At 42.7% G+C, this 123,991-nt stretch overlaps 7 protein-coding genes and 1 pseudogene across 10 annotated transcripts; 5 read left to right on the top strand and 3 right to left on the bottom strand.

Moving 5' to 3' along the window:
- Positions 1-8,244: 8,244 nt before the first annotated feature.
- On the top strand, positions 8,245-30,229 carry ptgir (prostaglandin I2 receptor). 2 transcript variants are annotated; one of them, XM_069148133.1, is made up of 3 exons: positions 8,245-8,475; positions 8,664-9,693; positions 27,784-30,229. In XM_069148133.1, exons 2-3 carry the CDS (start codon positions 8,851-8,853, stop codon positions 28,069-28,071), a joined length of 1,131 nt encoding a protein of 376 aa, XP_069004234.1. In that variant the 5' UTR covers positions 8,245-8,475; positions 8,664-8,850; the 3' UTR covers positions 28,072-30,229. The 2 variants fall into 2 exon arrangements, with proteins under 2 accessions (XP_069004234.1, XP_069004235.1); XM_069148134.1 differs by lacking the exon at positions 8,245-8,475 and having other exon boundaries at positions 8,584-9,693.
- A 1,411-nt stretch (positions 30,230-31,640) lies between these two features.
- On the bottom strand, positions 31,641-35,184 carry LOC138197513 (amino acid transporter heavy chain SLC3A2). Its single transcript, XM_069148390.1, has 9 exons — positions 34,809-35,184; positions 33,968-34,132; positions 33,790-33,884; positions 33,622-33,699; positions 33,481-33,536; positions 33,173-33,365; positions 32,352-32,459; positions 32,205-32,267; positions 31,641-32,083 (listed from the first exon to the last, which is right to left on the bottom strand). Exons 1-9 carry the CDS (start codon positions 35,182-35,184, stop codon positions 31,688-31,690), a joined length of 1,530 nt encoding a protein of 509 aa, XP_069004491.1. The 3' UTR covers positions 31,641-31,687.
- Positions 35,185-38,186: 3,002 nt separating this feature from the next.
- Positions 38,187-42,499, bottom strand: ppm1na (protein phosphatase, Mg2+/Mn2+ dependent, 1Na (putative)). Its single transcript, XM_069147323.1, has 6 exons — positions 42,094-42,499; positions 40,963-41,534; positions 39,229-39,346; positions 39,038-39,152; positions 38,864-38,927; positions 38,187-38,247 (listed from the first exon to the last, which is right to left on the bottom strand). Exons 1-6 carry the CDS (start codon positions 42,497-42,499, stop codon positions 38,215-38,217), a joined length of 1,308 nt encoding a protein of 435 aa, XP_069003424.1. The 3' UTR covers positions 38,187-38,214.
- Positions 42,500-45,835: 3,336 nt separating this feature from the next.
- On the top strand, positions 45,836-50,305 carry LOC138197512 (reticulon-2-like; annotated as a pseudogene).
- A 972-nt stretch (positions 50,306-51,277) lies between these two features.
- rtn2a (reticulon 2a) lies at positions 51,278-58,551 on the top strand. Of its 2 annotated transcripts, none has more exons than XM_069148129.1 (7): positions 51,278-51,386; positions 53,940-54,147; positions 54,676-54,814; positions 56,924-56,993; positions 57,093-57,139; positions 57,239-57,297; positions 57,759-58,551. In XM_069148129.1, the coding sequence occupies exons 1-7, from the start codon at positions 51,320-51,322 to the stop codon at positions 57,832-57,834; spliced, it is 666 nt and encodes a 221-aa protein (XP_069004230.1). In that variant the 5' UTR covers positions 51,278-51,319; the 3' UTR covers positions 57,835-58,551. The 2 variants fall into 2 exon arrangements, with proteins under 2 accessions (XP_069004230.1, XP_069004233.1); XM_069148132.1 differs by lacking the exon at positions 51,278-51,386 and adding an exon at positions 51,426-51,649.
- A 2,128-nt stretch (positions 58,552-60,679) lies between these two features.
- rhoub (ras homolog family member Ub) lies at positions 60,680-67,121 on the top strand. Its single transcript, XM_069148128.1, has 3 exons — positions 60,680-61,096; positions 63,193-63,251; positions 64,903-67,121. The coding sequence occupies exons 1-3, from the start codon at positions 60,880-60,882 to the stop codon at positions 65,356-65,358; spliced, it is 732 nt and encodes a 243-aa protein (XP_069004229.1). The 5' UTR covers positions 60,680-60,879; the 3' UTR covers positions 65,359-67,121.
- Positions 67,122-106,826: 39,705 nt separating this feature from the next.
- Positions 106,827-115,305, top strand: rab4b (RAB4B, member RAS oncogene family). Of its 2 annotated transcripts, XM_069148124.1 has the most exons (7): positions 106,828-107,042; positions 110,047-110,127; positions 111,067-111,181; positions 111,337-111,399; positions 112,565-112,719; positions 112,861-112,956; positions 113,087-115,305. In XM_069148124.1, the coding sequence occupies exons 1-7, from the start codon at positions 107,027-107,029 to the stop codon at positions 113,200-113,202; spliced, it is 642 nt and encodes a 213-aa protein (XP_069004225.1). In that variant the 5' UTR covers positions 106,828-107,026; the 3' UTR covers positions 113,203-115,305. The 2 variants fall into 2 exon arrangements, with proteins under 2 accessions (XP_069004227.1, XP_069004225.1); XM_069148126.1 differs by lacking the exon at positions 110,047-110,127 and having other exon boundaries at positions 106,827-107,042.
- A 615-nt stretch (positions 115,306-115,920) lies between these two features.
- ap2s1 (adaptor related protein complex 2 subunit sigma 1) lies at positions 115,921-121,220 on the bottom strand. The gene is made up of 5 exons (XM_069148127.1): positions 121,044-121,220; positions 119,597-119,746; positions 119,351-119,464; positions 117,738-117,797; positions 115,921-117,521 (listed from the first exon to the last, which is right to left on the bottom strand). Exons 1-5 carry the CDS (start codon positions 121,044-121,046, stop codon positions 117,420-117,422), a joined length of 429 nt encoding a protein of 142 aa, XP_069004228.1. The 5' UTR covers positions 121,047-121,220; the 3' UTR covers positions 115,921-117,419.
- Positions 121,221-123,991: the final 2,771 nt, after the last annotated feature.

Raw genomic sequence — 123,991 nt, 5'->3', positions numbered from 1 at the left:
TGCAGTTAAAAAATTAGGCAATTGTCTCAACTTGGAACTCTGCAACTCTTCCGGTTGTACCAGGTTTCCTGTGTGCACATTATTTTGCATAAGAGGGATGTATCAGAGGTGTTATATTCATTGTGAGAACAGACTAAACCCTGTTGTTTTTAGCTGTAATTCCATCAAGATATAATAAAAAGACAACATTTTAGGGATATAGAAACATATATATAAAGTATAGAATTTAATATATAAAATGAGGCACTGCACAGTTGGTATACATACAGTGGGTACGGAAAGTATTCAGACCCCTTTAAATTTTTCACTCTGTTTCATTGCAGCCATTTGCTAAAATCAAAAAAGTTCATTTTATTTCTCATTAATGTACACTCAGCACCCCATCTTGACAGAAAAAACCAGAAATGTAGAAATTTGTGCAAATTTATTAAAAAAGAAAACCTGAAATATCACATGGTCATAAGTATTCAGACCCTTTGCTCAGTATTGAGTAGAAGCACCCTTTTGAGCTAGTACAGCCATGAGTCTTCTTGGGAATGATGCAACAAGCTTTTCACACCTGGATTTGGGGATCCTCTGCCATTCTTCCTTGCAGATCCTCTCCAGTTCCATCAGGTTGGATGGTGAACGTTGGTGGACAGCCATTTTCAGGTCTCTCCAGAGATGCTCAATTGGGTTTAGGTCAGGACTCTGGCTGGGCCAGTCAAGAATGGTCACAGAGTTGTTCCGAAGCCACTCCTTTGTTATTTTAGCTGTGTGCTTAGGGTCATTGTCTTGTTGGAAGGTGAACCTTCGGCCCAGTCTGAGGTCCAGAGCACTCTGGAAGAGGTTTTCTTCCAGGATATCTCTGTACTTGGCCGCATTCATCTTTCCTTCAATTGCAACCAGTCGTCCTGTCCCTGCAGCTGAAAAACACCCCCATAGCATGATGCTGCCACCACCATGTTTCACTGTTGGGATTGTATTGGGCAGGTGATGAGCAGTGCCTGGTTTTCTCCACACATACCGCTTAGAATTAACGCCAAAAAGTTCAATCTTGGTCTCATCAGACCAGAGAATCTTATTTCTCATAGTCTGGGAGTCCTTCATGTGTTTTTTGGCAAACTCTATGCGGGCTTTCATATGTCTTGCACTGAGGAGAGGCTTCCGTCGGGCCACTCTGCCATAAAGCCCCGACTGGTGGAGGGCTGCAGTGATCGTTGACTTTGTGGAACTTTCTCCCATCTCCCTACTGCATCTCTGGAGCTCAGCCACAGTGATCTTTGGGTTCTTCTTTACCTCTCTCACCAAGGCTCTTCTCCCACGATTGCTCAGTTTGGCTGGACGGCCAGGTCTAGGAAGAGTTCTGGTCGTCCCAAACTTCTTCCATTTAAGTATTATGGAGGCCACTGTGCTCTTAGGAACTTTGAGTGCTGCAGAAATTATTTTGTAACCTTGGCCAGATCTGTGCCTTGCCACAATTCTGTCTCTGAGCTCCTTGGACAGTTCCTTCGACCTCATGATTCTCATTTGCTCCGACATGCACTGTGAGCTGTAAGGTCTTATATAGACAGGTGTGTGCCTTTCCTAATCAAGTCCAATCAGTTTAATTAAACACAGCTGGACTCCAATGAAGGAGTAGAACCATCTCAAGGAGGATCAGAAGAAATGGACAGCATGTGAGTTAAATATGAGTGTCACAGCAAAGGGTCTGAATACTTATGACCATGTGATATTTCAGTTTTTCTTTTTTTAATAAATTTGCACAAATTTCTACATTTCTGTTTTTTTCTGTCAACATGGGGTGCTTAGTGTACATTAATGAGAAATAAAATGAACTTTTTTGATTTTAGCAAATGGCTGCAATGAAACAAAGAGTGAAAAATTTAAAGGGGTCTGAATACTTTCCGTACCCACTGTATATTGTAATATATTGTAATATGGAACAGTTGATACAATAGAGGCATACAACAACAGGTCCCTGGCTGGTAGTAAACCTGCTGCAGTCATTGTAGCCATTTTAACCACTTTACCACAAGATTGTTCATAGCAATTTCTCAAGGACAAACACGTTTGCACACATTAACCACATGTATCTCTGCATTGAAACCAGATGTCCAAATAATACATTTACCAGAGAAAAACTTTCAACTGAGAACAATGGGGTCAGATCACATTTACTCCTTTTTTGAAGTGACACATGACCTCTCCACAGAATGCTTGATAACACGTTCATTTTGCAGCCAGAATAGTCATCATGTTCTTGAGAAAACCCCATGGAATGTTCGCAGGAAATCAGCTTGGTCAAATTTGCAGCATGTCAGTATCAAGTAATGCATTTCGTGACATATATTCTGACTAAGTCTCTTGCACATCATGGTCTGATTGTGTTGTGTTAGACAAATGTTTACTGAACACTGTAAATTAATAAACATAATATTATTCTATCAGTTATCAACATTACTCTGTTATTATAACCAATATTCATAAAATTATAATAGTATTTAAAATGAGATTATGGATGAATCAGCCCGGGGAAACCATGCTTTTCGATCAATAAAAGAAATTGACATGGGACTCTGTGGCTTAAAGTGTTTTTTTCTCGGAACTTTATTATTCAATCAATACATCACTGGAGTGGTTTTGGATGACAGATTCCCACAATAACTATTTTCTAACAACAGACCACAATGGCTTTCTTAAGTTTTCTTGACTGTATTGAACTGTGATGTGTGTCCAGTGCTGAAAAGCCAAAGGATACTGAAAACTGATAAACCGTAGTTTGGGATTTTTAAGATTTAAATCATTGAGAAAATCTCATATCTGAGATATTCTGATGACAAAAACAAATCTCAACTGAAGGTAATTTTTTCACTTGTTCTGGAGCTTTCAACTCAACTGAGATTTATTTATATAGCACCTTTCATACAACAATGCATACCAAGTGGCTTCACAAAGCAAGATAAGAAAACTTAAAATACAATAAAAAAAAAAAAAAAAAAAAAGGTCAAACAAAGATAAAACACAATTAAAACCCAAACAATAAATAAAACAATAAAACAGAACGTCAAATCAAAGCTAAGCAAAAAAGATATACCTTAAGTGTCAACCATATCACAAAGTGTCCATCAGCAGATTGCCTAAATGAAGCTCAGCAAACTGTTTCTGTTTCGCCCACTATTTCCCCAACTTCAGGAGCTGTTACTGTTGACAGACAGCAAAAGAGAATAGAAAGAGAAGTAAAAACCTCTTGCTTTCAACGAGAGAGGGGAACCACTAAACCATCCGAGTATCCTTTCCTGTTTTTAAGAGCAAGGAAGGGCAAGGTGATATTTCACTTTAGGTTGAGAGCTGTCTCAGATGGGAACCACATCCTGAACTATATTAACTATATTCCTGTCAAACCTGTTAGCAGATATCATCACTGATATTTCATTTCCTAGTTCCGTAAAAATCCACAGAGCAGCGTGTCTTCAATGACCTCAATATGATTCAAACAATCTGAATCATTCTTTGTGATTTCCGACCACATCTGAAAACAAATTTTGGATCGTAAGTGCTCCACATGGACAGAAATGGCTGCATCCGATTAACTATCACCTCTTCCCAAAAATTCAATGTCCTTTGCACGTCTTTGTTGACACACTGAATTTTACAAATTATTGAACAGGAAAACTGCAAACATTTCCAGGCAGTCTTGCCTCAAAAGCAATAATGGTGTACCAATTGTCAGAGAACATGAAAAGTGAAGGGCATAGTTGTGTTGATAAAAAAAAAAAAAAAAAAAGTCCAACCCTGTTAGCTTTTACATGTCCACCTGTTTATTGTATGCTTTTAACAATAGGTTTTAATACGTTGTCTTTAAACATGTGATCTAAAGAGACAATCGTCACCGTTTACTGGACGTGATGTTGACTCAGTTCGGCATCATATTTTTCACTCCATGCCAGCCGAGGCCTGTTTACACAAAGACTACATCAGCCCCTGAAAAAAAACAAAAAAAAAACATCTGCTGGCAGAGAAAGCATCTTCAAATTCCATTATGGTTTGATTACATCAAACAAGGTAAGCCAACACAGGCCTGGCTCATTACTTCTGTATTATACTGAAGGTGCCGGTGTATCGTCTGCAGGATTGGGAAAGCCCTGTCTGTCTCTGTGAATTCTCACTGTAGCATAATATTTGTGGGTGTGTTACTAAATGCCCGTGAAATGTTTTTTTCAGCACACTATATGTTAGCATGTCAGTTCAATGTGCTCTACGAAATATAGATTTAGAAAAAGTAGGTAAAGTGAGATCAAGTTATTTTTCTTTCACTTCATTCCTCTTTTCTATTTGTGCTCTCACTTGTCAATAACCTTTTAAGTATTTGTTTTACAGATGACTGTGTGAGAGTAGACAGAAAGATCCGAATTGAATTGTCCATTAGTTTGGTTGCGCAAAAGTAACCTTTGAATCTTGAATCTCGCCTTCCCCTGAATTGTGATTGACCTCTTAATTAGTGCTTTATTCAAATCAGGTGTGCTGCACAGACCAATGAAGTGCCTGATTCGAGAAATCAAGCCTTACCTTATAAATATACACCACTGTGGAGGTAGAGATGAATTGAGCATGAAAGATAAAAACTTATATTGTGACCTCTTGAATTCATCTTCAGATATACATGAGATCGTAATCATAATTCAATAAAAAAAAAAAAGAATGATTTTCAAATACCCCACTACCCTCTCATTATAGCTCATCATATCTAAAGAACGCTTCGAGGTAATGTCTTCAAACTTGGCACAAATGTTTACTTGGTCCCAAGGATGAGCTGATTGGATTTTGGTGGTTTAAGGTCAAAAGGTCAAGGTCCCTGTGACCTCTTGTCCCTCACATCCCTCCGTCCCATTTTTTGTGAATGCAATACCTCAGGAGAATTCGGCTGTGTCCCCTCTCACGTCAGCGGCATCTTCGTCACCATCTCCAGCTCAAGTCAAGTGTGGCTCATTGGACATTATTTACCATCGTGGATCTTAAAGTCTGTTTTGCGTCACAGGACCTCTGAATGTAAAAACAAACCAAGAGGTGAACCGAAGGTAATGGGTGGTAAACAAAATCATTTTGACATGCACAGCTGGAAACATCTGCTGCCCATTTGAATAATTTGGTGATTAACATTTCCATGACTTCGACACTTGATGCTTATCAATATCCATGAAGACACAGGAACAGCAAGCAAGAGAGGCCTGAACAAATATGGCAATTATTTTACATGAAAATAGAAAAATAAAGTGCTAGAATCATTTGAAATATCACAATTACACATAAGCGACATACATATAGCGTACGTGTGACCCTTTTTTTTTTTTTTTTTTTTTTCAAAATCAGAGCTATGGGAGTTTTTTTTTAAAATCTCTACAGATTTGTTTTTATATCCCGACTTTCTATTAAGCGCAAACATTCTGCTTTCAATTAGGAACAAGATACTCGGACAAAAACAATCAATGACAAAAATTCCCCGAACTCCATATATGTCATGACTCTGACCAAGACAGTCTAAGATTATTGCCCCACCATCCTCAAGTGAAATATGAGTGATGCTGTGTCGCTTCCTGGAAAGGATGTCAGGAAATTCCTTCACTCCCAACTCCCACTCATCATTTACGTTCACACCAAGCAGCAGATGACTTTAATGACAGATAAAAGCCAAAGGTTGACGTGTATTCAACTTGTGTTTATGTGTTGATGTGTATTCAACTGAAAGATGAAATAATGCCAAACAGCTTTTATTCATTCTCATTCAATTCTTGAATGTACTTAAAAGTAATGAGTAAGCAAAGAGATAAATTAAAGTGCACTGAAAACAAGGGTATGGACAAATCCAAAACATATCAAAGCATTTTTGTTTTATGTAATATGTTGTCACGTTTCACTTGGATAAAGGCAAATTAGCAAGAATATAAATGTAACCGATAAAACCCTTCATTACTGATCCATTTATGAGCCGATGTCCATCTGTCCGTCCATCCATCTATCCCCGTCTATCCATACGTCCGTCTGTCCGTCCGTCCATACGTCCGTCCATCCAGCACCAACCTATCAACTAGCCATTTACCCAACTATCATCCCATCTGTCATAACACCATGTATGTACCCACCCAACTGTCGAACCATCCATCCAATGTACATTCACCCAGTCATCTGTCCGTCATCGATCCTGTCCTCTGTCAAAAAGCCTCCCATCAGTCTTTATTTTCAGTATTTATTTCCCTAAAATACATGTCTGAGGTCTGGTTTAAAACATACCTACCAACCAACCTAACATCAGCAGTTCTATTGTAAATGGACGCTACGCTGCAACTACTGTAAACTGCTCATGTATCATGAGCGTAAAGCAGGTGTAAATGTGCAAAGTGTTATGATCTCAGTGTCCTAGTTGATATGCTTACAAACTAGTCTGCTGGTTTCAGGGAAAGTGCGCCGGTATGCCTGCATTGTTCTGAGCTTCAATTTCTGCTGTTTATTTAAGTTGGCAGCCTGGTTTGTTTTATGGGCAGTCCAGCTGTAAACAGGCGGCGTGCCAGCCACGTCGTCAGGTGTCTTGTGGTAGTTCAAAGTAAATTAAAACTTTGTTTGTCAAGGAGGACTGGGGAGGAAAAGTGACACTGAGAAGGACATTAAAAACAAATATCCCTGTGTCTCTGTTTAACAACGTCACAATGGCCTGTGCGAGCAAACTATCACCCTCTACCAGTTGTGTCATCGTGCATCAATGGTAAAACAGAGAGGAGCTTGATCTCCATTAGTCCATCCAGAATTGAACATTGGCGCTATACTGTTATCAATACTCTCAGTTACAGAAACAGCAACAGGAAGCGAGAGCGAATAGAATTACTGTGAGTGGGAGCAATGAAATGTAATTACTCTGCAGCAGTTTGTATTGATGGCTACTAGTTGTGATGATTTTATTGGTGGTGCATCATATTGCAGGTGTCACACAAGGAAAGTATTAAGGACAACAGGAATAGCTCCTCATGATCTTCATCATTATTACACCCTGTGTTTGAGGAAAATGTGGTTTCTTTGTTATGTGGGTTTGTATTATTCCATGTCCCTCAACCAACAGTATGTTGTGGTTGTTTTTGTGCATCTTGCAGATGTTTTGTGTCATTTTGCATCTCATCATAGTCATTGTTTATGTCCCATTTTCATTGTTTTGTGTCTCATTTTGGTAATTTTGTGTCTATTTCTAACAATTTTGTATTCCTTTGTAGTTATTTTGTGTCGCATATTGGCGATTTTTGCATCTTCTTGTGCTCTTTTGCATTTCATTTTTGTCAATTTGTGTCACATTTGGGTTGTTTTGTCTGTTCATTTTGGTCAAATTGCAAATCTTTGTTGACTTTTTGTCTCTGGTCATTTTATGTTTCTTCAATTTCGTCTCTTCTGCATCTCATTTTTATTTTATTTTTTTTTATTTTTTTTTTGTCTCTATCTGGCATATATCTAATATTTTTTGGATAAGAGCAGGGGGCTGCTGCCTCTTTGGGCCCCTGGGTCTGTTCCCAGTTGAACAGACCCAGTAATCTGTCCCTAATGTCACTGTAAACTACACAAATCCAACAGTGAGTAGAGGTTCCAGAAATGAAGGAAGATAAAATGGGTCAAGAGAATCAAAAACAAACAAGGAGAAGCTGCTTGCATGGCATTTACATTCAGTTGGCACTGGTTCTTTCTTCACAGTTGAGTTGTACCAAAGGCTGCATGAAATGTAAACCAACTGAGATTAAGGCTTTTCAAAACACTTTTTTAAAAAGCAAGTGGAGACACTGCCAAACCAGATGCTAACACAAAAGGCAACTTTTACATTTGTTTTTGAGCTCACTAAAAGGAACAAGTGAATACTGACTGATGTGTGCATCAGTACAAGTGGGAGCCTGAACAATACATATAATTGAATTCAGTGTCTGTTTATTTTTTGTATTTCATACACCACAAGTTGAATCCAATACAGACTTTAAGTCATATTTTTTGAAGGTTTGCCTAAGCTTCAAAAAGAAATGTGATTAAAGGGTAAGATATAGCCATTTATTCAAGGTATATTCATTCTTTTATTTTATGACTCAAATAAATTCAGTTTGATAATCAAAAGAAACAAGAGGAATTAAGATTTAAACGTATTTTTGAAGTGTTCAAATGCCTTGTTCCTATTTCCAATACGATGTGAGTCTACAGTGGGTGGGACTACACATCGATCTGAAACACACTGGGAGGTGCTCGGAGAGACGCAGAGAGAAAGTTAGCGGAGGAGATGCGGAGCTCAGACGGGTTTCCTGTGTGTCTGACAGCGTGTGTCCGTCGGCACGTTACCGGCAGCGGCAGCTTTAGACTCCGTACCCGAGTGTTGGCACCTGCAATGTTTTTACAACGAGGAAAAGAAGTACAAGCAGAAGAAGAAGTAGTAACTTCTGAATAGTTTCAGTCGCTGCTGCTTTCTGGCAGATTCAGCGAAAGGTGAGTGATTATTAGTCACTAAAAGTTCAGATGACAGCATCGTTTGGAGTTTCACTGAGACCAAACACTATGAAGAAAAACATTAACATGATGCATGTCACCTTGGTGAAATGAGATTTTTATGTTTCTGTGATTAGGAAAGGAGACATGAGCGCTGAGATTTTTTTTTTCTTGTTGTTATTCCACAGAAAGATTTCCGAAGTGTCTGCCAGAAGAGAGGCTACAGATCATGTTATATTTCAATGCAGCATTATGGGTCTTTCCATACATCCCTGTCTTTTGGGTGGCCAAATGGTGGTATCAAGAGGGCAAGATTTCCTCTTGTTTTCTGGGAACTCATTAATTCCTCACTGAGCAGGCATATTTCTTCTCAGTATGATAAACATGAACAATAGCATTGATTCAAATGAATCATGTCACATCACCCCCTGCGTTGTCGGTCGGGATGGCAAGCCAACAACAAGCATCATCATGTTTTTGGCCGGTGTGGTGGGAAACCTCCTGGCGCTCTTCATCCTTGGAGTGCACCAGAAGGAGCATCGCTCCAGGTCCTCTGTCTTCTGCATCCTGGTGACCGGCCTGGCCCTCACAGACCTGCTGGGCACCTGCCTCCTCAGCCCACCAGTGTTCATCTGCTACGCCCGCAACATGTCCCTGATAAGTCTGGGCAATGAAGGACTGTGCAACCTCTTTGGCTTCGCCATGAGTTTCTTTGGGCTGGCACCTACGCTCATCCTGTGCGCCATGGCCGTGGAGCGCTGCCTGGCCATCAGCCACCCTTACTTTTACTCTGTACACATCCGCCGCAGTTTTGCCAAGTTCACTCTTTTCTTTATTTACCTCTTTTCTTTGGCCTTCTGCCTCCTGCCGTACAGCGGTTATGGCAAATTCAGACCGTATTGCCCTGGGACATGGTGCTTCATTGATATGGATGCGACAGGGGATGACCAGGCCAACTTGGTGCTGGCCTTCTCTCTGTCCTACTCCTCGCTCATGGCAATGCTGATCTTTGCCGTGTTTGTGTGCAACGGTTCAGTGATTGTCAGCCTTTGCCAAATGCACCGGAGCCAGATAATGCGCCGTGGCTCGGCCTTGTCGATGGGGAGAAGGAGGAGGATGAGCCTGGCCTGGTTCGGTCAGGGCGAAGAGGAGATGGATCATCTGGTGCTGCTGGCGCTCATCACTGTCATCTTTGTAGTCTGCTCCCTGCCGCTGACTGTGAGTACATATTTTACCTTCCCTCAGTGCATCTGTTCGAATGTCTCTCAGATCGATGAACTTCTCTGAAAAGTTTACACTCCCGCTTTTAGCACCGAATCATGATAAGTCAGCATCTTATGAATGTATCACATCTCACTCTTCTAAAGAAAAAACACTCCGATGTATCATTTTAACTGTTGAAACATGAACCATCCTCTGTAAAATCAAAAGAGGTTAAACAAAGTTTGAACTGAAAAGAAAACAGAAAAGGGTATTTTTCAAGTGGCTTTACTTGTTATAATTAACTCTTTTATTTGCACTCGGCCAGTTAGATGATAGAGTTTCCAGGATCGGCATTAGAGAGTCTCCTGACCCCTTAATAGAATTAAATTTGTAATCATTATGTACATAGAAAGCTCAGCTGGCATGGCGACCGATGATATTTTTATTGCTGCGGTATGTGTTTGTGTCCCTGCTGAAGTCTCCTTAACGGCTGCGCTTTGCTCTCTTGGCTCCGACCTATAAAAGGTGTGTCTGAGAGAGCGGCCGTCGCCACGCATGGCAAACTGTCACTGCCTGTGTGTTTGTGTTGAGCATTAGCTCCACATCTGTCCCTGCTAGAGAGGAGTGTGCCTAACCTGACAACCCTGGTGGACTGGTCTGACCCGGCCTTTCCCAGACGGCAAAGCACCTGTGGCAGAAGTCAGCGGCGAAGCAGCCTGCAGTTTGTGACACGTAAACATTGTCCGAATGTCCCGAGGAACATCCAGTCTGGGAAATAAAAACCAGTTGTAGGATGTGATGACTGTGAGTTAAATGCTACAAAGATCTTCTTGCGTCAACATGTTTATGAGTTTGTTTTTTTCTGAGTCTGATGAACGAGTAGTTTACAGGAAGTATTGTGTTTTTTTGGTGGTTTGTGGTAACTCTTGGCCCAAAGGTTTGACTAACCTACGGTGCATGCAGTGACACTAGCCCTGAGTTGTGGCTGAGAGCGCCCATGGTGAATGAACAGAGATGACTGTATATACTTCTCATCGCACTGACTAACACTTCAGGAAACTCCAACGTCCCCACTGGCCAACATATGTCTCTTCGAATCGTACAGTACTGTGGGCAGTTTATGTTTCAACTTCAAAATTAGAAAACTTGTAGGAAACAAAGCCAGACCCGTGTAAAATAAGTGGAAAAGGCTAAAGTGTTTATTTTGAAACTTCTACTTTGTTTCTAAAATGGTTTGATTATTTAAAATGCAACTTGATATTAGATTTACTTTATTTATATTCTTAATTTATATAATAAGTCAAGATCAAGTTAAAAGTCTGATCCCTTTTCTATATCATCCTGAATAATTCGAGACCCTTTCATTAAGGAATAACAGCTTCATCTATTATCTCAGCAGGTGTCCGTGCGTGTGTGTTTTCACTTTGCACACAACTCATGTCCTTATGGTTTTAACCACAAGAGCTAAAACCGTTGTGATGAGGTGTGTGAGGGTGGGACTGAGCAGACATGACATGTTTCCAAACAGACGTGAACTCATGATTAACACCAGTTAGTTTGCCTGCAGCACAACAGATGTTGGCAAAAAAAAACATCTGATTCAGTTCATTGCAATGAAAATAATTTGAAGTTAATTAGTGCTTGCGAGATTTCTCCTTCACATAAAACATAGAAGCTGCTTTAAGTCATTGATTCTTGGATACATGACAACAATGAGGCAAAACAAACCCTCCAGCATGTGTTTCTGGTTAGTCTTCATTATCCAAAGCTGTTTTATGTAACTGAATATATTTCGGAGGAAAATGTTTTCTTCTCTGAACAATGGGCTCCGTCTGCAGTGTGCCTTCATCGGCAGGACCTGCACGGGTAGATGTGGCTGAGAGGAGGCGCTGGCACTGGTTAATGAGCACTTCCTTTTATAATTTTTTTGGATTTAAAAAAAAAAAAAAAAAAAAAAAAATTTCCCCTCGGGGATTAATAAAGTATATACCTACCTACCTACCTAATCTAAGTTCGGCAGAGAAGATGAATATTTGTCGGGTCAGAAAAAATAACACATTTTGTAATTACAGATCAAGTTTCACAATCCTGTACTTCCTAAGTTGCTTTTCTGCACAAAAACAAATGAGGCAATATTTTCTCTGTACATTTCTGAGGTGTGGTTGTTTCTTCAGTTCTTCATTGTTTAGAGGTGAAGGTTCAAATGTGGTGGTTCGGTGGTGGTGTGTGTGGTGGACTTCCATTGGCTGTGCATGTTTGTCCTGTTCACTGTTACCTGAATCAGCTTCCCAGGCTTGTCACACTGCTGGTGTTATATATCACTTCCTAATGATTTAAACCTAAGTACATTCTGTGCAATTACACCCGACAGCTGGAAAAGATAAGACCCCCTGAAGCATTTCAAGTTGGTGTGATGAATGTTATCAGCTGTTCTGTTTGATGCAGCTGGAAACACGACCTTGATTGGTTTGTTCTAGGTGTGACTATTGGCACGTTTTTATAAATTTATTGCCAGATGGAAAATATGGTTACTGCTTGTTAAACATTTTGAAACACAGATACAAAAATCCATCTCCAGCTGCAGGTCAGGAGTTAAAGCCTCTCCTACCAGTGCAAACACAACATTATGTATTCTTACACCCAAATGGCAATTGTATACACACACTCAAGAGGATAACACATTTGAACTGATATTGCTAAAACAGTATTTGGTACTTGTGTTTCATATGATTTTAAAGTGAATGTTTTTTAGTTTTGGTCTGCTTGCAGTCAATCATACAATTGGGTGGATGAAACCAGCAATCTCAAGATTTGCCTCTAATGATGTGGAATGATTGAAAGTTAACATAAGCACATAAACAGATCATTACCACATGAATATTTTTCTTGTGAGTAACTCAAGGCTCATACTGGCACGATGACCTCTGCTGCTCTGTTTTCTATCTCCGATCAGTTCCCTACATCTCTCTTTACCCTCGTTTTGACATTTTTTGCCTCTGCCATTAAAAAATCTTTTCCACAGCTGCTCACCTCTTGATAAACTTTGTGTGAACCCCGAGGCTGTGTTTTCCAGCGCCCACACACTTTATTGACACATTACAGGGTTTACTATCTGTATCTTATTACCTTGAGGATCTTCATTGATACAATGTGTTGTCCACGTTTGCTTGTGTGGCTCAAACCGAGTAAAATGTGAGGACAAACCAGGGTAAAAGTACAGGTAATGAAAAACGGCGTTAGCAAGCCTGCAGCCTTCTGACTACTGTAATAGGAGTAAATGTGTCCATGAACGTGAGATAAATGTGTTTGGGCATTGGTGTAATGTTAAATTCGGGATTAAGTGTCCGTCCCCTGAAGGCTATTTCCCACCGGTTCCATCTTCGTAGAATTTCCATCTCTGAAACGGCCACCAGAGTTGGTAGATAAAATTCAAGTCATTGTTTCATATCCTTTAATGGCCGCACCGTGGTGCATGGGCACAAGAACAGTTTGGCAGACAAAGCTGGCTGTCATCTTCAACTCTGTCACACCATGTGTCTCGTTACTTCTTAAATTGTGCCACTCCCATGCCGTGTGGATTCATCCGACGCCTAAAACTCATGCGAAGGTCGCAGTGGCTTACGCTGACGCCACAAAGGGTGCTTTTCATTCTGCTAAATAATGCCCCCTCCTCTCCTTGCTCCTCCATGATCCGGAAATGAGTCTCTCTGCACCGCAATCATTGATGTTCCAATCCCTTAGATGCATCATTCAGTAGATGAAGAGCACAGGTGTAAGCCTGCCTTCTGGGAACAGAATGATTTCCACATGATTAGAAACAGGCCGTATGATCTTTATGCGTGCTTCTTCTTAAAACATCTTGAACAGATTTTAAAAACATCCTCTTCTGCTTTTACAATTTATCATCTTCATATTGGATTAGTCAGAAAAAAATACTACCTGATATCCAGCCACAAGTCGCAGCTGAAAAGGACATCTGTTTTCAGTTATTTACTCATCCTGAATAAAATTGCCAATTTGTTTAAACATTATCAGTAACAAATTTTTTGACACCCTATTTCTGCATACACAGCATACCGATGATACGTGTTGGAGCAGCTGTCAACAGATTCAAAGTGTCTTTTACGTTTACTTGCCAACTCTTCATGATGACACAGCAAGGTGTCCTGTTCGGTACTCACAAGGTAGACTAAGAAGTCACATTAGCCAAATGTAATGCTCCCAAAGAGTTCAACCGATATTTCTAAATTTTCTAGAAAACCTTGAATCACCTAAGATCCCCTTTGGCCATGCAGTTGGATGTGGGGAGTGTCCAAGGAAAGCTATCATGCTGTCACTCTACATACTTTCAATAGTATTCAGGCTCATTCTGCAAGACTGGGCCTGTTTGGGGACCTTATAGCTCCTGGCTGCTTTGGAACTCTTGCAATGAGTATTTAGTTGTATGCTTAAAGCCCTGCAGGGAAACATACATTTATCTAAATTATGTAGTTATTTTACAAGCAGAATCTCTTCTAGAATTTGTCCTTGTATGGTTCCATTAACTGGTCTTTCTTTAGTCTGAGTTCATGAACAGGTGAAGAGTTAAGTGTTGTGTCTTTAAACAACACAACCTTTTGCTGTTTCACATAGCATTTTAAGAACCTTTTGCCCCATCTGTCAGACAACCCAGATTTATGAGGTTCTGCACTGACTCTTAGAGGCATGATGCCCTGTGACTGTAAATGTGTCAGCTTGCTGTTACTCATCTTCTTTCAGATCATCATCTCTCTTTCCCAGCTTGCTCAGAGCTATTGGAAGCAGTTGGATATTTCCAATCTTTTCTTTTTTTTTTCCAAAATCACAGAACGTGCTGTGCTCCAATGGACCTCTTGAGATTTTATTTTCTTTGTCAAAGATCCCAAACCTTTTGTCAACACTGCTACTTAACCCAGCAGCAATCGCGATTCACCTGCAGTCTATTTATAGTTACAGCAAATATACTTTGAACTGAACTGAAAAATCCTGGGTTACTGGTTATAGTCACCTAAATTTAATTTTAAAATCTGACTGTGTCACCAAAAAGTGCATTTTGGTTGCACTGTGCTCTCTTTCTTTAAAAGTCCCCACGTTGGACTCTAATGACCTCAGGGTCTGGAGAAGGACTTTGTTGCAACAGCACTGAGTGAAGACTTTAGTGTTAACCTCATTACAGCTGCTCTTCTGATGCACATACCACTTTGAATGCAATGAGGGGGAATTCAGTTTTTGGATCTTTGTTGCACTCCCTGTCATCTTACCTCTCACACAGGATTCAATACTGGTCTGCTGACTAAGGCTCAGATGTGGTATCTACACTAATGGAAGCCTTTTATTATTAGATATTAAATCTGCCCCACACTGCTGCTCTGGAATTTGTGTGGTGGAGATTCTTCGCCGGGGCCCAACTGATCCCTTCACACCACTTGCAGTTGTCATAATCAAACAGAGTCTTTGGAGTCTGACGCAATGTAGGTTTATTTTATATATATATATATATATATTTTTCTTTTAGAGGGAAATTAGTGAAATACAGACCCTAAATGCTTGCATGTGAATATTGACAACACATAAATCGACAGACCAGTAAACTTTAACTGCAGGCTGTTTTCAGTGTAATCTCACTAGAAGATGTTATTGTTGTCATTATAAGAAGTAGCCACGCATGCTATAGCTTGGGTTTTTCTTCAGAACAGTCTTGGCTTTCCTGATCTTCCTTCATTTGATATGACAATATTTGCAGATTTTGTTTAATTAGTCATTACATAAAGAAAAAGTACTAAATATTTCCATCAGAATTGTAATGTGCTTCACATTATTTCATCATAAAATGCTTGCAGTACAGATCATTTTTAACAATTGTGGAGGGGGGATTGTCCAGAATCTGTCAATATGAGAAAAATGATGGTAGATGGATATTTTATAAATATGTGCTCAGTGCCTAACGGAAATAAATGTCATTGTTCTATTCACTGAATTCTTTAGACCAAAGCTGAGGCTGACTGCTGAGTGCTGAGTGGTGATAGTGCTCTGTGGGTATGTCACTATGAGCGACACCAGTCGTACACACAAAATCACTTTTGTCTCAAATCCAGAAGTGAAGACGGTGACTGTAGCCCTTTTTTGGACTAGTCATTTCCTGTGTAATGCATTTTTATACTCTGTCCCTTGAATGATCTCTGAATACTTTCAGACAAATTGCGTAAACCACATATTTCTCTGCAGCTATATTGAAAGCATTACTTTGGTGGTAAAACTGGGGGGCACATAGTGAAATAAATACTATCAAATTCAACTGTTCCGCTGCGCCGTTGAACTCACAACAATCCTTGAAATTACAGGACCATGAAATTACAGGACCATGTGCAGTGGAAATATTTATGATGGTTGCAGTAACTTTATTGCATCGAGTGCCCATTGTGGGTTTATGAATGATTTACTTTGTCATTATTGACTTCTGTCATGAATGATGAACTGATGATGAACTAATACCCCAGATATTTCTTTGGTGTCCATTCACACCCTGACAAACATCTTTGAACAGAAGCCCAGAAGTGACAACAAAACATCCAAAGTTTGCAAAGATTATGTGCGGGAACATTTTTCCTTTTTTGGATGAGCTTAAATGTAATTTTAATAGTTTATATCAGAAGTCAGCTTCACAATGAATAGATTAAAAATAAAACTTTTGTCCATTGTTTTTACAACATTCTTTTAAACAACCTTTTAAGAGTTTTGTTTTGTTTTGTTTTTAGAGGCGCACTGTCATTAAGCTGCATTAAAGATGTTTTTATAGAATTGAGGAAGTGAAGATAAAACACACCTGCATAGTTTTTCCAGACAAAAGTAGACTGTAGGTGAAGACTTCATTATAGTTTTAACCAATCTTGTTCAAAATGTGGACACAATTCATGAATTACTCTTGTATGTTGTATATTTAATTTAGGTCCTTTTGTTCTTTTTGTCAGGCTCGATCAGATTTGACTTTCCTTGTAGAATCGACTTCACCAGCTTTACGACCCACATCTATTATATTGATCAAATAAAAAAATCGTCATTAGGAAATGAAGAGAATGGCCCAGGATAAATCTGTCTTCTCCAATCAATAGCTGCCTGCAGACTTTAGTTAGTCACGCTTTAAGTGAAGCCACTGTGATTGTCTGTCAGCAGTTATTGTTTGGAGTAACTCTTACTGGAGATACGTATAGGTAGTCCTCCTTCAAATGTGTTGTTTTTAGTGATTGCCTGACCCACATTTTCTGATGTGAGCTTATTTTTTACTTCTGTTGCACACTTCAGGCAAATTTGAAATGATTTGTCAGACTGTAGACATGAGAAATACTAACTATGACTGATGTGCGGTGTCGTGCCTTCAGCTGTTACTCAAAAGGAGATTTCCTGCTGATACGACAAATGCTTTTGTCTTCATTGTAACACAATTACTTGAGCTACAGGAGAGCTTTGTGGTTGATGTTTGTTGTCAGTAGTGTAGAGTAAAGAAAAATGACAGAACACAGACACAAACAACGTGATGCTAAATGAAAGGACCTTTCTTTTAAACAGTTCCTTGAAGATTGTGATGTGTGCAGATTAACGAAAGTGCCCTCAATTAATCAGAATTGCTTGTCACCCATAATGTGAAAACACGTTTGTGTAGCCTCAGTAGAAGGGATTTTCTCTGACTAAGCTCTCTGTGAAACAAAAACCTTCAATCCAATCAGTTTAGCGCCACCCAAGATGATTCTCGTTGGTTTCGAGAAATACAACCAAGTCAGAATAATATAAGTGAAGCCAGATAGTTAACCAGCTGCGGCACAGCGCAGTGGACATACAGTAGGTCCGGCAGTGGAAGACTTATTCAGCACCAACCCATGGTGCTGAGCATAGCATGCAGTCCATTTTTGGCCAAGAGCAGCCAGAAATGATGATAAGAGGGCTGTTATGTTAGTTAGCTGATGTTTGTGTCGTTGATGTCTGTCAGTTTAGCAAATCCAGCAACAGTAATCTAAAAACGAGAAGCTTTTTCCCTTTATATTTTCATTGCTCTTTGCTAATAAAAAAAAAAAAAAAAAAAAAAAAAGTAAAATCTTGCATAGAAAAGTTTTTCTCAGTGTTTTATTCACTTCAGAGCTTAATGAATCTGGGTATTTTCCCAGCTGTGAAGCCGATTTAAACTTGAACCGGCTATCCCAATCCATGCTTAATGTTAAATTATTAATAACATCTTCTGCGTACAGAAAGAAACAGTAAGACTCTTGTTTGACACGGCACCTGGCCAGCAGTGTTGATAGATACATGAACTTATAAAACTCTGCTGGGACGCAGCAGTGAAATACGACACCCTCACATCAAACAGTTTCCATTTGGCTATTTCAATGCGACCTGCCCGTGATCGGACGCAAGTGGCCAAGTGTTTCAACCTGTACTTTTGCTGGCCAAGTCGCATAGGTCCAGATCGATGTAAAACAATTCAAACAGGTTCTGAATGTGGTGATCTTCTGTTTTTGTGCTGAGCGACACATGAAAAAGGGAAACAGTTGAGTCTCTGGTTCAATAAAATCACAATGCTCACTGCAACCAAGAACAATCATCTGCATGAAAAAACGAATCCAGCAACATGCTTTCATACACCAAATTAAATCAGTTTCAACAGAATCACTGACCACAGAAAGTGAGAACATTATCTGGGTTTTAATGCGGTCTTGAGCATCCCTTTTCTTGTTCTGTGAAGTTGACATTAGCTGGCGTCAGATAAATTCTGATTCAGAGCATTCGCTTTGAAGATGTGAGCCGTCACACTGTGTTGTGATTCAGCGGGGTAAACAAAAGCTGGTCCAACTGATTGTGTGACAACTCAGCATGAAATTCAGTTTTTCTTATTAAACAATTGATTATTCCTGCATGTTAAAACAAGAGGAAACAAGAGGAAACAGGACTTTTTAGGGTTAATCATTGCTTTAGTTTTGGGGGGGGTTTTTTTGTGTTAATTTTGAATTAAATCTTTTTTGATCTTTCCAAAATATTTTACTGCTACACATGAAACAATTTCTGCATTCAAAGAGGTTCTCAGCCAGAGTATGCAGACAACAGGGACTCAACAAATCTAACAAGATAATTGCAACCAGGCATCAGTGCAGATTTTGTGGTTTGGGATCTTAGGGACCAGTGAACCCTGGAAGTTGCCCAGAAAGTGAAATATCTGATGGGAAGAAGTTTTGGCCACTCTTTTCTGCTCCCAGAGACTCCCTCATTGTCCTAAAAATACATTCAGAAACATGGATGCTGAAAAATTTATTATTTACCATATCCATTTTAAGTCACTTTATATGTTTAGATACATGCCGCTCAGTTATGGAATTAGGAACTTGAAATGGAACAAAAGTAAAGGATATTTATTTGGAATAAACACACTGGTTGATCTTGATGAACAGAAGTGTGCCTCTTAAAGACTGGTGAGGTCTTGTAATAATGAAAACAATCAATGGTATCAATCAAAGGTATGTTTTCCCAAAGTTAAAACGGAGAAAAAAACCCGATTGTATTTGTAACAATTTGTACCACTAAATCTTGAAACTGGATGCCGTGGATGAAGACAAGCTTTTATTTAAATTGGAAAATAGTTTTATTTTTGTTTATATTTTGTTTTGTTTGTTTGTTTCATTTTTACATAAGATACGGACAACTGAAACTGAAACTGAATTGATTAGACATATGCAAAATCTTTAAAGGAAGAGTTGAACATTTAGCATATTTGCTTTCTTGCCCAGAGTTCCAGAAGATGAATAGACAAATGCCCCTTTTTGTGTTTGTGCTAAACAGGAACTTACAGCCAGCAGCCTTAAAATAAAGACTGGAAACAGGCACCGTAGCCTGGCTCTTTCTGAAGGTAAAAACAACACCTCTAATCCTCACTAATTCACATTAGATCTTATTTGGTTAATCTGTGCAACAACCAGTTGTCTAAAAATGACATTTTACCTATTTTCAAATTTGTCTCAGAAAGCTTTACAGTCTAATTTAGGTGCCAGTTATTCAGTGTCGAACCACTGATGGAAGTCCTAATCCAAGTGTCCAACCTTGTTATTATCGACAGTTTGAGAGATTGCCTTAAATTCCCCTTTGCTGCTGGTACCCAGCCGATGCCCTCCCAGCAGCCGGCATGGCACTCGGATTTATGATCGCAGCAGCTTAAGTGGAAAAACTCCCAGTTGGATGTTGACAGGAAGTAACAACTCTCCAGACAGAGAGACCAATGAATACAAAAATTAGCCAAGATAATTAAAGATCTAAATGAGCATACAAGCAGAGCTGCATTTGTACTTATTAGCCGTCACTTCTCACACTCACTTGTCTTAATGGAAGTACTTGGTGGTTGTTCTTTATTCACATTAGCTGCGTAAAGAGGAAATGAATTATACAATGAATGAATGAATGCAGAAACAATTTAATTGTGTTAGTTTTATGTGTAATATTTAAATCTGCACCATGTGCAATAGGTGGAGTTACTAAGTTGGCATTACTCAGCCGGGGGATGTTGCAATGCTTCTGATGTGCTGTAGAGCCTTCATATTAGCTCATTGAGGTGTGTCGTTTCATGGTCGTTTAATAAATCCCAAAACAAAAGAAAAACATCCACACACCGCAAGGATTAATGACAGATTTATTGGGCTCTGGTTTGTTTTGAGTCTGGGAAAGCCAAAACCGAGGGCCTGCAGTGGGCGTCGACATCTGCACAATTCTTTTCTGTGTCTAATGTACGGCTTGTTGTTGTGGTCATAGTACAGTATGTATTCAGGTACCTCTGCTTAAATGTTAAAGACAAGTATCTGGAATGTACCAAAAATATGAAAAGAATGAGCAATAGTAATTAGTAAGCACTAATTGTAGTGAATGAGTTTAGATGACTGACGTACTGCTTTCAGAAACTTGTTTTTAAATGGTTGTACGTTCAGTGCACTGTTTAGATGTGTACATTAAAATAAAATATTTAAACATAATGAAACTGAATGTAGTAAACATCAGATTACAGCTGCAGTCTATACCTTTATACACCTTGACACTCTGTATGGTGGTCAGAATTTACATTGACATTTTTACCACAAAATATTAGAAAACATTTTGGGTTATCATAACTGTATGTTGTGATAATAAACCATTTCTGAGGAAGAGCAATACGTTTACGTTGCTGGAACAGAGTCCAAAATGACCAGCAATACAAGACTTTTGGAAAGGTCGCTTGATCTGATATAGGTCTAAATACATATTTGATTTTGCAAAGCTGGCTGAAGTTTGACCAACTACACCGGTTTAGAGGAAATTCTATTTCTATGTAGAGTTAAAGTAGGTCTTTTTTTACAGCCCACCTGGTTGTCTGACTCTTTGTGTTGCTGCCTCACTAACAATGTTGTCACAGATGTTAACACATCCCCAGAGCGCCGAAGTTAATGTCATAACTGACAGAAATGAGAGATACACCTACAAAAATAGGGGGCATGTTTTAGATCAACAGAATTATTTCAAGTGGATGTTGTTCAGGGCCAAAAAAAAAAATTTAAGATGCAGTTTATAACGTTCAGTTATATGCAGCTGTCTTCAATTTAAATGATTCAGCGTGAATGTGGCTGGAAATGAGGAAAGAGGCACGTTGCTGACATCCAGGAGGCTCACTGTGAAAGGATATGTGTCACACGTCATTTACAATTGAGAAAATGTATCTTGAGTTGGTTCTCAAAGTGAAAATAAACACATGTATAAGTCAACAGTAATCACACTGTTCAACTTCACCTCTCAAACAGTTTTCAATCATTACTTTTTTTTTAGCACACAAAAATTTAAATCTGTCAAATACAATCTTCTCCTCTCGCCAACAACTTTGAAAATATAATGTGGCTCTGAATTTGGAAGTGCAGGTATGAACTTTTCAACAATTCACCTCCAAACATCAGCAACATCAGACAGGAACAGGGCAGGAACAGGGAAGCTTTATCTTTGATGAAGAGGAACTACAGTCTGTCACAACAGCTTCAAGATTTTGCAACATAACCAGCAACAACTTGTCATCTTTCACATGTTAACACATATCAGCCCACTTCATATTCTATATTGTCAAAGGCACAAGTTGATGTTTCACAATTGGTTCCACTTCCTCTGTATGTTTTTTCAGTTTTTTTTCTTCAGCAGTTTCTTTTTTCAGTTGGTAAGCCAACAAGCAACTCCCACAGAGTGGACAGTTTACTCATCGGCAAGTCCACAGAAACAGTTTTAGTTTTCGCTAATTTCTTTAACATTACTCTGGAGGGAGAAGTGGGATATTTTCAGATTCTCTTGATATAACCAGTACATGTTATATTTATTATACAATATTTTCACACACTTAGAATGATGCATAAGACAACATTGTAAAATGTTTTTGTTACCTTGCAATGTGGTCTCTTTGTCTTCAAAGATAATTGAATAGATTGATTGTCAGAGTGACAATTGTTGTGTGGAATTGTTTTCTCACTGAAGTCCAATATACACCGTGCGGGTAAAATATCTAATGGCTCCAGATAACTCATTGCAACCTTTGGGACTTCTTAAAGAGGAAACTCACTATCAGACTTTCAGACACTGTAATTCCCCTGATGAAACTTGTCTGAAGACAGAAACTGACATTGTTTTCTTGCCCCTGAAACAGAACACAGATCCATTTTTAGGATGTGTTCTGATGTAAATGAACATCTTAATAGTGATGTCCTCGGAATGTGTTGTCTGTGAAAAAAGTCACCAAACAAAACATGGAGAAAAATACTGACTAACCTGACCAAATGCACAAAATACATGTAGTTGCTCTTAACAGCGAACACCCACTCATTCTTCCACTTTCTGTTTTCATATATTTAAAGGTCAAACAACACCTCCACTATAACTTTCCACAGTGAAGGCAGATGTGGAGCAGTTAAAATTTCCCTTGTGTTTCACTAGAATTATCGCTTCGTGGTTATATGCCTCGGTAAACCAGTCAAGTTGTTTTTGGCATGCTACAGCAGCATACAGGAAGCAATCGATAATAATGGAATAATAGAAAGCAATAAAATAGCAGTAAAATAAAATAAAATATGATACATGTAGGGAAGCCTTTAGAACTCATACATTGTTTCGGGATGCAGGCTGCTGTTTTCTGTGGAAAAGCTCTGATGGACTGTACAATACCTGCATCAAATGCTGACAAAGTAACGCAAAGTTAGCAACTAGCTGGTGAACATAGTGGAGCTTTTAGCAACTAAAGAGACAGATATCTCTCCACATACGTCATGGATCTAAAATAGCTAATATTGGACTTATACATTTATAAACTTATCCATGTCTGTGGGATGTGTAAATAACCAAATGTTACATCATATCAACCTGACAGATGATATAGTGTTGATGGCTTGCTTTCTCCAGTTGGACAAAACAAATTTTCAGACATATGATTGATGTTGAGCTTCTCTATTTTCTATAAGAAGGAGAGCAATTAAGCTCATTTACCAAAGGAAACTCCTCTTGAGAGTCTCATAAGCACTGCAGCATGTCTCTCTCTCTCTATCCTTACTGCTGTCAACAGTCTTCTCTGAAAGGCCAGTAATTTCCCTGTGCCCTGCTTCCTCTCATCCCTGTGCAATGAGCCCACAGTGAAACAGGATCAGGAAGAGAGACTTAGGAAGAGTCCACCAGGACCATGAGATGGAAAATAATGGAAATCCATTATGTGGTCTGTTTCCTGAAAGATGCAGCAATCATCAGCCACAAATAGCATCTTATGTGTCTCTGACAGGATGTACTCATTTATACCAAATGAACTGGGTCCAGGTATGCCAAGATTCTCAGTCATCAAGATATTCGAGTACCAAGTCAATATTTAGACCTGAAACAATTAGTTAGTTGATCAGTTGGCCTACAGAAATATAATCTGCAACTATTTTGATAATTGTTTCTTTCTGTAAGTTAAAAATGCCAAAACATTTCCAAGCTGCATCTGTTTATAGAGTGCAAGTGTGAATGCATGTCAAAGCTTCTTCATCTGCACGATTCTCTGTTCTCCTGAATAATCCCTCTGATCCTCCTCAGCAGTGCACCGTCTCTGGTCTGCTCCTTAACCACACACTGATACATTAATATGCTCCTGTTTAAGGAGAGCTGACATGTCATCGGTTTTGGCCCCACAGCCTGCTGTGCTCGGAGAGGACGGCTCGTGATTTGTGTCCCTCTCGGCAGGGCTTAAGGTCTGCCGAGAGGACCATAAGAGGCAGGGTGGCATGCAGGAACAGAAGCAGGAGCGAGGGTGGTAATGTGGAGTAAGACAGCAAGGATGATGGCAGAGAGTATGATGAAGCATGTCTGCTTGAAATGTTTCTGGTAGCAGTGCATGATGAATTAAGATGGCGATAACTTAACGCTGAGCAGAAGACACATTTGTCACTGTTTGTTAGTGTGTTTTATGCCAGTAGGTGTGATTCATTTTAACTTTAAGTATGAACTTAAATAACAAATTGTTGTTGCTTTTTTCTGAGACTTTTTAAAAAAATTGTTTTTATCCAATTCCTCTTGTATTGTGCTGATAAATCTGCACCAATGCTTTTTAAGTTAGCCTACATATACCTTAAATTTACAAATCATTCATCTAAAATGGGGCTGCACCACACAAACTACCTCCTCCACAGGGATTTGATGTTACAAAATATTAAAAGCTGTGGCTGAAACTGTTCTGCAGCCAAAGCAAAGAGAGGTAAACATTTGATAAACGTGTGTTTCATAATAATTAATGTTGCATTCAAACAGAAGTCGTGCGCTTGTGGGTACAACGTGGGAAGTCGTGCTCACGGTACGTCATTGAAGTGGTTAAGTCACGAGAACACCGCTGCTAAGCTAAGCTAAACTAACTTCTGCATGCAGTTCCACATCTGTATTGATTATGCAATCGTGTCTCATTGCGTGTACGTTATCACACGTTGGTTTAATCTCTCTCAAAACAAAACAAAACAAAAAAACAGGAGATATCCGTGAAGTGTTTCTGTTCATGGACGGCATCTTGAACCCACAGGAAATGCAAAGACATATTGACAGAGGAAGAAGATGACACTGTTGGAACATCAACATTTTCCTCAGACGCATTATTTAAGATATGATGATAAATTATACATGATTAAAATTACAATATGTTCGCTAAAAATTCAACACAAATTGAACTTCTGTCGCCTCTGCCAGTTCCGTAAACCTCAGCAAACACGTCACAACTCGTGAACTCGGTGCTCACCGGAAATTTCTCGTTCCGACGTCATGAATACCTCAAGAGGGGCGTTCCTATGGACTCCTCTCGTGTACACGGTAAACCCGACCCCATCGGAGCGCAGCAAATGTAAAAAACACAATCCTCAGATTAGAAAACGAATATGGTTTCTGGCTTTCCTACCTTTGTATGGTTTCCTCCTTGCAGCACCTCCCACTTCATAACTTGATAACAGCCTACGTCTGAGGAAAAGGCCTCACCTTTTTCCCTCCGTGCCTTTGCATTTCCTGCATTATGTCACCTGCCTGTTAGCTTACTAAATTGTTAGCCTGTGGGGCTTCTGGACACCGTCCACGATGCCGTTGCCTAGCAACGATGTTTTTACAACTTAACCACTTGAACGCCAAGCATGCGGTGCACATGACCTCCAGTGTTGTAACCACGAGCTGACGAGTTCCATTTGAACGCAGCATGTGTCACTCACCTAATAATTTTCTTATTGTGTCCTGCCTGCCTCACCCACCTCTCCTACCTCACCCCTCTCCTCAACCACCTCTCCTCAACCACCTCTCCTCACCCACCTCTCCTACCTCACACACCTCTCCTACCTCACCCACCTCTCCTACCTCACACCCCTCTCCTCAACCACCTCTCCTCACCCACCTCTCCTACCTCACCCCTCTCCTCACCCACCTCTCCTACCTCACCCCTCTCCTCACCCACCTCTCCTACCTCACCCACCTCTCCTACCTCACCCACCTCTCCTGCCTCTCACCCACCTCTCCTACCTCACCCCTCTCCTCACCCACCTCTCCTACCTCACACCCCTCTCCTCAACCACCTCTCCTCACCCACCTCTCCTACCTCACCCCTCTCCTCACCCACCTCTCCTACCTCACACACCTCTCCTCACCCACTTCTCCTATCTCACCCACCTCTCCTCACCCACCTCTCCTGCAGCCAGTTGGCTAATTATCTGGACAAGTACAGCCAGTATTTTACTTTCAGACTGACAGACCGTCTCGTTGGACACATCATCCCTCTTGTGTTTGAGAAACATGTTATCTTAAAGTAAAGGAAGCTGATCACACGTCATCTTTGATGTGCGTAAATGTCAGTTCTGACTGTGTATTTTGTGTAATGATATAATCTATAAATACATTACTCGTCCTTGTGAAATCAGTGAGAATCCAACAACATCAATTGTGCAATTCAAGAAAGTTCACACATTTTCAACAACATTACTTCCTAAAAAGTAGAGAACATCTAGAGATTGTTTTGTTTGACTCTGAACTGTGATCGCTGCTGACATATACAAGATGATGGCTCTGTTCTCAGGTTTTGACGTTGTTATGCCACAGAGCTCAACATCGTCCAAGATCAAATCAAAAGATAATTGTTTTTGGTCTTCCTCTTCCTCTCTCTCTTTGTCCCTCTCTTTGGTGTATGTGTAGAACATTATGATGATAATCACATCCGTGTGAATTCAGCCGCTTGATGAGTGTGTAGAGGACATGTGGCCTGTATCTGGTCCCACAGGTACTTTAGTCCGATCCGGCTCTGGACTTGCTCCCTCTGACCCCTCTAACTTTGTCTCTTATTAGTTTTCAGTCCAGGCCCTAGCAACATGGAAACATTTACACCAATGCACAAAAGCACTCAATCAGCACAAGCCATTAATTAGGCCACTGTTTGTTGGATATTTCATGGAGGAAATGGAGATTTGTTGACGGAGGAAAGGTGATAAAGACGCTCTCTGGGCCGGCTGCTGCTTCTGTTTGTCTGCGGTCTGTCTAATCTTAAAGGTCAATGCACAAAAAAGTTGTGGTTCTGTCATGTATTGCTGTGTGGGTTTGTTTTCACGACACTTTGTAGTTATGAAACTCAAAGGTGTCCTGACACCGAAAGTGTTTTATCGTAGACGGATAACCAGATCAACCAGAGTCTCAACTGACACTGATACTGAACATGCAGTCATGTTCTCATCTGGCTTCAACACCAAAGTGCCGTCGTATTTGCTGTTACTTAGACTTTGATCAGGTTTGTTTTGGCTCCATTCAGCAGACAGAATACTTCATTTTGTGCAACCAAAACTTCCAGTCAACACGTTACTTGTGACTATTAGTGATTAATCATTTATTTGGTCTTTAAAATAAATAAACTAATGACTAATGTAATTTTCCAGAGCTAAAAGCAATGGGTATCAGTTTGTTTGTTTTCATTCTCATTCAAACACCATTACAATGACTACTTCACATGACAAATTTCTCAAATAAATCCTAATCTTAGGAAGAAAATCACAAAATGACCGATATCAGACAGCAAAGAAGTCCAAGTTAGCGTGAGCGTATCATAAATACCAGAGCAAAATTAAAGCCAAGTGGAGAACACAAAGGTTTTCATTGAGAGAAATACATAAAAGGAAGAAAAGCTTTTCCGTGAGAGAAATTGAAAACATGATGGTACTATTCAAGATTAGTTGTACGGTCTGAGCACAGATGATGAGGTGAGAGCAAGGATGTTGGGACAAACCCGTTGCTGGGCTCGACATGAAACTGCATGCTCCTGCTGAAAAATAAAACCTTTATGCTTCTCAAACCTGCTCTACAAAATGAAAGGTAAAACACTGCAGTGACAAGTGTTGCTGCGACATAAGTGATTAACTGCTGCTTTTCGTTGTAGTTATGTGACCTGGGATAGCAAACCATCAGTACTCAGGATCACAACTGATCTTGATCCTGGTCTTGTTGGAGATGCAGCGCTCTACTATTTTCTAGGCTTTACATTTGTAACCAAAGAATTGCAAACACTGTATTTCACTTGACCCTCTCCTTTTTCAGATTGCAGGCTTCATCAATGCCATTCATCCATTTTGCGGTGACACGGAGAACCTGACGGCTTTCCGCTTCTACGCCCTCAACCCCATCGTGGATCCCTGGGTCTTCATCATCTGCCGCAAGTCTGTGTTTCACCACCTTTTCTCTCTGCTGAGCTGCCACTTCACCAAAGGAGCTGTGAAGACGACAGCACACTGCGCTCTTTCTTTACCCCTTGACAATGTCATACAGCGCAACCCTCCCGACGTGACAGTTCCACTGGCCAACATGTACTCCGGTTCACCTCTATGACCAACAGAAGGACTGGAGGCTGCGAGGCCATCCTGTCTGAAAAACGTTGGAGCAAATCTCAGAAATGAAACTTAACATTTGAATTCAGGATTCCTGCACTCAGCATTTTAAGGCACAAGGACTAACAAGTATCTGTGACAATGGGAATCTTCTACACATGGCCGTTACAAATTTTCCTTCTCAAATGACTTTGGAAAAAATTATTGCACTTCATCTTCCATTGACTCATGGAAGCTGTTTCAATGTTGCAAGGAGAGTTGTGCCATAAAACAAATAGCACTGTGACTGAGCACTAAGGAACACATCAAACCATATCATTCAGATTTTTTTTGAGTAATTCGTGGAAATTATTCAAAAAAATCTGAGTACATGCACTTGGGTCAAGATATATGGACGAACAATATGCATGAATGTATTCTATTTCCTCTCTTAGTCAATCCAATCAGCTCCTCTTTAAGACAGTAACTCTGTTTACGGATTCTGCAGATCTGCAGCATCTCTGACACGAGCTGCAGGTCACAATCAACATGAAGATGTACTGCTAGTACAGTTTATTGTCCTGTCATCGCTGGGGTCAATGGCCTGCGGATCTATTTCAGATCTATAATGTATCCGTCAGCAGCGACAGGTGAGTCTGATCCAAAAAGAGGTGATGTCACTATTCTGCCACTAACAAGTTCATATTGGCACAATAATTATTAGTTTTACCATTGCCAGGCCTTACTCCAGCGTAGTTGATCATGTCTAAACATGCATGCCTGTAGCCGCACGAGCAGTCCCTGTGAGGCTTTCCTTTAGCATAGCTTTGAGCTAAATGTCAGCATGCTAACATGCTCAGACTGACAATGCTACGGTGCTGATGTTTAGCAGGTACAGTGTTAAACAATGCCCCCATTTGCTCGCTGAGGCTGATGGGAGTATCATTAATTTCCCCCCAAAAATCGCCATTTAATTTAATGTAGTATTACAGACAAATGCAATTACAAGAACACATCAAACAAATGCAGTTGGTAATCATTTGGATATTTTAGAAATCAAATTTGCCTGTGCTTAGCACACGCAGGGTGATGTCACGTCGTGTCAGACGTAATGCTAACGTTGTCCTGGTGCAGTCAGAAATGGTTGGTATCTGCAATGGGGACTGGTACTTGAGAAGTTGTGTGTGGTACATACTGGTGCATGGTCTGAAATTTGGAGAACTTCATGTTCATTCATTCATACTACTTTTTTCTTGGGGTTCCTGATTGTCTTAATTACAGTGCTGGTCAGCCTTTTTTTTTTTTTTTTTTAAGATAGACCAGATGATGTGTTACTTGATAGACATAATCAACCTTTTACCATTGTTTCACTTGCAGCACAGACTGCTAGTACAAGGAAAAGTTACATGAATGTGAAAATGTTAATACATATTGTCTGTGCTCATTTAAAAAAAGGAATCTGTTGTAGAAAGCAAAGTAACAACAGTCCTTTTGTTGTAAAGTTGAAGGGGTAATGTGAAGTTGAACCTGCCTTCTTGGACGTTTAACAATAATCGTCAGATAGATTTGTCATCTATTCCAAACCAGCTTTGAGTTCAGAAAACATTTTAATATCAAGTTGGACTTAACTCCTGTAGAAGTCCAGACCATGATGCCACTGTATTGCATGACCATTGGATGCCGCCTCACCCCACTGATTTGTAAACTACCTGGTGATGATTGTGAATGTTCTTTTAACAGCCTCCTGCTTTTAATTACTGCTGTTGCAACATGCACTGTGAGAATTATTCTTTTGTTGTTGTGACTTTAATGCTGTGACGACGTTTAAATGTTGTGTATGAATGCCATTTCACTGTGCTATAATGTTGTGAAATCTTAAAATTGTGTTGGTTTGCTTTATGCAACAGAGTGAAACAATATAGGGATGCATGGTGTGTGAGGAGGTTCTGTTTTTGGTTTTTGGTTTTGTTTTTTGCTGTGTTGCACATAGATTTTTAGATTTTTGCATGCATGAACCAACGCAAGTCATACACGTTACTACCTACACATTTCATTCTATGAGGGTACTCTGTTAAATACTGATCCATAAATCCAAATAAAATTATTAACATAATACATTTTTTGCTAAAATAATATTCTTTCTAAGGTACCAGTTTTGTTCATGTAAAATAAAATATTATTCAGAGAAAAAAACCTCAACTTGTGTGTCTGTATGAAGCAGAAATACCTTTTTTCCAACAACATATCTTTGTGTTGAATTTTAGCAGTCAGACATCATGATACAACACGAAGACAGCACACTGGTGGATCTGAATTTCAATTTGATTTGATGCAGCACCAAAATGGTGCTGATGATGTCAGCATCATTTGTCAGAGGACATGTTTGGAGTCAGACATGTTTTGGAGTAACACAGAGCTAAAAACACTGACACATTTACATTTGAACCTGATGAGATATGTAGAAAATAAGGAGGGCTCCTTTAAATAAAAATGACATTTAACATTAACGATACTGAATTCAAGAGCTAAATGATGACGACTAATTTTGTAAACACAGTCTCATTTGTATATATTAATATTGGTTTGCCATTATTAGAAACTCATTGACATTAAAGTCTGGTTTGAAGCGCAGCAGCTGTGACTGGTGCTGCAGCACCACAGTGTGGTTGACTAGCGTACTCTTAAAATCAGTTTTACCTCAGATAACTGCTCTTCTGTGACAGTATGAAGTATCAGAAAGGATTTTGTAAATATGCTGTAAATCACTACAAAAACGTCATTTACTTGCCAGACTCGAGTTACTCAACAAAAAAAAAAATCCCCCGAGGTGTTTGAAACAGAAAGAATTCGCATACAAGAGGAATTAGCCGGTGGCAGCTGAGACCTTGTGACTTACTGCAACAGAGTTTCACTTGATTTATAAAACAGAACAAATGTTTGGAGGAACTCCTTAGAAATTAACCATGAAAGGAAGTCTCCTGATTATAATGAAATGTTTGCTGGACTGCATTTTCTTTCTTTAGCACTTCTTAAATATCTATCTAAATGTCCAGTTCAACCAAGTATAAAGCTTCCAGCAACCCAAAAAGCAAGACAAAATTTTGTGATAATCACTCAAAATACTTTGGAACACTTAAAAACAAGGTTATTTCACTATTCATAAACAGACACAAATTTAACAAATTCTCATTATTATAGTTTATTTAAATTTGTATCCACACTCAAAACATTTTTTTTTACTTTATTGAAAGTCTTTGAATGCCTAATTTTTTTTTTTTAATTATTATTATTTATGGTCTACAGACATGAGATTCTACGAATGCCCAGTTCCAGCACTTTTAACTGGTTTTATCAGTTTGTCTCGACATCATTTATTTGATTCTACCATAAATAAAACATGCATCCATTTAATTATCTGTGAATGCCCTGATGTTATATTACAGATGAACTCTCAGGGATTAAAGGGAACACACACTAATTTGACAAAAAACTCACAATCATTATTTTATTTTCAGTTACCTCTGGGCACATATCAATCAGAACTTAAAAAAACCAACCAAAAAACAACTGTGTGAAATACTTGTCTTTTTATTAAAGGAAAACTCAGATCCCAGCAACTAAATCTCACCACAGAAGCTCTATGAGTAGCTTCCGATCTCAAACAGTTTGATCACGATGGCTTCGTGCGGCTGCAGTTTGAGTGTGTACAGAGATGTCGTCCCCGAGCGGTCCATTTCTGTGCTGGTCACAAACACTCCAGCTTCAGGCAGGCTCGGGGCCCAGGCAGGATCCAGGCTGTGAAGCTCAGGCCCGACATTGAGCAGGACAAGGAAGTGGACGCAACCCCAGGAGCGCAGGAAGGCCAGGATCGGGGGAGATGAAGGCGAGGAAAAAGTGGAGTTGGAGGATGAGGAGTTGGAAGAGGTGCTGAAGGGGAGGAAGGTGAGACTGCCGTAGAGGAGAGCTTCTTCTCTGGCTCTGGAGCGGCTGAGGGAGGCAAAGAGTGCTACTGCTGAACGTTTCTTCTTTTTGTCCTGACGGAAGGAATGCGGAGACTCGTGTGAAAAAGAAAAATGCTGCAGCTTTACATGACTTGCACGTTCATCTGCTAGATAAGTCCGAGGACAGGACTCAACAGCTGGCTTAGTGACTCACTGTACGGTTGTCCGATGGCTCATCCGTCTTTCTGCGCAATGAGTCGACTTTCAGAGACACACTCTGCATGACAGAAAGGTTTCAATTGGTTTCATCAGCGAATAAAACGACTGATTATTGGACTCAGCGTCTCAGACAAGGTTTTACCTGCGTTTGATCGAGCTCCTCATCATACCGCACTGCAGGAGATCCTGGCAGAGTCATTATCAACACCAGGAGTAACTTCTTCAAGTCACGAGACACTTTACCTCCAACCTGCAGAAAACATTGTGAGCAACAGCCTTACCAAGCCAAAGGGATATGAAATTATGTTTAAGGACTTGTTGTTTAACAAAACCTCAGACAATTAGAGGTCGTAACTGATTAATAGTTTCCCAAGCAAAAATGCTGACCACTGTTTCACATTTGTCACATCTTTGGGAAGAGATAATATTTGCAAACTGTTACGCTTCCTCGTCACATAGCGTCAGACAAAAAGACAGAAAAGCAGATGCTGTAGTGAGCCTGGGATCTGAGAAATATGGGCATTCACTTTTCTGACTTTTAAGATAAAATGAAATAACGATAGTCCGGGTAATCAATCACAAAAATGATCCAAACGTGATTGGAAAAACAGCCCAAAAGGTATTTATACCCTGAAGAAGTGTGTGCGATATTTTGACTTTGTGCTCTACAGTTTCATAATGAAATATTTTTGCCAAATAATATACAGAATTGACAAAAATAATACCTAACGTACAGGTGCAGTGAGTGTAAAGCCGTGGTTGACAGCATTTCTACTTTGTGTTTTAGAAGGTCATATTCACAATACTTTGTCACTCAAATATCCAAGCTAAAAACCTTCGAGTGCATAAAAGAAAAAGTCTTGGATCTCTTACTTCAATTAATGAAAAATAGGAGCAATTTATATGTTTGTTGATTGTGTAGTTAATTATGTTTGCTGTATTTGTTATATACATATGTCTTACTGTCCAGCTGGGCCAGATATCTTGTCGTGTTTGCAAGTGTGTCTCTATAGCAATGGACACTTCCTGGTCAGACAGGAGGTGATGTGAATGTGGCAGAATGGACCTCATGACCACATCCACCAGCTGAACGTTGATCTGTCTGGAGTTGTTTAGAGGACGCAGGACGTCTGTTGTCCGTTTCACCACCACAATCCTGCAGTGACACAAACACGAGCATCATTTCCCAACAACATGTAGCTTTATTTTATAATAATCATTTTCTTTTAAAAAAAACAAACAGCTAGCCTCATCTGCATGTACAACTACACCTTTCCTCCTCGTGACTGCTGAAGTCCTTGAAGACACCTCTCCACTCCAGCAGAGACTGAAATGTAAATATTTCATTCTGACAACTGAACTTATGAAACACTGGCTTTTACAAAATTCAAAACATATCCGTGTCATTTGACCTTCTCTGAATACGCTGCATCTGTGTCACAGATAGAAAAACCCGCCGCACCTTGCTCCAACCAGAACCGAAGGGCTCGCTGTGGAAAAAAAAAAAATATATATATCTTCATGTTTTAAGAAATCCAGCGTCACTAGTTGAATGAGCAGAGAGGAGCTTTTACCTTCACTGCAGCTGAGAGGTTCGACGGCTCGTCTGGGTTTCCTGCTACATCCTGAGGTCCCAACAGATCCAGTTCACAGAGGTCTAACACCACTTTGAGATCTGCGGGAACCCAAATAATCAGCAATAACGCAGGACAAATGCAGCTGCGCAGACCGTTTGACAAAAAGAAGCACGTGACTTACCTGCTTCGTTGCTCTTTGCGAGCAGATGTTGGACCTGGGCCGAGTTGCCAAAGTTTTTACCAGCGGCGGTGAGGTTTAAACGGGATGCCTTCTTATCGAACAGACCCTCCAGGATTAGAGCTCCTATACCCAAAGACCTGAGGTAGGGAAACCGCTCACACACCGCTTCAGAGAAAACCAACACAACTCCCAAGAGTTAGTGGCATTTAATCAGCATGTCATTGTGCTCAGCCTCCTGAAACCTCTTCACTGTTTCAACACACCTTTTGGTTACTGTTTATATTATCTCGTTGTACAATTTAGTACGTTTGACCTAGTTTTTTCATGTCGTGATTAATGTTGCGTACAACACGTTCATGCGGGATGAGAAAAAAAAAAGTGCCTTATTTTACATCTTAAAGCAAATACAATACAAGTGCTTACTTCATCTCTTTTCTGAGTTCACTGAAATCATGTAAGGTTCTTGTTTTGCCCGTCTGCGCTTAGTCTGAGCGGTGAGAGATAAAGTAGTTCTCATCCCTGACTGGAGCTGGTGCAACACTTTCATGTGACGTACGACCAGCTTTGGCCTCACACATCCTCAGTAACGAAAAGGCCCAGCTTTGCACAGCGTTGACACCTCTTGACCAACAGGGGGCAGATAGTGAAATGAAGTTGAGGGGAAGTTCTTCGATAATGAATGGAGGAGAATAAGTAGAGTAGGCCGATGCGTACCATTTACATGCAGTCTATTAATGTGCACCCGAACTGCCCTCGTGTCAGCTCTTTAGTGGAGTAAAGGCACATGTAACCGACACGTTAAACCGATACCACTGTTGTCTTCAACCTGCCCCTGTCTTACCGTTGAGGCCCTCTGGCCCCTCGGCCTGCTCCTCCATGAACAGGCCGGGCTGCAGCTGGTAGAAAACCGCCCTCTGCCACCACCTGAGCGGCGTCACCACCGGCCGCGGGCTCATTGTTATGACGGCGATGGAGGTGGCGAGCACGGCCGCCCAGGCAACCCAGAACAGCAGCACCAGGTAGCACCGCGCTTTTCTCCACCCCGGGCCACCCGCGGTGACCTCCAGCTCCTCTACGGTCATGGGCCGCCACTGCTGGACCGGGTCCGGCTCCGGCTCCGGGATGAGCAGCAGCTCCGTCTCTGAGCCCCCCGCACCGCCCGACAGCCCGGGGCCTGGCACGCCGCCGTACCCGGTGTCTCCTGCGTTCAGAGGCATCTCGCCCGGCTGCAGGTTGGTGACACACATTCGTTTTAGTTTTAAATAAACACGCACAAACTCAGGTTGCAGCAGGCAGAAGTTGGCCAGCTGTTGCTGCGCTTAAGTTTTGTTTGGACGTGTTTTCCACAGGGGCTGCTCTTTTCTCTGTTTGCTCACTATGAACCACAAGAGGACCACCGGCGGTGAGTCAGGGTTCAGCGTGCTGTGCCATGACCTGCCCCTAACACTACCGGTTCTCCTCAGGTGCCTCCTCAGGTTATAACATTAACAACTTTGACACGGTAGAGATCAGGTGACTCAGACGATCCTGCTGGCGCAATAAGGGACTGTGAGTTGCCAGATGATCTCGTTCAACCAGGTCGAATACACACGGAGGAAAAGCTGTGCTACTGGTCATGGTAGTAATTTATGAAGGACAAAATCAACAGTTCTCAGTCCCAAAATACATTTTAAAGTTCAGCTGAAATGAGAAGGAGGCTTCAACCGTGTGAGTTAAACAGATGAGGATCTATTTGTGTTACAGCGCTTTCACTATCAACCTATTGCAACACCGTATGGAAACATCACCTCTGGTAGTACAAAGAAGGATTTTCATCAAAACAAAATGTGTATCTTTGAAATATACTCACTTTATTTTCTCTAATTTAGACTCAAGTATTAGCTTAAGTTCATCTTACTTTAGATTCATTAGGTGCATTTTGTGTCCCGAAGTACACACAAAAAATACAGAAATATGTTTGAATACAACAGATGGATGTTTTTTTTTAGCTCTTATGAGTCAGTATAAACAAGTAGAATGAGAACTAATTTCATAACTGAAGAAAAACACAATTTTATGTTATATACAATATATTTACAAATAACTGGAAGGAGTAGATGCATTGTGAATGTGTAATGGTATTTCATGTCTACTTTTGTATTAATCATTTTATATCTACTCGCTATTGTACTCGTCTGACATTATCTCTCTGGTCATACCTGCTTTACTGATCCTTTCTTCTTCTCTTTATGTTTCTGTTTTTACAGCCTTGTGCAGAGGTTACAAACCTCTCCGTACTCGAGGCTGAAGCTGGCATGGCCTTGTAAACACTCAAGTGAAAAGTGATATTTAATCAATCCTAGCGTTATGTATAAAAATGACAAAAAACAACAACATTGAGTTTTCTGTTAGTTCCTATGAAATGTTGACATTTACAAGCTTTACCTGACAGCCATTGCTGGTTTAGGGGCCCTCTGGTGGTACTTAGGTTGTAAACAGCTGTATAGTTCACCTATTTGAACTGTGGGAAGAAACTGCTGCACCGGAGGGAAACGCTGATAAATTCGACACAGAAATGCTCCAGCTGGCCAGTCTGGGATCAAACCCACAACCTTCCTGCCGTAAGGCAACACAAACCACTTTGCTCTGGAGTTGCTTATCTAAACAGTCATTGCAATCATTACTCACATTTTCTGTCTCGTCTTTTTTTTTTTTTTTTTTTTTTTTTTTTTTACTTGGCCTCAGGTCCTTTCTTCTTTTCCCGCCTCTCCTTTCTCTTTCTTTTTGTCCACAACTGTTCCCAAGTGAGCAGCGCGGTCCTGAGTTCAGTATTTGAGTGATCGGGACTTGTCAGGAGTGAGGAGGTGAGAAGAACGCGCTGTCCAATAAAAGTGCTGCTCAGTCAATTAATACAGAGGTGCTGAGCCTCATTACACCCTCCCAACACATTCTGCAGAACCCATGACTGCCCAGGACAGACCCCAAGAGGTCCCTGGTGTTACTTCTGCCTTTAATTTGAACCATCTTCCTCTGGTTTTTAATAGTATTGAAACTATTGAAAAAGTGAGGTGGTTTTAATAGAGCTTTTCTGCATTTCCTGTAGTTTCCAGTCTTTGCGCTGAATGTCCTTCACACTCTGATTTTAAGACATTGTCATACAGTGACAGATTTAAAATATAGTCTGGTATTGTATTGTGTGTAGCTAAAAGTCCATGGCATCATTCTTTCCTTGTTTGTGTTAAAAAGTAAATTAGAGCTGAGATCAACAAAATAATCAGAGAGAAATTATTCTGTGGTGTAAACTTCTATAAGTCTCACAACCTGTGCATTTCATGTACATGTCTCTAGATGTGACAAACATAATATTGTATTAAAACGCAAGTCAGTGGACTTCAGTATTTCAATTTATAATAATGGTACAAATTATTTGATCAGAGAGTTTTAATTGATCTGTGCATGTGTTGACCATGAAATCTGCAACTTTTAAACCGCACAGGGACGAAACACATCACACATCCCCTCTAAAGCACCATATAGCACACGTTTAATGAGGTATGTGTGCTAATTCCTGGAAGACATCTCATCCTCTTCCCTGGGTACAGCCCTCCACCGGCCTCCGGCTCCAGCTCCATCTCCAACCCTTCCCTGCATTCTTCGTCCTTTTGTGTCTCGCCTTCTGGCTTTCTTCTCTTATGGGTTATGTTTATGTTGCTACAACAAGTCATTGCTATCCATGTCACCTTTGCTTCCCTGACAGCTTTGTGCAAACTATTTATTTACTGAGAGATACTGCAGTCCGCCACGAGACTCTGATACACATGCAGCCCACATGCGCAGCACAAATTTGATCAAAGTTGTTTTTTTTTTAAAGTGAAACATTATTTTGGTTTGGCATTATTTATTGAGCAGGAATAGTGTACATGTGTACAGTTTGTATACAGAAATACAAATGAGCTGCCTCAGACAAAGGCCTGTAGCAAAGTAAATATCGACCAGTGTCTCACCAGTGCATTGTGTGAAGAAATCTCATTAAATATTCCTGTCAAATACATTTTTTTTTAAAGATACATTCCCAGTATCATAATAAAATTTTTTTTTGATTTAAATCTCTTTTTAATTGACCAGAAAGAAAATATGTGCTGCCATAATATATTACATAAAGAATCAGTTCAGTGCTCATCTCTAAAATGTAAAGTTTCTCATTCAAGCATCACGGTCTCCATGGAGATGGTGAAGCTGGTGTTGATTCTGGCTCCATGGTAACAGCTTCAGCTGGAGTCCTCCTCTGATCCCTCGATGTCCTAAAACGTCACAAGACGAGACGTAGTGTTCCAGTAGTTTGATCACAACGGCCGTACTTTCATTTTACAGCTGGTGGCACCACGAAATAGGAAGAGAGTAGTTTTATATGTTTAAGCAAAAATGTCAAACATTTCTGGTTCCACCACATCAGATGTATCAATTTACCGATTTACTTTGTTGTTAATATACTAAACATCTTTGGGTTTTGGACAAAAACACAATTAGGATGTCACCTTGGCCTTTGGGAAATTGAAATGTGCATTTGTCACAATTTTTTTTTAGATCTGGCTTCAAACTTTTTTCCAATTTTGTGTAAATGTTTTTATTGCTTGTTTTGTTTATAGCTTTAACAGTTATTACATAAGAAAAAAGAATCAGCAGTTGAATCGGTGATAAAAAAAATGTTTTTAAGTTAGTTGCAGCCAGTTGATTGTGATTTTAAAACTTAAAGGTCAAAGGTCATGATTTAGGATTTAGTCGATCACTGTCAAGAAAAAGTCTTCCATCAAGTGAAAACTATAATCTGTTTGGGATTTAATGCAAATATCCGTTCATCTATCAGCATCAGTTTTTTTTCTGATCACACGCTGATCCACTGAAACATGTCTGTCTTACCATTGGCTCCTGAGTCCTGGAAGTCATGACATGCTTCTGGTATGAGGAGATGATACAGTCTCGTCTGCCGGGAGGGAAACAGTGTTGGTACATTTAAAAGGATTTCTGCTTTCATTCTCCAAAATTAATTCTGCTGTAAATCGATTAGTGTTTCCTGGACGATGAATTGCTCACTTGCTGGTGATGCCTCCTCCCGGCGGAAGCCCTGGCAGCTCCTCTGCTGCCAGGAATTTGATCACATACAGAAGGTCGGGGTCCTCTTCTTTGGACCTCATCATCTGGATAATTTCTGTGATTGGCAAAGAAAACGGTTATAAAATAGGGACAGTCAGTTTGGTGTGTTCAGTGGCAGCGTTTCAAGTCACCTTCCACTTTCATGTCAATATGTCGTTCCAGTGCTGCCTCCTGCTGCAGCGCCTCCTGCGACACCTGGGGGGCCCCGGGGAAGCAGACGATGATGATGCTGATGTTATCCAAGCTGCCCTGCAGAGGGAGACAGATTCAATTGAAGTGGAAATAAAAGAGACGGTGGCGGTAAGTAACTAAATACATCTACTCGGATTGAGGTTCTTGCTCTTTACTTGAGTATTTCCAGTTTCTCTAACTTTACAACTTCACTTCTCTTCCTCTCAGTAAGAAGTACTCTCCTTTTTAATTACATTAGACAACTATAGTTACTAGGTTTTGGTTTTCAATTTAAGACTACAAAAAGCTATAATTACTGTATACATTATGATGCATTGTGATACAGTAAATATAACAACACAGGGGTCTAAAATCTGCCAGAAATGATATTAAAATGCTGCTTATCTGTAAATGCTTCAACAATTATAATCCAGTAATGTCAATCTAATATAATATAAATGACTACTTTCGCTTTTAATAATTATATTTTTGATATACGTTTTACTGATAATACTTCTGTACTTTAAGTAAAATTTTCAATTGCAGGATTTAAACTTCGAAGAGGGCATTTTTGCTCCGGGTAGTTGTACTTTAACTGAATACTTCCTCCAACACTGGAAATACATCTGTTGATCAGGAAAACATCAGGGGACAGAGCTCTGTGTAAGGAGACTTACAGGATTTCTGGTTGATCAAAGCAAACTAGTTTTGACAACATATTAATATCCTGTACTGTTCCTGCAGTGTTATAACCATCATCGCGTTGGTTATGACCTCAGTGATGTGCGGAGCGAGCGTGTGCTGGAACTCACAGTACACGTACACATGGACTTCTAGCAGGTGCATTAAGCCTTTTTAGGTGTAATAAATAGACGCCCGTGGCGTCGGGATAAACCACTGAGCTGGTGTACGTCGAGCTGTAATACTCGGCTACCGTCAACACGCTCACGTTCAGTCTTAATCCCGACCATGTGCAGCTTTTCTTCCCTCCTTCCTCATCTCCTGGGATGCCTTAATACAGCTATTTATAGGGCGGGTGAAGGGCTCATCACTGGTTAGATAGACAGGTACTAAAAAGCATTAAAAAGACCAGCGGGAGAAATCTACTTAATCATGCCGGTGTAATACCTCCTCGCAGGAAACCCGGCCCACCACGACCCCTTCTTAACGTAAGGTTACCGTTCATAAATATTTAGTTTATAAAGACATACAAGGCTACCACTATTGTTTTGATATTTTGGTTTAAAATAGTTTTAAACACTTTGATGTTATATATAAAACGAATTGATTAATAGTTCACCTTTTTTAGTACAAGACAAATTGTGTCCGTTGTACTTCCATATGATGGATATCTTGTTTACTTCTTCTTTGATAAAATAGTTCCTGGTTTAATATCAAAACACTGGCACTTTTTCTTTAAGACTGATCTTAATTGGGCAAAATGATATTAATAGACACAGTGAAGCCGTTTGCAGCTACAAGAACATTTCTAAATTATAAGTTTCTTCATCAGTTTGCTTCATTAAACATCTGCAGTGCAGTCTAGCAGGGAGGTATCTTGTTAGGTAAGTTTGAATGCCAAATCGGAGAGCTTTTTTTTATTCAACTGACCGGTGACACATGTCAGTATTAGAGTTTTCTGCTTTTATTGTGGGTCTTGTTTGTATTGTGGCTTTGGTGGTCTGACTTCTCACCTTATAGAGGCAAAGGTCAATGACCTGGGTACAAATCTCCCTCAGGTCGTCGCACACCTGCAGACGGCTCCGCACAAAGGCGCACAGTTCCTCATTCCCAATGGCGTCCCAGACGCCGTCACAGGCTAGAATTAGGAACTCGTCTTCAGGTGTCCTCGCCAGCTCATACACTTCTGGCTCTGGTGACACTAGCTGCTCCGTCTGTGGCCTCCAGTCCACCTCCTTGAAGTCAAAGTCCCCCAGTGCTCTGGAAACGGCCAGCGAGCCGTTGACTCTCTGCAGGGTCACCGAGCCTCCGGCGTTCTGGATCCGCTCCTTTTCTCTGGGGTTGAAGGGCTTGTGGTCCTCCGTGTAAAAGACCACCTGGCTGTTGTGGCAGAGCAGCGTGCGAGAGTCCCCACAGTTGATGAAATAAATGTGGCTTGGCGAAATCATGACGGCTGCTGCAGTGGAGCCACTTCTGTCCCAGTTGTCCTGGCGAGCCAGTTTGTACATGTGACGGTCAATGTCAAGGAAGCCTTCACGGATCCCCTCCTTCACCTGCTCGGGGTCCTCGTCTGGTTTGACCCCACCTGATGGGAACCAATGGAAACATCTGGCTTTAAGATAGATTTAGACCACACCACAGTTTCTACCACTACCAGGGTTTTTGTACCATATAAACTTAGGGTTTGACTTGGGTCACAGTATTAAAACCTCCACTGAAGAGAGAAGACGTCATCTGTGTTGTTGGCGCAATGCTGTAGCTGTGTGCAATAACATGAGCAGCACACTTCTACTGCAGAACTGCTGGATTAGATTGACACCTATTTGATAAAGAAATGCCCAAAATGACTTTTTTAAAGCTTCCCACAGCTAATCTCACACTGAAACCTGAATCTTCTTATCTTTTATTAATCTGTTCTTAATCAGCTGTGGTGTGTTCCTAAAACATGTCCATTTACCTGCTGATCAGAGGATTTATTTATACAGATTTATTGTACTTTTTTTCAGTGTTTCAGAAAACGTGCATGCCACAATGTCACAAAAAACTGAACCTGCATCCCCAAACCAAACGCTTAGAGGTATATCTATATATTTAACTTCATGGGGTAATTAGACTCATCTCAGTAGGCAGTAGTTTTTCTGTACCTGTAGCCAGGATATGATCCAGCAGGTTTCTGGAGCAGTACTGTGCCACTGTGGTGCCTGCGTGTCCATCGAAAACAGCAAAGTAGCTCCAGTCCTTGAGCTCTCCTTTCAGCTCGGGCATACAGGTGTGGGCGTCCTCCATCTGAGCCCTCCAGCCCTGCATGCTCGCCACAGCATAGTTCACTCCCATATCACATCCACCCTCTAACACGTGCTTCTCCAAGATGGGACGCTCCAGGTACGGGCTCGGCATCGAGTCGTCCTCATCCAAAGTGTCCTCATCTCCAGACCCCATTTCCCTCGATCCCCCTTTGAAGAAGAAGGTGACCATCCTCTCCGTCTCTTTGACCAGCTGCCGGAGGAAGGAGGGCACCTCCACATTGCTCGCGCGCCTGGCCGACCTCATCACGCCGCGGAGCCTGTGCTCAAGCTTCCTGCTCGACCTGGCAGCGGGCCGTCTCCTCCGGGTGCCGCTCCTCCGGCCCTGAGTTTTCCTCAGTAGGTCCAGTGCAGCAGTTAAGTTCTGGCACCCCAAGCAGGTAAGCAATTAGGTTACTTTAAATCTGATCCTGTTAAATGAAAAACTCAAGTTGGTTTTCTGTTAAAGAACATCACAGCCATTTTTCATCTTTAAGTTGGCTTGTAAAGAACCCTTCCTGCTTTTTCAAATATAATGTGTCTTTCTCTCTCTGTCTTTCTTGTTGTGTGTCTTCGTCTGCCTGCCTCTGTTGTTTTCCCCCATCTATCAGCTCTGCACTTCTATTGGCCGATCTATTTCTGTTGATTGCCCCCACCTACTGCCTCTCTTCGGTCTGTAACGCTGTTAGCTAATCACCTGTGTCTGCACACGCGCATGGATTACGAGCATGACATTTTACACAATACAGAGGCAGCCCATCATTAGTTTTGCTTGCATGCTTAGGGACTTTATGTCTGATGGAATAATTATTAAATCCAAACAACTTCATTTTGCGAATTTTTTTAAGTATCAATTTGACAATACTGCACAGCTGTTGTATAAGTAAGAGTTTTTGGAGGAAGATTTTAAAGTGGGAGAACTTATTGTCTTGAAGTTTATATTAAGATTAAGCTTCAAAGTATTTTCTTGACATTTAAACAGCCGTCAACCAAACAACCCGCGAACAGGGTTGAATATCTGTTTTGGAGATTTGGATCATATCGCATGGTATTTATTGAGCAGTGAGAATGTCCCCAGTTACGCTGGTGTTCCCAGGGTCCAGAATAAACTTTTAAACTTTTAAGATGTGTTTTCCTCTAAAGAAATTGAACAGATGTCTTTCCTTGAAAACTGAGGTTTTTATCACCAGCTATTTCTGTCTAATTTCAGCTAGATACAGGTTTTCTCGTATCATGAAACGTTCTCACATTAAACTGCGGTAGATCATCATGGTGTCCTGTGCTTCACAGATAAAAGTTATTGTCTAGATAGTATATTTACTTATTAATTTGATCTCATGTGATGTCAAATCATCGCACAGCTTGACAAAATTGAACTTGTCTTGATAAAGACTTCAAAGAAAACATGATCTCCGACTAAACATGTTAAAATCATCTAAAACCTCAGAGCAGCTACTTAATTGACCTCGCCATGAGACCTAGGAAGGTTTTCTGCCACCATGTACTCTCTGTTTTGGGTAAAAAAAATAAAAAAATTAGTTGCTTCTTTTCAAAATGTCAAAAGGCACAAGCAGGTTCTTACAGCAGAAAGACATGTCTGAGTGAGTCGCTGTACAAACCATCCATACATACTATAAAGAAACAAAAACACAAGATATAAATGAAGCACAAGGTAAAACGAAGGTATAAATAGGATTTAAAATATGACAAATACAAAGTGGAATGAGATGTTCAGTGTGCTTCATTCTCCAAGTTAAATTCAAACTTTTTAAAGTTGTGTTATATGTTGGCGCTCTGCTGTGTCCCGTCTGGGACTTGCTGATAACCGGGGATGACAGCTGTCCGTCTTAATCTCGTTAGCTTGTGTGTATTTGCACTTTCTGACCTGGCTTACTTTTAGTGTCACATATAGTCCTTAACACTAAAAGTTTTATTATCCAGCTAAAACTAGAACTATCGCTTTCATCAACTGATGCAGGCGGGGCTTCAGGGGACGTGTGTTTGTTTACCTTCCTTTATCCGGTTAAGACTGAACACACACACACAGCAGACAGGACCGCACAGGAAGTGACATCCTCGTCTCAAAATAATTCATACAGCACCTTTGAACTTCAGTGTAGAGTTGTAAGATTATATATTTCAACAGTGATCCAGCTGATTGACTTACTGATCTCACCAACTTTATGTGTAGTGAAGTGTTGTTTCTCAAAATGAACAGCATGTTGACATCTAGTGGGCATTGTTTTGTACCAGGAAGCAATCCATCAGTCCCCTAACGAATCACATCCACTCGTATACATCTCTCCTTTCTGTTGGTACAAATCCTCTCTCAGCTTTTCGGGTCATTTGGTCTGCTAGTCATTCCAAACATAACATGCAAAACATGTTCAGGAAGTTTAATAATTAGGCAACACTGGAACAAATATTTGTAACATATAAGATGCTGCTGAATGAAGATAAAAATAAAAGAGATTGATAGGTTCTTTATTGCTTTTAAAATAATTTTAAAATAAGCACGGATCGGTAATTAGTTTGAACCATGAGCTAACTGTTTTTTTTTTTTAGCTTTGTTTTTAACCACACTGTTCAAGCAGTATATACTGTATATAGTCAGTAAAGTGTCAGTAATGTCAATTTCATAGAGCAATATCTATCTGAAGTTTGCTAACATTAGCCTCAATAAACATCTGATCAGTCCGGACCAAGAAAACAACAAAATTGTGTCCCAAACTGAGCAAAACTCCATATTATAATTTCCAAACTGACTTTCCACCATGAAATGTGAAACAAAAAGTAGAACAGAGTTTCTAAACATTGTTTTGCACCGCCTTCATTTTCTGTTCTAACCTTTTTCCTTCAATCATGATCCAATTAGTTTGTATCAACATCACTGTTACAGCTACACACTGCTGCCCCCTACTTTCACTGCTGCCCAGGCTTCTCTTCCATTTAATAAAAGCTAAAACAACAAAAAAAGGACTCATCTGAAAGCTTTTAGTTGATCCATTATATTATTTATACTGCAGCTTTTAAGATTAGTTTTGGTGTGGTTTATTTGTATAGTTCAATTTGTGAAACACTCACATGAGAACCAACAATATGATCTAGATTATGAAAACATAGCAAAGCATAATTGTAAATTCAGAGTCTAGACTGAGGCTTCAGCCTGAAATGCATTCCTCTTTGTATATTCTCATGTTTTACATTGTTCATGACGATCTCTTGCATCCGGCTCCTACAAGACCTTTAGATAAAAATCACCATGAAGGAGATTTGGATACATGGGCTCAGATTAGCTATGAATGGGAGATGACAACAGGGTCCGACAGACACTCGTGCTTCTCTCCCTTTGCTGTAGCTTACACCATATACCGCTGCAGTCATAACGATGCAAGAGGAGGAGGAGGAGGAGGGGGAGGGGGCAGGATGGAGGAGGGAGGCAGGGCGGGGCTGCTGAATGACAGAGCGAGAGGCAGGAGAGGAGAGGAGAGGGAGCCGCTCAACAGACGACCAAGAAACAGAAGGAGGGAGGAGGAAGAGGGTAAATCCACAGGAAGAGAGTGCCGGCAGTAGAGGAGGGGGTGGGGGGGGGCTTCCAGACTGGATGGGCCCAGCGATGCCTTGATGGAGCATGGGCCAGGTTTTAGGATTCTCCCACTGCCGTGAGTCTGCTTTTTGCTTTTGTTCTGCTGCTTCCATCTGTGCGTCTGTGTGGGAGGTCAGCATTTCTTCATCTCACTCTCATTATGTATATTCCAGCTCAGCATCTTTTCTAGCTAACTGCTACGAGCAGCGTCTGTCCTGGCTCCCCCCCGCACACACTCCCCCGCCTCCTCTTCCTGCTTACTGTCTCTCCCTCTCTCCGTCTCCTGCCTTTCATGAACACATGGCTGGATGGATGGATGGATGGATGGATGGATGCGGTGCAGAAGCGGGGTTGTGTTGTCGTTATTGGTTTGCAGATGTTTGTGTGGTTGTGTATGAGAAGGCTTTGCAGGCAGGCATGGAAGGAATGCAAGTTATTTCTCCCTCAAAGCGTCTGTTGTGCTTTGAAAACTGTGTTTTATTTGATCTTTTTGTCACCGGGTTCACCTGATATCCTCTACAGTTAACTTCATTCAGCTTATGATGATTTGAATGTGTTCATACATGTGCAAAGGAGAATATGCTGCACTCATTGCACAGCCTGGTTGATTTATTAGCTACTGTAATGTCATGCTGGCTATCTGAGGTACCGAGGGCCTGTACTGCTGCTAGTTTAGCTCTGGAAGGAAATTAATCAATATCCACTGACTTACAGTATGCAGCTGAAATCAGTCACGTTCCTTCGATCTCTAATTGATATTCTCAATTACAGTGACCTGTCTTCAGTGGGCTGTGTTGTGGTTTTGTATAGAAGTTGATATATGTTGATTGTGTTCACGAACAGTATATTTTGATGTGAAATAGAGGACTCCACATGAAACACACAGCACACTGTTGGAACTTTAAAGAATGACTCGTAACAAGGTACTGCAGTGTTTGTTGGGGCTTGTGTGTCTGTCAGTCATCGGTCGTACACCTACGTTGGATGTTTGACCGGCTAATTATCAAAAATATTGTGATTAATCTGTCAGTGTTTTGCTACGACATGTTTTTACTGTGGCTTTATATAAAAGTTTGACTGCTTTTCTTCCAGAGGAATATGGCTCTGTGGCCTCCACCCCAGACTCAACGCCTCCATGCACCGATGGTAAGAAACACTCTTTCTTGCCATCACCGGAGATATTTGTGGACATACTTATGAAAACAAGAGATTCCTGCTTTCTGGTGCATCCTTTGTCGCTAATAAGAGTTCACCTAAACACATTTGTCATGTTACTCCTCTAATGCTTGCAGTGAGGTTCCACAGGTTAGAATAGAAGGTACCTGTTTTGTTCAGTTTTGAAAGGGGAGCTGTTTTGTACCTATCAAAGATGTTTCATCCTTCAATGGTGCACTTTGTACTACCTGCCATCAAATGGTGCTCCTGGGTGCTTCCATCTAAAGGAACTATTTATTTAAAACAGAATCCCTGTCCCTGCAAAACTCTGAATATTATTCACTATGGCTTCAGTCTCTTTGAATGAATATGTGTCGTGACTTGCTGCTCTGCCCAGTGTGTGGTCTGTTTTCAGTGTTCGCTCTGCACTATTTTCTCTTTGTGCCCCTTGTAACTGTGCGTCAGTCTGTGCTTTCGGGTGACCTCGTTGTCTTGTTTTTGTCCCCATTCAGGCGGAAATGAGGAGTCCGAGATATATGAGCTGCAAACGGCCAGAGAGTGGTCTGACGATGAGGCGGGGGGAGACGGAGACCCGGATGATGATGATGAGGGACTGGCTTCTTCCCCGTCCATCTGGGGCACACCGCGTCAGAGCTCCCTCGAGCTGACTTTCTCCTACATCGCCATTGCCGAGGCCGAAGCGGTGGGAGCCTCTCGGCACCTCCGTGACCGACGCAGGGCCGGCTCTCGGGGAAGTCGCACCCCTTTGATCCGCACGGACACCCTGGAAACACTGTTGGACTCCCCCGATGTGGACTGGGACCCTCAAACCTTCCTCAGTCGAGAGGATGAAGAGGAAACATTGGAGAGGAGTGGGCAGGAGGCGAGGACAGTGAGGGTAGCAGGAAGCAGGGAAAGGGAGCAAATTGAGACTATTACTATTCAGCCCTCTCCCCAAAACCTGGACGCAGAAACTCAAGGAAGAGACGCAGGAGTCCAAAGAGAGGAGAGTGATACCCAGACTGTCCGGCCTGCCGCTCCGACCCTGTTATCCCAGCGACAGAGCCCCTCACGGACACTTCAGGGTGAGGAAGAGGAGTGTGAAGAGTGTGTTTTTATTGTGTGTAGTGTGACGTAGTGTTTGGGAATGCTGATGACCCCCCCCCAACACAAAGAGGATTTACTTTGTCCACCGGGGAACAAAAAACTGAATAAGCTGTCTGCACCGCTGATTTATAATTTAAAGTACACTGTTAGGTACTGTAGATTATTTAATATTAATTCCTCAACTGAACATGACCCCTTCTCACAATTAATGGGATGAATGTACCTGTGACTGGGCTGTCAGCAGTTCCAGCAATCAGAGTATTGAAACATAATGATCTTATCAAAAATCTGCTAAAATATGAAAAACAAAACAAAAAAATAGGCCATGTCGTTACTGGATTGTTGTTGTTTTTTTATACAGTACGTTAACGCACACATTAAGTGGTTGTTCAAAACATATTGGGGTTACAACCTCAATTTATTACCTAGAAGAACTCAAAGCGTGAAATAAGTTGGTCCAAAACCTTTTCAACAAAGGAACCTAAAATGCCAAGAAGAGGCTGCTGAAACACTTTATACGTAACAATGACAGATATTTATTTTACAGAAAGGTCAATAAAGATTCACATTACCTAAAAAAAAATAGAATGCTTTATTGTCCCACAGAAACAAACAAAGTGACAATACTGATCTTCCCTGCTCGCCACAAAACAGAAAATAACTGTCAGAGAACCCCTACAGAGCAGATGAACAAAACACTTCTACCCACTTGTCACTTCAGGCAGTGGAAGAGCAAAACATAGTTGTACCAAAGCTTTTAAAATCTAAATCACCCGAGTCAGTGGACAGAACAGTATAAGTGTTTAGATGTCACTATTAACTCTTGGTCAGACAGGAATCTGGTCACACTTTTCATTCTCATCTCCTCCATCCTGTCTGCAGTCATGAGGATCAAACCTTTATTATGTAAAGAGCTGATTATACAGTCCGACATTGGATCATGACCTTTCCTTGAGTCGTACTTCGTATGATGTGGCCCAGAGGCATAAATGAATAATGATGAGTATATAGTGGCCAAAAAGGGACGTTGAAGTATTTTATCATCTTATCTGTACAGAAATGTGATCACAACATCAGAATGTGGATGTTTTCCACTTGAAGTAACACAGAATGATTCGATGAAAGAAAGCCAGAACCACTGTCGGCTTACAGCGAGCAGTATGTGTGTAACAGCACACTTTGGTGGTTTAGTTCACAACCATTATTTAAAATGTAAAATGTTGCTGTGACATACACGATGTACTGTCAGCTATAATAACAAGACATGAGGTATTTCCTGCTGTATCAAATGAATAATGAAAGGAGTCCACCCTATTCATTATCACCTTTTGCAGGGTGACGGAACTTCTGTGGACAAAATACTCCACTCTGAAATAGCCACTTTGAATATGTAGCTAAGATGACATCACGTTAAAACATACAGTATCTAATTCATAGTATTTGCATTCAAAATGTTACTAGAACCAAATGTGAATCATAATGCTGTTGCAAAATGCAGTACAGACAAAAACGTTTTTTTATGCTATAATTCAAAAAGTCTGAAGTCAGTAGTGATGTCATCACCATAGTGACATCATCTTCTGTTTCCCAGCAGCAGCATCACCAATCCCCGATTCAGAGTCTCCCGTCGCCAGGGAAACCATTTCAGTCAAGCTGCTGACATCTGTGCGACCCAGAGGTGCAGCGTCCTCATCCCCGGCTGCCATTGGCTTCAACTCTCAGGAACAACTGGTCAGCGATCACTGGTTTTCAGCACTTAACCTAACAGAAGACTCGACAGTATGCACACACATAGCAGGTACGGGGTTATCACGATGTTATCTTGAAATACCCTCATTTTTATATAGCCTCTATTCATCTACCCCCCTCCCACCTCTTAGTCGTTGTCTTGTTGCTTAGCAAGATCCTCCTAATCCGATACTTTAAATAAACAGATTTCGCTCAGACCTTCAGTTACAGGCAGACAAAGATAGACCCCCACCCCCTCCCACATCCCCTGAAGTTCTGCCTGTTCGTCATTTCTCTATAGTAACCCTTTCTCGGGATGTCAGGATTGATTGGCTCATTGTGCGGATAGCATTCCTGGCTGTGGTTGACCTTTTGGACGCACCATCACCGCTGATGTCACAGTGTAACACTGCTGTGGTATGTGGGTGCAGTTTATATGCATATTTGTGGGGGTCTGTTGGGAGGGGAGGGGGGGTAACATCCCGTCTTCCAGCTTGATGGCACTTTAAGTGGACCGTCAGTCAGAGAGGAGCTGGGTTTTATTTTAGTGAATGGGGGGTGGTGGGGGAGGACAGACCCTCAGACTGTTGATGAATGTCTGGTCAGGCTGATAACAGAGTTTAGGGTGTCCTGAATACATTGCACACATTTATCTTTTGCAGCATCATATTTCTTCTGGTTTTAATATGTGTTTTAAGAGCAGCATATAAACTGCAGAGCTTTTTTTAGAGTTGCAAAAACTGGCAAATGTCAAAACTGGTATTAACATTTAAAAAGTTTGGCCTCTATTGTATAATGCCAAATGGTCTTTTCCAGAGCAATGTGTAAGGTAGCAAAAATGTAAAGTTACATATAATCAGGCCATTTAACTTAGATGATACTAAAACCTTCTTCTTGGACTATGAAATAAGTTTGTGTCTTTTCACCTAAATGCAGGAGTTTCAGCCATTTCAGCACGTTTAACTGACAGTTTGAGTCAGTCTGGTACAAATCTACACATAACAAGAACCATTACTTTTATTTCAGACCTCTGAATCACTGCCAGCATTCCCAATTTCTGCAGCAATTAAAATTAATGAATGATACAACAAACTACATCCAATAAAATAAGCTTTATTTTCAGCATAATTTATAAATCTTAAAAAAAATAAAAAAAAATTGGGAAAATTGCACCGTTTCATCTCAGTAGTGGTGTCACAGAAAAATTTGGCTCGGTGACATTACAGAAAATGGACCCTGGTTCTCCTGTTTCAGGTGCTAAATGGCACTTAAATACGAACACAACTCTATAATACTTAACCTGACTTTAAATGGAGTGCCATAAATTCATTCAGGTTCAGAGTAATTTTTTACTTGAATCAGGAGTTCTATTGAGTCTGAAATGATTATGTCATAAATCATCTCTTTATGTGTGGTCTTGAAGAGTGGTGGGCGGTGCTGCGAACGAGATTATTTTGGGCTGCCAGGCCTTTGGACTGCTGAGCGAGCAGAGGGTGGCCAAAAACAGCTCCAATGAGCGAGGGGAGCACAGAGGGTGTGAGGGGAAACACTGGAACTACAACCAAAATGGCCAGTAAAGGTGAGACCGTTGGATTTAAAGTGAAAATAGGACAGTGGTTCACCTATGCAGACCAACTGTAGGTATTCGCTTTCTGTGCTGAGCTGACAGACGACTCCTGCGAAGAGCTGTGTTTGACTTCACTTGACACCAGGCAGGAGACAAGGCAGAGGAAAGCTGCAGTGCGATCGGGTGGAAACCGCTTCTGGTCTTTAATATTGGACTCTTTCGCTTTTGTGAGTTTTGTGTTGTGGAGAGAAGGCCGGGCCGTCGGGGGACTGAAGGTGGGAACTGAGCGGATTTCTCGCTTCTCTCGGATCATTTTACAAGCTGAGTCTCCGGAGATGTGGAGCTGTGTTTGGTTTCAAACTGATGAGCAGTTCAGATAGAGCCGGGTAGTCTCCTTATCACTGGCCTCTATTTAATGAGCACCTGCCATTTAAATAGAGTATAAACTGTCCTGTTGTGGCATGCTGTTCACACGTAGTTGTTGCAGTGTGTAATAACTTTGCCAGCTGGGTTCTCTTACGTTTTAGTGTTTACTCATTGGGCTGAAGAGCTGGCACGAGCTGGCACATTTCAATATTTAGTACTATGAGGTTCCTTCCTGGACACGATTGAGTCGACGTGGCCTGGGTGAAATGAAATGGATTTGGAGGTTAAAATGAAACGCGTCGGGTTGGGTTCATGAATGAGCCACATCAATTATGTTCATATCGGTTAACTGACCGGATGGTTCGATGATTGTTTGACTTGATTATTTATTCCCTCATGCAATGATATTCCAACAGTGTTCCAACTGTACACAAATTTGTCTAAAGTGACTCCAGAAAGTCGTTGCATGCGGGCCAGAACATATCCATGTTTGTGCAGATTTAAACAAGCTGAATATAACGTGTTAACTCGTGATGCATTGGCAGCTGGATTTGGTTACCTTTGGACCGAGCCATGCTAGCTGTTTCCACTCGTTTCCAGTCTTTACGCTAAGCTGGCTGCACTCTGCAGTGATATCTTCTCATCTTTGTCACAGCAAGACAGCAAAGGAGCCTGGTTGCTCCTTTGACATTCATAACGTCAGACTTTTCCTTCAAAATAAACAACTTCGAGGGTTTACAACATGCTTTGAAACTAAAATGATTAAAAATGCAGTAGATGTCTCATCTCTTTCATGTCTCCTGCTGTGCAGTTGCATAGCTGTCCCCCACCCCCACCCCAACCCCCCACTGTGCCTCGGAAATCCTGGCTGAGTGAAGTGTAAATGCAGGGTGTGGGTAGCTCTGTCGTTCAGTGTTTTCAATATATTAGTGTCTTCCATGTCCATATTGTCTTTCTGCACAGACATTGTTCTCAGACGTGATGCTCCCACCACTATAGTGTTGGTTTCTTGCCGCTGTTCTTTTATTATCATCTTGAATTCGTCACCTACTGTGTCTCCATGTGCTGAGTGTCCCTGTTCGAGAATGACAGCAGGGCAAACAAAGACAGGGGACAGGTGTGTTCCAGGGGCATTATGGGTATTAATTGTGTGCGGTGATGTTTATAAATAACCCACCTGCTGTCATTGCACTCTATTCAAAGAGGCTTCCCTTCTTTCTAATGCTGAGGCTTAGCATTTCACTGAATGACAAGCACCGAGAACTTCGGCCGTCTAGCTGTGGGGAGCCACACAGCACACTCTGTAATTACACCACACAGGAGCCCCGCTTGTTCTGAGGGCTCTGTGCTCCAGTTTTGATTGATCAGATATCTTTTTTTGCAATGCAACGTGGCCATTCATAAAGATCTTGCATCATGTGCAACATAAAGAATTCAATCAAAATGGAGGAATTGCATAGTCTAAAGTATATATTAAAGTTGTCCCCTCCAGTAAAGCGTGACCGTACGGACGCCTCGGTCTCCACGGCAGCTGCTGCTGGGTGATGGAGAGGGAAACTGACCGGGTGTGGAGAAGGAGCTGCTGACGGCCTGACGTCTGACGGCAGGTGCTGCGAGAGGCTGCATTCAAATTCCCCTCGACTGCTCGCCTCCCTCTTTCATCTGAGGGGCTAAATTTAGCCGAGGCCGGAGCCTGACGTGTCCCTGTAGCTGCTGTGTTCTCGCACGCTTGAGGCTGGAAAGCCCTCTCTGCCTCATGTCTCTGGCCTTCCTCGGAACTTCTACATCTTCCTCACACTCTTCCCTGTGAATATAAGAGCTAATGGTCAGTCGAAAGCTGAGGGGTTGAAGGGATGTTGCTGCAGCTGCTCTGTTACCAGGAGGAATGCAGTAAATCACAATGGGGTCAGCTAACTACAGCTGGAAACCCTACAGCTCGACTTGTTTATCATTTTTTATTCAGATCTGACTTGACTCATCTATTTGGATTGAAACAGTACCTGTAGGCTAGTGAGTAAATGATGCAATAAGTCTTTAGCCTGGTTCACCTCTGAATTGGAGCAAAATTGCAAATGATTAAATGTTAAATATTCAAATGTGTGATAACTCTATAGTGTGAACAGCAACCTGTTCTCTTTTCACCCACCTCTTGAACCTGTCTTTTGTTTTGCCCTCTCTTCCCTCTGCCTTGTCTTCCAGTGATGGACCTGATCTACTGGAAGGACACGGAGCGCACCGGCATGGTGCTCACAGGGTTAGTGGTGGGCTTGCTGTCCCTGTTCCAACTCAGCATCATCGCTGTGGTCTCCACAGTCTCCCTGGCCGTCTTGTGCTTCACCATCGCAGTGCGCATCTACTACCAGTTCCTCTACATCCTCAGCTGGGGTGATGGAGAACATCCCTTCAAGTAAGATGCTCTCGGTCTTGTTCCAGTTCTACTGAAAATGAACTCGGAGCAGGAGAAAAATGACAGAACATAGAGCTGGATTCATCCCATTAAGTCACAGCACATCTATGTTATCCAAAACCATCGCCTGAGTTCATTCAGCCAAAGGCCTTTTCAGTCCAGTCTCTGTTGAGGTTCTTTTATTTTGTATTTTTTTGTCGAGTTTTCCTTAATAAATAGCCAACTTAAGTACTTTCTTAATGACGGATGGTTTATTCCCTAGCATACTGTATGTATGAACTAATTGCTACATTTGCTAAATTGATTTAAAAAAAAATCCTGGAGGTGGACTCCGCAAATTCAAAAGATTGGGCCTTATACTGTACATCAAAAATAATTATTTGGTATGATGCAACAGTAAAGGAAGTATTACAACGGGAAAAATGTAAACTACCATAAATACAATACACAAAGGCAGAAGGAATGTTTCTGTCTGTCGTCAGCACTTTTTCAGCATCTCATGTCCTCTGTTGTCTCATCTGCTCTCAGGTCATATCTGGACCTGGACATCAGTTTCAGTGGAGAGCAGGCTGACCTCTATATGCAGAAAGTTATTGTCATGGCGATGTCTGCTGTTGACACTTTGAAGAAACTCTTTTTTGTTGGAAACGTTTTTGAATCCCTCAAAGTAAGATCATCTTCACCTCATCCAGCCCCCCCCCCCCCCCCCCATACCCCCACCACCACCTTTTTAACCCAGACATTCTTCCGCCTCTTCATTCTCTCAATTTGCTGCATCATCCTCCTCCCTCCATCACCGGAGATGACAGCATTGTTATGCCGAACGTCGCTTTTCATTATGCCAGCTCAGAGCTGATGGCAGCTGTCAGTCCCAATGGCATATTTTTGGTTATCATTTGAAAAGCAGTTGATCCCTTTGGGAACAATTCCTTCTAATTAAATTAAATTGATACTAACCGTATAAAAAGGGGGTAGCCCGCCTCGTTCCTCTCATGCTGTTTATCCAGCCTCTGGGTATGCAGCTCTCGCTAGCAGAGCCAAATTATTATGTTAATATTTATAAAGTGTAAATAAATCTGCCGGCCTTACGTAACTATTGGCAGACTATGTGCCCACGATCGGCCTCCATTCTACGATTGTTACTTTGCATTGACAGCGTGTGCCTTGCTTTTGCCAACAGACTAAACTTGATGGACTTTAGGTTTGTGTTACTTCTCTGAAAGCTCATCCGTAATGTACAATTCAAATGATGGCACAACAAGAAAACAGATTCCTTGACGAGTATTCGATCGTGTCTGTAGCTCGGCCATTAAGTCGAGCATTGGCTGTTTGACACCTCGGTCTTCATGTCTACATGTGCTTGAATAAGAACCTTGCATTGTTCCCAGTGAGCAGACCAGCTCCTTGTGTCTGCCTGTGAATGAGTGTGGAGGGAAAATGTACACGTTAGACAAAAGCACCTGAAATATCAATCTATACAAGTATATAAATTATCACATACAGGAGGGAGGGTAATATATTCATTGGACGTGCAAAGACTTTTCATTGTACATGCCATAATATTTGAGAGTGTCTGTTTTAGTTATGTAGGAAAACTAATGGCAATATGTACAGCCTGTGCACAGTAAAAAAAAAACAATTACATATTCATTAAATGTCGACACATTTTGCACAAACTTCATGAAGTAATAATGCCGCGTAAATACACTGTCGTTAGTTTTTCAGTATTGATGTCAGTGCCGTTATAGATAGAAATAAAATCCCTTCGCACTGATCCACATATAAAGTCAAGGCCAGTTATACATTTATTAACCAGTGTTTTGTACATGTGACCTTTTTAAATGTGGCAATGACTTGACAGTTTTGTATTTCATGACGATAACATTTCTATAAAAGAAAAACAGTCCAACCGGATTTCTAAGGTGTTGCCCTGTTCATAATTTCAAAAACTAGTTTTCACGTGACAATAATCTTACAGGAAAACTTTGATTTGAATTTAAGAAATATGACAAAATGAATGGAAATACTGACAAAATTCTACATGTGGCATGGTTTTCACTTCAGTGACTACAGACACTTGAATTGTGTGTTTAGTTACTAAATCAGTGATGCAGCATGCATTAGACATGAGTACCAACTACTGCTGTTACAGTATAAAAAAGTAAAGTAAACTCCACTTGTGGTATTGGAATAAAAAAAAAAGATATTTTTATCAGTATCGGCAAAACAAAATCAGTTAATTTCATCCCTAATAGATTTATATAATTCGGGCATTTAAGTAATTATCAGCAGACAGAATTGTCACGTTCACAGTAAATGTTGAGTCAGTGCGAGCTGACTGAGCCCCTTAATCCTCCTGGTCTCACCCTGACCTGGCTGGTATGTGACATGACACTCGGGAAGACGCTGAGAGACACCCGCGATATGCTGAAGTCTCTTTCCATGTGAGATGGGGGTGTCCCATAACAGGGCAACACTGGATCCTGTACTCAGTGACACCCAGATCCATATTAGGAGTTGAGTACGAGGAGCTTCTTCACCAAGGAGAAAATACTGTCAGTGTGGATTCTTTTATTCAGTTTTATATTACATATACACAATATAATGCAAGGGATTTATTTCAGCAATACTGCAGCGTGATGGACTGCTTTCTGAAAGAGTGAAGTTTAAACCATATGGAGGGAGTAATACTTGACAGTTTTCGTGACATCTGCATGGATGTTTAAAGGAAGTTAATCCGCAGCTGTTTCTCTGTTTCTGTTCTTCTCGGTCTTAGTTCCTGGTTCTGATGTACCTTGTCACGTACCTGGGAGACCTATTTAATGGCCTTACTCTGCTCATCATCAGTAAGAAACGGATATTGTCAGCAGACATATGAATTTGATCAACATGTTGTTTGGTTGTCATGTTACCTACTAACCTTTTCTGCCTTCTTTCTCCTCCAGGTGTGATCGCTGTCTTTTCTCTGCCACTTTTCTACACACAACGCCAGGTAAGGACTCTTATTTCATTCTTTATATTGATACTTTAACTCATCCTTCATTTCTATATTCATTAAGACGTACTTTTCACCCTCTCTGTTACATCACAGGAGCAGGTGGATGGCGTCATTGCAAAAATCCAGGCCAAGATTGACAACATCAAAGACATGTGAGTATGACGCCCTCTTCTGGCGCAATGGTGCCATCAACACAGCAGATGAGGTATTTCTCTTCTTAGACTACGGGTCTGTCACAATACCACATTGGTATTTGCAAGAAATCAAGGGCCTACTTGTGACATTTATTATAGCGGCCACAATTTCCAGTGGCTGTTTGAGACTGACATATGTTTATCGGAGGACACGCTTGATTAATGAGGACATCACTCAACTCAGAAACACAACTCAGTGGGGCTCAAATGCTTTGCACCTTGGGAGTCGTAGTTAACGTCTACCAATGAAGTATTTCTTTTTTTTTTTTTTTTTTTTTTTTAACCAAAGAACCACATATTATCCGAGTTGTTTTTTTTTTTGTACTGATGATTTGACTATTTTTCACATCAATGAACAAATTAGTTTGAACCTACCCCCTAACCTAAACACTAACCCCTCTTCTGTCTCTGTCCTGTAGTCTGCAAAGACTCGCCCAGGGTGGTGGCCCACCTCCTGATCCAACTCCTGGTGGTGCCAAACCCAAAACCCAGTAAACCCTCATGGACAACAACTTAAATAGGAGCTACCAGAGTTGCAGACTGTCTCTCAGATGTCTTAACTCAGCAGTCTGTGCTCAGAACTCTGGAGAACGGAGCTCCAGAGACTGGGGAAGAGAAGGGAGGTTATTTAAATGAATGACGACGAGGATTACGCATGGTACTTTATACTCTAACTGTAGCTACGTCATAGGGGTTTGAGGATGGGGTTGACATAATTCTTCAAGGTAAATTTAACCATATGAATCCTGGATGAGACTCTTGCTGCTGATGTCAGAGACGGAGAGATTCCACAACAAATCTCGTCATGTGTGAACATCTTTGGAAATATTGTTTTTAATTTGTAAAAATGACTCAAGATGTATCTTGGATGAAGCTTTTGACCATAAATGGAAAGTTCTCACACAGACAGCTACGCACCTGAGAAAAGGGAAGTCAATGGTTGAAGTGATTTGTGAGAGGACAAAAACAAGGGTCATTATTAATCATGGCAGCATAAAACTAGTAATTAGGGTTGCATGTGTCAGCACATGTACATAACTGAATGCATATTCATTCTCATGACTGTTTATCTGTGTGTGTGCAAGTATGAGTGTGTGTGTGTGTGTGTGTGTGTGTGCGTGCGCGTGCCTGTGATTCTTGACATACCGCTTGCTAAAATGAAAATGTTATTCACGAGCAATTAAAGTCTCATTTCGTCTTTATTTTCCAAAACATTGTTTCTTTTTTTTTTTTTCTTTTTTTTGTCGTTGACTTTCACTTTCATTCACATCACTCACTTCAGTTTCTTTTTTTTTATTCCTTCATCGCTTACACCAAAGGGTTCTGCTTCCCTTCGCTCTTTGATGTGGATGGAAAGTCGAATAATGTTCGGAGGGATAAATGAGCTCTGCAACAAGTTCAGTAATTACAATGTATCATAAATGGGATGAAATTACATGACAGGAAGTTGGTCGTAGAGCATCAGAGGTGTTGCGTTGCTGAGTAATTTAATGGTTGGGTAGATGGATGGTGAAAAAAAAAAAAAAGTGCTACGATTTCAAACGGATATCCCCTCTGTGCTCTCTACGTGTTTATCTCCAGCCTTGGAGGAAGCGTGGGAGGGAACGTGGACGTGAAATACAGCAGGTGCCTTTCTAACTGCAGGTTTTAGTGCATGATGTGCTTCACAATACTCACAACTACTTACAGCAACGTCTTCTCCCATAACAACCCACTACTCGTATTGATCTGACCATTGCCTTCCTGAGAATGGTGTTTTGTATGTGTACAATACTTGTGTGTAACTGCTACATGTGTACCATGACATGGTGTCTTATACAGAATTGAAAGGAGATCAATTTTAGGACTAATAAATTACTTCAGGATCCTCGGCAGTTTAAGTGCACATTTCCCTTTATTGGATGCTTTTAAAGCTTGCACCAAACTGCTTTTCTTCCTATGCCTTATTGTTGCATAATTAGTGTGTCTCATGGAGAAAGCATTGATATACTAACACATCATCCATGAAACCAGAACATGACGTCCTATTAGCGTCAGACATCATGTGCTGGTTCATAATGAACAGTACACACCTCCCGCTGCTTCCTCTTAAGTTTTCTGCAACACAAATTCATGTTTTGTCTTTGATGCCTTTCAATAATCAACTTCAGCAAAGAGAACGGATACCTTTTGAAATTAGAGGGATGTATTCCCTGAGGTCTTGTCACGTTATATTTAAGCAAAACTGCTTTTTATGTGGTCAAACTCATTTTCATAGGACTGTCCCACTTAGTCTACCAGTTGTTTAGGTTTTTATATTTGCTCTGTGGATGAAGGATAAATTAAATCCAAACAGTAAAGTAACTTTTAGTTGATTTAGAATCAGTCAGAATTAGTTGTAGCACACACTATAGTGGTACACTGATTATTTTGTATTCTTGAACATAACAAAACTTTTCTCCTTGGAAAATAAACACGGTGAAATGATAAAACCCGCTTATAGTGTGCCTTTTTCAAACATATAGATTTTTAATATGAAGCTAGGCAGATTATTTAACCTGTGGAAATTGCAATATTATAATTTATTTCACCAATAATAAAGGTATAGAAACCTTTAGAGGTTGTAGCATTTATTGGCCAACATTTATGTCAACTGTATTTTAATTTAGGCTGCAACAACGAATAATAAAAATCATGTATGTGTATTTTCATGAGATTTGCGAAACTGGCTTGCAGGCCCCTAATAGTCCACAAGGAGGCGACGAAAGTCAACATATTAATTTTATTTTTCCAAATGTGTTTTTAAAAAAAAAAAAAAATTATTACCAGAGTAGAAGGAAAATTACTTTGAATTTGACCATATATTATTTAAATATCCCTTGACTCAGCAATCTTCTGGTCTTGCGCTGTACATTAACCACAAGTTTGTGACCACCGGCTGTTCTTTATACACTCAGCTCTAAGTACAATTTAAAGTAGATCAGGAGGTCTAAGTTGCTATGAAATTTAAGCACTTTATGTGTCATGTTCAAAACTGACATCAAGATTGTCCCCTTCTTACTGGTGACAAGTCGACTTGCCTGCACAAAGGTCAACACACTGAGCCCATAGCAGAACAGTTGGTTGTGTAGTTGCCTATAGGATAGCAGGTTAAAGAATAAAAGATAATAAGAATGGAACAAATTGAAGAAAAGAAATATATGTGATGTTGCCAAGATGTTTCATATATTTTTTTAAAAGAACATGTTTGCGTCACATCTGAAAACTTCAGCCTCGGTTCACTCCTCAGCTGCTGGGAGGGCAAGTGGGTGGGACTAGTTAAATTGATCTGAACATAAAACTCCTTTTGCCCGCCCTCACATCGTAAACTGCAGAGGGTCGAGCTGTAGTCGGGATGCTTGTGTGCCACACTGGATTTGACAGCGCGCAGGACAAGAAGAGAGGCTTTACGCACGGGTCACACTTGCGATCATAAGCAACTTGTAAAGAAGCAAGTCTGTTCTCATGGTGGGTGCTTCATCTGCCTGTCGAGGAGATCGCGGTGAAGTGCTGGCTGATTGAATGTCGCCTCCAGTGACCATGGATTACGGAAAAACCATAGCCCCTCCGGTGCCGCCACATAAACCCACACCTGCCCGGCCAGGGCAGGCGCAGGAGCGGCTGCTGAAGTGCGTCCTGCTCGGCGACGGAGCGGTGGGCAAAACCAGTCTGGTGGTCAGCTACACAACGAATGGCTACCCAACCAAATACGTCCCTACAGCGTTTGATGACTTCTCGGGTAAGCAGAGTCAATGTGTTGCTGTTTTCGTGTAGAGTTTGTAGACATTTTGCAGACGCAAATTCACCAAAGGAGAAATATAATGTATGTCACCCATAATATCTGCATAACTTGAACAAGCCCGGTGCACATACGCGTGTTGAGATTGGAGCCTGGGGTTGAATTGAGCTACATCAGGTGAATGCCATTTTAAAAACCTTTTCTAACTGTAGAATCTAAGTTTACACCTTTTAGAATCAAATCAATTTGTTTATATCTGCCTGACGGTGTCACTTATTTTCACTGAACTCTTCCTCAACCGAGCATGTTTTGGGAGCACAAATTGTTACCACCCCACCCAAACTCCCCAAGTTTCCCTATTATCCCACTTGAATGATAGCTGTGTTTGTGTTTCCTGTTATCTGTATTCAATCAGTGTTATTGTACATGAGGTATCCTCCCAGATGTAGCCAGGTTTCCATTTGGCACGGTTCCACTTTCCAAACTGTTGTACCAGTCCCAGCAAGCTTTGTTTTTTTGCGAAATAAGAGGAGGGAACAAAATCCCCCAAAGGAGGTATTTGTTTGAAACTGATCAGTGTTGGCATGGCAAAATACACCTGTGACCTGTTGATCACATTTATTGTTTCATGATCACATCATCAAACTGTACCTCCTCACCGTCCCTTTAGAAATGTTACAGGATTACTCTTTAAGATGTTTATCCACAGCTGTTAATGTTGCTGCGGGGTGCAAGATGGTATTATTCAAAATGTCACTGTGGCAATTTTATTAAGACACTTATTTCAATTTTAATATCTTTTTAAAACAATACTTGACATTGTTTCCTGAAAACTATCTTGTAAACTTAAGCGTTTTGTCGTTAGCCTTGGTTAACTCCCTGAAATTGCACTGATGAGCATTAAAATGAACAACTTGACCAACACAAATCCCATATAACACTCACTGAGAACTCACACCGCCCTGAGAGGAGTGCTGCTTCAACCCTCCCTTACAGAACAGAGAGCGTCTCTGGTTCAGGGGTTTTGGATTGCACAACTCTGCCTATTGTTGTTAGCCTTGACCCGAGAGCCCTCTCCTCTATACTGGAATGGGCACATCTGTTGCAGTGGCTCTGAGGCAGAGATTGTCTTTCGTCCTGGCCTGACAGAGAGTGATTGTGCAGTAGGGGCCCTTAATTGTGATGTCATTTCTCAGTGCCTGGAATCAGAGCGTCTCACTTGTAAGCTGACTTCTGAGCAGTTACGCAATGCCACAGGTGGCATAGATGTAGAGGAGCGGGAGGCTGGGAGAGGAGAAGATAAGGGGGAGTTTTGGTCCAGAAAATCAAAGGAGCGTATCAAATATCAAGGATTAGGGAATTATTACACAATGGCAGCTCATTTTCCTCTCTTTACGTCCTCAACTCTTTCTCCTCGCTCCTGGTAAAGCAGGGTGCCATCATAGCTGTCCCACTACATGAATAGTTCCAGAAAACTCTTTGATCAGGTGGAATGACCGACCACACACTCCAGGCGTATTGTAAACGTTTCCATGTGCCTGCTGCCCCGCATTGTGTTCAGTCCTCTGAAAAGAATAAATGGCCCTCTAATGAAATTCGCTGTAAAATGACTCATCCACTTTTCCAAACTGGAAATGAGGCCTGTTGGAAGAGAGTCACTGAATAAACAAAATCTGCTTTGTTTTTACCCCCTCCTGCTATTAGACAACCTTGGAGTGGCCTCTGCCAAAAACCCAGCACAGAACAAAGCTCAGCGAGTGGTCCGAGCGACAGTAAAGTGTTATGGTCTCAACCGTAACTTTCAGGGTGGGTGGGCGAGACGGAGCAGGCTGTCTGTGTGCTGGGGGAGCAGAGCAGGGGGTCTTTGTGTTTTCAACTGGCAGGCTTTTGTTTATGCCAGTGAATATTGTGGTGGGTAGCTCTGTGTGTGTGTGTGTGTGTGTGTGTGTGTGTGTGTGTGTGTGTGTGTGTGTGTGTGTGTGTGTTTGCGCGCGCGCGCATTAACTCAAGCGTCAGGTGGAGGCTAAGATACAGGATTAAAGTCTTGTTGACAGCTGTGACTGATTTTCTGTGTGTGTTTGTTTCTGTGTCTACAGCTGTGGTTCAGGTGGATGGGAGCCCTGTTAGACTCCAGTTGTGTGACACTGCGGGACAGGTGAGTTTCGTTCGTACACAAGCACATATGACATTACCGTGGGTCACAACATCTGGCCGCATGCCTCTCAACCAGTGTTCCACTTACATTTCACCTTTTATAAATGGTAATGTCACCTTGTTGGTTGGTTGGTCCACCACTTTGGTCCCGAAATATTTGGACAACATTTGGATGTATTGTCATTTACACAACCATTTATGAATTGTTTGTAAATTTATCCAATGCATATTTTAAAGCATTAATTAGGCATACACAATTGCTTGTTCCAGCCTTTCACATTCATTGCAAATTGAAAAAGTTAAAGAAAAAAAAACAACCATCTGCAGATGACATTTGAGTACTTTTTGAGGGCTATATTCGGACATTTAATAGCTAAAACAAATGACCAATTAATTATAATTTGTTTGTAAAATATTTATTAGTCCCAATTACAGACAGACAAACCGTTTTTTCCACTGTAAAAGACAGTGATAAACATACTTTGCCAGGTAGATTTATTGACTCATTATCATGATGGTGGGCAATCTTGGAAGGAACAGGTTGTGAAACAGTGTTTGTATTTCTCTGAGGCAGTAGGGTGGTTGTTTCATAATCCAGCTCAGTAGAACCCTGCCCATGGTAGCAGCATATTTGACATTCACAACCGCTGCGAGAGCACTGCCAGTTCTACACAGAATCAAAGACAATTTGGCTTTAAAGTGGAACGAGGCATTTGAACAAACCGCTAATGCGTGTAAAACCTCCCAGTGTGTTGCAAGCTGTACGCAGTGTTAAAACTCCACACACGCACACACATCTAAACACATACAGACAAGCTGGGGCAAATATGGGTTGATAAATGTCGGCAAACACTTACCGTACTAATGAACTTTTATAAGAGGGGAACTCGTGCCAGAAACAGGTCGGGGTGTGCCAGAAACATAAAGATGAGAGAGAGCGACAGAGACAGAAAGACACAAAAGTTCTGGAGATATCAGCTGCTGCCAAAGATGATAAACAAAGTGTCTCCTCAATTTAAACATGTTGATATGTCTGTAACTCCTGCAGATGGACCTACGTCATTGGATCACAAAGCAGAGCCAAAGCTTTTTAGTTGATATATGACCACTGCATTGGTTGGGCTTCAAATCCACATGTTAACTATTCAGATTGCTGATTGTTTCTGCAGATTTCAGTTGTGTTTTAAGATCAGAGAGAGTCGGTTTAGAGCTTTGTTTAGTCAAAGAAAGATTGGGAGCCGAGTGCTGGAAAGGAGAGGTTAAAGGCAAAGAAGGAGAAGTTTGTGTCAAGTTTCTGCCAAACTTAATCTGTGTACTGAAGGATGTGGGAGACCCTTCTAAGCCAAAACTGTGTGGCCACAAAGTGTTAATTTAAGAGATTTACTGCCGATGATATAAATGAGCAGGCAGGGCTCGTCTGTGCTGTATATTATCACAATATAAACACTATTTTGACAGTTTGTTATTGAATAGTTATTGGCACAACTCCCTTTTCCTGTAATCATGCTTGTACATTTGCGTATGGTCAGTGTGGGGAAGAAGTGAAGGGATATATCTCAACGTAAAGATGAATCAGGCCACTGGAAAATGTTGAAACCTATTTATTTCCACAGAAGTTAAGACATTGCTCCGTATCTTTTTCTCTCCAACAGGATGAGTTTGACAAACTCCGCCACTTCTGCTACAGTCGGACGGACGCCTTGCTGCTCTGCTTCAGCGTGGTCAGTCCCGCCTCCTTCCAAAACGTCTGGGAGAAGTGGGTCCCCGAAATCTGCCGCCGCTGCCCCCTTACGCCCATCCTGCTTGTAGGCACACAGTGCGACCTGCGACAGGATGTCAAAGTGTTGATCGAGCTGGCAAGACGGAGGGAGAGGCCGGTGCCGGAGGAAGACGGCAGAGCGCTGGCGGAAAAAATCGGGGCAGTGACGTACGTTGAGTGCTCGGCGCTGACGCAAAAGAATCTCAAGGAGGTGTTTGATGCCGCCATCTCCGTGGGGCTGCGGCACTCTGATAGGAGAGCACGGCGGGAGAGGAAGGTCCGCAGCACGGCTGATAAGATGAAGATGCTGTCCAAGTCTTGGTGGAAGAAATACGTGTGTGTCCAGTAAGGAGAGGAGAGATAACCCTTCTGTGACTGATGTAAAACTGGAACTGCTGACGTATTTGGAGGGACTGAGTTGGATGTAAAGACTTCGTTTTACATTCACATGGACAACCCCTGGTCTGAAAGACTTTAATTCAGCACCAGTTCAACAGAGGCAGTGTGCCTGCCTGAGCTGTTCGGTGGTTTGGGGGGTTGTGATGGTTTCAGTTTGACCAGAAAAGGCCCTTTGTTGATGCCTAAAAGACCGAGAGCATGAGGCTGTAACCACTGTCGGCTCCTCGGAGCCAGTCTCAACTGCTAAATGTGACTGTGACCAGCATGCAACCAAAAAGTTATGGCGCCAACAAAACGTTAAGGCACGTGGACTGCATATCATACTGGACTTGTCAAAAGGAAATGTGAGCTGACTTGGAGGGGAGGTGTTACGGTGGTGATGTTACAAACTAAAAGTATACTCCTCCTTTTTGTTAAATTTGGTTCCCTTCTTTAGCTAAATATATTATTTTATGTGTCCTACACTGTAATTCCAACACCAAGAATTATGATAGATCTATTTTTATTTGTTCACGAATCTCAGAACATGAAGTCAATGCAAAATGCTCAGTTCAAAACCCCAAATCAAAGATGAACTTATTCTACTGTCAAAGCCAGTCATGCACCTTGTTTCCTAAATCAGAGGCATCTTTAAGTCAAATGACAACTTCTTAACAATATAATGTGTTGCTTATCAGATTTATGTTAACTCATTCTTTTTTGGAATACAATCAAATGTATACAAGTATAAATTTTTATGAAATTGCTGATGTCTCAAGGATGTGTGTGGCTGTTTTGAACTATCATAGTTGTGTCTGTCAAGTGTTGTTACAGTTGTCACACTGTAAGCTGACCACATACAAGATCTGTAAGATCCTCACCAATACCAGTACTACTAAAGTGGTTTGAAGCCGCAAAATAGAATAAATCAGATTCCTATTGATGTTGATTATCCAACCAACTAATACTGGAAAACACATGACTGCTATAGATTTTAGAAGCTTTACACATTTCATTTGTTCACTTTGACTGAAAAGCTTTATCTGAAATGCGATAGCCAGTTTGTTACTATCACAATGTTGCAGCAATACATAGGTGGTGCCACTGTAAGTTGCACTTATCACACACACACACAGTCCAAACACATCACTGAAGTTCAGCCATGCAATGGCCTTTGGACCAGTGGTGGAATGGAAACTTTAATCCTCCTTTTAAAACCTGGGTGTCAGCGCCGGCAAAGGCATCTGCGTGATCTGCACGTTCCCTGCCCTACACCGCTGGTTTGGATGGGTCTTTCATTGTCATTGTAGTCAGGGCCTTAATTATCCGTCTTTGTCGTTCAGTATATTGGAGCTCTCTCCTCTTTTCAAATTCTAAAGTAAATGAGGTGAAATCACCAAAGAGACTGATTCTGTGTTTGCTTCTTATTTTTCAGAAGCCTGTTATTCAGCTCTCTGTATTTATCTGTTCCTTCGGGGCCAATAACTGATCGACTGCAATACAGAGCAGATGTATGAAATATTATATGCCATTATGTATGTTACATAGTAATCATTTATGATGTTTGTAATGTCATCAGGATAAATCTGTGCATACATATACAAGTCATTGGCTTTGCTGTCCAGCTCTAAATGGTACTTAACAGTGTGAGTGTTTCAGTTGGTGTCTGATTCTGGCATGAGAGAAGTTTGTTGAGCTGTATGAGTGGAGCAAAATAAAATGTGAAATATTTAACTGGTTTTCACTGTTGACTCTTCCGCGTTATCTTTGAGAAGGAGTGTTTCTGAGGTCAATGTTTAGGCTTTTTCACAGTTTTCATATGTTTTGTATGTGCCAAAAAGAAAAAAAGAACCAGGTCTGAATTCAGAGGTTTACATTCAGGTTTAGTATCCAGAATAATTCACTATTTAATTTAGTTGACATAACGAGAAGTAGGAGATTACATAAAACTACAAAAACATCAAGGTAACCAGGATTTATTTCCATTACAGTCCTTATTAAAGATGAGATATTCATCAGGCCATATAGTCCACAATACAGTGGGTACGGAAAGTATTCAGACCCCTTTACATTTTTCACTCTTTGTTTCATTGCAGCCATTTGCTAAAATCAAAAAAGTTCATTTTATTTCTCATTAATGTACACTCAGCACCCCATCTTGACAGAAAAAAACAGAAATGTAGAAATTTGTGCAAATTTATTAAAAAAGAAAACCTGAAATATCACATGGTCATAAGTATTCAGACCCTTTGCTCAGTATTGAGTAGAAGCACCCTTTTGAGCTAGTACAGCCATGAGTCTTCTTGGGAATGATGCAACAAGCTTTTCACACCTGGATTTGGGGATCCTCTGCCATTCTTCCTTGCAGATCCTCTCCAGTTCCATCAGGTTGGATGGTGAACGTTGGTGGACAGCCATTTTCAGGTCTCTCCAGAGATGCTCAATTGGGTTTAGGTCAGGACTCTGGCTGGGCCAGTCAAGAATGGTCACAGAGTTGTTCCGAAGCCACTCCTTTGTTATTTTAGCTGTGTGCTTAGGGTCATTGTCTTGTTGGAAGGTGAACCTTCGGCCCAGTCTGAGGTCCAGAGCACTCTGGAAGAGGTTTTCTTCCAGGATATCTCTGTACTTGGCCGCATTCATCTTTCCTTCAATTGCAACCAGTCGTCCTGTCCCTGCAGCTGAAAACACCCCCATAGCATGATGCTGCCACCACCATGTTTCACTGTTGGGATTGTATTGGGCAGGTGATGAGCAGTGCCTGGTTTTCTCCACACATACCGCTTAGAATTAACGCCAAAAAGTTCAATCTTGGTCTCATCAGACCAGAGAATCTTATTTCTCATAGTCTGGGAGTCCTTCATGTGTTTTTTGGCAAACTCTATGCGGGCTTTCATATGTCTTGCACTGAGGAGAGGCTTCCGTCGGGCCACTCTGCCATAAAGCCCCGACTGGTGGAGGGCTGCAGTGATAGTTGACTTTGTGGAACTTTCTCCCATCTCCCTACTGCATCTCTGGAGCTCAGCCACAGTGATCTTTGGGTTCTTCTTCACCTCTCTCACCAAGGCTCTTCTCCCACGATTGCTCAGTTTGGCTGGACGGCCAGGTCTAGGAAGAGTTCTGGTCGTCCCAAACTTCTTCCATTTAAGGATTATGGAGGCCACTGTGCTCTTAGGAACCTTGAGTGCTGCAGAAATTATTTTGTAACCTTGGCCAGATCTGTGCCTTGCCACAATTCTGTCTCTGAGCTCCTTGGACAGTTCCTTCGACCTCATGATTCTCATTTGCTCCGACATGCACTGTGAGCTGTAAGTTCTTATATAGACAGGTGTGCGCCTTTCCTAATCAAGTCCAATCAGTTTAATTAAACACAGCTGGACTCCAATGAAGGAGTAGAACCATCTCAAGGAGGATCAGAAGAAATGGACAGCATGTGAGTTAAATATGAGTGTCACAGCAAAGGGTCTGAATACTTATGACCATGTGATATTTCAGTTTTTCTTTTTTAATAAATTTGCACAAATTTCTACATTTCTGTTTTGTTCTGTCAAGATAGGGTGCTGAGTGTACATTAATGAGAAATAAAATGAACTTTTTTGATTTTAGCAAATGGCTGCAATGAAACAAAGAGTGAAAAATTTAAAGGGGTCTGAATACTTTCCGTACCCACTGTATAGCATGCTGGCTGTTTCATTGTCTGGATAGCTGACTCAAATTGGGTTTTAACACAATGTAAGGCCAAGAAAAGTATAGATTCATACAGTGTGCAGTCGACCAGTAAACATTTTTTTCTCTAAAATTAGCTTAAGACTTTTTTTTAAGTTGTGAAAGACCTAAAAGTGACTTCAAAGATTTAGCCACAGAGGCTTTGTCGCCTGCAATACTTCTAACTATGCTGGATCAGATGAATATAATTGCCTAAAATCGGCCTTTCTGCCTATTCATAGCAATGTGTCTACACCACAGTATACAACAATGGGCAGAGAATGACAGTTATCTAGTATCTTGTACTTGTTTAGAAGCACTAATGATAGGGTAGACGGCTAAAAGAGTGTTTGTGTTGTCTGGCAGGCTGCAGATGACTATGCTGTCCAGCTGGAGAGTGGGTGAAACTTGGGTAGGAGTGGTGCCAAGTAGTCTAATTATGATAGTCAGGATGGCTCCACTTTCCACCAATATTTTAGCAGGAAACCCTATTGTTGTGTCTGTCCAAGGCAGCCATCTTGTGAAATGAGCATCCTGTGATTGTTGTGGCTTGTGTGTTTGACTGTAATATCTACGTGTCTGCAAGAAGTACAGGTTATTGTCTTTTGCAGGAATCTTGAGCTATCAATCATGGAACTAACAAACAGGCAACATGTCAGGGTTGGGGTATAAAGATCTCTCAAATTCCACTGTGAAATTGATTGTTTCCATGTGCAAGTGTTTCTCTCCTAATATAGACTAATTCAAATGCCAAAATGGTCCCTGAGTTAGAAGTGAAGAAATATTCTCCTGTATAAACTAGAAGAGCTCAGTGTAAAGCAAACATATGTGGGGGTATAGGTGTAACCTTATGTGAAAAGAAAACTGAAAAAATATATGTCAATGAGCCAAGATCATTAAACCGTTGAAGAGAACGGAAGTCATGTGTAACTGACAAAATAATATCATCATTGAGTAATAATCTAACTGTATGCATTCAGGCCATTTCATGGCAATAGGTTCAAGGAAGCACATCAAAATTCAAATGACCATTGTGGCTTGATCAGATGGCTTCCACTGCGGCAAATATTGGGTTCAGTCTTATGGTTCAGTCCAATGAAGCTGCAGTTTATCTCCATGTATCAATAAGATAAACAAAACTGCTGAGTGGGACAGGGCCAAATCCACGATTGGTAAAATACTGAGTTCTCAAGTTAAAATTTTTCAAGCACAACCACACCTGAATGATATTATAAAAAGCTACCAATTAAACTTTTTTTAAAAAATTTGTTTTAAATATATCTGTATTCAGTTTACAATTGCATTTCATGTCTCTCCAAAAACTATAAATGTTACTAAAATTACGGTGGCTATTGGGGGAGGTCTGTCATTCCTACTTAAGACTTAGTCCTTCTAAAAGAGGCAAAAACAACGGTTTGGGGGGGATCAAAAGTGCATATATCAAAATTACGAGGAAACGTAAATATTACAATATTGTTTGTTTGAGCGGCCGTTCTCGCGCAAGAGCAATGCGAGGCGGACGTTCGCGTGGTTTTGCGTGAACACGGCTTCACCCCTCCTGACCGCGTCCTCAACACGGACACTTTAGGCAAATGTAAGTCTAACGGACCACCAATCTTACCATCATATTAAATGAACAGATTATAGTTATATCAAGCTTCTCATCTACTGTGGCTAGAAAGTGTACTTTCCAAGAGGTCAAGTTGTTCCTTTAGCTAAAATATTTTCTTAATTAGCCTAAAATAAAATACATCAAAGAACGTAAACTCCTCTTCTTGCCCTTATACCTCACAAATTCAAAGAAACATTACTGCTTTTTTGGAGCTACATTCCTGACTGGAAACCTGTAGATCCCTTTCAATAAATGTTGGGTGAGCTAAGGGTGTGAAATGGGTGGCCCAGTCAGTTTAGTCTTCTTGCGCTGTAAAAACTCAAATGGTCATTGAACTTTTCAATCCTGTAAACTCATTTTCTTACATAACTTCTCAGAATCACTGAGGTAACAACTGAACTCTGACTCCACATGAAAGAGCAGCTCCATAATCAATTTTGATGTCTTAAAGTTGATGAAGGATTTCTCTGGTACCCCTCAGATAATTGCCAGCGTAATGACTAGAGCTCAGCCCACGGGGCGGGATTACTGAGGAACATTAACCATGTTAATCGGGTCTGTGGGTTGGGAAGGGATCCAACTAGTGGACTGTGGTCCACTTTGTACATTGTCTTTAGGATTAACTGTTACTCAAGCTCTTGTAAGGCGATGCAATATGTCTGGTGCCCTGATTAAAAGACACCCACACGTAGATCGAGTACAGTTCATTATTCTTGACAGAAATCTGCTTTCAAAGTATATTTAAGGCCTCAGTCTCTCTCTCTCTTGTTACCCTCCTGTAACGGGTTACTTCAGTGACTTGATCTCATATGTGCTGGCTTTGTGGTTATGACAACACTGGTTCACTGAGAAATGACAGTAGGCCCAAAGAGTTCAATGTGTTTATGAAATGAGGACGTGCGATGTGTTCTAAAGTAAAATCTTGGCCTGTGGGCATCACTGTATTTGAAACAGAATTTTATTCTGAAGGATGATTTCATACCTTTCTTTTACACTGTTTGTAGGCAAAACTTTGAGGAGTAAAATTTTTTTTTTTACTAGCAAACATCAGACAGACACCTGGCATGCTCGATATCACTCATTAGTGTTGCAAAATTTGCTCTGCACAAGGTGCTCCATAAACTGTATCCATCACTCGAGTTATAAAGTAAAAAAAGCTCATGCAGACACGCTTTTTTTTTTTTCTGCCCAGTGGGTAGATTTTGTAATACTTGGAGATCAGAGCCAAACAACAACCTGCCAGTGGGGCGGGTGGAGGGGCCGATTTTGGTGGTGGAAAGCTGCCTTCAGCATACTTATTCATATATCCCAGAATCCGTCCAAAGGACTACATCCGGCTCCATTGAGGCCCTCCCCTGGAGATCCACATCTCATTTCCCAAAGATATTGATGCTGTATTTACTCTCGGGTGTAATGCGAAAGGGGACAACTGTTGTGACAAACCCACTGAGAACTATCGCCAGACTCGGCCTCTTTCAGGTTCACGTTTTACAGCATGCAACTTTACTGTTCACACTGTTTGCTCTCAATACCAACTTCCAACAGCATGTAGCTGTTTTCAGTGAACAAACCCACAGTACAATACATGCCCAGGGCCAAACAGCAGACAGACAAAGCTAGTGACCATTCACCTGGTGGCCAGAAGGTTGGGTAGAAATAAATGCTAAAGTTGCTCTGTATCTGCTGGATGTGCAAAGAGGCAAATATTTGCTGACACGTTTACCATCTTTGCCACTATGTCAGTGTTGTTTCCAGCTTGTTGCCCGGGCCCCAAAAAAGTAGAGTTGTGGTATTGCAGGTAAATAATATGCTTGTAAATGCAAACAATAAGTAAACGCTACACAGTGCAGAGAGTATATAAACTATAGAAAACAATAGCCACACAGCTGTTGCTCAGCTGGCAGAGCGGGTTGCCCACTAGCCGTAGGTTGGCGGTTTGATCCCCGGCTCCTCCTGTCCACATGCCTCAGTGTCTCTGGGCAAGACACTGAACCCCATGTTGCTCCCGATGACGTACCATTGACGTGTGAATGTATTTCTGATGGCGAGCACCTTGCATGGCAGCTCAGCTGCATTACTATGTGAATGTGTGTGAAACAGTGTAAAAGCGCTTTGAGACCACTGTGGTGATAAAGCGCAATAGAAGTGCAGACCATTTACCATGAACACTTATGACGACTATTTTTCCTGCCGTTTTGTCATACATTTTCAGGGTTGTCATAACTGATAAAAGTTGTGTATCGTTTTGTCGTAGCTCGCGCCACTATCTTCTCTGCCTACTTCCAGGATGGTGAGATGGACAGAGAAAGGGCCAGACCCGAGAGACGGCACGGGATATTCATTTCAGCTGCAGGTCAGGGGAAGTGCACGGCCAGAGCGGCAAATCAGGTAGACTTTATGACATGTTATCTCTTGTGTCTGTAGCGCTGCTCACTATAGCTGTTCATTGGTTTCACCACCTGCATTGTATTGCACCAACTGTAACACAGAAATTCTGTATTACCAAACCAATGCAGAGTAAATGTCACTGCAGATATCAATGTCAAACAGTCATTAGTGTTACAAAACGTGGGATTACCAGAGAGAGATGACGTTTGGTTTTATTCCAAAGAAAAGGCCGTATAGGCTTAAATGTTCGCGCATAGATTTATTTATAAAATATTTTATCTTTTTTTATTTCTGAGGACTGAAGCCACCAACCTTCTGTTTGCTAATACGCCTGTCTGGCATGTTACAGTATGACGTAGCTGGCAGGATTATGTTTTAATAAGCTTATATAAACACCCCCCACAGTGTGGTCTCATTATGGGCAGCTAATTGAGTTGCTCTGTCCTGGGGTCAGTAGGGCCTCTTTGAACAGCTCTATGTTTTGCTATAAAGAGGCCCATCTCTGCCTCCAGAACATCTGTCCTGTGGTCTGTAGAACATGTGTCTTTCTCCCAGGCAAACTGTTTCGCCGTGCACTTTATGCACTTGCACATGTACAGTGTATAAATGTACACATAGGTGTTTCAACTGTTGCCTCCAGGTTCATTCATATCTTGAGGATAACTGTTTAATAAACAACTTGCAGATCCAGAAAATTCTTGTTAAAGCAAATGAGCTTTTTTTGTCAGCCTGACATAGTTCTTTGTCCACGTCTTACTCCTCTCTGCCACTTTTGAGTTTCTTTAGGCCGTGCTTGTGTTTTGATCCGTCTGCATGCCTTTATATTTAGTTCTCATTCTTGTTTTTAGCCCTGTTAGCAGCCTGAAATACCACATTGAAATATCTCAACAGTTGGTTTGGATTGTCATTCTATTTAGTGGAGATATTCATGCTCTCAAACAATGAGTCACTGATTTAGGAGATCCCCTAATGTTAGCGCCACTATGAGACTGACACTTCTGGTCTGTAGTGAAATGTCTTGACAACTGTTGGGTGGACTCACTGCAATTTAATTTCATGCAGATTCTTATAGAGACTGAGTCCTCCTAACGTGTTTTATGTTGCACCGCCAGTAAGTTTTGAATTATTAATTTAATTACTTTTGTAAAATAAAAAATCATAGGTAGGACGTAGTAAGAGATTTTTACATAGTCCAAACAGATGTTTGTTCATGCTTTGATTTGGCTGATTTTCTTATGTAGTTCACATGCAAAACAATTGCTGTGAGATCTAACCCAAGATGTTGGCATTGTTTTGAATGCGTTTGCCTTTTTACTCCGAGAGATGCCGGTTTTCTGTCTTCATAGTGATTGCAGTAGTTATTAATGTGAAGCGCTGAATAAATTTGCCGCTTTATACAGTTTGTTGCTTCAATCACAAACACACACCTGCATGTGTGCGCTTGTCACGTGTGACCTTTGCAATACATTGATTGTTGAAGAGGTACACAAAGAGGAAGGTTGTGTAATTTACCTCTTGTTTATGCTTGAAAACAGCTGAAAAGATAATTAACCAGTTTCAGATAGAATGAGATGACAGAAGTGGCTCCATATCTGTTTCTTATCTGCCGCTCTGCTACACAACAGAAACTCTGCTCCATTGAGGGCTGTTGTTAACAATTACCTTGAGTTATGTTAAAACTTCACTTGTTGTCTTTCAGGTTCAGATGTAAACATTTTAGATTTTTATCCTCTGGTGTTCAGACCCTAACCAGATGCTGTGTGCTCCTTGATAGGGACAACATCTGTTGTTTGCTAAGTATCTCAAGTTGCTTTCACTGTACTTGGTTTCGGTGTTTAGTGCCAAATTGTATTTGGGCCATGAAAAGTAGTCCTCCCCTACATGGTAAGTGATATTGCAGATGAAAGTGGAGCACAGGAGTGCAGACTTTGAAGTCCAATTCAATAAGGTTTTTATTTCCAAGAGAAACCACTTTAAAAAAAAAAAAAAAAAGTCTTTCTTCACTTGATCATATTCCCTGGTTTGAATCCAGCTAAGCGGCTGATGTCACTAACAGAGGTTGTGATTGGCTCACAGCTACAGCTCACTTGGCTGATGTTATCTGATTGGCCTCCAGAGACATACATTGTTCCATGTAGAAATGGATCACGAGTGTAGTGACCTCATTTACTTTGGGACATATGTGAATATTTTCTTCCTTGTCTCTCTCTCTCTCTCTCTCTCTCTCTCTCTGTCTCTCTCTCTCTCTCTCTCTCTCTCTCTCTTGTTTGTAACACTTTATCCTGTGCTTCCTCTTTCTTTCTGTTGCCTCTATCACTTGCTTATCAGTTTGTTAGCGTTCCCGCAGTCTCTGTTTGACTGCTGACAGCCTGTGGTGCTTTGATCTCTCATATGGGACAGATAAGGGTGCAGGGTGTGTGTTTGTGTACCCATATGCATGCGCACAGGCATACATTTATACCCCGTTTTCCCCCTTGCCTTGATGTTTTATTGTGGTTTACCACTGTTTGGACTGCAAATCCAATAGCCTTCAGTTTGATTTATTTACACAGGACAAAGACACCTCGGATAACATATGAGTGATTAGTATTGATCGCACACCCTGACTTTGCGTTTCCCAAACATCCATGCAGAATTGACGTTATCAACAAAAGTGTCATTTTATTTCTGAAGTAAACTATCGCCAAAAAAGTCAGTCCACAGGTTTAGTGGTCACTGATAATGTCGAAGGTGGAAGCTGATTATTTACCAGCCTCTGTGACTCATTAGTGGCTTGACCAGCTCAACAGGACTGTTGGAGCAAAGTGTGTTCCTTGTTGCAGAGTCAACATTAGATCATTTTGTTCCACACATGCAAGATTGACTAAGCTTGTGGTCATAAATTCTAAAGAAAAATGTTAAGATTGTCCTTTCAAGGAAAAGGGACATTGTCAGCAGATGTGTTAAAGTGACAAAGTCATCAAACTCCTGTCCACTGGGAGCAAAAGGGGAAGTGATGTGATTATTATGGGAGAGCAGCAGTGGGTGGCGACATTGTTTCCTTACCTGAACCAAGTATATGTTTAGTCAGGCTATAGTCATGTCTCCAGGGATGAGGGTGTTGGTCAGTTGGTATTCCAGTTTTTTTCCAGACTGAAATATCCGATGGATTGTCATGAAAGTTTGTAACGACATTCAAGCTCTCCAGAAGGTGGAGCTTGCCATTCGGGGATCCCTTGACTTTTTTTGTACTTTGTATTTGCACTTTGTATTGGAACAAACGTTAATGGTAACCAGACGGGTCATCACCTGACTTTTCCTTTAGTGCTATCATGAGGTTGACTTTTGTGGTTTTTAGGTTTTGGTATTTTTGGGGTATTTTGGGATATTTGGTTTAGACTTTCATGATCCTATGAGGATAAATTATAATAACGATGATGTGTCTTAGTATTTTAACCATTACAGCCGAAGTCCCCAAACCCAAAAGTAAAAAAATCAAAATAAGGGGAAATATCATGGTTAAAACCAAACCTTGACATTTCCTCAAACAAACCACGTAGTTATTATTACACAAGGCAACTTCTTCTCCTAACCAAGTGTAACTTCAAATGTCATATGTTTGTTTTATTTGGAAAACTTGCTGGTAGTCTTTGTAGTTGAAACTTGAAATAGTGGAAACAAGATTGCAGTTTAAATGGAATCATTTTCCTTCACCCACTCTCCTTTCTTCTTCTTCAATGGTGCTTCAAAGATGTGCAGTTTATCTAAAGTTAAAACTTTTTAATCACCAGTTAGGGTCTGAAGCGGGGAGGCGTTACATTACATCATTATTTGTTCAAACTGTTTGAAATGAATAAGTGGATCAGCATATTAAAGTGACTATTGTCTCTTTCCCAGTTCTTGACACGGGACCAACACATATGCTCTCCTGGTGAGCCTGAAGAGATGCAGCTTGACGGGAAACAGAGCCTCTCACGGTTGAGGACGCTCTGTCCCCCTCTCTGCTCTAATGTACTTACCGATAGACACATGAAATCTGGATCGGGACTCATGGAGGCTTTAGCCCTGCAAGCCCAGACCAATCCAGCTGCTGGCAGTTACCGGGCCAGTTACGTAAGCAGGTCCCTCTCTCCCTATGCAGCCAGTCTCCTTGCCTCATGTCACGCTGTGCCTAAAGCTCTTTATCGGTAACTGAGATAACACCTGCAGGAGTGCTCCACTTCTCTGTCCCTGTGCAGTGAAGCAACTTTACAGCCAGTGGAAAACAACAGCGTTCAACTTGTGCATTTGAGGTACTTTTAGTTCTCCGCTGCAGTCTGTACTTTGTTGCAGATTCCTTGATTTTCTCACCCTCACTCTCGGGCGACTTTTACTTGACTTTCTTTGTGTTCTTCCACACCCACGCTCACTCCCTTTTTCACCCCCTAGTTTGCCCTCTTTCAAGAGTTGCCCTTTATCCTACTTCGGAATATCTGCAGTCATTTTTTTCCAATCGAATGCTAAAAACAATGCCTTATTCTTCTGTCCCTGGCCAGCAGAATGACCTTCACCTTCTCTCTGCTCTCCCAGTCCTTTTCTTTTATGTCTTCTTTGTTCAGGCCCTGCCTCCAAGTTTCACAACACACTCATCCTTTTTCCCCTTTTCTATACATATTAGAAACTCTGTTGTCTTATACCTCTGAGTTCCTCTCTTCTATAAACTACAAGGGTGTTCATTAATCCACCCTCCGTCACAGCCACCAACATAGAAACGTACACACTCCTGAATCGGTCTGTTATTCCCGACAGTGAGCTCACTGAGGTTGTGTTTGTCCACAGAGGTCAAACGCAGAGCTGCCCTCGGTGATTGATTGCTTAGTAATCCCACAGTAACAAAACAACACGCACAAAAAAATATACTGTTTGAGCATGTGCTGCAACGCACAGCCATTAAGGAGCCCCCAGAGACGGATCACATGAGTGGCTGAAACAGCAGTAACCCTGACGATCAACTTCTTTCGACAGAGGATGTAAATGCTTCCATTTTTAGTGTTTAATTGCGGAAGCCATTACTGTGATCCACAAAAACACAGCGGCCCTAACTGGAGCTAAACTACCCACAGTGACCCTGCGACCTCAGCCCCCAGCAAGCTTTGAAACCTGAGAAAGCAGCCCTGACCTATGACCTTCAGCCTCCCACCTCCCATGGCAGGAGGAGCCCTCTCTTTCTCCCTCTTCGGACAGGATGTGACCTACGAGAGGAGCTCTGTAGGAGGGCCTTGACCCCAGACACTGTCCAGACTAAGTGTCTGGACTTAACTGATCTGAGACTGAAAGCAGGATAAACGAGATGTAAGCGGGTTTATGTCATGCCATATCTTGTAGTGCCGACGCAATTCATGGTCCGGCTCATCTGTATCTCATCTTTGCCTGACTCCCACCATCCCTCCTGCCTGCCCTCCTGAAGGGTCACAGGTTCAGTCTGTAGTCTTTGAGATACAGTGTGAGATTGTTTCAAATGGGATAGGTACAAATTTGAATTCTTACCTCCAGTCTTTTTTTGCGAAAACTGGACAGTTTTTTTTCTCTTTGAGCCTTGAAATGTATTGAAATGAGAAAATATAAGACATTTAGAGGTCAAAGCTTTTAACATATAGACAGCTGTGATATGGCTCTTTCTTGACTTTTTAAAAGGGACCACAACTAAAAAAAAATTAGGAACACACCGTCGTATAAGAATGTTTTAAGTCTTTAGGGTCTAAAACTAGCAATGTGATGTTCTAATCTTGGCTACAGGAATTTGTTAATTGTAATTCTTTTGCATTATCTTACGATTAAATGTTTAATAGAGATAGGTGTAATATAAATTATTAACCTCTAATTTATTGCTACCTTAGTACAGTATGTTGTACTTTCCATCATGATACTATTTCTGTTCTTTGAAAGCAGATGGTAGTGTTATCCGTGTACTGGCGTGTAATGTTGTGTCTGTGACGGTGTTTTTTTCCGTCCTCTGCACAGTCTCGTACCTCAACGGGAGCGTTTCAGACGCCACGTGTTTTATCTGCCTGATTTTGTGGAGATTTTTTTTTTTTTTTTTTTTACATGATTTTTGTGCCTCTAATGTGGAAACGTAGGCCATGTTGTTACATGGTTTCTTGATTTGTCTGTTTTGTGTTTAATGTTATTTCCTACTTTGTTGTGCTGTAGCCTAAAGACAAAGTTAAAACAGTTGGCTGTGTTCTTGGTGTTAAATGAAACAATCATCCTCTAATTATTTCATAACTGTAGTTCACATACAGGGGAGAGAACGCATTCCTTCTCCTCCTTGAAAGACTTGACTGGATTCTCTATGCCAGAGGTCTTCAACAAGGGGGTCCGTGACCCCTAAGGGGTCAGCGGAGGTACTGCAGGGGGTCTGGGAAATTTTTGGTTGATTAGACAATTTTATTTAATTTTTTCACATTTTTTCCCCCATGAATTTAAAGGTCTTTAAATACACATGAACATGAATCCCCAACATGTTGTAGCGCATGGATGAATGGAGGCAGAAGATGTTATCTTTCAGTCAGAAATGCACACATTCAGCGACACACAGGAGCTCTCTCAAGCTGGGCACCGGTTCTCTCACAGCGAGACTGGCCTGGACATGTCCCTCCAAGCCTCCTGCACTCCTCCAGTTTAATATAAAACACAATTTTATACAATATATATAGTAAGGGGGCCCTGGTCCATCTCTCTATCAGTTTGGGGGTCCTTGGCCTGAAAAACGTTGAAGACCCCCTGCTCTATGCCCCTGCTCTGACTTTTTGACACGACTTTTAACAAAAAATGAATGCACACTTGTTTTTTGTTTTTTTAGTGGAGCAGAGAATAGCTCCTGAAACGACTTCTTAACTGGCTTTCAGCCAACAATTATTTTGATGCACGAGTAAGATAAATGACCTCATGTCCCCTTTTGCTTTTTTGTTAAATTCCTTTTGTTCAAAGTTATGTCATTGTTGCATTGCTGAGCAGTTGAAAGCGACTGATGCGAAATTTCTGTCAGGCGGTGATAGCATATCTTTGACAGCAGACAAGACGTTGCATGTTGCGTTGCATTTATTTTCTGAGCCAGATTTCAAGTGACTGCAAGTTGGTTGTACTGAAATGAATGGAAACTGATGGCTGCCTTACATACAGGGAAATGCATTCAAACATCTACAACACTTTGGGATGTCGAAACACTGAAGAAGTGTTATTTCCATTTTTAGTTACGGGTACTGTGTATTTGTTTGTCCAGTATTGCTTCACGAACTTCAGTATGGCAGTTCTTTTATTTAGGAATAAAGTATGTCTTGATGTAATATTTCTCCTGATCCTTAATTTATTCCCAGAAAAAACTCTTTTCCTCTTTCTGAATTAAAATGTTCACTCACACCCGAACATTATAGGTTTCCTTTATTTTCTGTGTCCTCCTCTGCTCATTCTTCCCCTTTTCCCATCCGCCACTTGACATTTTGAATGTATCCAGTCACAGCCTGGAAAGTTTATAAGACCAAACCGTCTTTGTGATGCCACAGGCTAATGTGAATCCACATCATTCATTTGCTTTTGTTTCTGTATTTAGCTAAGGCTTTTCTCAGAGTGCACCCCTGAAAGGTAGTCAAACCACCATCCCAGCTTCTCTGTTGAGTTCAGAGGATGGCTTTGATGCTTTTGATTGAGGTGTTTTGTCCGATTCCTTTTCACTTTGGACTGCTGATTCTTTTCTTTGTTGGTCTGCAGAGCGTCAGCCAACAAAACATCAGGAAGAGCTGAGTTGTTAAGAATAGGGAGAGCGTTTGGACACGTTGGCAATGGGGTCATGACGTCTGGTGTGTGTCAGCAGTAAAGCTGCTTTCACCACGAGAAGAATGAGAACAAAAGCCTGCTACAGGATTTCACTCAGTCTAAGTTCCTACAGTTCAATAATATGATGTTTTGTTCTGGTAAATGAAAAATTAGCAGTTCGGTGGTTTGGTTTTGGTCCAGCAGTTCCTATTATGCATCGCTGGACTGTTTTCTGTAGGCTGGTGATCTTGCTTTGTTTTACATTTTAGGCAGCTGAAGCACCAAAATCAACAGAGGGTAGGTTTTCAGATATTGTACTTAACAATCCTGAGGTACATACACTTTACTTGAGTGTTTCAACCATTTTCTACCTCCATTACATTTCACATTTTTGATAATATACGTGTATCTCTTTACTAAAGGAAATACTTTAACTCTTAAACTTATACAAGTATTTTACAGGTCAATGAAGTGAAAAGGCATATGTTCATTGTCTCACTGAAGGTTAAACAGCTCGTAGTTGTCAATAGACACATGCTGACCACCATGGGAATCAAACTGTGTGAATGTGTGCGTGATCTTTCATACGAGACACCGGGCTGATGGGAGTAAGCCACAGGGGGACGAGGGAGGGAGGGAGGAAAGGACTGCATGAGTTAGTCAAGGTCTGGGAAAGACAGGGGAGGGAGAGTCAGAGCAGAGTAGACAGTGAGGGAGTGTGATGTGAGTAAAAATGAAAGGGTGAATGGAAAGTGCTGCCATTTTGCCCGGCTGTGGGAAAAGAGTCACATGACAGCGGCAGTCAAATTCAAGGAGAAGCTGTATTTATTGTTTTTAAGGTTTTTGTAAAAATGTGGCTCATTTTCGAGGACAAAGTGAGGCTTTATTCCTGGTGGGATTCGAGCGAGGGATAGAGACAGAGAAGGGGAGTCACAGAAAGAGATTGAATACCTCCTTGCAGCAGCCTCCTAATTGGTCTCATTACTGTGTAACTTCCTGGTGAATGCAGGCCATTTTGACCTTGGCCTTTGAAATGTAGACCCATGGCGTCTCAGAGCTGCAGGCCGAGGGAGGACCTGGAGGAACAACCACTCTCTCTGTCAGCCAGTGTGTGCATGTGTTTGTGTGGATACATATGAGAAAACAATGTGCGTGTTCACAGGCACGTCTGTGTTTTTATATGCGAGAAGAAACGGCAGAGCGTGTGTGGGAGCCAGTGGCGATCCATCCCATGGAGATCTGGTCCACTGACTGAATATATTTCCATGTCCAGTCTGCTGCTGAATATTTGTGGAGCTCGACGGGTCTGAGCCCTGGATTACACAGCCAGGAGCAACAGCTTGTGTCTGTCCGTCAGTTTTTCAGACTGACTTAAATTGATGACTTGATATACTCCTTACTTGGACCTGTTGGAACAAAATCCAACAAAAACTTGTTCCCCTGTATTTGTCTTTCCACTACAACGGCTTAAACAGGAGCAACGTGTGCTAGTAAGCTAGTTTAAAATGAATTTTTTTTTTTTCCGTGCTGGCACACACAATAGATACTCGTCACTCGCTTTGAGTGAGGAGCAAGGAAAAGACCCTCAGGCCAGTCAACATCCCGACTCACACAACTCTGCCTTTTTCAACCCAGCATGAACAGCAGCTCTGTAATCATACGTCATTCAAACATTCTTCTAGATCACAAAATCCATCCATCTTTCTTGATCTTTGCTCTCTGCGTTTTTTGTCTCCCAATTTTCCCTCTGAAATCTAGCTTTTCTGCCAACCTTCACTTATGTTTGTCCAGTTTTGGTAAATTTGAAGTTATGCGTGATGAGGTTTAGTATTAGTGTTTAGTATCTCCTACTACGTCAACCAGCCCAGTCATTTTCAAATGTTGCTAGTATGATACTTTTTATTTTTGACAATGATGTTTTGAGAGTAATATATGTGCCACACTTTTCCCCTTACCATTACTAAGTGCTTAAACATTGCCATAGAAATACTTTAATTTAGCTGTAGTTTCTACAAGCCCATACTGTATTAAAGGATCATATATTGTGGGGAAATATTATTGTAAATCCATCCAGCATAAACATTTTGCAGCTTATGTTAGTTTTAGTTCGACTCTGTAAAATTAAATCAAAAACTGTTTTGATACTATTCCTGGCCGACATTTTTGCAGCAATATTTATTCAAAGTAACAAGAAGAGTTCCAGGTGACCGGCTGCTTGAGTTCCAACTCATCACCAAGGTGACCCTCTCCCTTTACTGTGTGCTGCTGCTGAGTGGAAAACTACTGACACATTTGCAGCATGAACTCAGCTTACTATGTTGACCAACTTCTTTATTAAAACAACATGACTTTATTTGGCTGAGCTGTAAACAAATGCACAAGCTGCTCCTACTATTGTATTTCTGCTAAACGAGTGTGCTCTAGCATTAAACTGCACTTGCAGTAACAATGGGATTGATTGAGTGTGTGTGTATATATATATATATATATATATATATATATATAGAAAAGCCAGCACTGAAATCCTAAGGACCAGACCTTTAAAATGTTTTCTTATTTATGTTGACAGAAACGTCCTTACCAAGATATGACTTTGCACTCAAAATTAATTTCGAGGGTGGCTCCAGTATTGTATCATATCTATCCACTGCACTGCCTAAAATCTCTCTAAATATATCCGTTCTCTATTGCAAGTCATTTTAGAACTAATTACCAGACAGCCGTTTTGTTTGCCCTAATGAAGTAGTTTGCAGCTAATTCTCCATCTCATTAAATACTCATTTCCCAGTTGGCCTTAAAACAGTGGATTTTTACTTCTTGACATATCTCCTGTCATTCGCTGAGGAGAACAAACTTATTCCATCTATTCCTTCTCTCTCATGATGCCATCCTGCCATCCCGTGCACTCGCCTGTTGCAGAAAATTCATGTTTGCCCGGTGACTGCATTTGCCAGCTGCTGCAGATGTCTCCAAGGGCCTATAGATAGACTCACTCCAGAGTGGCAGGCCACTTTCTGGACTGGAGTCGTTGTCTAACTGAAACGCAGAACAGTCAGGCAGCAAAATATAGTCAGATTCAAGGCCGTACAACAAAACAAAAAAACCTGTACGAGTGTATGCTTAAATGACCGGACACTTTATATTCTATAACTCTGCAATGAATCAATGCATGTAATCAGTTTTTATGTCACACTTCATCAAATGCCATAGTAGCCTGATTGTTGTCGATAGTATCGCGTTGCTATTAAGTGAGTTTAAATTGAGCTGAAGCGCGGTTGTTCGTGGAAAACTTGAGTCGAAGTGACAGCTGACATCTGTTTAAACAGTGGTGTCATCACGACGTCTGCTTTTCCACCTGGATCTGCATGAATAACAACGTGTCTTCATCGCACCAAACTGGCTCATAATTGAGCCCTGAGCAACCAGTTGACATATAATAGATTGTGGAACAGAAACAAAACAAAGCCAGTGCTCTCCTACATGTTATTAAAGAAACATGGGTAGGATGCCGTTTATAAATAATATTATACTCGGTATGTTTGGGTTTTTGAAAGAGTGTTTTGTTTTATTTAATGGAGGTGGAACAACAATAGGGTCGTCGGGGGGGGGGGGGGGGTCAGCGGTGGGAGTGAGAAGCAGGTTGACGAATCACACAGAGTGTATCTGTGTCTCCGTCAAAGAGCCTTATTGACGAGTCGTGGAGCGTCGTTGCACGTAAACAAGAGGCGGCATTCTCGTATCCCAACATGTCACAGCATGGCAACACAGTGTACTGCATGTCCGCCCTTGTGCATCACTCTGACTCTGTCCTTCCATCACCCCTTTGTTACATAACCCACCTCAAAGCGCCGTTCACCTCCACACACACTCCAGCGAACAATGGACTGACACAACCCACAAACTTTTACAGACAGACTGCTGTACTTACTGTACACACTGTGCACAGACTTCACTCAGACATTTATCCAGTAACGGCAGCTGCTACAGACCCCATTAACTGAAGAGGGAATCAGACTCTAGAAACACCCAGTAACATAAATATAGTAAGACAATCACACCCGGCGAGCTGCTGGATGAGGTGGCTGAGTTATATAAAGCCAGTGGCCTATTTAAGTTACGGGGGCTGATTTGAATGTTGTCTCATCTCTTCACCTGAAATTAGACATGCAACCACAGCGGCTTATAACTTGGTCCCAAAGATAATGCAGAAAAGAGGTCAGAACAGTATAGTGACACTGTGTGTGTGTGTGTGTGTGTGTGTGTGTGTGTGTGTGTGTGTGTGTGTCTCTGATGGAAAATGGGCAGGGTCGGATGAGTGCCTTTTTACGGCCTGTTGATTGACAGAGGACCCGAGGGCCTGCAGACAGAGAGGATGACATAACTGGGGGGATGTAGAAAAAGTAAATGATGAGCACAATGGCGCGACTTCAGGCAAAACACCCTGCGCTTGGGGAAGAGAAGGGGGTGTTTAAAGAATGGAGACAGAGGAGGATGCAAGGGGGGAGGGCAGCAGAGATAAGGAGGTGAGAGAGTTATAAAAGAAAAACAGTGTGGAAAGTCAGGTGGAGAGTGTTGAGAAGAAGACAAGGAGCGGGGGAGAGATGTTGTTGTAAATCTTCTGTTAGTAAAACAGATAGAGGCTATAAAAAAAATAAAAAAAAACTTCAGGCTTGTCAGTATTTCTGCAGCTTTGACGTCAGAGGCTCTCAGTAAGAGGGAGAACAGTAAATATCGGGCCAGCTTTGAAAAAAGGTTTGTGAGGATTAGGCCTAACAAAGGACACCTGCTTACCTTAGCTGCTGCTGCGAAAAGGCCATTTACTGGAAACCAAGCACACACACACACACACACACACACACACACACACACACACACACACACACACTCTCTCCCTGTCTCTGTCTCTCTGTCTGTCTCTCTCTCTCTCTCTATGTCTCTATGTTTCTCTCTCTCTCTGTCTCTGTCTGTCTCTCTCTCTCTGTGTCTCTCTCTCTCTGTATGTCTCTCTCTCTCTCTCTCTGTCTCTCTCTCTGTCTGTCTCTCTCTGTCTCTTTGTCTCTGAAGGGTTGTTAAGGTGAACTGGACTTTGTTCTCCTATGGATCAGAGGGAGCCCCTTGGTGCAGTATAGATAAGACCAGAGGTCTGTGTCAGTGTGATCATGGGACCATGTAATAAAAACAGTTCTGGAATGCCTATAGATATTCATTTGTTTATTTAAGCCCGCTCTCGTACACACACGTTGCACACCTGAGCACCCACACAGGTGTGGTGACACAATCCGACTTGATCTGACAAGTGGACTCAACTAACTTTGGCTACACAATATTTCTCCACTGAGTGTGCGTGCATGCCAAACCAAAAAGATGTGTGTTGAGATGCAGTTAACGGAGTGAGACTTTAGAGCCATGGAAGTGTGAGGTAACCAGTGTCCACAGCACGGCTGAGGGCCTCAGTATTCTTATCAGAATAGAGGTCTCCAATAGTGTCTGAAAACCTCTTTTTGATGGCAGAACAGGAGGAGACCGTGTGGGCAATGATGGCTGGAGAGAGGATAGAGATTACACCCCTGCTGGGTTATGAGGGCAAATAATGGACATGTTACACTGCTGAGAGCAGAGCCCCTTTAAACCCAATCTCAAGGGTTTATCCCCATAGCTCAGGGTTTAAAACCATGTATAAATCATCATGCCAAAAATCTGATTTAAGGCTATATGGGGCATGCATGTCACTGAGCACATTTTTTTTTTTTTTTAAATGTTTTTGATTGGATGCTCCACCTCTTTGAAGATTAAATGTCACAGTGGCAACTGTGTGAATTTATATCCACAATGTTTTCTCCTTTGGAAATTTTCATATGGTCTCTAAAGTGACAAGAACTCAAAGTGGATTGTGTTGCTATTTTTGGTTGTTTATTAAATAACAGCACTCTTAATATCCCTCATGACCCGCAGTCCGTTTGGCATAAACACCGGCACGTGCCTGATATGAGCCAAAAGAGTGTCTTTGTTTAAATACGGTTTGCGTGCCAATAGAAGAAGCTTAGGACACAACAAATAGGTTTCAGTCTGAGAGAAAGCTACGTTGCCTTTTTGCTCTGTCATTGCACTGTTTGGAAAATAAAGATTTCGTCAGCGCCCTCCGGTTTGCAACGTGACCTCGCCTCACAGGACAAGCACACTTTGCGTTTGTGGAACCACGCAAACACAGGCACGTGTTGACGGCTGCACACACAAACAGGAAGACTGAGAGAGACAGATGCAGGGGTGTAATTTCATGTTTGTAGTCATGCAGCATGCTCAGGGCAGCATGAATCAGCAATGTTGGGGTTGTGATCGGAGAGCGTGTGCTATTCTGTCAGTGTTCTGCGTGAGGTTTTTCCACTCTCCTTCATCCCTCCCTGGGAATTATAACCATGACGCATCATCCAGTTTAAATTTCGGACATTTCGCACTGGCTCGCGAGGAGCACATGTATTGACCATTAATTTGTTAAATTGCCTTTCAAGACTGTTGCGCTCACTTGCAGCCGATTTTAGATTGAGAGTGCAGCCAAGACTCAAAACTAAGGAACGATCGATCCTTCATCATCCTCCGACTTGACGTGGGAATCCCCTGACAACTGGTCATCTCTGCCAGGAATCTGCCCTGTGCACTATCATGTGTCACGCATGTATGCAACACATATAACAGATCCACATATATGACAAAACGCACACACATAGCATGTTACCCCAGCTGCTGTGAGCCACTTGTTTTTGTCAGTGTGACCTATGTCTTCTGTCGCTGGAGAGTTAGTCTCGGGTTACTCTCGGACATCTGCCACATTTGACGCACATATTTTCTCTCTCGCACATGTGGAAATGGTCTCAGTTTGTACCAATCAGCGTCTCAATTGGTGAAAGATGTGCTCAGATTATTTGGTCACATAACAGCAGCCATACCACCCTTTTTAAGCATATTCTGTAACTGATAAAAAAAAATTCCTGAATTTAAAATTTGCCAAAGTAAAAGTACAGAACTCCTCAGAAACACAGCATTAAGTATGTGGACACTCAAACATTATACTGTCCTGTGATCTTATTCAAAAATTATGGTCATTAATATGATGTTTTTCCCTTGTCTCACCTTGAAGGTGTCTTCCCTTCGGTGGTAAAGTCTTTACATAACACTTTGCAAACAAGCTGCAGAGATTTGCTCCCACTTGTGAGGTCAGCCACTGATGCTGGCCAGGAAGGTCTGGCTCACAATTTCTGCTCAAGGTGTTGGCTGAGGCTGAGGTCGGGGTTCTGTACAGACCAGTGAACTTCTTCCTCACCGAACTGGGAAAACAATTTGATGATGGGTCTGGTTTTGGAGGCTGGATTCTGAGGCGTTGTCATGTTACAACAGGATGAAGGTCTCCCCAAAATTGTTGCCACAAAGTCAGTAGCAGACGATGATCTAAAATACGATGGAAAATGTTATGTTCAAGCACCTAAAAACTTAGGTCTAGTATATTTTTTTTTATCTTTGTATTCCCAGTGTGGCTGAGCTATGAAATCTTAGCTCTCTATACGAGTTGGTGGTGAGATGCAGAATTTAATAGAACAGATGCTGAAATGGAAATGTGGAAAATATCTGAAAGACAATATGTCTCTGCTGTCAGACTGTTCACCAAAATCCCCCTGATTTCTTCCAGAAAATCCCCACTATGCTGTGAAGACAGCCCCAGTGCTCCCTTTAATTTGCTGAAACCAAATGTTTTCCTCATAGGGACTCAACATATATAAGACATTTGGTCTTGTACATGTCTTAAGCAAATAAATAATCTCCACAGTATGTCCACTACACATCCTCACATGATCTCCCTCCGTGTGATTGTGTGTAATGAAAAAGCAGCGAGCAGCTTGTTTTGAAAAAGAGGAAATTACATTATTTTAGACTTTTACTACGCAGAGGTTCAAAACCACACGGGAAGTTCAAACATTCACTTTAAAATGCAACTGACAAAAGTCTGAAAGATTTCCTCAGCACCATATCTTTGCATCAGTTAATCAACACCTTACGTCTTTTGCCGGCATGCGCACGCACGCACGCACACATTCACACACACATTCCTGTGCTGATATGAATAGCAGCCATTGATGTGTCTTCTTTTGAGGGCTGCTTCCAGCGTGAGTGTTGTGCTGAGCAGGTAAGTGGTGGTGGGTAAACCGATCTACCCCTCGGCTCTGCTGCACCCCACCTCCTAACCCAACCGCAGACACACACACACACACACACACACACACCCACACACCCACCCACCGCTGCTATTGTTCACCCCTCCATGTTTTCCCATGTCTCCCTGCTTCCTGGGCCCCAGCTCTACCTGCCGGCACATTCCTGCCCCGGCCCGGTCAAACCTTTTTGTGTTCACACTCTTTGTTGCTCTGCTTCCACTGTCACTCTTTCTTTATTACCTTGTTTGCCTTTTCTTCTCTTCCCCTGTGTTCCCTGTGTTCCCTGTGTGTGTGTGTGTGTGTGTGTGTGTGTGTGTGTGTGTGTGTGTGTGTGTGTGTGTGTGTGTGTGTGTGTGTGTCTCGTGTGTTATCTGGTGCGCCGCTGGCTGTCCACGGCTGACCTGCTGCACTCTCCGCCAAAACACAACACACGGTCAGGACACCAAGTCGGTAGCTGTATGCTCTGATCAAACAGGATGAGCGTAGTGCATTATCAGAAAGTCAGCAATACTTTTTTGCTCATCTTCGGCTTATAACAAACATCTACATTTTCCATGTGTAGCAATTATAAAAAATTTTAAAAAATTACTAATATATTAAATTCCATTTTTCAAAAATTATTTCATATGCCATGAAAATAAGGTTGGTAAAATACTTTTTAAAAAAAAATTAAAAAAAAATTAAATCCACAAAAAGGCCTAAACTGACGTGACCATGTATCGTGTATACATGAGTCACCATTGCAGGGTGACATGTTCCTTCTTTATCATAAACCCGGTCACTGTAGTTCAATTTGAGTCAATACCACATACAGATGTTACTCCGAATACTCATAAAAAGTCAAACGTCCCATTAATTCACATCTGAAAATAGCCCCCAACAAATCTTTTGAGTAATATTCGCTGCAAACTATAATCTGACCAGCTGTTTTAGGAAACTGCTGAGCCTTTTCTAAAAGGAAACAATATATTTTGAAACCACTGGGAAGATTTGTCCGCAATAGAAACCTGCCGGCTCAGTGGACCAGGCAGGCTAAAGTCAGAAAGTAGTGAGGCAGATTAACGGCAGGGTTGCTTTCTGTATTTTGTTGATGAGAAAATGTCGATTAACGCTAACGTTATTCCTTAAAAGCCAAAAGTTGTAGATGGTGGTTTCAAAAGCTTCAGCGCATTGACTGTAAAGTATGTAGCTGTATATTTAGTCAATACAAATGTTTACACAGCTTGATTTTTTTTCCGCCCTTCAAGCAGTCATTGGCTTATTTACAATTATTAGAAATACATTTTTTTTTATTATTTCTAAGTCACATTTTGCTGTTCAGTATTTTTGTTACCACTAAAAATGGACAAAAGATTTTGTGAAATATGAGGCTTCTTGCATGAAATAGTTTCTTTTGCATCTCTGATGCCAAAACTACCTGCTTAAAAGACTGTGTCTTCAGTCCAGTAACACCAGTGAGGCTCTCCAGCCTGATGAAGTGTCGGCACAATATGGCAGCTTTAGCTATACTGAGAGAATGCCCTAAGATCATTATTTGGTAGGCAATGTGGAAATATTTACCGCCCACAGACAGAATCAGTGTATCTTCACTCCATCAGTCATACACACTTCTACTGTAATGTTATCACTTCACCCTCCATCACCAACTGTAATTGACTTCAGTCAGTGCGACTTTTCATCTGTCTGATCCAAGGTGACAAAATCACACAAATCAAAAGGCCGCCCTCAAGTGAGCTGGGAGAGATACACGTTTCAGGGCGAGCATTTTCCCAGATGTCCGTGTTTAGTGTTTCTCTGTCCGTCCTCTGGTCATTTAGTGAGCTACTTAGTGACCCCAACGCCCATTCACAAAGTTTAAAGACCCTTTCACCCCTCCCTCGTTGTTTTTCTCCCATCCTCCGCTCAACTCGAACTCCTCCACCACCAACCAATACATGTCTCTGATCTTCTTTCTGTTCCCTCAACCCCCACCCCCCCAATCCCCCAGACACACACCCATAATGCTGTCCCCTGTAGACTTAGCCCTGCACCCCTCAGCCGTCCCATCCCCAGAGGGCCCCCTAAGAGTCTGACTGGGTGGTCCCCCGCACCCACCCATCCAACTCAATCCAACCCCCCTCCCCTCCCCACACACACGCACACACACACATACACACACACACACACACACACACACACACACACACACACTCCCTCTCTCCCCCTCGGGGTCAGAAGTCAGAGGTGAACCCCAACAGTGTGGGAAACGTGCTGTGCCGTGTGCTGTGGTGGGCCAGGCAGACAAGAGACGAAGGAGTTCAGGCTGCCCCGTTTCCTCCCTGGACTCTGCTAGAGCTGCTTAATGGGCCTCTGAGGTCAGCGGGACAGAGAAACACAGGCGAGGTGCTGGTGTCGGTTACAGTTTTGATTTATTGGACCAATTTCTTTTCCAAACGTGCGCTTGTTTGGGTTGAGAGGGAGGCACAGCAGACTGGCTTAGACTGAGGGGATCAAGAGAGACGCCGTACAGGATGACGGGAGGAGATTGTGTGTGTGTGTGTGTGTGTGTGTGTGTGTGTGTGTGTGTGTGTGTGTGTGTGTATATGTACTTGTCTCTGTTCACGTGCTCATGCGTATAAATGTGTCTGATGTCTGTATATGTGTGTGGCAACCGAGATCCCTCACTGTGTGTTTGTTAACTTTAAGCATTTATTAGGGACTGTCTAGCCAGTGCAGTGTCAAAGGAGCTTAAAGTGATTTATTGGAAGGGGTAGTAGAAGCTGGTTGTTTTAATGGCAAATTGCTGTGTATTGAAGAAATGATGGCCTTGATTCTGTCCAGCGGAGGATAACAAGTCTGGCTGGCAAGCAATGCGTGGGATTTGCTGGAAGATCAGTGTTACACAGTTTTATTTATTTAGTTGTTTGAATATTGACCTGAGGTTCGTTTTTCCGGACTGTTTGAATATTATAGTTGGGAAATAGTGTAAATAAACAGACCGGCAGCAAACAACACTGCAGTAGGATGATGTTTTGCCTGGTGTGTATTTATGCTGTGATGTTCAAGTACTAAATGTTTATATTCCAGTACTGGTTCAGAAAAGACCTACTATAACTGTAATGTACACATTACTGAACAATCATTTTAAAAAGTCATTTACACATTTAAAACTCAACTACAAACCTCCTGTATGAATCCTTGAAAGAGTTCCGGTTCTGCGAATCTCCGTGAAAGTTAAAACCCTATTCGGCACTGTGTTGCTTTCAGCCTCCTTTGGATCATTGTTTTGTTTTTTTTGGTCCATATACTTGAGCCACTTAAGTTCTTGCAGACCTCAAGCTTCTAATTTAAATCATATAAAACTAAAGCAGCTCCTATTAGGCAACTGGGCTCTACCATCCTCCAGGTAACTGCTCTTAGGGATAGGTGGACAAAATGCTGCCACAACCACGTGGACATCCGACTTGTTTGTGACGTCTCGTAAGAATGAGAACGTTAATGGTATACTGATGTATGGGCAGGTTTTGTCTCCAACTATAATAACGTGACATGTTGCTGTTGTAAAACTAGGCACGCCATTGTGTTTGTATGAGAGTGTACTTTCTGCCCTCCGGAAGTAAGTGAAACGTCAGAACTCTTCGAATCTCTACACTTGTGTGTGTACACGGTCTCTCAACCACACACACAGGTTGCACATGCAAGTATACCCATAACCATACCTGTTACTCAAAAACACATGCCCTCTTTCATAACATATAGCATTTATGACAATGAAGTTTCACACCTGTTCTGTAGGTTTAATTACAGTAGCAGAGCCCTGCAGGGTAGCCATTCGTTTACGTAGTATGGCTCCAGTTTTGACAGTGTTTTGTGGATGATGTGATGTTTCTATAAAAGTATCAAAGTTGTTGATACAATGAAAAATCTTGTCGCAAACCAGTAAAATAAATAAAAGTGTCCCAGAGTCACTGACGTAGCCGTGGAGCTTAAGCCTCCTCCTCCTCCGTCCATTACAATTTTAAAGGAACAAGTAATTTGGTTTCTTTTTTTCCCCTGTCACCTGTTGTCTGTGGCCAATCAGCAAGGGTCTCCTGAATTAGTGCCACCTGAACCCAGGTGGAATAAATTTCTCCTCATTTAGAGCCACATGCTGGTCAATTGTACATTTACAGAAATATTAATCAAATTTATCCTCCAGAGTCTTAATCTAAACATACATATAATGAGTGAAGACAAAAAACAAATAAAAATGTCCCTCTTTGGAAATGACTAACATTACAGCAGAGAACTAGAACTAGAAATCCTCCTACAGAAAACCTGTGGAAGCTGAAGGACGAAACAAGAGTGGACAGGCATTCCCCAAACATCCTATAATGTTCATCAAATGAGCAAGAGGAATGTGTACCGTCTTCTCAGCATACACTCTTGAGTCAAAGAAATGACTTAATAGGAATTGCAAAATAGGTTGCATAATAATATGCAACTAAGCTGTCTCCTCAAGTACATTTGAGTGCAATATAATTGCTGGCTGGATGACGTTCGAAGGCAATGTGTTCTTGTGAATCAATGAGGCACCACATTTCTAAACTGCAGTAGAGTTGGTTGGAGAGTGATTGGGGTGGATGACGGGCGTACAAAGGGCACAACTTATAGCACAGTTCTGAAAATACAGTCATTGTGTCTGACATCACTTTCTGTATCAAAGCACCCAAGAGCTGTGTACCATGAATGTTTGATCAAATATCTGTGAATGAGCTGGTTTCCAACTTTTTGCAAGGCCCTGTAGGCCATCCGTATTTTTTTTAGTTCTTACGAGCAGTTATCCTGTTGACAGAAACCTCGGAGAAGAACACAATCTGTGGAAGTCCTGAGTCAACCTCCCGAGTTTCTTTTACTATTCTCTTTGTCTCTACTGAAGCCCACAACAACAAATACTTAAAAATAGAAAGATATCATGTCAGACTCTTGGCAGCTCTCCTCTCTCACGTGTGCTGTTGTTGTCCTGTGTGGTTTGAACTCCAGTCAATCAAACTTTACATATTAATTACCAGCTTCCTTCTTTACATCTAAAATGCCATCACTCATCTTAAAACGTCATTTCTTGCCATCTAATTTTAACCTTTTTCGAGAATACAGATTTATAGTTTTGCATGAACTCAGTATGACTTGTGTGTGTGTGTGTGTGGGGTGGGGGATTGTGAGAGGGGGAAGTGACATCATGGAAAGTGACTGCTGTGCAAACAGAGGCTGTAGCCCCCAGGTGGGCTCTATGATTAAGAGATTACAGAGGAAATGAAAGGGCTTCAAACACGCATACATACACACCCATGCATACACATGTGCACATTAAATAACTAACCCAGGCTTTAGTGTGTATGGATGTCTAGAAAGTAGCAGAAGATGTGTGTGTGTGTGTGTGTGTGTGTGTGTGTGTGTGTGTGTGTGTGTGTGTGTGTGTGTGTCTAGAAGGTGAAGGAAGTTAGGTGCACCAGGGTTGCCTGTCCTGGCTGGTAGCCACTTGCAGCTCTGACTCAAGAATGGCGGGAGCTGATTCAGCATGGCTACAGGCAAACAAATACCAAATAATCCTCCTCCCTCATCCATTCATCCACACATCAAAAAGAAGATGCTGTCTTCACCTGAATTTCCTAAGACTTTAATTTCATTTTTCATACTTGACAGTTACATTTCACCAAAGAGCACCACCCAGGTCTGACATTACCCACCTGAGCAACTTTTTTTCTTTCACTGTATGAAGATTAATTGGATTCACATGCCGTGTACTCTTGTTATTAGTTACACGTGTAGCGATCAAAGGGGAAACCGTACACACTTTCCACTGCAATCACATCAGGGAGAAGTTTGGCCTGGCGTCTAATCGATACCACATTTACATGAGAGAGCAGTTGTGCTCGCATTCAAAACTTCAGCATGAGAGGCGAAGAATTAAGCATCTTGTTAGGTACGCGCCACATGTTGTCCACATGTTGTCCACATGCTCTCATATTGTTTGCTGTAAGGTAAAGTCACACTTTGAGCAGAGAAATGCCAAAAGGTGCTCATCCCTTCAGCTGCTAGACACGGGAACGTGATCAGCAGCTCTGCACTGATGAAGCCTCCTGCTGGGAAATCCCAGCAGAGGTTATCTGTTTCTGCCCTGAGGGCGCACCGTGTAAAGGGGCGGGGGGCGGGGGGGTTTCTGTGGAGGTGGGGTCCCTGTAGAGAAGCTGTCATAGCCCAAAGGTCTGCTTTTGTCTAAAGAGATGAACAAGTTGATGGATGAACAGAGGTTAACTATGTGAAACTCCAGTAGAGAAGTGACTGAAAGCAGTTTAGAGTGGTGAAATCATAGCAGGATTGAATGGATTAAAACGTGATGCATGTTTACACGTGCGTGTGTGTGTGTGTGTGTGTGTGTGTGTGTGTGCGTGTGTGTGTGCGCCCGCGTGCGTGTGCGTGAGAGACATTGTTGTCATGGTAACTAAAGAAAGGATTGGCTAAATTGCCACTTTCCCAGGTGAGCTTAAAACAACTCCTGACACCCCTCAAAACGTGTCACTTCTACAAAAGATAATCTCCCGGCTCCATTGTTTCCTGTTCAGCCATCATTCAGGCCCCTGGAGACGTGCCACTCAGAGCGGTGCCGCCAGCTAATCAAATCTCAGGCTTCTAAAGGCCGACTGTCGGACAAGGGTTTAACTTTATTAATTGAGAGTCCATTGAGGCATACAAGTCAGCCCTGACCCTTCAAGGAAACGAGCCTTTGTTAAATTATTCAGGAAAATTGGTGACAGAGAGGATGAAGACAGGAGGGGAAACTGGGGTGGACCGTTTAGCCAAGCTTACCCTTTTAATTAAGCCAAAGTGACAAGTCTGTGGCTAATGTTTGCAGTGGGGACATGGGGCTGAGGGGAGACGATGAAAAGGTGGTTAAAGCAAACACACAGAGGCACACTCAGACTGGAAAGAGGAGGTTTGTTTGCACATACCCCCATGATTTGAGGGGAAGAGCTATGACAAGGGAGAGGAAATTGGGACAGAGCTGCAGCTGGACTCCTTTAAACTGACAAGGCAAACTTATCATCACCAGCCCACCACATTAAGGTTTTTTTTTTGTTTGTTTTTTTTATCCTTAGCTGACCTTGGGAAGATGATTTATGCTATATATCAACTTTCAATTTTTAGGACCCATTGTCCGAGACAAAAATCTCATTTGCAGCTGTTAAAAAAAACCCCATCAAGGCTAAATCTAAAAAAACAACTAAAGTTTTACCTTTTGTGCTGTTTCAGCATTAATTTGTATTTTATTCTTAATTGCCTGTTAAAATAATAATTTTTTTTATCATTTTTCAACAGTTAGCTGGTGAACATAATGGAGCATTTAGCTAATAAAGAGTCATAATGGTGGAATTGGTGGAGAGCAAAAACTGAGAAGAAAAGAATATTGGACTTGAAAAAAAACGACACACAACTCAATGAATGTTAATAAAAACTTTATTTCTATTAAAGTTGCTGTGTGTCTGCCAGATATGTTTACAAGCTTGCGATATATCATCTTAAAAGGTCACGACATGTAGCCTTTGCTGTGTGATCTTGTAAATCAGTAAGTAAATGTCACCATCATTTTTAGATTGACCTTTTTATTTGGTCGTTGTGGCGGGGGAGCGTTGGTTTTCGCTCAGCTGTAGGAGGGAGAGATTGGGAAGTGGTTCTGGGAGTAGGGACGTCACAATCCCAACATTTTTGTTGATAGTTGATTGTCATACAAATGATTGTGATTAAGGATATAATTGTCTTGTTCTGTTCATTTTATGACACCGTTACAGTATAAGCTGAAATCATGCCTGGTGATAAACAGTTGGTGGAGATGATTCTCCATTCGTGCCCTTAAACCATGGTAGGAAAAGGGGGGCGCTTTGAGATGATGTCATTAAAAGTGCTTTACTCTTACCTCCAATGCTGGAAAATAGAAGTAATAATATTGAAAATATGACATTTGTTGGTGTCATACAGCTGTTTTTATAGAATGGAAAAGACTGAGGATTATACAGTAATGCTTAAATAATGAGTGGTGCCAAGGAGGGGGGGTCTGATTAGTGCCGGTGCTGCTCCTTTACTAATGACTCGCTGTCCCCTCCTGAAGCAGAAGTGTACTGGGACTCAGCTCCCTCCTGCTGGGGAATGAGCTCAGAGCCAAAGAACTATTACATTATCTAGACGTGTTGGTCTGTGCTGGGAAAGCAACTGAGGATAATAGTGTCGGGTTACGGTCATTTCTATGGTTTGTTTCTGTCCAAAAGGTCTCGCAAGCTAAAATAGTTGCTTGTTCAATTAAAATACAAAAATATATGAATTCCCTTCCTACAGTTTAAATATTTCAACTATTATGCCTCTGCAAGTTCTTTTAATCTGACTTTGTTCATTTGGGTTGCTATATATTAATATACTGTATGAGTGAACCTCATAAGATGCACAGTATATATACTTGCTCTACTTCAATGTCTGTTTGAGCTGATAGGTCTATGGGCAAGTAACTGAATACCATGCAGTCTATCATGTCACAGCTACACACTGGCAGTACAAATTACTCTGCATGAAAAGAAACGAGAGAAAACGGCAGCAGAGGCGGGGCTGAGATTGTGTTGGGATCTTTCTGAGGGGATGTGGGATGATAACACAATTAGAGGAGCTTAAAGGAGGGGAGCGGGGGAAGCGGAGCGGTGTGGGCAGGATGAGGGGGAGCCACACACTCACCTGCACAAGCGGTCAGACCAAAGCACAGGTGTTGCACACCTGGGCCTTAGGGTGTCTCCACAAGCCAGAGATTAAACCACCTACTGAGGTCAATGACCCTCTCCTGTTACAAATAGGGAGGGGATTTTGTGAGGTGGAATTAGGACACATTAGCAGGTTCATGCTTTTGGCAGGACTTCTTTTAAGCATAGATAAATATGTATTATTTATAAATGTATTATTATAATTGAGAAATATCGCCTTTAAAAAGTCCCAATGTTCTCTCTTGGAGTTGCATGTTTTGTCTGAACGACAGTTTAAAAACCCCGAATCTTCAGTTAACAAATAAACAAAATGATTAAAAACAGCAAATCCGCTCATTCAAAAAGCTGGAACTAGCATGTGATTGGCATTTTTGGTTGCTCGTCGTCATTTCATTTTGGCTCTAATTACATGTGAAATGGATTAAGCCGTACTTTGAATGTTTAGTTGCGTGTTTGATTTAATCATTTAAACTACTACAAAACCACACAGTGGTACCTCTGCATTTTTGTTATTGTTTTTTTTGTTTCATTGGTTTAAATCACAATGAAAGAGATTCAAAAACTAAATGTCAAACATTTCTGTGGTGAGTAACTCAAGTGAGATTATTAGAACCTCCTGATGAACAAAAAAAAAAGGATGTGCACAGGCATCTCTTTGATTTGTGGACATGTGAGGGTGTTGTGGTCAGTGATGTCATCCATCATGGCCCCTGACATCATCCTTTTGGGACGACTGTTTTCTCTCACTGACACGTTGCTGCAGGACAGGCCAAAGGCATGCACAAACTTGCAAGAGCACACAAATGAAGAGCAGGACTTTGGACAGGGGCTCCTTTTCACGTGCACACTTTTGGATTTCATTACAGATAAGTTCCACTGACCCACATTATGGCCGTCGGCCTGGACTGTCCTGCATGTCTATCAGCTGTAGTGGTTTTAGCAACATGTTGTCATTTAGATGTTTCACCATTTTTGACGTGCACTTCGTAATTATCCTTCCAGGCAGAGATTTGTGTGACATTGTTATTTACTTCAAGCATATAGAAAACTAAAGGCTAAAATAGACGAGTTGTCTTGACGTAGCAAAGCGTAAGAACGCAATAATTATGAGATTATATCGGTATGGAGAGGCTCTCTGACAGGTGTGGGAGGAAGGGGTAAGTTTGTGCCTGAGGGAGGTATATGAGACTGCTGAGATAACCTCTGAGATATGAAAACAAGTACGCTATCCAGGGAAGGGGAAAGATAACATCAAAGGCACAGATTGAATAACTAATAATTAGTCTAATGTTTTTGAGTTTTGTTTCCTTTCCCAACAGAGATATTATAAATGTATTTTGGGGTGAGGGATCAGAGGTAATGAGACTTGGTGTGTAGCAGGGAGCCACCCTCCTCCTCCTCCTCACACACACAGATACAATGTAAAGGGGCCTTTTGTTCCCAGCAAGCTTCAGCCTTTGTGTACGTGCAGTCTGGCATGTGCACAGAAGGCTTGATGTTTTCTGGAGGGGGTCCTCTCAGTTAAGTGTGCGTTGAAAGATGACCTGACAATCACACTTGCAGAACACCCCTAAATGAAGAAATACGAGTTCTTTGCGGTGCCGGCGTGGAAAAGCGAACAAGCACGGTCAGCTTCGGCAGGAAATAGTGCCACTCCTGGCTGCCCCTTCCACTCTTCTGTTACCCCGGGGGTACTGCAAGATGATCTCCACTGCAGAGCTGTGTGAATTCCACACATTGTGAATGACATCATGCAAAGATTCTTTAACAAGTCACATCCAGCAGGCATGCACTAATGTGACTGTGATTGATTACTTTAATGGGGCCAAGAAGAAGACAGAAACACATCAGGACATGTTGTTAATTGAAATGTCATGTGGTAATGTTTTTCCCCTTGTGATTTCACCAATAACTTTTGGCTGATTATTCCTAGCTTTGACACAAATGAATGACGCAACGAGTGAAAATAACCATTTGATGTTAGGTGAAATTGGAGGGAACCTCTCAAGGCAACGCATGTTCTGAACAACAGTAACCTGCAGCAGTAGCATGCCGAGTCAAACAGTGTGGTATTGTCTTGTTTCAGGTTGCTGCATTCACTTCTCTTCATTGTTCCCTGCCCCCTCCCCCCGACAAATAATTCTCCCACTCCAACTAAAATCTTCCACAGGACTCTTTTAATTTCACGTGTCAGTTTGACGTGAAAATGATTATTTTTCTCAAGATATAGAATGAAAAGTTCAAGGAAATGTAAAAGATCAAATAGAAATAGGCCACATTTTAACAGAAAATGACAGGGTTTCCAAAGATAAGAATACTGCTCATAATATAACTTTTTTTTTTTTAACAGGAAGTTTACTTTTACTTGTGGAAAAAGCACAGGTGTGAGTCGTGGCATTACTATTGGCTTTGTTGTATTGAATTTTGACAGTAAGCTGTGAGACCAGCATGTAAACTAGGACTTGCAGATGGTTAAGTAACATGAGGGGGGAAGGATGGACCCGCATGGATTTCTTTTGTTTAAGCAAATCAAACTTATTCAGCACAGCCACCAAAAAAAAAAAAAAATAACCTACAATCTGTGGCCAATCAGGGAAGGCCTCTGGAATAAGTGTCACTTCGACCCAGGTGGAATCAATTTCTCCTGATTTCGAGCTGCACCCACCTTCCTTTCAGGACATCCGAACATTAAGTCAAGGACATTAAATAGTGGGAATGGATAGGCTCCATGAGAGGGAAACTGGAAACTGAAGCAGCTGAGTAGAATTTAGACATCATTCATTCTTATATTTACACCGAGGCCTTTTCTACTGGGACTTAAGTTTCATCAGGAAAACTGTCACTGTGCATTTTACACCAACAGCTTTGAATATGGTTCTCTTAGTTTTAATCCCAAGTGAAAAAAAAAAACCAACTTTTTCTTGCGGATGAAAAACAAACGACTGCTCCAAACACCTGACCACAAACAACCTCTGGCTCCCGTCCTCGTCCTGCAGGCCGTGTGACGGGGGGGGGGAGAGCAGAGTTGGTGGTGTGGAGGTGAGGAGAGTTTGTGCTCTGACAGTAGAAGAGGATGCCGCTGGGGAGCAGATAGAGATCTGTCACTGCCGAGGTCAGCTGGATTCTTTCCACTAACATAGCCGATCCTGCCTGTGCTCTTAACCTTTGACCTCTCCTGAACACATCTCTACTTTGACTAACGTTACACTCTCTGCCATCAACAGCCCTTTGATATAAACTGAACTGAACCCAGCGAAGAAGCATTTGTTTTGATTATATGTCCCTCGTTCTGACTTGTTGCATTTCAAAGATGCAATTTCTTCAAGCAAAATTGTCGTAAACTCCTCTTAAATTTTCGAAAGGTTTTAATTTGCTGCAATATTTCTTAACTCAAGATTTACAGAGGTCATAAATCTCTGCCTCAGTCAGCCAACTCATGTGGAATGGATTTAGTGTACTATGCAAATACTGGATATGTACAGAGCTGATATGTAGCGTCTGGGCTCTGACCTCGTCGTTTCCTCCAAGGAATATATCAAACTCGGAGGAAACTTAGAGCGATGGAGATTAGTAACACGGCCAAGTACACAAACACCAGCCAAGAGAGCAACTCGCAATATTTATGTTTGTCCAAGTCAGATAATTTGAGCTTGTTGAAGTGAACCACTGATTCCTTAACTTTTCTGCAGTAAATAAACCCTTTGAGAAGAGTCGCCACCGACTCGGGCTGCTGACAACACTGACACAGAAAAACTCTGCTTTCAGTTTTAAGCGCGCGTTCATGCCTGACATCACGATTACACCAAAAAGCTGTAATGGATTACCATGATTGAACTGCTCACTGGTGATCAAAAGAGTGGGAGGAGCTGTGAAAACTTTTGAAAAAAGAATGCCAAACTGCGAAAGGCGTGTTGAATAGATGTTGCACCGAGCAGCCGTGTGTGGTGAATGTAGCTGTACAACAGACGTGGTTTTCTCGAACGTGCTTGCAGGCTTTATTCTGTTGAATCAAACTTTTAGCGATACTCCAGCTACTTGTTGGACGTAATGAGGGGTTGTTGCTGTTTTGGGTTTGCTTTGACTCTTTATTCTTCTTTTCTTTTGGGGAAGAAAATAAAAATGCATTAACATTTTCAGATTAAGCTAATATAAACTAATATAAGACACTGAGTATCTTGTGAAGTTTTGATAACCTAGCGGAGTGCCAGAAGGGTCCTTTTGTCACTGATTAAACTCTGGGATGTTTTTGCACACGAAGATGACAGTGCATTTTGTCCCCCATCAGGTCCATTGAAATTGTAATCGGAGAGTTTCACAAATTTAGTTTTCTACTATGCTGTCAAATTTCCAGTAGGAAAATAATCCCACAGTAAAAATACTCACGGTGCAAGTGAAAGCAAAATGAATATCCCTCCCGGCCCAGTGAAAACCAATAGGTTTGTGGGTCTCTGGGCAGGTTGTAATGGGTCTGGTCTATTTTAGATCACTACTCCACAACACTGTCTGCTGTGGCCTAATAGGAAGTTTAGCATGTAACCTTCACGTCAAAATGACGATGATGTAGGAAATTGCAGACGTCTGTGAACACACAAACTAGGACTGAATTTCTCAACAAAAAACGATAATGTTGTTGGAAACCACCTCGAATACTAAGACATGTGGCCGTTTGTTTTTGTAGGTGTACAAAGTCTGTCAACATCATTGCATATTTTTTTTTTTTTTTTTTTTTTTTTTAAATCTCGGGTATTTAAGCACAGAAAAATACACATTAAACTGTGTTATCAGTATGATATGGACATGATAAGGTAGTCATCCTGCTTTACTCATAGTTAAAATGCAATGCAGTAGGGTGAAGTCTATTCACAGCTGAATGCAGAAGATCCACAGCACTCTCCTGATAATGGGAAGAAAAAGACATGAAGTATGAAAAGCTAAAAGCAACTTGATATGTGACGTGCCAGACTGCTCTCTTTTATGTGTAACCCTCAGAGTGACTTCAAGAGATGCTCTGTGTTTTTCTTCTCACTCATTTCAAAGACTGGAGCCTCTTACTTACAGTAGTTCAAATGGCCTTGGGGCCTTTCTGCTCTCATGCTCTTGTGTGGCAACACACCAGGGGTTTACCGACTTACTGTGGTGCTTGAAAGTATCTCAACCCTTCAGAATCTGCTACATTTTGGCATAAATATAACCAGAAAGATTACTTTCCACGCAGGTTTTAAAATATAAAAGAGAACCCAATGAAGAAAATGAGTTACAAATGATTATATTTGGTCATTTATTTGTTGAGGGAAATGATCTCTTAGATTCGCGGCTAAGGTTATAATTACAGTTAGGTGTTTTCAATCAGTGGGATAGTAATCAGGTGTTAGTAGAATCCCTGTTTTATTTAAAGAACAGGGATTTGTCAAAGTCTGAGCCTCACTGCACATGTTTGTGGAAGTGTATCATTGCACGGACGAAGAGGAAAAAAAAGTTGTTGATGCTCATCGGGCTGGAAAATGTTACGAAATATTCTCTAAAGAATTTGAACTACACTAATCCTCAGTCAGGCTGAGTGGAAAGAGAAACAAAAATTGTTGGCTATCTGCAGTTGGTTAAAGATCACATGGATAAGCCACAAGGTCATTGGACAAATGTTTTGTGAGCGGATAAAACCAAAGTAGAAGTTTCTGCTTTAAACCATTCTGAATTATAATCGCCGATTTTAAAGGAAACGTTCGGCAATCTGTCGGTGACCTGAATGCAGCGAGAAAACGACCTTGAACACGGTCGTTGTTTTATTATAGAATGGTTAAAGAAGAATAAAGTTGATGTTAATTGGAATGGCCAAGACAAAGTGCTAACCTCAATCCAACACAGATGTTATGGAAGGACCTGAAGTGAGCCGTTCATGTGAGGAAACCCACAGTGTCTCGCACCTACTGTGAAATGTGGTGGAGGATCGGTGATGATCTGGGGGGGGGGGGAGGGACGACTTCAGCAAGGCTGGAACCGGGCAGATTTGTCTTTGTGAAGGTCACATGAATCGAACCAAGCACAAAGTTGTCCTGGAAGAAAACTTGCTTCCTTCTGTTCTGACGATGTTCCCCAACTCTGAGGAGTGGTTCTTCCAGCAGGACGATGCTCCATGCCACACAGCCGGGGTCAGTGAAGGTGTGGATGAAGGACCACCAGATCAGGACCCCGTCATGGCCAGCTCAATCTCCAGACCTGAATCCCATTGAAAACCTCTGCAACGTGATCAAGAGGAAGATGGATGGTCACAAGCCGTCAAACAAGGCCGAGCTGCTTGAATTTTTGCGCCAGGAGTGTCATAAAGTCACCCGACAGCAATGTGAAAGAGGTGAAGAGCACGCCAAGACGCGTGAAAGCTGTGACTGGAAATCAAGGTTATTCCACCAAATATTGATTTCTGAACTCTTCCTAAGTTAAAGTATTGTGTTGTTTAAAAATGAATATAAACTTGTTTTCTTTGCGTTATTCCAGTTCTGAAAACACTGCATCTTTTTTGTTATTTTGACCAGTTGTCATTTTCTGCAAAGAAATGCTCTAAATGACAATATTTTAATTTGAAATTTGGGAGAAATGTTGTCCGTAGTTTATAGAATAAAACAAAACAAAATTATTTTACTCAAACGCGTACCAATAAATAGGAAAACCAGAGAAACTGATCATTTTGAAGTGGTCTCAATTTTTTTCCAGAGCTGCATATGCAGAAATATAGAAACTGGTCCAGACACTTTTGAGCTCCAATGTCGGCAGTACAGAGTGAGGTACAGTGAGGTGGGAAAGAAGCTGAAGTGGATGCTCTGGTGCGTATAAACAAATAGCTGCACAAGTGCTACTGTGCAGAGGAGGTATGCACATAAATACACCCCTTCAGTCTGAATCAGAACTGCACTGTTCCTTTTCCACCCCAGCACACACAACCGTCTGTCTGAGGGCCCCATTACATTTTTAATTATTAGGTTTTCGATATCTGATTACTCAAATGTCAAGTTCTGTAGTCACAGCGCTTCCTATAGGTGAAGTCTGTGAGCGAAAATAAACCTTTACAGAATTCCTGTTTCAGCTCATTAATGTATTCACACCATTCGTCTGTTCACACCACCTCGTGTCTTAAGAGCCCCTTACTTCATAATCTCTGTGCCTTTGTTTCTGTACATAAAACAGCGGGTTGTCAGGAATCCCCCCCCCCCGTTTTATTTTATGGGTTATGAGCCATAATGATATATATTTACAGTGATGCCAGCCGACCACAAAGCTCACCTGTCTCTGGAAGTGATTCACTGAAATTATGCTCTGGAAAATGACTCATTGTTTGTTGTAAACACAGTAAATGCCGTATGGTTTACGTGGGGCTTCCCTAATGTGCTCATCCTGAACACTTTTTTTTGATCGCGGATTGAAACCGTCTGGGTGGGGCACGACATGGTCTAATTTCTGTCTCCACGTCGCTTCATAATTGTGCTAGACGTGTCTGTAAAAGCACAAAAATGCTGTTAGTCTGAACCGTTAAAGGCGGGATAATCCAAGGCCAAAGCCCCCCCCAAAAACAACAAAAAACAACAAAAAACAACAACAACCCACACACAGAAGGACCTTGTTTGACCCTGCGGTCTAAACAAATATCTCCTCTGATGATGACACCTGTAGTGGACAAGACGACGAGAGAAACAAAAGACGAGGACAGCGCCGAGACGCCCACAGAGGAAAGCAAAACCCTCCTTCTTTCCTTTCAGCCCGCTGCACACCTTTTGAGGCCAGCCCGCCTTTCTCGCAGCCCACCTTAGGAAAACATCCGTGCCCCCACACGATGCTTGAGCCTTGTGTTTCCTCCTGTCTTTAATCTCAGTTGAAAAGAGCTTTTAACCGGGCCGGGGAGGATGAGTGGATCTGCCAAAGAAGAACAAAGGCGGGGAGGAACTCGGAGAGATAGTAGCAGAGTGGAAAGCTCTGTAATTGATCACCTGTTGCCCTTGGGGCGGCCCCTGCGCCCCCTGCGCCCCTGGCTCTTTGCGAGTGCGTATGTATACGCGGGGTACGGTAAGGTGACGAATGAATAAGCAAAAGAACAAGAAAACAAGATATCCCTCATTCCTTTAAAACTTCAAAAGGCAGCGTGAAAAGTAGTCGTTCGCTTGCCAGAGACGCCACACTTTACGCAATAGCTCCCCTTTACCGCAGGCAACGTATTTATGTACCGACTCCAGAGATATTTGGTGTTAGTAAACAATGCACATATATCAGTTTTAATATAAGATGTCTGGAATAATGGCCCTATTAAAAGAGAAAAGGAAGAGGCCTAATGTAAAATAAGTACAAAATGTATCATCTCGAGTCACGTCATACTGAAGATGAGTGCCGGCACTGGTTTGAGAAAACTCATTTGTCAAGTTCCTTTATCTTTGCCTGCCACCTTGTGGCTTGATGTTGCACCTACAGACATGTATTACAAAAGATACTCTTGAATGAATGTTTGACTCTCGACTCCAAAAGAAACAATCACGTCAAATTATACTATCTAGACCGTCTTCTATTCAATTTAGAAATAAACAAAAAAAAATATTGACAGTTACATTCAGAAATGAGAATATAAAAATGTTTTAATTAATCGATCTGTCTATTTAATCTTGGTGTATAAAAGAGAGGTGTATGAATGGGACTCGGTGCATTTCCTGAAGTACAAATCTAAAAGTACAAGTTGCTGAAAATATTTGCATATTTTTTTTTTTACTTGGGTCAGGTTTTGACCGCAAGACTTCACCTGCTAGTGGAGTATTTGTACAGTCTCGTTTTGGTACTTTCAAGTAAAGGACCTGAATACTTTCCTCTCACACTTGGGGTTGCATACAGATGTAATAAAAACGCATTTAACATCGGCCATCGCAAAAGACAATCGCGGTGTATTTCTCTCGATTTCTTCGGGGCATCTTTCTCAAAAACTCCCACCGTGGCAAATAGCACGTGAACGCAACAAACGAATGACGTCAGCACGCAGCTGCCGTGTTTTGGTTTGTGGTCGGAGCGAAAAGAAAGCGAGGAAGGGATCCAGGAAGCCGCCAGCGTCGTAGATAAACACCGTAAAGAGGTGTGAACCCAGCGAGCACACAGCTGGCACAATACAGTAACAAACAACAACAAAAAAGAAAACAAAACAAAACAAAAAAAGGTCCGGTTGAGTCCGTCACACAGCGAGGGGTCGACATGTCCGAGACATACGGTATGTTCATGCTTGGCGAGCTGTTCCGAACCCGCCGCTCCCCGGTCCCGGTCCCCGGTCCCCGGTGAGGCTCGGCTTGGCTCCCCCGAGCTAGTTCGCTAGCTATATGGGTTAGCTCCGGTTAGCTGCTGGGCTAAGTCGCCCATCCGCATCACGTACGGTGTTTTTTGTTTTGTTTTTTTAAAATCGTAATAACTCACGGGGTGACGTTTCATTTCGGACGAAGCGGTCCCGGGGGGGGGGGGGGGGGGGGGCGAGGGGGGCTTCGTGCGTGTTTCGCGGACACCTCTGTCCTTCGTTAAAGCGGTCAGCAAGCGAAACGGCTGGGGGGAGGGGAGGGGGAGGGGGGTCCGAGTTGGCCAAAACTTCACACCGACGACGGTTATCGCCGCGGCGGGTAAAAAAAAAACAAAAAAAAAAAAACCGGCTCGGCTGCTCGGAAATGAATCAGGTCGACCTCGCGAGGTGATGTTGACGGTGCATTCACGCAACCCCCGAAGGGTTGTACGTTTGGTGTTAAAAGAGGAAGACGCGAGCTTGCGAGGCCCGTAAGAGGAAGTCGGACGGCTCGTGCCCCTTTATCGCGCCTCTCAGTTACCTGTCGAGCTGCCAGATGTGCCGTCCGCTCTACCGAACATCTGTTCTCGTCCCGAGTCAAAGTCGTAATAATCTTTTATTTTTCTCCGGCACCTTCTTACAAAAAGTGTGTTACAAAAGTGCTTCACGCAAAAAACATGTGGAAATTCTTCTTCTTTTTTTTTTTTTTAAACAAACTTATGAAATCAAATGATCGCATAAAGTAAAAAAGCGACGGTGTAAGATAACCATAAAATAATGACAGAATAAAAAATACGTAGGTCGATCACTAAAATCGGGAAAGGCTCTCGGACGGACGTGTGTTTGAAGAAGAGATTTACAAGATGTCACTCGAGCTGCTCGCTCCATAACTTTTTCTTTTTTTTTTCCCCGCTCCTTCAGTTGTCAGCAAAGTTGTTGAAAAGTACTTTTTCTGAGGATCTCGGGCTCCCTCTCGTCGGGTGTAACCGCATCCTCTCGTCGTTTGTAAGTTCTTGCGGTTTATTCGTAAGGGAGCCGGCGGACGAAGGCCGAAAGCAGGTGCGACGTGGTCTTTTCTCTTTCTGGTTAAAATGTCTTGGCAGATGAGTTGTGTGCAAAGTGGACTAACGCGTTTTTGTGTTTTTTTTGGGGTCGAGGCGGGTGAAGAGGCCGTGGCGGTAGTCTGGGAGAGGGGGGGGGGGGGGACGTGTTACACGCCCGTACTCCAGAGGATCTAGGTTACCAAGGCGACGCTGACAAGAGGATGTGGTCGCAGCCGTCTGGCAATGCGCTGCCTCCTGCACACGTTCATTTGACGGGAACCTTTGTGCGATAGTAAAAGTAGCACAATGGTTAGTTTTGAAATGGCATCCTCCTCCTCCTCCTCCTCCTCCTCCTCCTCCTCCTCCTCCTCTCCTGTTGCACTCGGGCACCGTCTCACCATCTGTCTCTCCGTCTCCCTCGTCCCTTCGTATGAAACGTTATCCGAGTGGGCAGGATTTATGCAAAAGCGGCACATCAACGGGAGCCGTGATAGCCTTTTATTGATTTCTGTCTCGGCCTCCTCGGCTGTCTCCTCTGGAGGGTCAGAACTGGCTGAAAGCACTATAAACGCTCACGCATACAATGCAGAAGAATAATAATAAAAAAGAAAGAAAGAAAAAGGTCACAAAATGTAGTTTTGTATATAAAAACGGAGAAATAACACGTGGCATTTTTAACAGCATTTAACTGGGTGCAGTTGTTTTTTTTTTTTTTTTTTTTTTTTTTTTAAGAGTAATTTTAAATTCGACCAACGATACTCTTAAAAAGCCAAAATATACTGGAGATCTTTGATTTGACTTGTTTTATATCGCGGACGAACGCGATAACCTTTATGCCGTCCACATTACTCGATGGGAGCAATGCGTAAATAGATACAGAAACTGCAGTTCATTTGATTTGTTATTCGTGTTATTTGTCATTTCATTTAATTTCTCATTTCTCTGTAAAAAAAAAAAAAAAGGACAGAAAATAGCAAATGTTCCGTAAAGCGCCCGCGTATTGGAAAACGCACATCCTGTCGTCGTATTGTACGAGTCTCCGCTTTCGATGTTCTCCTTCCGCCCCGTCGCTCCGATTTCGATGTTCTCCTTCCGCCCCGTCGCTCCGACGTGTCGACAGCTCGATTTGGCGCGCGCGGATCTCCCGCGAGGACGCGCGACGCCGAAAAAAGCCGAGGCGGGCTTTTTAAAACCGAGCCGTCGGGCCCTTTTTTTGATTCCGTCCGGCGGCGGCGCCGTCACGACCGCTGACGAGCGCCGTGGTTACGCCGACGCCGGGCCGCGCCTCGTCGGCGCCTTCGCTTTCCCTCGAATTCGACCGACCGGCTTTCGCCGCTTGAGAAAAGCACCGTGGGCGTCTCGAGAGGAACCGCCGGACGGCGTCGCGCGTCGGAGGGCCTCGGGTTGGACTCTCCGGGGCGGAGGGCCCACTCTTCCAGAACAACAACAACAACAACAACAAACAACAACATCCGTACAGCCGGCCGTCGTCGGCCGTTCAGTCCGTCTCGCCGGTCCGTCGCACTAAAACCACGTTTTAACGGCTCTGAAACGGGGCTCCGCTCCAACGACGCGCGCTGCCAAGCGCCGGCGCCGCTTCGAGGCTTCCAGACGGGCATTCTCCCGCCACCGGCAAACGGGCCCGTTAAACCGGAACCACAAGGTGGCGCACCGTTGCGCCGATCGCGTGCCGAAGTAAGCGAATCGCGGTTTCGGCGGATGCTGCGGAAGTTGCAGCCCAGTGGGATTAAGAGGGAACCCGAGGATTGTCCGCGCGAGGACGGAAGTGTGCGAAGAGCGGTCGGTCCTCCCCCCCCCCCTCCCCCATCCCCACCCCCCCCCCCCCCACCACCACCCCGACGTGGCTGTTGTATTGACCTCTGCCTCCTCTCCTCTGACGACAGACTTCCTGTTTAAGTTCCTGGTGATCGGCAGCGCCGGGACGGGGAAATCCTGCCTCCTCCACCAGTTCATCGAGAACAAGTGTAAGTCCCGGGGGTCCGCCGACGAGGGAATTGACACCTTGCAGCATTTACGCACCTCAGAGGACCCCTTCGCGGCGGCGCTGTCGATTTCCACGAGCCGTTTCCCGCGCCGCGGCCCGTCAAATGAACCGCCCCCCCCCCCCGGCCCCGCCGGGAGGCGACAACGCTGCCGGCCCTCCTGAGAAAGTGACCCCGTTAACCGCCGCGCGCAACTCAACCCCGGCATTATCCGAACTCTGCGCCTCGCCGACCGCACCGACAAAAGCGAACACCGGGATTTACCGCGGGGGGGGTGCGTCGAATAACCCTCTCGTCCGACGCACGGGTTCGACGCCGTCACCTGAACTGTCGAGTCAAGACGCCGAACAAGTGAGCCGGTCTGTAGTAATTACACCTCTGCGGTCGAAAAAAAAAAAAAAAAAAAATCCAGTGTTGCGTTTGTGACTCAACGTAAAAGACACGAGAAGTCCTCCGCGTTCCCATCCAAAATTTCCCCTCGGGGATTAATGAAGCAAATACCTGCCTGCCTACATTCCCACGGCCGCGTGGTAATTTGATTAAAGCTGGCGAGGTCCCCGTGCTGGTCGGCGGCGGAGAGAGGAAGGGAGTTGACGGCGTTGATCTCACCGGGGCTCCTCACGGTCTCTAAACGTGGACACGAGGCGTCTGAAGAGAAACGGCCTTTAAACAATCGGGACGCGCCGACGCGTTCGAGATCGGCGGTGAAAGACGGGCACCTGCTGGGGGGGGAGGGGTGGGGGGGGGGGGGACTGACTGGAAAGCCGACGCGTCGTTTTTTTTTTTGCGCTCGATCGATCCCTTCGGAGCGTTTACTGCCGGGACTCGCGCTGAAGTGAAGTTTGCGTTTAATGTTGTTTTTTTTTCCTCTCTCCCCCCCCCCCCCGTCCCCGTCCCCGTCCCCGTCGCTCCCGTTCGCAGTCAAACAGGACTCCAACCACACCATCGGCGTGGAGTTTGGTTCCCGGGTGGTCAACGTGGGCGGGAAGACGGTCAAGCTGCAGATCTGGGACACCGCCGGGCAGGAGAGATTCCGGTAACGGGTCACACGGTAGTTTCCTGCTCGGGGCGGGCGGAGGACCTTTCTCCACCCCCCACCCCACCCCCCCCCACCCCCCAGACGAGCCGCACCCCTCCCGACGTTTGCGAACGCGTTATTTTTAAACGAGGTTTTCTGACGTCTCTCCGCAGTTCCGTCACGCGCAGCTACTACAGGGGAGCAGCCGGAGCGCTGCTGGTCTACGACATCACCAGGTAAAACCGCCGCCGCCGCCGGAGGGAGGGAGGGAGGGAGGGAGATGGAAATGATTTGCATACTGGTAGATCCACCCGTAGGCATTTAGGGGATTTCTTTTCCCGGAAAACACTTGCGAGTGTGTCACTTTGACGAACAGAGGCACATTTTTAAAGTTTCATTCAGCGGCAGGTTTGCGACTTTAAATCGCAAAAATAATCCTTCTGGACTACCGGGGGAGGGAAAAAAAAACAAGAAATCAAAACGCAGCTCTGCAGTTCGAGGAGACGTCCACAGCAAATGATATATTCAACTGCTGAAATTGCATCTGACCGCACTTGGGATTGAAATCTACTGACGCGTGAAGCTTAACTGCGCGCAGTATTCACTTTTACTCCCTTTTCTTTCTTTTTTTTGTTTTTTTTGTTTTTTTTGTTTTCGCGCGACTACTTCGATTTGTTGTTTCGGGTCCGGGCGGCCGAGCGAGCCGTGAACGTAGAGAGGCGGTCGCACGAAAGTGTCTCCTCCGCTAGAAACGACCAGAGCGGAGGGACAGAACTTGAAAGACGAGGGCGAGCGGGGGGGGGGGGGGGACGGAGACGGAGACGTGCGTCCCTTTCAGGTCAGCGGGAAGAGGGACGGCTGCAGCAGCTGTGGAAGTGAAGTCGGGAGTCGTGAGCGGCGGGAGTTCACGTTCACGCTCCGGGGCAGCTGTGGGGGGGGGGGGCGTCTCCGTGGCAACCGGTGGCTTCGCCCCCCCGCCCCCTCCCCCCAAAAGGAAGTCTCTTGTCAAGAGTTGTACGACTCTTGCTTCTCCCCGACCTCGCGGGCGCACGGGGCAGCTCGCTGACTAATTCGGGGGTTTTCGGACGCCGCCCTTTTTGGTCTCATTTTGGGATGGGACGGGAGGACACGGGTTCTTCGTGGCACGCCAAGAGCCGTCACTTTGCGCAGTAAAACTTCGAGGCACTTCAAACCCCTCGCGCGGCGTTTCGAGGGGAGGGGCGATAAACCGAAGCGCGCCATTCATCACGCAAAAGCGGCGACTCTCAAAAACGCGCACACGGTGGGGCCGAGCGCCCGTCCGTCCGCGAGGACGCGCGCGGGACACGCCCAGGGGACGTCCGCGCGAGTCTCGGGGCGACGCTCGAGCGCGACGCTAAACCGTCCCGTCGTGTCTCCCAGCCGGGAGACGTACAACGCTCTGACCAACTGGCTGACGGACGCGCGGACGCTGGCGAGCCCCAACATCGTTATTATCCTGTGCGGCAACAAGAAGGACCTGGACGCGGACAGAGAGGTGACCTTCCTGGAAGCGTCGCGCTTCGCTCAGGAGAACGGTAACCGACGCTACTTTTTAAAAAAAAAAATATTTTTTTTTTATTGTTGCACATCCACTCGCTTTCCGTCGACGCTTCCTGAATCCACGTGGGCTTCTTCTTCTTTCTTTTTTTTTTCTCTCTCTCTCTCTCCCCACACAGAGCTGATGTTTCTAGAGACGAGTGCTCTGACAGGTGAAAACGTGGAGGAGGGTTTCCTGAAATGTGCTCGCACCATCCTCAACAAGATAGACTCAGGTACGCCTCTGGTGAAGAGGTGTGTGTGTGCGCGCGCGTGTGTGCGCGTGTGTGTGTGTGTGTGCTCAACTGCTCGCCGTTGTCCGGATGCGCGTACAGCTGACGTGTGTCTCTGTGGTTGCCTTCGAAGGTGAGTTGGACCCGGAGAGGATGGGCTCAGGTATTCAGTACGGAGACGCTTCGCTGAGGCAGCTGCGACAGCCACGAGGCGCCACGACGCAGAACAAGCAGCACTGCAACTGCTAGGGTTCCGGGCCGACCCCGCGGGGGGGGCCCCCCCCCCCCCCCACACACACGCACGGACGGGACGGACGCACCCCGCCCCGCCCCCCCTCCCTCCCCTGCAGGTCGGTGACGTGTCGGCCCCCGCGGCCGCTCTCTCGAACAGAAAGACCTCGTCACGTCGGTGTACTCGTTTCCTTTCTCTCGCAGCCCCCGCCTCCAGGCGGTTGTCGGCGTGTGTGTGTGTGTGTGTGTGTGTGTGTGTGTGTGTGTGTGCGCGCGCGCGCGTGCGTGTGACCGTGACCCTCCTCCCCCGCAGCCTCACACACACCTTGGATCACCCCGACGAGCGAGTGGTGGCGGGAGATCACTGCGACCCCTGACCCCTGACCCCTGACCTCTGGTAAGACTTCTTCCCCGGGGGGGGCCAGTTTTTGCCCCCACATCTGGACAGCGCGAGCCCCGCAGCGTGAACACGGTGGCATCGTAAAGAAGAGAAATACTCCTTTTCTCAAGTTACTTACCAGACGAGGACAAGTCGAGGGTTGTGCGTGTGTGTGTGTGTGTGTGTGTGTGTGTGTGTGTGTGTGTGTGTGTGTGTGGCGTGCGTGCGTGCGTGCGTGCGTGCGGGCGGGCGTGCGGGCTGTCCTACTGCTGTTTTATCGCCGTGCTTTTACATTCTGGTTTTTTGAAAAAAAAAAAAAAAAAAAAAAAACCAAAAAAAAAAAACCAAAATGCTTTCTGCGTTTGCACATCATTGTAAATTATTATTGTTCAAATATATATATTTTTTTTTGCGCATTTTCACGCTGTGATTCATGATGAGTTCGGTCTCTCGAGAGTTTCTGCATCCTTGAAGACACCTGCCGATTGTCTGCCGTTTCGTCGTGCCATCACTTTTGAGCCGAGCGGCACCTTCCACACATTCAGCCCGTCGTCGGTAACGCCCCCCCCCCCCCCCCCTCCCCTCCCCTCCCCCCCCGAGTTGTACGCGTTTTGGATTAGAATTATCTTCCGGGTGATTTTTTTTATTTTGTTTTATTTTTTTTATTTTTTTAACCAGATTCAATGCAAATCCTGACGAAGGTTTCTGCAGTTCCGGCCCTCGTTTGATCTGCAAGTTGCAGCTGCTGTTTGCATTGGATTTAGGTGAACCTCAAGACTTTTTAACAGGCCCAGAATATACAGACACCCCCCCCCCCCACCCCCACCCAAACTTTTAGTTACATTTTAGATAAAAATGTGTTACATTGAGTCTTATATTGAAAGACTCAATGGCTCAAAGGCTCTCCACGAACACACCGCACCGGCGACGTCACGGGAAACCGCGGTTCGGTTTTGCCGCCCCGCCCGGTTCCTTCGTCGGGGTTTTGTTTAATCGTGCCGGCTTTGTGAGAATAGAAGTCGGGATTCCTTTTTTTTTTTAACCTCGCCGGTCGTCCCGTCGAGCGCCGAGGCGCCTCCGCTCCGCTACTAAAAATGTCCCTGACTTTGCTTGAAGGGAGCCAGATGTTGTCTCCTCCTTAACACCGGCCCGTATCGTCCCCCCCCGCGGACCAAACGGGGGGGGGGGGGGGGGGATTTCCACTGAAACGCGGTTTCCTCTCTTTCCTCGTTACGCCGACGGCGTGGTTTGTGGCGCCGCCGGAGGAAAACAAACTTGAAACCGGTTTCTAGACTTTTAAAAAAAAAAAACAACAACAAAAACCAAACTTCGCCAAACTCCCCGCCTCGCTGTAAAGAGTTCACTCGACAAAAACACGCCTCCGTCTGAAGAGCGGGTCGCGCCGACCCCCGGCCGGGAGGAGATCTAAACAAACTCCCAACGTCCGTCCGTCCGTCCCTCGGTGTTCAGCGCACACGAACCGAACGGGGGTTTCGGGGCTCGGTGAGCCGGCACCGCCGAAGGAGACGGAAAAACACGAGAGGACATCGAGAGACAGATGGTCAAAACATGCGGCTCTTATTAAATATTTAACTATTGCATAGTTTGTCTCCTTCTGCAAGTGCACTTTTACTTTTTGATTTTTTTGTTTGTTTTTGTTTGTTGTTTATATATGCTGTAACTATAGAATTGTACATTTTATTTTCCTCGAACTGTAACCTGTAATAAAGATTCTAAGTGTAGACGTTATCGTTATTTGCAAAGCAACAGCTGAGGCTCTCGATCCGACTTTCCGCTGTCGGCGAGGCGGCGGCGGCGCCGTAAACCCCCCCCTCCCCACCGGCTCCCTCGCCCTCTCTCCCGCACGAGCGAAACGTGAGCTGCGTTTACAGATCAGGTCGACGGCCGGCCGCTGCCGTTCTTCATTCCCAGCGATTTCTTTCAAAGGCGGTTCGGGGCTGAGGTTAGGACATCGGGAGGACTCGTAGATGACGAAGAGTAAATGCCCTCCCGTGTCTCCAATTGTCTGGATTTATGCTCTTCGGGTCGATGGGAGTAACGGCTGGAGTGGTTTAATGTAGCTGGAGTGGATATATCGACAGATTTATTGATCCCGGACGGGCTGTCGTGATGACCTCATAACCACAGATGACAATTTACTGAGGGACATTTCTTTACCACCAGATGGAGCTAAATCACTGAACAGGAAAAAAAAAATACTTTAGTCTTGTTAAAAGCCACCAAATCAAGCCCTTTTTTTTTTTTTAACACGACGTCGGGAAACGGGTGCGGGAGGGTGTAATGTAATAAAAATCCTCACCGTGGACGATGAATCATGAATGAAGGGCAGAAAAGAGTTGTGTCACTTGATCTGTTTATTATTTACACAAAATGGGAAGTACTGATGTAGGTAGCTGAACTGGAGACAATAAAACACACATCTTCCATCAACAGACTCACAGGTGAACAAAAGGGGAAGCAGTACATAGTTCACTAATGCCTGATTATTAAAACAAAAAACAAACAAACAAAAAAAATACAAAAGCTCAACATGTGAAATCACCGTCATGACTGGATTTGGTTAAAATTAGAATACGACCCATCTCGACGATTCACATCCAGCTAACAGACACGGATAGATCGGTTATGCCAGACTTCATTGGGCTCGTGTGAGGAATTTGAAATGGAATTGATTTATCGTTATGTGCCGTGCCAAAGGAATGTATGGAAATACTGCAAGCAGAAACCACTCTTTCTGTGACCTGTGTTAAGTTTCACGATATTCAACACGAGACACACTGTGTGCACACGCCATACAAAACAAACTTCACAGTACTGCTTCCTGTAAAATACATAGTTTCCGTGTCCGGGTCGTTTTGTGTGTGTGTGTGTGTTTTTTTTTTTTTTTAAGTGTTTCAAATGTGACTTAACAAGCACCATTAAGACGTAGTGAATCGCCGCCAAATGAGGTTGGCGTTTGGGTAAAGGCGACGAAAAATCCCGACGGCGTCCCGGGTACGGCCGTCGGATCCGACGTCGCCCGCGCTATTTGTCACCACCGCCGTCGTCATCGGCCGTGAGGGTGTCCCGACGCCGCGCGGGTTGCCGTGACGCGCCGTCGGAAACGCCTCTCGTTCCGAGTGCGCTCCGTTCGATCGCGAACTCGCCCGTGCGGAGTCCATTACTCTGAAGGGCTTTCGACTTTGCCCGTTTGCTCGCGCTCCGATCCGGACGTGAAATGCGCGATGTGGCCGCGACGAATGCCGTCACGCCTGCGAGAGGTCGTTCTTCACGTCGATTTGTAGACGCGACTGCACGGCTGTCGTAAGCTCTCTGCGCGCGCGCGCGCACACACGGGTCCTTATAGGCGGTCTGTCGGTATGGTGCTTGTTAGTTCCGGTAGTGCCATTAAATAAATGTTCAGGTTAATAGGGGGAGGGGGGGGGGGGGGAGGGTGTCACACTGAGATAATTGCTGCGACCAACTGGTTTACCACATGAAATAACTCCACTTCTGCAGCCTCTGGCTTTGGAGGAAGTGAACCGACCGTAACTCGGGCTGCGTGGGGAATGCAACGTGTTGAAATGTACTGCGGAGCCTTCGCACGGGATGGCGGGCATAGAAACATCGCGACGTACGGGTTAGTTGAAATCATAAATCTATTGTAAACGACATTTCTCTCCGAAGCAGCCCCCCGCCTCTGCGGAAGCCCCGTTGGCTCTCTGTAGAAGCAGGAAAACGATGGGGGGTGGGGGGGTGGGTGGGGGGTGTCCCCTTTCCAGAGTGACAAACAAAGAGGACGTTTGGTTTGGGGTGCCAGGGCAGCAGGTGAGTTGGCAGGGAGGATGGAGGAGATCTACTCGAGCGACTGGAGCATGAGGAGCTGCTTGAGGACCTTGGTCTGACTGGTCTCCCTGATCTCCCCCGCCAGGAACATCTCGTCCACCACCGTGTACACCTTCACACACACACACACACACACACACACACACACACACACAAAAGACAACGTTGCTGATGGCACAATTGCAACACACCCGAGAGAAGAAGGCGAGCCGCTCTAGTGGAGAACCGCGTCGTCGGTTGCCACGGCGTTGCGACGAAGCAAATATTTGATCATCTGCCTTCTGGGGTATTCGTGACGTAAAGCGAGTCTCTCAGCGTCCTTCCTTACCTTGTAGAAGTTGAACACGAGGTCCAATTCACACACGTTGTGGAAATACTCATTCAGCACCTTTAAGGAAACCAGAGGAACACCGGTGAACTCTCACTTTTGTAATTCAAGACGGGCAGACGGTCTTACAGTGATGCATTAGTGCAGAAATACAGTGACACCGGGTGAGCGGCCGGACCCACTTAGCAACCGTGTAATAATGTCATTTCTACTGCGAGGACTTCCATCAAAAATATGCCGAATTATAATGAATGCGGTTCTGGTCTCGTCTCCCCCCCCCCCCAACAAGATCCGGAGTCGTTTACGACCGTGCGTGTTAAATAAAACCAGCCCGCCGAGGGTAAGGAAATGTGCAGGACATGTTAAGACGGACGGACGTGTCCTCGCGAACAAAAAGTGTCTCGCGGCAAAAGTGTCGGCCACTGTCTCCGTCACACGTGTACATATTCATCTGTAATTCATTTATTTGTTTGTCCCAAAAAAAAAAAAAAAAAAGTTTGAATTCAAGATCCTAAAGTACAAAATCCCTTTTCTTCTAAATGTACTTCGGTAAATGAGAAGAAGCCGGACGGACTCTCCTTCCAGCAGACTCGTGTACGTTTTGAAGGAAATATTGAATTTGTGACCTGACATAATTAAGATTTCACAGTCCCAATACCCAGAAACTATTCCTTTGCCCATTAACATATTCTGTTAAAACATTTATGCGGTACCTCAACATTTACAAAAAGCATCTAGAATCCCTCTGTGGGTAAATCTGAAACGATGAGTAGCCCCCCCCCCCCCCAAAAAAAAAAAAAGATACCGAAATGAATTTAGCTTGCGCTTTTTCCCTGCAGAATCCCTCCACGGGTCGACGTGGCACCGAGAGGAGGCGCTGACACCACCCGGTTAGACGCTCGCCGCACTGCTTTGTTTTTTTTTTTATAGGAAACTGGACGACTGCACGTGTGTGTGTGTGTGTGTGTGTGTGTGTGTGTGTGTGTGTGTGTGTGTGTTTTGTTGAGCGGGCTGCTGTGTCCCATCGAACGGTTTGTGATTCGTGATCAATTTGTTATTCTATTGCTGAGGGCTTATTTCCAGCGTCAGCGGACCGGCCGTGATCCGACACCAAACCCCCCCCCCCCACCCCCCCCCCCCCACCACCGGTCAACGGTGACACGCCCCGTTACCGTGGAACCCCGACGGCGACGGCGTGGAAACTCGGTTCTGCTGAAATAAGAGCGCCGTGCCCGAGATGTTAGAAACCGCGAGTGTCATCTGTTGAGGTCACCACGTCGGTCTGACCGGGACGAAAACCCGTTCTTTCGGGGATTTATAATCTCTCGGTGTCGCGGGGGCGTCTCGCCGACGGGACTTCAAATACCGAAACAAAAACAAACAAAAAAAAAAAAAGGGGAAAAAAAAAGAAAGAGATTTCTTCCACTAAATGCCATCTGAGCGCCGTGTTGACTTGGTGTGCCGGTTTAATGGAGGAGGAGGAGGAGGAGGAGGATGAACGGCGGAGCGGCGTCGTCAACGCGCATTCCTGCAGGCCATCAGACCGAGACAACCAAATCACCGCGGTTCGCTCGCCGCGTCTTGTGTGTCACGTGTTGTGCGTTTTCAGTTACCTCGACAAAGTTGTGGATTCCCTCGAGGTATGCCAGGTTATTATCAGTCACGTCCACGCAGATACAGAAGTACAGACCCGCGTAGCGCCGGTAAATGATCTTGAAGTTCCTGAACTGTGAGAACAAACGGGGATAAAAAAAATTTAAAAAAAAAAATCCTCTTTAACGACGGTCGGGCCGTTGGCTTGAAGTAAGACACGAGAGAGTAAAAGAAGCAGACGCCGCGTGACGAGACCGATCCCATACCTCCACAAAGTTGGTGTGCTTGGCGTCCCTGACGGTGACCACGGCGTGCACTTCCTCGATCAACTTCTGCTTCTCGTCGTCGTCGAACTGCATGTACCATTTGGCCAGTCGCGTCTTCCCCGCTCGGTTCTGGATGAGGATGAAGCGAATCTTCGGGACGAAGAAGACGAAGAGAGAGAGAGAGAGAAAAAAAAAACAACAACATATAAACGACCTCGGCCGCGTCCCGCGTCCCTCGGCGTAACGCCGGGTGATTGGAGAAATATTTTTCGGAGACGTGCCCGCGGTCGTAGGTCAACGACGGGTGAATTTCGTAACGTTGCCGTCTCTCCTTCGCGGTACGACCGGACGAGTTCTTGACGACAACTCAACTCCGCTTCGTTTGCGCAGCGAGTAACGTTGCGGCAAATTAAAAGTCTGATAAAGAAATAGGTCTTTTAAAAAAAAAAAAATAATAATAATAATGAGAATTTGCCATTGGGATATTGATAGGCGGGGCGTCCTGCAGAATAAGGAACGCTTTCCGGGGGATTTATGGGACACGCGAGGAACACAAAATAAAAGCGGAGGTGGACGTCAGCGGTCTCCGACTGGGACGGGACACGAAACGCCTCTCGGGATTGAAAGCTCCGTGTAATTCTCGGGAACAGGTCGAAGGGAACCCTCGTTTTCCGCCGACGCAAATAAGACGAATAGGAACCCGACACTGAAACAGGAACCGTGTTAAATCAGATGGAACAGTACCGCCGGGCGCCATACAAATTATTAACACGCCCAATGTACCAGTGAAATCAGGTCAAGTGGAGGTTTGTGAGTGTAGATTTCGGTTCAGCGAGTCTCCGGGATGGTGGGGATCAGACAAAAGGCTGTTTTCTACAGTTCAGACTCAACTCGGGGGAACTTTAAGCATAAACGAGTCTAAATCTAGTATACGATGTGGTTATAATAATAATAATAATAATAATAATAATAATGGCATTATCAATAAGCAGGAGCCAGTGTGTTCCTCCTCCCCAACATCCTTCTGACGTAGGGAGGGGGGCAAGGTCATTTCAAGCTTCACGGAAGAGTTAAATCAGCGGTAAAAGATGTGTACGTATATGAACTGGTTCGTAATAAGTATTTACAGACAGGTGACAGCGAGTCTATCGTTACAGGCAGCGTCAGGTCAGCTAACGTATAAAGCCGGCGACAGCGGCAAACACACGCGTTTCCTTTGACACCGTAAATTGAGCACGAACTTTTAAATAAATAAATAAATAAATAAAGAGTCGGAACGATCTTCGTGCCGATTTACTCGTAAAACGTCGCGACTGTAAATGTTCGGCCCGACGAGCTGCTGCTGCCGCCGAATGACGAGGTTATCTCGGAAATGCTAACAAACTAGCTGCGAGACGCTACTAGAGAGAGAAGGAAACGAAACAGAGTTAATTTGCGACATATTTACCATTTTCGTCTCTTAACAAAAATAAAAAGACCTTAAGAGACTCCAGAATAGCACGTTCCTGAGCGATGATACGATAGTTTCACATTAATACATCAGTATTTTTTTTTTTTTTTTTTTTTTTTCTCCGACCGCTCGTCCGCTATATTCCCCGAGCTAACCGGAAGTGCAAATGTAAGGCGAATTACGTTGCATGATGGGGAATGTAGTTTTCGTTGCCCCGTGCTAGAACTTAAAGAACGGAACGCGGAACTACAAGAACCAGCGTTCCCTCCGCGACTCGTCCGGTTGGGCCGTGGTTTGGATCACGAGGGGCACTTACGGTTATTTTCTGCATTTTTTTTTTTTGTTTGTTTTGTTTTTCGGTGTTTTCTTCAGGTTCTGTTTCTTTGTGTGAATTTAACCAAACAACGACGACAGATAAAGTTATCAAACATAAAAAAACAATTTAAAAAAAATAAAAATGTGCCACTGAATAGGATTTACCATAAACAGTGTTGAGCAAATTAATAGTTTTATTTAATTTTTTTTTTTTTTTTTTTTTTACAACATTGTCCATCCAAGTATCAAACCGGAATATTTTTTTTACCGTACCAAAATGTAGAAAAGTGTGCCATCTCTGTTTCTTAAACTTTTTAATCAGTATTTTAGCTACATCTTAATAATCGTATTTTATTGTGTGGGGTTATGTGCACCACATTTGTCACACGCCTCAGAATTATTTTCATTACAGAATAAAAATGCAGAAATGTATATTTTCAGCCTGCTGAGGTTACATTATTTGCAGTTGTTTTCTGCAGAGTCAGGGCTCAGAGTGTGTTTACTGGTCTGGCTGGGCAGTTCACCGCAGAACATTGCCCAGACAGCTTGGACAGCCTGCCTCTGAGCGTTCTGGGCGTTTAGGGAGTCAGAGGGGGGGGGATAAAGGGGGGACTGTGATTGTCAGGGATTGCACAACTGTGAGCGGAGGAATGCGCTTGCCCTCGGGACCCAGAAATATTTCAGCTGGAAATGCGGAGAGGTTTGAGGTGGGATAGTGAAGAAAAAAAAAAAAATCAAATCAAAGGGCAAACCAACCAGTGAGTAAACTAAAAGTGTGGCGATCGTCTTCCATGTAGCTCTCAGCTGTGTTTTGTTCCTGGTGTGCACAGCTAATGTGGTTATGTTTATGAAACCATTAAATGGCATAAATAGCACTGTGTGTCATAACTTAACAGCTGAAGGAAAAACAAGTTTTGCGATAGATCCCGGTCCATGTTGAAGAAACAGAGGTAGAAAAAGGATGTAAAACAGAGGCAGATTATTCAACAGAAACTTTGACCCCATGCTAATCTTGCTCTATGTGATTGAGGTCATGCAAATATTGCTGAGGACACTGTGACTGATGTGATTGGACAGAAGCGTGCGGACATGTTCAAACGGAGGACACTGCACCTTGAACCCTGCCTCTCTGTGTATTTAATGGACACATTTCACATTGTCAAAGCACAGATAGTGCGGTTTATACATTACAACTTGACATCTCATGTAAGAAATAATAGAACTTCCATATTTACAAATGATTATTTCTTATGGTTTGGTTTTGCTCCTCAACAGCTCAGGAGCTAGAGTACTATACCAACATTTAGCTTGACTGTAACTTAAAAGACAAGCCTGGTGTCATTATTGTTTACAGGGTTTCAGTCTTTAATATCCCCTAAATTAAGTTTAACAGCCTCATTAAGTATTTGTTTTCATATCACTGAGTTCAGATTACCAGGTTGGAATTGCATGTTTTAGGAAACTGGGTGAGTTTCAGGAGAGGGTCAAGACAAGTTTAGGGAAAGACACTGAACATCTGTTTGAGCTGTTAGTACAGGACATTGTTCAATACTTCAGACATTTCCCCAGTGTGGAATATGCTGAACTGGCTACTTTATAATCTATATATATATATTTATTATCTAGGGGCTGAAATCATCACAGTATATAGGTTACAAACCTCTCCACAGTTACTCTTTTACTAAATGGTTGTCTCCATGCACACATAATATTAGGACTCACCTTGAGGAGATTGTTTTTCTCATGAAAGGTATTGAAAAATTCCCCTCTGTGCTGCTCAATGCGGTTTTAGGTCGGAGTGCTTGAATGCAAAACAATCTTAGAATCTCTTTGGGAATGAATAATTGTGCAGGGAAATGGGGATCAGTTGTGAAAGGAAGTGTTGTCTGAGCCACGGGGCCAAGAGGGCAAATAGACCAAAATAAAGTCAACTGATTACAATCATGATGACGTGAAGACAAGTAAACTGTGATCAGCAGTTTATCATTATAAGGCAACAAACACTAATATAAGCAACTGCACAGCCTTTTGAGACGAGTGAACTGAAAATCCCTGTCAAACATCATATTCACCAAGAAAAACAAAAAAATATATTGTTTTTGTGTACAAGAAACACCTTAAACATTGTGACACCTTAATGTGAGAATCCATTACAAGTTAAAGAGGCATTCCTTTTACTCGAGAAGACATACAGATGCACGAGCAGCGAAATGTACGGTATCCACGACAAAATCTGGAGTTACGTGGTTTTCAGTGGACATGAATGGTAAAAAAAAAAAAGATTTGAAGAGTAACTAAATCTGTCAGACATATGTAGTGGAGTAAACTATACAATATTTACCTGTGAAATGTGGGGAAGTGGAACGAAAGTTGCATCAAATAGATATAGGCTAGTCAAGTAAAGTACAAGTACATTGATTTGTACTAAGGTACAGGACTTGTTTAAATGTAGGCCTACTTAGTTGCATCCCACCACAGAGTACAGTTACAGAGTAACTAAAGCTGCTAAATTAACGTTACAAAACAAATACTAAACAACAAGGAACAAACAGCAACTTTTCCCTCTGAAATGGAGGCTACGAGTTAAAGTATACGTTTAAAGTCACAAAAAAAAATGGAAATACACATGC

Source organism: Embiotoca jacksoni, unplaced genomic scaffold (assembly GCF_022577435.1).
Source record: "Embiotoca jacksoni isolate LCO1_2020_lvr unplaced genomic scaffold, fEmbJac1.0.p SCAF_14, whole genome shotgun sequence".
NCBI lineage: Eukaryota > Metazoa > Chordata > Actinopteri > Embiotocidae > Embiotoca > Embiotoca jacksoni.
The sequence above is the reverse complement of the archived record's forward strand: the minus strand, read 5'-3'. Positions and strand labels throughout refer to the sequence as shown.

What these genes read in the sequence shown, in the direction of transcription:
- rtn2a (XM_069148129.1), top strand. Translation starts at nt 51,320, where the DNA reads ATGAGCGAGGGGAGCACAGAGGGTGTGAGGGGAAACACTGGAACTACA. An exon ending in ACGTTTTTGAATCCCTCAAA is followed by an intron (nt 54,815 to 56,923) that starts GTAAGATCATCT and finishes TCTCGGTCTTAG; the next exon opens with TTCCTGGTTCTGATGTACCT. An exon ending in TTTTCTACACACAACGCCAG is followed by an intron (nt 57,140 to 57,238) that starts GTAAGGACTCTT and finishes GTTACATCACAG; the next exon opens with GAGCAGGTGGATGGCGTCAT.
- ptgir (XM_069148133.1), top strand. Translation starts at nt 8,851, where the DNA reads ATGATAAACATGAACAATAGCATTGATTCAAATGAATCATGTCACATC. An exon ending in TCTGCTCCCTGCCGCTGACT is followed by an intron (nt 9,694 to 27,783) that starts GTGAGTACATAT and finishes CTCCTTTTTCAG; the next exon opens with ATTGCAGGCTTCATCAATGC.
- ap2s1 (XM_069148127.1), bottom strand. An exon ending in AGCACACCAACTTTGTGGAG is followed by an intron (nt 119,465 to 119,596) that starts GTATGGGATCGG and finishes TTGTTCTCACAG; the next exon opens with TTCAGGAACTTCAAGATCAT. An exon ending in GAATCCACAACTTTGTCGAG is followed by an intron (nt 117,798 to 119,350) that starts GTAACTGAAAAC and finishes GTTTCCTTAAAG; the next exon opens with GTGCTGAATGAGTATTTCCA.
- ppm1na (XM_069147323.1), bottom strand. Translation starts at nt 42,499, where the DNA reads ATGAGGTCGGCCAGGCGCGCGAGCAATGTGGAGGTGCCCTCCTTCCTC. An exon ending in TTGACCTTTGCCTCTATAAG is followed by an intron (nt 39,347 to 40,962) that starts GTGAGAAGTCAG and finishes CTCCCTCTGCAG; the next exon opens with GGCAGCTTGGATAACATCAG. An exon ending in TATTGACATGAAAGTGGAAG is followed by an intron (nt 39,153 to 39,228) that starts GTGACTTGAAAC and finishes TGCCAATCACAG; the next exon opens with AAATTATCCAGATGATGAGG.
- LOC138197513 (XM_069148390.1), bottom strand. Translation starts at nt 35,184, where the DNA reads ATGCCTCTGAACGCAGGAGACACCGGGTACGGCGGCGTGCCAGGCCCC. An exon ending in ATGCAGCGTATTCAGAGAAG is followed by an intron (nt 33,537 to 33,621) that starts GTCAAATGACAC and finishes TTTACATTTCAG; the next exon opens with TCTCTGCTGGAGTGGAGAGG. An exon ending in AGCAGTCACGAGGAGGAAAG is followed by an intron (nt 33,366 to 33,480) that starts GTGTAGTTGTAC and finishes GTGTCACTGCAG; the next exon opens with GATTGTGGTGGTGAAACGGA.
- rab4b (XM_069148124.1), top strand. An exon ending in GCCGGGCAGGAGAGATTCCG is followed by an intron (nt 111,182 to 111,336) that starts GTAACGGGTCAC and finishes GTCTCTCCGCAG; the next exon opens with TTCCGTCACGCGCAGCTACT. An exon ending in CTGGTCTACGACATCACCAG is followed by an intron (nt 111,400 to 112,564) that starts GTAAAACCGCCG and finishes CGTGTCTCCCAG; the next exon opens with CCGGGAGACGTACAACGCTC.
- rhoub (XM_069148128.1), top strand. Translation starts at nt 60,880, where the DNA reads ATGTCGCCTCCAGTGACCATGGATTACGGAAAAACCATAGCCCCTCCG. An exon ending in AGCGTTTGATGACTTCTCGG is followed by an intron (nt 61,097 to 63,192) that starts GTAAGCAGAGTC and finishes CTGTGTCTACAG; the next exon opens with CTGTGGTTCAGGTGGATGGG. An exon ending in TGTGTGACACTGCGGGACAG is followed by an intron (nt 63,252 to 64,902) that starts GTGAGTTTCGTT and finishes TCTCTCCAACAG; the next exon opens with GATGAGTTTGACAAACTCCG.